At 45.2% G+C, this 142,782-nt stretch overlaps 1 protein-coding gene across 1 annotated transcript; it reads left to right on the plus strand.

Annotated features, from left to right (window-relative positions):
• The first annotated feature begins 11,442 nt into the window (after positions 1 to 11,442).
• TET3 (tet methylcytosine dioxygenase 3) lies at positions 11,443 to 105,933 on the plus strand. The gene is made up of 10 exons (XM_075346128.1): positions 11,443 to 11,494; positions 41,387 to 43,835; positions 62,971 to 63,061; positions 63,614 to 63,707; positions 82,042 to 82,250; positions 85,262 to 85,412; positions 87,551 to 87,640; positions 90,006 to 90,143; positions 92,718 to 93,054; positions 103,231 to 105,933. Exons 2-10 carry the CDS (start codon positions 41,432 to 41,434, stop codon positions 104,898 to 104,900), a joined length of 5,184 nt encoding a protein of 1,727 aa, XP_075202243.1. The 5' UTR covers positions 11,443 to 11,494; positions 41,387 to 41,431; the 3' UTR covers positions 104,901 to 105,933.
• The last annotated feature ends 36,849 nt before the right edge of the window (positions 105,934 to 142,782 follow it).

Consider the following 142,782-nt stretch of genomic DNA (forward strand, 5'->3'; position numbering starts at 1 on the left):
GACCTGTGCAAAAATAAAAGTTTACATTAATCCAAGAATTCATCAGTGATCTTTGGCGCGGTCTATGAAAGCCCCGTTCCACAATTTTCTCTCTGTTATCGATTGGAAAAGCAAAGAAGACACGGAGATGATAAAAAAACAATCCACGTCTCATGTTCCTGTTCACTTGTTGAGGTAAACCGGTCAGGTCCCATATGCCTTCTAACCTAGCAGCAGGGACTTGTGTGGGCTAAAAATCCCTATATAACCATATCGTGTAAATAAAAGTATTAAAAAATAGTTTATAACTTACGTTTTCCCTATCTTAATAAGCACTGAGACTAGTCACAAGGGCATTGCTTCGCCCTGACTAGTCTGCTGTCTTTCTGTGATATCATGCCCCGGTTGTTGTGATACCATGATTTCCATGAGCCAACATCACTAGCTGCTCATAAAATCTTGCGCATGCGCACGTCTCATTCCCGCAGCATCGTTTGGACTCCTTAGTTGGGTGTACACTTGTCAGCTTCACATGCCCACTATGCATGATCCAAAGTCTCCTGCGCTTCCAACCATTTCTCATTGAAATCATGGTATCGCCCACAGGGGCATAATACCACGGAAAGAGGGCAGACTAGTCGGGGCGAAGCAACATCCTGCTTATTAGCATAGGGAAAAAGTAACTTGTAAACCCTTTTTTAACACTTTTTGCTATTGCACAGTATTATTAGGCTGGTTTCACACTACGTCTTTTTAACATCCGTTGAAAACGTTTTTTTAGCGGACAAGCGGATCCAGTGCAAATGCGTTTTCATTTCAATGCATTTGCAATGGACTCGCGTTAACATCCGTTCACCTGCGTTTGCCTGCGTTATAGTGAGGATCCAGTGACTTGCAGTTTTTTAACATGTTTCAAAAACGCTACTTGTAGCGTTTTTGAGCTCCGTCCAAATACTGCAAATTGCTGGATCCTGACTAAACAGCACGTGAACGCAGGTGAACGCTGGCGTGCTGATAGACAGGATCCTGCTTTTGTACTGAGCATGCCCAGAAAGTACTGAGCATGCCCAGAACCAGTCTCGCGTGATCTGTCTCTCTCCTCCTCCCTCCCTCACCCTCTCTCTCTCTATCTCTGTCTTTCCCCCTTCCTCTCCTGTCTCTCTCTCCCCTGCCTGAGAGCTGCGGACACTCGTAACCAAGGTAAATATCGAGTAACCACTTCTCTTAGTTACCCGATGTTTACGTTGGTTACGCGTGCAGGCAGCCCTGCTCCTAGCAGCTGCAGACACTCGTAACCAAGATAAATATCGGGTATCCAAGGCCGATGTTTACCTTGGTTACCAGCGTCTGCAGCTGTCAGAAGCCTCCTCCCAGTCTAGTTCCCCTCACTCCCGATCACATGACTCCAATGCCCGCCCCTAAACATCCAGTGCAGGATCCTGCAAAATAACATATGCGTTTGCATACGTTATTTGCTGTAAAAGCAGGATCCGTAGGATCCGTACTTCCGCTAAAAAAACGTTTTCAGCGGATGTTAAAAAGACGTAGTGTGAAACTAGCCTTAGACAGTTCTGGTTAGGCAGGGATTTTTAGCCCACACATGTCCCTGCTGCTAGGGTAGATGGCATATGGGACCTGACAGGTTCACTAATGGATGAATAGCATCCAAATCCAGGCTTACTATAAGACCTTGTGGTTACTTTGCCTATGTGTGTTTAAAACCACTTTTCCATTGAGCGTGTATTAAAAATAAATTAGGAACTGGTTAGGAATTTGGTTGAAACTCTAATTTTAGAAGGATCTGCTATCTACAACATCGTGTAGAATCTTTTTGGAAGTTATAATGGCTTTCTTCCCAATGTCTGCAGGCTCCATGAGTATTATCCTCACTACGTTGCTCACTGCTGGTGTCAGAGTAACATGGAACGGGAAGTGTTCCAGTAGAGGATGGCCGACAAAGATTTTGAGCGCATGGCTAATTAGCATAAAGAATAAAGCAGCCGCAGCTCCTGGTGGATTCCATGGGGAAAGTTTGTCCTCTGACACCAGCATAAATGGAGCACACAGCAGGCTTTTGGAAACATAGGCGTTAAAAAAACCACCCCAGTAGGCAGGGTGCATGGCTTGCCACATAGCTATCTCTGGTCTCAGCTTTATTGTAGAATAACTTGGACTCATATTCCATAGGTGACCAACACCAAATTCATGAGCATGAGGAACAATAAAACATAATATAGCTTTCACCTAGAGGTGCTCTTCTAGTTCCTGTCATCTCTAGAAAATATCCATGTACCATAACCTCAGATATTTAGCTTCATTGTATAATGTGAGCTTATACCCTTGAGGGTTTCTTACAATGGAACCATTCATCAATGTGTCGTTGTCTCGTGTTACTCGAATGGAATTACAAGTAAAATATGGAATGGAATTAATGAGTCTTAAGAAATGTTAACATTTGCAGCCAAGTTAAGCAGTGGAACCAATGGAAAACATCCTTACATGGCACCACTGTATGCTATTGGCAAATGTGTTTGCAAGAAGACTATAGGATATAGCTGATTATGGTCATGGTAGACGAATTGATCCCAAAACCTTTTGCCTAAAAGTGGTGTTTGCTTGAAAAAATACTGAATCTAAACATGGAATTTAAACCCTTGTATTAAGGTGCCATGATCATTAAATTTAAGGGCCCAACCCTAGTTTCAGCAACTCCACCACTCTTGATGGAGGAGAGGTGTCAGCCCATGATTACTATTGTGTGTGAAAGAACCTGCATAATCGGTATATTTCAATAACTAAGCATAGACTGAGAAGGGGGCTGGCTTTATCAACATGAGCGACTCAGTCGGCTCTTTACATGCACAGAACTGGTCATTTCTCCGCACAAGAAAGCCTCTCGTGCGTTGAGCTTAAGCCACTAAAACCAAGAACCGATGCTGGTAGCTAAAGATTGGGACAAGTGTGTAAAAATGTGTTTGAAGTTTTACCATATTTGCATTTGTTTCTTTTAATGGGGTTGTGCAGATCTATGCTTATGTTGCAAGAATGCGTGTAGAAGGCCAGGTATCCTAGAACCTTGGTCATAGTTTTTGCTTGGCAGCTTACGAACTCTAACCACTTGTCTTTACCATTTCCTCTTTATGGTTGTATTTAAGGGGAAAGCTTTTCGTCTTGCGGAGACTGACACACCAATCCGGCATGTCAGTAGTGAGTAGACTTACAGCTGCAGCGTTCCTTTGGGAAATATGCAAATTCTCTCTACAGAGAGGAAGTAGACAAACTCTGCTGCCACCTATTGGAAGTAGTAATCCTAAAAGTCAAAATTGACTCTTTAAGGATTAAAGCTTTCCCCTTAGACCCCATCTTAAGCTTCTCATAGAGCCAGATCAGATCTAATACTTTGCCCCCAGTCAGTACAATCTCCCCAAAACACTGTCTGCAAATTGAAGTTTGACAAGGCATAAAGTCAAATGACAAGGCTCGTTAAAGGGTCAATTTTGACTTTTAGGATTGCTACTTCCAATAGGTGGCGCTAGAGTTCGGCTATTTTCTTCCCAGAAGAGAGAATTTGGTTGAATTTAGAAATTGAGCTCAAGGAATAATCAGTGAGACTCTGCAGTCGCTAACAAGATGGTGAAAAACCATAAAACACACATGTAATTCGCACCTAAGGGTACTTTCACACTTGCGTTGTTTTCCTTCAGTTGCAATCCGCTGTTTTGGTTCCCATAGACTTGTATGGACGACGGATTGCGAGTGAAGTACCTGCGTTGCTTCCGCTGAGTGACGCTTCGTTGCTTCCGCCGGGCAGAACGAACGCAGCATGTAATGTTTTTTGAGCAGCGCAATCCGTAGGATTTCACTGCGCATGCTCTCTGGCTCCCTGCACACGTAACCAGGGTAAACATTGGGTTACTAAGCAATACGCTATTTACACTGGCTACGGGTGCAAGGAGCCAGCGCTAAGCGGTGTACGCTGGTAACCAAGGTAAATATCGGGTAACCAAGCAAAGTGCTTTGCTTAGTCACCCGATATTTACCCTGGCTACGTGTGCAGGGAGCCCGACACTTACCCACTCGGCTCCGCCCCCCTCCCGCAGTCCACATGTGTGTACACACACACACACACACACACACACACACACACACACACACACACACACACACACACACACCCTGTCCCCAGCCATGCAGTCCCCGTGGCACTGACGTCCTCAGCGCCATGGCCCCGCTCGGCTCCGCCCCTGCACACATTCTCGGCGGCGGAACAATCAGCTGATCACCCGGCGGCCGGCTGCTGTGAGCGATCAGCTGATCACCCAGCGACCAGAAAAAAAAAATTCCGTTGTTTTGTACGATCCGTTACATCCGTTGTGCCACTAAATGCAACACATCTGTTGCATCCGTCACACAACGCAATGCAACGGATGCCGTTCAACGCAAGTGTGAAACTAGCCTCAGTATAACACAGCTTTGTGAAAGCCAAATACCAGGTAGTATCAAAAACAAAGCAGCTTTATTTAAAACATGACATAACAATAAGACAATAACTGCAGCGATTAAAGCGCAAGTGACCTAATATACGAAATAGGTGCAGAAATTTTGCAACCACAATGGCTCATTATGGGAACATAGCCTGATTTATGTTTTAGCCTCAGGTTTGCAACCTAGCACCCAAGGAAGTATATGTTGGACTGGCCTGAAACTGCCACTGACAAAGCTAATCAGGGATAAAACTGTCTGAACCCATTATTTCAACAGCATTGGCAAATAATCTGATGTAAATCGGCATCTTTTGACCTTCCATCAACAGTAGATTATTAATTGGATGTTGGATTTTGGCATATCCAATCCTATTGTTTCTATAGGAGATGACATTCTTTTTCTTTGCCTCTATAAATAGGAGTTTGCCCATTTTTCAGACGCTGTTGAAGTATCGAGCCATTCAAGTTTGAAAAGTGTACTTGCTATGGAAAGTGCTCGGTATACAGGGGACCTGAGAAGAGGGGCTAATGTCTGTGCTCGCCCATGGGCACACCCTCAAAGCCAGGCCTAAACCAAGATGACATACGTTCGTGGTCAAGTTGGGAGAAAGGCCAGACTTCAAGCAAGCTAATCTGTACCCAGGTGCCTCTACATACGTGCACATTTTAGGTTTCTGCAATTTTCAATAAAGCCTCAACCTGGAGGGGCAAGTGTCAGCAAGTAGCACACGGGTCAGGAATTGCCCATCCCTAGACAAAGAAACTTTCTAAGAAATCCTAAATATCCACTGCCGAAGTTGCTTACTCTTCTAGTACTGCTTATGCAGCGCCACCTTCTGCTTTGTTTCAACTTAACCTCTAATCAGGTTTCCAATTATTAAAATGCTGCCAGTACATTTGGTGCATCTTAATTAGGATCCTAATGATCCATTCCATACATCCCGCCATACCTCTGAAAATGATCTTTACTCACTGCTCTCCTGCACGGTGCGTGGCACAGCATGATCCCATGGGCGGTACACACAAATCTCTGCGCCTGTAGTGAACTCGTTAGCTTTTCATGGGTCCGGGTTAGGGAAGTTAAACCAGGTGCCAAGATTGGTCCGTATACGCCCATCAGATCGCTTGGCGCCCAATACCATTCAACAGACAAGTAAATAAAGATACTTTTTAGGCCCCCTTCACACGTCCGTGAAAATACACGCAGGTGTGTTACGGGCCGTTTTTCTGGTCAGTGTCCCGTTTTTAAGGTCCGTGTGGCATCTGTGTGAACTGCGTATGCTAGCTGTGTGTGCGTGTGTAATGTGCGTGTGAAACTTAACTGACGTGTGTGTGTGTTGTCCGTGTGTGATGTAACATGTCGTTCATACATACCCGCTGACAGCAGAGTCGCGCGCTGAGAATGAACTCGGGTGAACTTCACCCGACTTCATTGTCATACCGCGGCTCTGTCTGTGTCGCGTACTGATTTAGCGGTCACCCGTGAAGGACTCACCGGTGACCGCTAATCCCCTGAGTGACTGTAGTGAGCAGCGCGATTAGTACTGCTGTCACTCAGGTTACCCGTGGCTACCTGGATCCTCCACTCGTGACCGCAACTCACCTGTGACTTCATCGCTGTCACTCGGGCGACTTGCTGTAACAGTTGGAGGATCCTACGGTGGCCGCGAGTAACCTCAGTGACAGCTCAGCTGATCGCGATACCTTAGTTGCTGTGTGGAGCTGACAGGAGCGGCGGTGTCTTCTGCAGCTCCTGTCACCTTGATGTAGCAGAGCTGGAAGCGACGAGAGACCTCCGTGGATTACGCTGGACCTGGAGGGGTTTTTGGGGCTTAATAAATTGGTGAACGCGGGTTTTTTGTAGTGTTTATTATTTCAAATAAAGATTTTTTCACTGTGTGTGTTTATTTAATGTAACTTACAGATTTATCATTGGGGGGGTCTCATAGACGCCTGCAATGATTAATCTAGGACTTATTGGCAGCTATGGGCTGCCAATAACTCCTTATTACCCCGATTGCCAACACACCAGGGCAAATCGGGAAGAGCCGGGTAGAGTCCCAGAACTCTCGCATCTAATGGATGCACCAATTCTGGGAGGCTGCTGGCTGATAATGTTAGGCTGAGGGGCTCCCCATAACGTGGGGCTCCCCATCCTGAGAATACCAGTCTTCAGCCGTGTGGCTTTACCCTGGCTGTTATCAAAATGGGGGGGGGGACCACACGTGTTTTTTTTTTTTTTTTTTTTTTTTTTTTTTTTATTTATTTTTTTTGTCTGCACAGTATAGACCCGCCCCCCGGCGGCTGTGATTGGTTGCAGTAAGACAGCTGTCACTCAGCATGGGGGCGTCTCACTGCAACCAATCATAGGTGTCGGTGGGCGGGGAAAGCAGGGAATACAAGATTGATTAATGAGCGGCAGGCTTTTTCAAAATAGTAAAAGCCGCCGGAGTTTATTTTTACAGCTGTGCAGCGCCGCTCCGATGATCGGTAAGTATGAGAGAGGGGGGGGGAGACTGACCGACAGACTGTGAGAGAGGGACAGACAAGACAGACAGACAGACAGAGAGAGACCGACCGACATACACAGAAATAGAAAGAATGACCGACATCGCTTGAAAAAAACACCAAACTGACACAGACCATAGGGAGATGCATACGTGTTTACTAACGTGTGCGCACATACCCATAGACTTTCATTGGGTACATGTGTGCATGCTCCTTGCAGAAAACGGACATGCTTCTGTTCAACACGGAAACACATACGGATCACGGACACGCACACACGGACATTATGAAATAACGCACGTGTGACCTGAAACATAGATTAACATTGGTGCATGTTTGTCCGTGTCTCCGGTATATACGGAAACGGAACAAACACGCACGTGTTTCACGGACGTGTGAAGGGGGCCTTAGAGATACGCAGGAGTGCATGGAACAGTTAGGAGAGATATAAGGCTATGTGTGCACGGGGCATTTTTTTGCATGTTTTTAGTCTTAAAACTGCATGACTTTACTTCAAAAGCAAAGTCTGCGTTTTCATTTTTGCTGTCCGTACAGTGCAGTTTTGTTTTAGGTGTGTTTTTGTGGTGACCACAAAGATGCAACATGTCAATTATTTCTGCGTTTTTGCCAGCGTTTTTCACCCATGCAATGCATTGAAAAAAAACGCAGCAACAAAAATGCGGTAAAACGCATGCGTTTTTTAATGCATTTTTTACCACAGGTGCGTTTTTGTGCATGTTTGTGCATTTTTGGCAGCTAAAAAAAAAAAAAAACACTGCATCTTTGTGGTCACAAAAAAAGGCAATGTGTGCACATAGCCAAATGTCTTACCGTAGTACCAATTTAGTAACTGGGACTGGATGACAAATTCCCATTTAAAACCATATACAATGATAGATATATCTGCATCTGGCGTTTTCTAAAGAAGTCCAGATATTTGGCCATGGTGGTGGATTCAGTGTAGCGGAGAACATCATGTGTCAAAGGTGTTGCACTTAGACAAGATTTCGCAATCTGTCAAAAAACTCCTCATTTGTTAAGTGTTGTGGAATATGTTGGCGCTATATAAAATTATTATTCAAGTTCATTTTGACCATTTGTAATATTTGGTTGAGGAGTCAGAATTCCCACCATGTTAAATGAGTAGGGGCTTCAAAGGATCTAGAACACCAACCCCAAGTATGTTCAAGGGGTTTTAAACAGTTTATAGAAAGGTTAGTTGTGAGGCACACAAGAACATAACATAAGTCAAGGGAATTGTTATCGGTGATTAACCCGCAAAGGTGCCCATGTATTTTCAGTAGCTTCTAGCAGAAAAGAAGACTGAGTCTTGAAATTTAGTGTGACTAATCCTTGTACCTGAATCCTGTTATGAGGCCCCTACAGACATGATAGTCAGCTGGTTCTGTCAAAATCATTGGGGTGAATGACTTTTAATAGTAGTTGGTGAGGCGGATGTAGAGTAATTGTGGACAAAGTTTGCAGAAAAATGATGATTAAGGGCACCTGGTCCATGGTGGAGGGTGGTTGGATCTGATGGTCTGGAAAGCGTACAGGGGCCTTTAAATTTTCTGAAATGTCAAGTTCATTACGCTTTTCATTGAACGTATGAGAATTCCAACATTCTCCTTAGTTTAGCAAGGCCAATGCTAGGTTGTTACCAGATGTGGACAAATATTTTCTTACACTTTAGAATGAAACTAAATTTATAAGAATGAGCTTTATCTCCACACCTTATGGGTAGAGATGAGCGAACCCAAGGTATGGTGTTTGTACCAAACAGACTTTTTACAAAAAAAGTTTGGGTGCTTTACATATGAACACCACTTGTGTGAGCGTCACTGTGCTTGGGTATGCTCGGTGGTCAGCCCAAAACAAGCCACTTGCAGTGTTTGAACGGTTCTCACTGGGGGTAATCATCGGATGTAGTCTGTACTCCAGAAAAAAAAAGGGGGGAAAAACCCCACCCCTGGAAGTGATCTGTTAAATAGCTGTTTGCATGTAGTCATACACCCGAACTGCCCAATTAGTGACTTCCATTGGGGTTCAGGTCAAGTCCAGGTCCAATCCAAACCAATCTTAATTTTAATGGCAAAGCAACACAAAATATCAGCTCACCCTTCCACTCTTGTAATGGGACTCCTTGTCCGCATGGAAAGGCCTGGGTCCGGGCCAAGTACATGCATGAAAAAAGCAAAGCAGTCCAGATACTATATATACTATATATATATTTTGTATTTTTGGTATGTCACTGTTTGTTTAAAAAAGTTATTTGGACACATTAAAGCTTTCAAATTTACATCTACGCTACTGTATTTCCTTTACCACTGGACTAATTTGCTTGTTTCATGTATGGTCTCAATTTAAAGTTCGGCTGAACCCAGCAAACCAAACTTCCACGGGTCCGCTCCTCGCTACTTATGGGCATTAGATTGAAGTCTGCCGATTTCCACTCGTGCCCTCCATAAAGAGCACATAAACACTTTTCTGCAATTTCATGTGTGTGAGAGTTGTGAAGATGGCTGTAGGCCAGAAGTGATCTCTCGTGATGGCTATAAGGTGCATGAACGTGTTTACTTTGGGTGACTCCCTGGTAGACTCTGATCCACAGTTGGCAGATGCTGGGCAGGCTTACCAGGTGTGGCACATGTTTCCCTATCGGAGCATCAGTTCACATGCTGTACATTTCACTTAATTGAAATCCACACTGATGCGTTCGGAGCAGTTTCTGCTACATGCTACCTATTCAGTGGCAGAGGTCATGCAAGGCAAATGCTTTCCAGGGCGAGCCCTTTTAATATGTTTTAGAAAAATGTTTCTTATCTCTCGTCCTTTTTTTCTCTTCTAGTTGGTGTTGTGCTTGAGAAATCCAACCCACTATTTCATAATGATCTCTTACTACCGAATAAATTCTTAAAGCTGTAGTACTCTTACGTATTTCAATACGAGCAAGAGTTGTTACCACGCTTCTGCAATGCTCCTTTTAAGATACTGGCGCACACAATTCAGATGTGTAAAACGTTACACGCCGTTTCCATTTTAGACTTTGGTTAATTTTAGGTCATCCCGACTTGCTTGTTCTCCTTCATCGTTGGAGAAGGCTGGAGAATATGTAGCCGATCCTTCTTGGGAATATTCATTTGTTACGCGGAAAGCTTGCCAGCGAACACATGGCCCCCAAAGTTTATATATTTTTGGCTTCCTGGCGAAGATGGTGCTTCTTGTCAAACACACCCAGAACATCCTTTTGTAGAGGGGTTTCCTGTTTTTTTTAATTTCTTTATTATATGGCTTAACACTGCGAACACCATGCTGTCAGAACTGGCAGTTCACAGGTTACATACTTCCGCAGTTTAAAGAGCTTGCTCTGGCTGAGAGTTTAAGGCTTGGTCGCGCCACCCACAAAAGTTAACTCTTTTAGCAGCGAATTGGCGTCGCTTGCTTCTAGAAGAAAGTTGTGGTCAGGATAGCTTGATTTCTACCGTCTAGACCGGTCTATTAACTTCTTCATACCGTAAGTCACATAAATTAAAAAAAATATTATTCATCTAGTGCTTTCGATGAATTCGGGGTATAAGTGTTGTAGAAAGAAATGCTGCATGAGTGGGATTTTAGTAAAATTGTTAGCATGCAGTAACCGATACAGATCAGCTAAAGCCCATATGGATATAGCGTGTGCCTTGTACAGACCTTACACAATGGCGTTACTGAATAAGACAAATGTAATCACTTGTAGTAAATGCGAAACCTGTGAGATGATGATAAAGGAAACCCTGGCACGACATATTCTGCACGTAGGCGCACACAAGTCCAAATGGTTGTCTATAGCTAAAACCCCCATTTGACAGCTCCGTCATTCATTCCTTTTAGTCCAGTCCGCAGATTACGACAGCCTTGAATTGCTGGGAGAGAAACCACATGGTCTGCTCTCCCTGTAAAGATCTGAAAAAAAAATTTTTCTGGCATTACAGCACCCAGCCCCCACCCCCTCCCCACCCTCTATGTGCCTTGGTCGCCCTACTACTGCAAGTGAGAAGGGAGGGAGCATGTCACATATCATGTGTTGGGGGTAGGAGAGGTACTAAGAACTCTGTCTTATGATAATGATCCCAGCGTCTGGCAGAAGAGAGGGAGGGAGTTCATAAAAAAGGCAATGCACCAGTGTCTTTATAGGAGCAGACCTAAAATGGCTGCTGGTAATCAACCGTGTTTTCAATTTTGATGCCAGATCCTTACAAACAAAAGGTTATTGTTTTGTCCGTTCTCGTTCAATTGCCAAGGATGCCTAGAGATCGTGGTTTGGGTTAGCCGGGTAAACATATCATTTAAATAACGTTGTAGCCGGCATCCGGCCAAGGATCCCATCTCCCAGACGCAGTGTTTGAGGTGTAGGACATCTCACCCGTGATACTACAGCATGCCTGGACCTTAATTTGTGTTTCTAATTATTATTTCTTTCCTTCCAGGTTGTAAATAAGGACATCTCCAAAATTCCACCGAATGGACAAGTGCCGACTTTGACCGTAAGTACAAATTAACCCCTTCCTCCATTTCAGAACATGTCTAACGACAAAATGATCCAAGAGGTTCTACCAAGCTGCTGTTAAGAATATATGATGAGTACAGATACTTAGCAGTAAAGGACTGGGGGGGGGGGGGGGGGGGGGAGTGTGCGCCATTCTTTGCTTTTAATGTGTAATTTTTCACTCCGGTGTGCGTTTTGGGGCTCATTTTGTATTTGTACGGGGGTTTTAAACCCGTTGCCGAAAAAGGGAATGTGTTGTGTTTGTGCCAAGTAGATTGGAATGTGTCCCTTTAACTGTGGCATGACGTTTAGTGTGTATCGTGAGCACGTGTTGTGAGCGTGGTTCATATCCGCTAATGCATAATTTTCGATAAAACGGTAAACCGGTGACTAGGGGGTTTCCCTGTTGAAAAAAAAATTGTCTTTTAGTATCATTATGGGTGGATTTCTATTCTCTCAATTATCACCTGTGCCGCCCAATAGAATATGTAATGTTGACTCAGTATTGTGCATGCTGTTGCTTATCATGCCTGCTCTACGGACTCCTTTACCGCGTTTTATAGAAATGGTAGGTTACCCTTCTATGTTTGCATTACACGTGGAGCTCCCATTAAAAACAGATCGGTAGACGTAGCGCCACATAGAAATCCATTCATCTCTATGATGTTACTCTGTTTGCTCACCGCTCCATACTTCATTACCTCGTAGCACCCCTGTACGGACAGTATGGGCTACAAACCAGTTGCGTTCCTGCAACATTTTGGTTTTCTGTCTCCCATGTAATTCTGGTATGTGATACTAGGCGCGGTAATGGCAGAAACCCAGACTATGACTATATGGCAAAGCCAAGACCGTGGTCTGGACTGTAAATCTATACGGGTTGCAACTGCATATGTCACATTGACACTGGGGAGTTTGTTTTCGATTACGGCCGGGAGTAATTGTGGTTAATGTGTAGTATAGATAGTACAGGAAGAGGAAAGAGTTGCATGCATGAATCGTACACCTCGGCAAACCTTCTATCGGTTCATAGCAAGACTTCAGGACTTTGTTCGCTCATAGCTTGCTTTGTGGCAGGTATAATCAAATCTTCACTTTTAGGGTTTGCACGTGAGACTAAATACCTTGCCTAGCTGTGTAAGGGGTTAATGTATTCAACAGGTCGCTCCAGAAACAGGCCAATGATTTAAAATTAGCTTTTGCGCATACCTGTTTGCTGGTTTTCCGTTCCGTACGGAAACCACGGGGCCTCATCTTCTTTCTAGGAAACTTCTCCTCACCGCCCCTCTCCTGGCAGGCAGATCTCGCTTTCCTCGTCTCTGGCGGAGTCACAGATCCCTAAGTCACGTGTCTCTTTAGTTTACAAACATTGCATCCCTCACACGTCACATCAGAGGAGAACACGCAGTTCCCGCTTGCACACATTTACTGGAGGAACAAAACGGCGACCGCCTGCAGAATGAGCTCCGGCGCTTACGAAAAGGGAATAATGAGAAAAAGTTCTGTGCATCATGGCGTGATGCAACGCAACAGTTTAATCTATGGTGCTCTCCAGAGGTGAAAGGGGATGTTTCGCCAACATTTAGGCTTCTATGTGGATGGAAATTATATTAATGTGATATATTTCATGTTTTGCTCTACTAAAACCTTGCCTTGGTTTCATTTATGTGCAAGCACTTGACTTTAACCGCTGAAGGTCAGAAATTGCACTGAAGGTTCAAGTAATTCAATTACCAAATCATATATGCATGGTTGTTTCAGTAACATATTGTGTAGTCTCTACCATATATGAAAATTGTAGAACAATAGTGCATTTCTTTCCCTTTATTACTTTACCCAACTTCATAAGTGGAATTATAGGAACCAGTGTTAAGTTGGATTCCTTGGGCCCACTTGCTGTCCATTCAGAACACCCCTGCTAAACTACCAATAAGGGCGAATCGGATATTTATGAATAGCCGAAAAAAGAGTTGACTCTAATAGCAACTGGTTCTAAGTTCTGCTACAAATGGTGCTGTCTTCTGATTTTGTTGGATGATCGTACTTTGTCTCAATGTGTTCCTCCCCACTCCCTCCCCTACTAAGCTGCAGAAGTTGTTGTGTCTCTAGGGCTGGGAAAACAGAGCAACTGTCTCGCTGCTGATGACTGTCTATAGCACAGGACGAGTCTGAGCAGCACCGAGGTGTCTACACCTTCGTGCAGGTGCCTAATGGCAAATAATGAGGCATTTGACCCCACCTCTGAGCTTCAGAAACACTCGAAGTCAGGTAATTATACCCCGTCTCCAGAATATCGATTTGTGGACAGTAATTCTATAGAATGGGTCATGCCATATTCATTTATTGTATTCTAGCTTTTTGGAATTTTTTTTTTTTTTTAAATACATAATCATAAGAGATTTATGGGGTTTTTCTTCCATTGGGTGGTAATATGTTCTTACATATTGAATGCAGTTATATGTGACCTCTTCCAAAAATGGAGCTCTAACATACTTATTCTTAATACACTCCTCAATATTGAAATTGCAGCACCAAGAAGGGAGGGTCGTGGAATTATGGAAATCACATGTTGCTTTCATTGAAGTGATCAGTGGATATCTGAGGAATGCCCTGAATGTACTTGGGCAAATCATCAAAATCCACTGGTGGAAACTCTCATTGCAACCAATGATGTCCCAATGGGTGACAAATCTAAAAACCCTGCAGCCATGGTAGAACGTTTTAGGCCATAAAGGCTGTTCACAGTAACATCAGCAACATGGCGCCTGGCGTTGTGTTGCAAAATGGCTCCTGGGACACTTTCACATTTCCCTATGAAGCGCTTTTTATGGTGTTGGCCACTTGGTCTGTAGACCAAACTCTATCATTATGGCAAAGACAAAAGAGGGACTTGTTGCTGAAGAGGATAGACCTCCATTCCAGCCTCCATTGCGGTGTTGCTCTGCACCATAAGTCATTGAGAGCAGCGGCTTGAGATGAATAGAACACCTGTAGCTGGACATTTGACTCAATGTCATGCAAATGCCTTCTAATGGTTTGTTTAGACATTGTTTGACACCTTTGAAATGGTAAGTGACATCTAATGCAGGATAGAATTGATCGCTAAGTGCCATTCTTTGAATCTGACGAAATAACTTGGGCAACGCCATGAAGAGGTTTTGATGAGGGAATGTCCTACTTCTTGGATTCTGTTGTGTGGTGGCATAATGTACTGTACCTGGATTCTTCTATTCTTCATTCCAGGTACACTAATGGCTCAGTGTTACTTAGATTTGCTTTTGGAACCAGTGGTATGGCCATTTCACCAACGTGTCCCAGAAGACCTTTTACAACATGACAACGCTAGGCTTCATGTTGCTTGTGCTATTGTAAGACGTTTTGTGGCCTATATGTGCTACCATGGCCTGCTACATCATTGGATTCCACTCCGAACACATATGAATTGTCATTAATTGACAATTACAAAGGAAGCTGCCAGCAGTGGATCTTTGCGCAAGTGAATTCAGCGTAGTTTAACATTCCTAAGACAACCATTGGTAGCAGAGCAGGGATTTCTGAACGTGATGATCATTTGTATAGCATTTACATGTCTATCCATCCTGCGATTTCCATAATGTCATGACTTTTTCTACCTGCGGTTGCAGTTTGTGTTGAATGTATATTGTAAAGGAGAAGCAGAGTGGGTTCTTCTCTAAGTTGTGAGCCTTTCTATCTTTCTAATGCCTGTCAAAATTACATAAGGTAGCCTATACCTTAGACCATTGTCAACGAAACGTTAGTTCAGTCAACAGTTGTTCCTCCCTAACACATACACGTGAGCATTCTTGCTTCCATAATAGTAAAATAACGGCATATTTAAACGAGCACTCGTTAGGACTTTCTTTGACCGATTGTCTTGTGTAAACAGACCAACAGTCATCTAACCTACTACAAAATGCTAGTTTGTTGGGCGATTGGATCATTTATTTTGGCATTAAAATAATAATTATTAGCAGCACATTGTTGTATGTAAACCTGGCATGTGCTGCCGATTAACTGATATTCTATGATCACAGAACAATAGTATAGCACATAGAATTCTAGTCAGTCTAAAACGAGGCAATTAAATGACCAATGATCGACTTGCATACAACCGATTGTTGGTAGTTTACCAGCTGAGGTTGACAGGTGTAAATACACCTAGACGTTTCCCATCTTCTCTTGATTGACCATGTTGAAATCCAACATGTCCAGTTCTTCTTCTTCTCCGACATCTGCTCTCAGGAGAAGTCAGAGTACCACAATGTGCATTAAATGGTTTGTTAGTTTTGTTGCCATAATCAGGTCTGGCTGATATTCATCTTAAGTCTATGGCCACGTTACACTCTCAAGGATTCACAAGATTCAATTCGGTGCAATCTTGAGACCGCAACTTCTGACTGGCCGGAAGTCAGACAATGCGTCACAAGCTCTCAATGCAAGTGTATGAGAGCACGAAAGAGGCTGTCATAGACTTGTATTGAGTTGTGACCTTCATCTTGCTCCATGAAACACTGGGTAGCAGCCAGTAGGTCACAAACTAGAGAAGACTGACTGGAGTGGAGCTGATAACCGATGAAGACGTTGGGACGATGAGTATAAGATTGGGGGCAGGCGACACAGATTTAAAACATCACTCCAGCGGTGAAAGAAAATAAAACTCTGGAGTGGTGCTTTAAGAGAAAGCTGGGAAGTATCATAGGGACAGCATTCTCCTCCTCTTTCCAATGCTATCCATCTGTAAGTTTTAAGAAGGATGTCCTTTAATGTCTTTCCAAAATTAGTAAGATGGAGCTCAAGTTGTCTGATCTATTCACTGTTATAGTGTGATGGTTTTCCTTTTGGCCAACATCGTACCTTAATACTGGAAATAACAAATCATTCTCTGGCTTCATGTATAACGTGATCATGGATGACTTTCTACTAGTGCCACATTGTAAAGTAGCTGCTCTATCCCAAGTCTCAGCTGATTTTGCTTATAGTCCCCTACCAGACATATAACACCATATTCTCTCAGCACATGACCCTAGCCAAGCCAGACCCCTTCTCTGTCTATTTTGGTCTTTGACTGACAAGGGGGCTGGCTTAGCTATTGAAACAAGCAGTCAGCCCCCCTTTCCTTTACACACTGCTCAGGAAATGCTGCCCTGTGTCAAGCACGGAATCGGAAGCGTGCGGCTAGGACTTGAGAGAGAACAGCCACCTTACTATTTAAAGCTTGTGTGTGTGTGTGTGTGTGTGTGTGTGTGTGTGTGTGTGTGGGGGGGGATTTCTTATTTAATTTTTTTTTTTTGCCTGCAAAACTATTAAAAATATCATACTAGATCAGCTGGCCTTTAAAGGGAAGACACAGCTGAAAGGGAACACGGATCATGCTTGCGCTTGTAGGTAGACCTGCCCAACCGGTCTATATGAACAGGTGTGGCTCCGGAGGAGGAGAGCAAATTCATTTAAAGAGACAAAGAATTTATAAGTGGTCACACCTTCAAGTTCAGTATTCTCTAAGGCAAAATAAAACATGGGCAAAGCTATGTTAAGGTAATCCCTCCCGGCCTGGGCTAGTAGAGCAGCCGGGTACAGAGTACTCTGTGCAGGTGAAGGCGTGTCTGCAGGGCAGGAGGCAAACACACGAGTCCGTCACATAGACATTAGCTGACTTGCCGTATCTCTAGAAGAGCAAAGGTTGCAGGCTTTGTTTTTGTGTCTTTCTTCCTTGTTGTAGACTGATGACTGTTGAGGTTTTATGGTCTTAGGTGGATTCATGGATTTTATTTTTTTTGTGTATCTTCATTATTTTTATGTTTTGTTAAATCTATCCATACACAATGACAATCTGTATTTCACGGGACTGTATTTATGGAGAGTGAAGCCTTAAAATCTTTGCTCTGCTATAAACCCTTTTTTGTTGTCCAGCCATAACATTAAAACCTAAAACACAGTATTGTGTAGGATCCCATCCCTGACACCAAGATGTTAGAGACAAATTAACACCTTGAACTGTCCGGTTCCTTTAGGCTACTTTCACACATCCATGTCAATTTTTACATTCTGGAAACAGACTATTTTTCCTACATGTCATCCATATTGCCTCTGATTTGCATCCGTCTTTCTCGGTAGACTGTCTGGACTTGTTTTTTTTTTTTGTTGTTGTTGGTCCACTGTCTCTTAAAAAAGGGATCAGTGAAAAACAGATGGAACACGTATAGATCGCTAAATCACAAAGTCTGTCTTCCGCTTGGCATCCAATTCAAATGGATCCCCTCACACTTTAAGGGCCGAGTCTGTTCTGCAACACAGATGAAGATTGAGACCGGCTTGGAGCCTCGGGGGACACAGATCTGTTTATAACACTGATGTGTGTATGAAGTAATGAAAGTCTATGGCTCTGTGTGCTGTCCAAGGGGGAAAATAAAAACCTGACAGAACAGACGTGTCACGTGGATGTGTGAATGTAAACTTAGGCTATGTGCGCACTAGAAAGTGCATTTTTCTTGAGAAAAAAACGGACCCCCTGAAAGAATCCCACACCCGCGGTAAAAACCGCTGTAAGGCTATGTGCCCACGGGCGCTCGTACCTGCGGATGTATCCGCAGGTACGAGCGCATGTTTCCCGCAGCTGCCCGCCGGCGTCCGCAGTTATTTTTAGCTGCGAGATTACAGTGGAATAGCTGCAGGAAACATGCGGACATTCATGCGGCTTACCTGCGGACGTCCCGGCCTCTATCTCCATAGCGGAGGGCCGGGACATCCGCAGGAAAATTCCGCATCAATAATTGACATGCAATTATACCTGTAGATGCGGACATCCGCAGCATGTTCGCCAGCCGCACTGTCCGCAGCGTGGACACAGCACTCCCCATGTCCCATAGGATAACATGGGGAGTGACTGTACATGCTAAAACCTGCGGCTTTATCTGGAAAATCCAGAAAAATCCGCATGTTTTCCGCGGCAAAATCCGCACAAATAATCTCCCGTGGGCACATAGCCCTAAACCGCACCCGCGGTTTTGCCGCGGATTTTCCGCAAGTTGGTCCCCGCGGTTTTTACCATTTATCTATGGCAAAAACCGCAGGTACCTTCGGAAAAGAAGTGACCTGCACATTTTCTCAAGAAATTCTGCAGAAAGAATGTTCATGAGAAAAAAAACGCAGTGTGCGCGCAGCTATTTTTTTTATTCCCATAGGTTTTGCTGGGAAATGTCTGCAGAAAGGTTACAAACATTTCTCAAGAAATTTCTGCAGCAAAATCACGGGTAAAAAACGCAGTGTGCGCACAAGGCCTTAAAGGGTTATTCCCCCTCTCAAAGATCATATCCAAATATGTAGTAGAAGTAGTAACAATTATATTAGCACATTCCTCCAATTAGAAATGTAGTATAGCTATTCTGATTAGCTATGTCGCTTACCTCATCCAGAGGACATTACAGCTTGGGTATCCATGGTTACAACGGCTCATATAGTGACAGTTGTTAGTGGTCGTAACCATGGATACCTAAGCTGCTGCAATGCCCTGCACATGAGGTTAGAGACATGACTATATCAGGAGAACCATACCACACATCTAATTGGAGGTATTTGATGATATTATTACACTTACTACATATTGGGATAGGACATTGCAGATTGGAATACCCAATTAACCTATTTATTTTGGGAGTATGGTTTCCATAAAGGGTTTTACTTGGTCTCTACAATGTTTAATAAATGGTTTACATCAAAGTAGCATCCACACAAATGCCAGTACCCAAGGCGACCCAGCAGAACATTGCCCAGAACTTCCGCCAGCTAGTCTTCTTCCTTTAGTGCAGGCTGGTCTTCCCCAGGTAACCGACGCACACTCATCCAGTTATCCACATGTTTGGGAAAAGAAACAACAAAATGATTCAACAGATAAGGCCACCATCTTCCATTGCTCCATGGTCCAGTTTTGGTGCTCACTTATGCATTGCAGTCACTTTGGCAGGGGGTCAGCATGGGCACAGGAACCAGTTTGTGCAAAAAACAGATCCTGACAACAAAGACACATTTTTGCTAGCAAGGTGCAAACAGGGCAATTGACCATGTGCCCTTGTCGTGGGAAGCTGAGGACCAACCTGTATGTATCATTGACCGCTTCAATGTTCTAGTCCACCTAAGAATTTAGATACTTCACTTCTCCACAATAATCCATTTTTTTTCATTGTCTGAGTTTTCTTACCTTTTTATGTTTTGTTTTCTTAAGTGTTTTATAAAGCTATATTTAATAAAATTGCTATTTTATCATGATGTACTGTATGACATACATTAATTTTTTTTTTTTTTTAAATGTTGCAAGGTCTAAAAATGGCAGGTCCCTACTTGCTTCTTGCCAGGGGTCTCATATTTTTAAAACTGTCCATCTGAGGGATTGGACTAGATGGGCTAATCCACTTCCTTGGATAGCTTTTGGTAGGTACTAACAATTTCATATTATTAGCAAACCTCAGCCTTATTGGAGATGCTTTGACCCACTTGTCTGGCTATTGCAATTTGGTCCCTGTCAAGCTTCGTTAGATCCTTACGGTTGGCCATTTTTTTTTCCAACACCTATCAGTGGCTAGAATGTATGACTGATCGGTGTATGTCTACATAAAGAAATTTCAACTCGCCGTGGTGTCAGAAGCTTTGCCTCAACATTTTAGCCTTTCTCAAGTACTGTCACTGTGCAACTAGTTTCTGCACCAGTGAGCCTGTCTTGACAACCATTATGTTCCAAATAATTGGGGTAACGGCTGCTAAGACAGCAGCTAATCTGATAGACATGTACTGTTCACAGGCTCATATGAACAATGATTTAACTTTTAGTCCTTCCCATTGTGAATGGTAGAAGAAATATTCATAAAAAAACAAAGCAGCTCCCAACCCCTAGTAACACACAAGGATAGGTGCCTGGAATGCAACGTACAGTCTACACAAAAAGTTGGCCATGAGATACAGTGGACAAGCGTATTATCTAATGCATTCCTAGCATCTGAGCTCCTACGAGTGGGTGGGACAGTTAGTATTCCTCTATAGTTTACTAATTAGTGCCTACAGACTGCAAATTGCAACAGCAAGATCTTCAGATGTTGCACCACTCAGGCATTGGTCAATATTTCAAGTCTTAAGCCAGAAGAACTGAATCGTAGCTTTGAACTTTGCAACACATTTCATAACTCTCTATTACAATGTATTTATAAACTTACTCAACCTCCTATGTAGTTTGTATATTATTTAAAGAGTCTGTTCCAAGTTTGGAAGTCATCCCCTATCCATTGGTAGGGAATAACTTGCCAATTGCTAGGGAGTCAGAAAGATGGGACACCCGTTAATACAAGAAATGGGGCTCTGTATAGCTTTAGTCTTTTAGGAGTAGAGATTCCATTAATTCTCGTAAAACTGCTGAAGATGGCGGATAGCTGCAATAGGGGATAACTTCCAGACTTGGCACAATGTGTAAAGATATGTTCAGTATCAGGCAAGCTTTGAAAGATTGAGATGCAGTTTACATTTCTTTAGCACTCATGATTAGAGATGAGCAAACTCGAGGTTTGGTGTGTGTACCAAGCGCAGACTTTATAATAGAAAAAAAAAGTTCCAGTTTGGGGTTTGAGTGCTTTATATCTGCAAACCTTTCATGAGAGCATTGTTGTGCTTAGGTATGCTCGGTGCTCAGCCCAGTGCGAGCAGCTTGCAGTGTTTGAATGGCTCGCACTGGGTGTAATGACCATTATTAGATGTAGGGTGCACCAAAAAAAAGAAAAATGGAAAAACCCTGCCCAGTCGCCCCCGGAAGTGATTGGTTTATGGCTGGCTGCATGTGGGCAGAGACCCGAACTGCCCAGTTAGTGACTTCCATTGGGGTTCACATCAAGTTCATGACCCAAACCCAATGCTTATCTAATATCCAGCTGAACACACTGAACTGAACTTCCACGGGTCCGCTCATCTCTACTCGTCTTGCTAAAGACAGAAATGAGACTGGACTCTCCAAAAGTCACCAGTTGCCTTAAGGCTGGGGTCACACTAACGTATAGCATCCGAGGCGAGAGAATCATATACTATCTGCTACATCGAGAGTGAGCCGAGTCATCTACTGTGATCCGATTCTCTCGCATGTGAGTAGAAGGGGAGATTAATTTCTCCATTTTCTCCATTGACTTTCTTTGTGTATATCGCGCTGCACTTGGATGTCATCAGTGCAGTCCAATGTTTCACACTCGCCCATAGACTGCATAGGTGCGTGTGATCCGAGACACGTTGCCAATCACTCCATTTTGTGATTTTGTTTTTCTTTTTTTTTTTTTCCTCTCCTCTTCAGTCCGATTTAGAGCTAAAGAAAAACTCACAGATCTACTCTGCCTCATTGACTAACATTGGTCAGAGTGCAATGCAAAATGTTCTCACATTGCACTAGTCCAATTTAAACTCTGTGAGTGAGCCATTATACTGAGCCCTCAGACCTCATGCACATGGTAAAGGGGTGTGTGTGTGTGTGTATGTATGTATGTATGTATGTATGTATGTATGTATACCTGTACATGAAGTTCTGTATTTTGAGCGAGCTGGGGCTCCCTGAGGAACCGTTTACCCAATTGCCTCCACCGTAAAGTAAACTCTGTGCGATGGTCTAGGTGTCTGGCAGTAGCTATTTATTACAGAAAAAGCTATGTTAGTCAAAATGTATACTTTTTTTTTTTCCCCCACTAACGTCACCAGATGTATCACACGGAGTCCATTCCACCAGTGAGACTCCAGCGAAGTCTACCAACTGGTGGGATCCGTATAACCCGGCTTTATTAGTTGACCTCATTGTTTCCATTCAGTGTATGTCACCTCTGAATTTGTGATCTACAATGTGATGTAATGGTTACCACACGTGACATCCTGCAAGAAAATTTAATTTCTAAGTTTCGAAGCAACTTTCTACTTTCAGTCTGACATACAGCAAGAGCACACTTTTATTTTAGGCTCTTGCCTATCTATACGCCAGTTATTTTTCAATCATCACTGTTTTTTGTTCGTGTTAAACTTGCCGATAATTAAAGGGTGCAAGTCCTAGAGAAGAAGGGTTAATCATTGATCAGGCTTGTATTACCCTTGAAAGGTTCCTGTAGGGAAGTTGCCACTAAATAAACTCTGGAAGTTACTCTTTTACTCTTGGAATGCTGAGGCTGTTAAAATGTAATCCATAAAATCAGAATCCAGGCTGTAAAGGATGATTGAAATTAGAACCAAAGTTTTCTCACAGTCTTGTTTTTTTGTGAGTCTGACTGAAGCTATTCCAAGAATGAGTGTCCGCCCATCCACTTTCTTGTGCCTAGTGGTATCGTAATTATGTGCTCGAGCTCCAGGACTACTTCTACAGCACCCCGCCATTTGTTTCTTTTCTTCCTCTATTTCCATTCTTCAATGTCTTTTAGCTGCTGTAGTTGAATCCGGTACTCGTCCTTTTTTTTTTTTTTCTGGGTTGATGAATTCTGGCCATGTGTGATGTAGGAGCACGTGCAGTTGTATGACAACACGTTAGTCCCCACCCTCATAGGAGCTTCTCGTGGATCCGAAGTGCGTAGGCTTAATAGTGCAACTGGCAGCGAATAGATCATTTCTAGCATGTGCGCTCGGAGTCCTCTGATCAAGGAGCAGAGCGAAATATACACCTAAAATCCTCTTCGACTGGTTCCTTTCCATAGTCACTTTCGACTTTGACCTTATTCCTTTGTTGCCCAGTGATGGGGGCAGTTCATGATTTCTGTTGAACAGAAATGAAAAAGATTGCGTTTTTATTGTTTGGAATAGGAAAGCATTTTACCCAATTTAATTGATTTCATGCTGGTGTCATCACTCAAGGGTTAGATTTTTCCAGTGAGACACAACAAATCCCCACTGACACCGTAGTGCAGGAGAAGGAACATTGTTTGTTTCATGAAATGTAAATTCTGGTCAAAATGTTAAAATCATAGATATGCACAGGTTACAGTGCAATGGGGGAGGACGCAAAGGCTAGGGAGTTTTTCTGTTTGATACTATGGAGAACTAGAATGTCACATTTCAAGAACATGTTGACATTATACGGGCCGTCCTGCTAAAAACAGGAAAGACTCGTCCAGTCAATCTTCCACTTAAAGGTACAGTGATATACGAGGATAAATTTGAATAGTGAAGTTGTAATTGTTTTTTTTTTTTTTTTTTCCCCCAATTGCTATTTTGTGAGCTTTTTGTATATCTCTTTACAAACAGATTTTGAAGTTCAGAGGTTAAAAACATTTATTTTTTTTATTTAAATCTGCTGGGTGGTTCCAGAGATATGGGCCTTTTTTATTTAGAGCAAATGTTTAGGGTCTTTACCGTACGTACATACGTACCGGTATGTCCTAAATACTGAAGGGGCTATCGCTGCCGGCTTCTGCGATGAGCCAGCAGCGATCCCTGCACATGTCGGCTGATTTGAACAGCAGACATGCGCCTAACAGACACAGGTGGATCCACGATCCACCCGTGTCTGTTAACCGCTTAGATCGTGCTGTCAAAATGTGACAGCGCAATTTGAATACACGGCGGTGAAATCTCCTTTCATCAGAGGCCCCGTAACGCAATCACAAGGAGCCGAGGGTTGCCATGGTAGCGAATGGTCATGTGATGACTCCTGTCGATATCATGATCTAGCTCTTGTTACAGCTGGCAGAGCAGCGGCTCTAAGAGGAACGCTGCATTTCTGCTGATCAGAGCTATGCAGCTCTGATCAACAGAAAAAATTAGTCGGCGATCAGACTGCTGATCCTTTATAGTCCCTAGTAAAATAAAAATAGTGACAAAGTTTTAATCTTTTTTTTTTTAAAAAAATCTCATCCCTCCTTCGCCCTATTGAAAATGAAATGGCTACAAAAAAATAAAACAAATATATATATATATATATATATATATATATATATATATAAATATTTTACACACACACATTTGGTCTTGTCACGTTTAGAAATGCCCTATCTATCAAAATATAAAATAAATTAATCTGATTGGTAAACTGCATAGTGTCCGTATAAATTCCAAACTCCAAAATTTGTGTGTTTTAGTAGTCGCAAAATGTTGTGCAAAATACAATAGGCGATCAAAACGTAGCACCTGTGCAAAAATGAGCCCCATACCCTGAAAAATGTCTTGCTACGGGTTGCGGAAAATGGTGCAAAAAGTGCGCCACTTATTTATTTTTTTTTTTTTTCTTTAGGGACAAACATCTGAATTATTTATTTTTTTTTAACCCCCTTAGATAAAAGTAAACTACCAGCATGAGGCATCACACTGACATCAGTTTTACCATATTACAGTGAATAAAATTCCCCAACACCAGTCGTACAATTGCACTTTTTTTTTTTTGCAATTTTTCTGCACTTGGAATTTTCTTTGCCATTTTTACAGTGCACTATATGGTAAAACTCATGGTTTCATTTAAAAGTACAACTTGTCCGGCACAAAAATAATCCCTCATATGGCAAGATTGACAGAAAAATAAGTTACGGCTCTCAGAAGAAGGGGAGCAAGAAACAAAAACGATAAATGGAAAATTGCCCAGGGGTAAAGGGGTTACTAAGTCCAGAGTCGCACTTGCGAGTGACTCACATGTAATACGCGCAAGTCACACAACGCATCGCCCAGCACGGCCTACTACTCTCGGGACAGGAGCGTCTCAGCTGCACAGAAATACATGAAGTTGATCCACTTCTGTCAGGAGAGCAGCAGGCCGTGTCGGATGATGTGATGCGAGACTCGCGCATATTACACGTGAGTCAGTCGCAAGTGTGACTCCGAACTAAGCAGGAGTTGCTCGCTGGATTCTCTGGGGGTGTATCGTTAGGCTCTATTACATGAACTATTGAGCTATGCTCCCCTTGATAAAAAATTAATACCAAATAAGACCCATATCTCTGATGCTGTATGGCACATTACAGAAAAAAACCACAAAACAATAGCCAGAGAAGCAGTGGACATAACATAAGAGCAAAAAATGGCTACTGATGACCAGCCTTCTTTAAAGGGAACCTGACACCAGATTTGGCTACTATAAGCTGCGGCCACTACAAGTGGGCTCTTATATACATCAATCCAACATGCTGTATGTAAGAGCCCTGGCTACTGTGTAGAACGTAAAAATCACTTTATAATACTCCCCAAATGGTCAGTGGGGTGCAGACCGGTCGGATTGGTGTCTTCGTTCTCCGGGCTCGGCACCTCCTCTTTCGTCCATCTTTGTCCTCCTTTTGAAGCCTGGGTGCATGACGCATCCTATGTCATGCACACAGGCCGGCATTACTGTTCTGCGCAAGTGCACTTTGATCATCCCACAGCAGGGAAGGTCAAAGTATTGTAGTGCGCCTGCGTGGAACCTCAATGCCAGATAGTGTGCATGACATAGAACGCGTCATGCACCCAGGCTTCAGAAGAAGGACAAAGATGGCCAAAAGAGGAAGCGCCGGACCCAGAGAACGGGGAGACCCTTTCGGTACACCGCAGACAGGAACGGGTAGTCGGGGACCAGGATTGACGGACGAATGAACAAGGAGAGTACAGGTCAGAACAAGGTAGCTGGGAAGCAGGATAGATCAGGTAACTCACCAGAACATAAACTATCACTGGCACTGCATTGGAGGTGCAGCACCAGGATATAATGTCCCGGAAACCGGAGTGAGGCAGGGAAGAGTTAACCTCTGACATAACCAGGCCGGAGCTGGGTGAAATAATCAAACCACAGCGGCCAATACAGACTTGGATCACGAAAGGCCATTCATGTAATGTATGGATTAGCTAAGTCTACCAGAGTGGGAGCGGGGTTCACGCTGATAAGTGAGATAGCAAATTTGGGACACAGCATTTGAAATCCATATGCCTTAATCCCAGTCCACAGGCTTCATTATCTACATTATTTCTTTTACTTGGTCTCTACAATTTTTCTAAGGTGGTGTTCCCCCAACCCCAGTCCTTGAGCCACCACAGTGTATTTTTTTTGTATTCCTCTTAGCATTTAAGTTTCATCGTATTGAAGGTAGACTCAAGTTCCATTGAGTTCAACCCAAAACCTAACATGTTGATCCAGAGGAAGGCAAAAAAAAACATGTGACACAGTATGCGCCACATTAGGGGAAAAAAAATCCTTCCCGACTCCACATACGGCATTGCACAAGTGAAAATTTCATAACGTGCAATATAAGGGGAATCCTGAAAACGCGCTCTGTTGGTGACTCTTGAGGACTGGAGTTGGGGGGGACTCTGCTGTAATGAGTGCCTCCTCTGTATGGTCTTTGTAATTGGGTCTTCAGCAAAAAATCATGGACGTGCCAAGTAAAACTCTGGTTAGGTACTACTCTCCTCCTACAGTCATCTTAGAGCATCATCATCTTATCCAGTCATCATCACTGTGGTCTTTTGTCATTTGCGTAGAGGACAATTTGTGTGGAGTTTGTGGGATTTTTTTTTTTCTTTACACCAGTTATTTAAGTCTTCACCAACATCAATGTCTTTGTGTAGCTGCGTAACAGAATAGATCACAATTTTATGGTTGACTCTCCTAAAAACAAGGAGGTTTTGTCCCTGGATATTGCATATTATACAAAAATGTTTTGTTTAGCCCTTTCCTATAAATTCGTTGCATATGCTGGATAGGGCATATATTACCCTCTGTGCACGCAAACCATTTCTGCACCATGCACTGAACTTCATGAGGCTTGGATAAGATTTCATTGGTTCGTAACCACTGCCAACAATAATTGGTTCCATATTTTGATTTAGGGTTGTGTTTCATTATGTGGATAAAGAATTCTCACTTGAAGAGAATTTATGTTGAAAATGCTATCTGATCTACAGGCAGAATGGTATAGGAGCTGATTTGATTAGTATTCGTTGTTTTATTCATCACAATCCTTTGTGTTTTGTGCTTGTATGCTTAGGAGTCCAGTGGGTGGCACTATTCAGTTATTGACAGTCTTCCTTGTACGACTGAGCATGCAGAGATAGCGCTCAGTCACTGCTATCACCACCTACTGGACTTGTGTATACAAACACAAGGGATTGCGATGAATAAAATACAAATTATACTAAATCTTGTTCAACAAATCCATATATCATTCTGCTCAGCTTCTCCTTGGAAAAACCTCACCCTTCCTCCACTGTAAGTAATCTCCTTACGGCTGCCGGTATGTGGGCGGAGACTCAAACTGCTCAAACAGTGACTTCCATTGGGGTTCAGGTCAAGACCAGGTACAAAACTGAACTTTAGATAAAGTCCGGCTGAACCCACCGAACTGAACTTCATCAGGTCTGCTCATCTCTAACCATGTTATCTACATGTTCAACGTGGCAAGTTCCTTTTAAGAATACCAAAAAAGGGCTGGCACACCTTTTTAAGTATTAAATGAATATGAAGGTGCGGCCAATATATGGACGTATACGAGGAAATTAAGTAGTTAATAAACTGCCGATTTTTGCAAGTTTTCCCACCTACAAAGAATGGAGAGGTCTGTAATTTTTATCGTAGGTACACTTCAACTGTGACAGAATAAAAAAAAATCCAGAAAATCACATTGTCTGATTTTTAAATAATTAATTTGCATTTTATGGCATGAAATAAGTATTTGATACAAGAGAAAAACAAAACTTAATATTTGGTACAGAAATCTTTGTTTGCAATTTAGAGGTGAGATGTTTCCTGTAGTTCTTGAACAAGTTTGCACACACTGCAGCAGGGATTTTGGCCCTCTCCTCCATACAGATCATCTCCAGGTATTCCAGCCAGGTCTCTAGGATGTCACAGGGTAACATTGAGTTTCAGCTCCCTCCAAAGATTTTCTAATGGATTCAGGCTAGCCCATTCCAGGATCTTGAAATGCTTCTTATGAAGCCATCCTTAGTTGCCTGGGCTCTGTGTTTTGAGTCATTATCATGCTGGAAGACCCAGCCACGATCCTTCTTTGATGCTCTTACTGAGAGGAGGAGGAGGTTGTTGGCCAAAATTTTGCGATACGTGACCCAATCAGTCTTCTCTTCAATACGATGCAGTTGTCCTGTCCTCTTTGCAGAAAAGCACTCTTAAAGTATGTTGTTTCCACCCCCATGCTTCACGGTGTTCTTGAGGTTCTACTCATCCTTCTTCCTCCAAACATGGCGAGTGGAGATGACACCAAATAAGTAGGGATGATCTCTCTCTCACTCTCTCTAGAGTAACACCACAACAAAAATGGCTGCAGCGTAACTGTGAGAGCAAGCATCATCAAATGTGTTCATTGGCTTGAAAACAGGTGCCAGGAAGTCAGAATTGAAAATGAAAGTATCGGAGCGGATGTTGTTTTATTCGTCAGATACCTAATGGTGCGAATAGCTTGTTATCTGTCGGATACCGAATAGTGGCGAATACATTCACTCATCCCTACAAAAAAGTCTATTTTGATCTCCTCTGACCACATGCCTCCTCTGGATCATCCAAATGGTCACAAACTTCAAACAGGCCTGGACATGTCCTGACGTGAGCAGGGGGACCTTGTGTGCCCTGCAGGATTTCAATCCATGACGACTTTGAGTGTTATACAAACTATAATATTTGAGACTGTGGTCCTAGCTCTAGTCAGGTAATTGACCAGGTCCTCCCTTGTAGTTCTAGGCTGATTCCTGACCTTTCTCAGAATCGTCCTTACCCCACGAGGCGAGTTCCATGGAACCAGAGACAGAGTAAGATTGCCAGTCATCTTGTGTTTCCTCCATTTTCTGATAATTGTGCCAACAATTGCTGCCTTCTCACCAAGCTGCTTGCATATTGTCCTGTAGCTCTTCCCAGCTTGTGCAGGTCTACAATTTTTTTATTTTTTTTTCCTTGGTTCCCAAGCTCTTTGGTATTGGCCATGGGGGAGAGGTTGAAGTGTGATCGAACCTGTTGCCTGTATAAAAGACACCTGTCCACACATAATCCAACAAGTGCAATTAATACAGGTAAAGAGTACAGAGTAGGAGGGCTTCTTTAAGAAAAAATAACAAGTCTGTGAAAGCCAGAATTCTTGCTGCTTGGTAGGTGATCAAATACTTATTTCATGCAATAAAATGCAAATTATTTAAAAATCATACAATGTGATTTTTGTTTTGGATTCTGTCTCTTACAGTTGAAGAGTACCTACGATAAAAATCAGACCTCTCCATTCTTTGTAGATGGGAAAACTTTCAAAATCGGCAGTGTATCAAATACTTATTTTCCTCGCTGAATATACACTGTGCATAGACGCAATGCAATTAATGCTACTATGAACTATTGCTATATACTTGATTTACGGTTTTGGTCAAAAAGGTGCACCACGCATTCTCCTAGAAAATGTGTTATCAATTGGTTAGAGATGTCTCTACAAGGTTGATCGATGGCTGAAGAATTGTGTGTACTTGGTATGCCGCGAATTTAACACATTGGTGGTGTCCTTCTAAACTTAGCTCCGTGGATAGACTGTTTAATTGGTCATGTCCTCATAAAAAATTCTTTAATTTTTTTTTTTCTACGTCTACTAGAGCGTTGAACTCTCCATTCTATCGGCTTGGTGTACTTACCTCTTAGTATTTAGTATTTTAAATAAGCTGCCCTTTGAAAAGAGCCTGGCATAAGAATCCGCAGTTCCACCACTGTGCAGACGCCCTCTCATTGTGGCAGTATCCTAGTGGAAAGTACGGCTCTTTGCGCTACGTAAGCGATGCCCAGCCTCTGATTGGCAGACCGTCTTACGCAGCCGTGGAAGGGTGGACTCCGCTTTATCTGTCAGTGCTCTCCAGATTACATCATACGGGGAGATTGGGACTAAGAACAAGAAAAGAATGGGAGCGCTCACTGCCTTTCCGCTTGCTTTATGCCAGGGAGAAGTGAAACTAAATACTATAAGCCAACAGTTTTCGAAGATCGGAGAAAAACTGCTTTTCTTTTCCCGTTAGAAAGCGTACTCTTAGAACGAAAAAAAGAGCTAGAGAGATGTAGTAATATCGGCCTTACTCTTTCGATAAATGAGCATAGTCAAGCGACAAGGCCACCGGGGCGACACAGAATGCGGCATTTGATTCTGTTGCCATATAGCTGTTGTCCATGGAGAGAAGAAGCGCCCGTCTGTTTTTTAGCGACCATTCTCTCCGTAGTTTGCAGCAGAGTGAGTCTCTGTGCTGTATGCAGAATGTACGTGTGCTGTTTGACAGGGCTAATGGCCCCTACAGCTGTTAGGAGGGGGGAGGGTGAGGTGTGTGTAGGCTGAAGCTCTAAGCCGCTTCCTGCTCACCACTTCTACTCTCACGTCCTTTAAAGCCCCAGGACTTCTCTTCCTTCTTGTGCTTCCTCATTTTTTTTACGGTTGCAGGTTTTTTTTTGTTTTTTTTGTCCTACCGGATCCTTCCAATGTAAGTGTCTACTGCTCTTTCTCTTGTATTTACTTGATTTCTAGGAACTGGACCTGGTCGATCTGGTTAGATTTTTCTCTTATCAGTTTAGCAAATTCCTGATATTCTGTGAAAGGGTTAACGTAAAGGTTTGATGACTCCAATGATCATGTGCCTGGAATATATGATATTGATACGTTTTAATTGCAAATGGATCCTTAGGGTTTCACTGACTCTTTGTTCATTAAGGTTTTAATTGGCATCCGCTTCTGTTATAGATATTGTATTGTAAACTGAGTCTACAAATCTCAAATGTGACGGAAAATGTCATCTGCATGTTCCCAGGGGTTCCAGCTCTGTGCTCATGGCGGTACAATGAGATTGCATTTGATTTTCTCTATTGCCCCCCTTCTTTTTTTCCCCTCTTTGCATCGGAGGGTTTTAGCAATTCTGTATTTTTATTATCTAGAATTTTTTTTCTGCATGAATTTGATGTTGAGTATTCGAATGCAATGTTCAATAGTAGAGTACATTGAAGTATAAAAATGAATTGTTTGCAAATCCCTTTATGATGAGAAGCAATTTATATGGTGAATGTTCTCTTTCCAGGAGACTTAATTCCTGGGACACAATGCAACACTGTTTTTTTGTGTGTGTGTGCTGCCACAGGAGAAGGTTGCTTGGAGGAGGCTTGAGGAGATTCGCAACGTTAGTACAAGCCTGGATTTCATTGTGTTCCTCTGCAGCAGACAAAGAGGCAGCAAATGATGGAGTGTGATGGCTGGTGTGGGATTTTATTGGCTCACAAAGCCTGGCTGTGTAGCGGAAAAAAAAAAAAGACGTCCTACTTAACCCTGTGCAGTTTCAGAAATGGACAGCCCATGGTTTCTGCAGCCATATTTAATAAAACCCCATTAATCTTTGTTTTTAACCTTTCATTATTTTTTCATAAGGAAGGTTACGTAGGATGGTCTTAATATGATGAATGTTATATCAAAATGGATTTTTCAAAAATTACTCTCCCTAATCTTAATTTTTGCTGTTAGCTCAGTTTCACTGATCCTTTCCATAATTGTCTAATGAATAATTTGTTGTATACTGTCAATAGGATGGGAATGATTCGGGTGACCATCTACAAGGTTACATCTGTTTGTCATCCTATACTCATGTTACGTACTTGGCCTTGATATTGATCCAACCAATAACTCATATGTTGTGTCCGCCATGTGGACAAGCCGTTACCACCTCGGTTTTAGTGAACCATGCATGTAGGCCTGTACTACAATTTTTGTATTGTAAAAGGTCGTGTATAATATATAAATGAGAGAAAATGTTTTCTTGGTGTGAACCTAAAGTTATCTCTATGTTCAAGCTTTTCATTCGTGTATTTTCTACAGATGTATATACCGGGGCCTACATGGAAATCGTGAGACCCCATAGCAGACGTTTCTAATTGGGCCTTCAGAAAAAAGAATAATTTTTGGCTGGGTCACAGAAGAGCTAATCTCAAAACTTTACAGCCTTTACAAAGTAATTTTCCTAGAAGCCTCTAGAATCCCCTTTCATTGCACCCATAAAGTGTGATGCCAACAAAAGGGCCTCACAAACACTGCTCACTACCCCCACAGTGAACTCCTCCACGTACCCTCCACACGCACAGTATGATGGCCCTACTGTACCCCCCTCACCTGATCCGGCAAAGTATGGTGACCCCCCCCCCCCCCCCAACAGAATATGATCCCTGAACTGTGACCCCCCCCCCCCCCCCCCCACACACACACACACACACACACACACACACACACACACACAGCTCTCCTTGCAGTATAAATGTACTACACACAGTATAATGGCCCCCACACTCTTCACACTGTATAATGGCCACTACACAAACCTTCACACTGTATAATTTCTTACATACAGTATAATAATCCTCCAGAATATAAAGGCTCCCTTATAGCTCTCCATAATATATAAAGGCTCCTTTTATAGCCCTCTAAATAGTATGTCCTCCACCTGCCTTCCATGTAATATAATGGGCCTTCCATAGTCCTCCAAATAAAATGCACACCCCATAGTCCTCCACATAGTATAATGCACAAAAGTCAATAGGTGGCGCCAGAGTTTCTCCTTCGTCCCTGAAGAGACATTTTGAACATCCATAGTTATCCATTTAGAAGAATCTACCACCAAAGTCTTCTATATAAAATAATACACACCCCATAGTCTGCCATATAGTGTAATGCACCTCCATAGTCCTCCATATAGTATAATGCATATCCCATAATCCTCCATATAGAATGCTTACCCCATAGTCTTCCATATAGAATAATCCACCCTATAGTCCTCCATATAGAATAATGCACAACCCATAGTGCTCAATATATAATGGGTAGCTCGGTGGCTCAGTGGTTAGCACTGCAATCTTGCAGCGCTGGGGTCCTGGGTTCAAATCCCACCATGGACACTATCTGCAAAGGGTTTGTATGTTCTCCTCGTGTTTGCATGGGTTTCCTCCGGGTACTCTGGTTTCCTCCCGCACTACAAAGACATACAGGTAGGCACTCTACATTATGAGCCCCAATGGGGACAGTGTTGCCAATGTATGTAAAGCGCTGTGGAATTAATAGCGCTATATAAATGAATAAAATTATTAAAATTAATGCACACCCAATGCTACATGCCTCCATGAAGTATAATGCACATCCATAGTTTGCCATATAGAATAATGCATCCCCCAAGGTCTTCTATATAAAATAATGTACACCCAATAGTACTTCATATAGCATAATGCACACCCCACAGTCCTCCATAATATTATTATAGTGCCATTTAGTCCATGGTGCTTTACAAGTGAAAAGGGTTATACATAATGTACATCCCATAGTCCTCCATATTGTATAATGCAACCACCATAGTCCTCCATATAATATAACGAACACCCCATAGTCTTCTTCTTAGAGAATAATGCACACACACAAATTCTCCATATAGTATAATGCACCCCATTGTCTTCCATATAGCATGCCCCCCCATAGTCCTCCATATAGAATAATGCCCACCCCATAGTCTTCCATATAGTATAATGCATACCCCATAGTCTTCCATATAGCATAATGCACCCCCATAATCCTCCATATAAAATAATGCACCCCCATATTCATCCATATAAAATAATGTACACCCCATAGTCCTCTACATAGTATAATGCACACCCCATAGTCCTTCATATAAAATAATGCACAGACCATAATCATCTGTATAGTTTTATAGCCACAAGTGTACTCCATTGATTAAAAAAAAAAAACCCCTCCCATCGTTCCCCTACTGCTCCGGTCTCTGTGGCGAGAGGTCTGCAGCTCCGCTCATCTCTGCACAGTGGGCGTACTATAGTGACGACATTGTGCTTACTGCACTGAGACATTGGACACTGAGGGAAAATGGAGGGAATGGGGTGCTCCCTCTTTTCTCATTGTCCTCAACTGTATCAGCATCCAGGATGCTGATACGGGGGAACAGACGCTGACACTGGGCCCCGTAGCAGCAACGTGGTCTGCTGACCACCAGTGTGTCCACCTCTGCCCCAACTGTAGTAATCTCGCAACTATATAAAACAATAAAGAAGTGTACTATACAAAAGTAAAGGCTTTGTTTAGCTATATTATAAGTTGTTATAATGTCTTAAAAGTGAAAATCAACAAAATTATGTAATACACTTTGCAGATATCTCTGAACCCTTCTCCAGGAGGATCCACTTCTGGCATTGTTTCGATACAGGAAAGTGTTATAACCCACTCCATGTGTCGGTAATATGATTGGAGACTGGCTAACTTGTGCATTTCAAATGCTAAACCTGCACCTTTTTTGGCTCTGAATCAGCCAGGAAAGAATGAAGCTGGTTTAGCTATTGAAATGAACCAATCAGCCAGCCCCTTACTGACTCAGGGAGGGAAGGATGGTGACCCCTGTATCAAAATAAAGCTGAAGCAGAATTGCTGCATAAATGGTTATGGAAATTGATTCTTCAAAGAGAACTCTAGCGCCTCCTATTGCAAGTAGCAATCCTAAAAGTCAATGTGGACCCTTTAATCAGCCTTAACACATGACTGGAGAAAAAGCCAAGCCAGAATCTGTTTACAGACTGTTTCGGAGTGATGCTCCTCATCAGCGCAAAGACTAAGATCTGATTTGGCTGTATGAGAGGTGTCTCACTGGGATCTAAGGAGTAATGTTTCTCCTTGCGGAGAGTGATGTTCCTAGCATGCCTGTGTGAGGAGGCTTATGAGCCATACCATGCTCCTCTGGGTGTAAAGCCTGCTTTACATGTTACGACTCTGCATACGATATCGTATGCGATCGTAACCGCCCCCATCGTATGTGCGGCACGTTCAATTTTGTTGAATGTGCCCCACAAACTATTAACCCCCGTCACACGTACTTACCCGTCCATACGACCTCAATGTGGGCGGCGACCGTCCACTTCCTGGAGTGGGAGGGACGTTCGGCGTCACATCCAAGTCACGTGGCAGCCAGCCAATAGAAGCGGAGGGGCGGAGATGAGCGGGACATAAACATCCCGCCCACCTCCTTCCGCATTGCTGGTCGGGAGCCACAGGACGCTGGTAAGATCTGTTCATCGTTCCCGTGGTGTCACACACTGCGATGTGCGCTGCCCCGGGTACGATGAACAATCTGACGTTCAATCCATGAGGAATGAACGACATGCGTGCGATGAATGTTTTACCGTTCATTCGCAATCGCATGCAGCTGTTACACACTACAATGTACCTTACGATGTCGGATGTGCGTCACTTACGACGTGACCCCGCCGACACATCGTAAGATATATTGTAGTGTGTAAAGCGGGCTTTAATGGCTGAAATTGAAAACAACTTTGCAATTTAATTATTAAAAATCTGTGTTCATCTCAAGATTGGAGGGATTTTTTTTTACTTTTATTGTTTACTGCTTAGTGCCTTGGGTAATGGTCACATCTGCAGTATATCAACGGTGGCTGGTCTTCATAGGAAAGAATCACAGCCCTTGCAAGCTCTTTGCTAACAAGTACTAGTCTGAAGTTCACTGGGTCCAGTGATTCTGACAACTTTAGAGTCCAGAGGCAAAACTGCCTATTCTTGCGGCACTCGCTGGGCAACTGCTCAACCATTCCAAAAAGATTAGAACATCTCTTTAATTGTGGAATGTTAGTGTACCGCCCCATGCTCGGCGGCCGAGCCTCTCTGATTCGGACCTTCAGTGGGTGGCTCGAGGGTCTCCGGACCCGGGGGGGTCTCGCGGTCACTTCAACTAAAAAGGGGGGTTGTGGTTTGGGGACGTAGATGTACAGCCTGAGCCGTTTTAAGTTCGTGACACCACCGCTGCAGTTACGGGGCACCCAGGGGAGATGTTACGCAGCAAGTTGTTAACCCCTCCATGGGCAGGGATGGTGGCCCCGGGACCCGTTGGGGGGGGGGGGGGGGATGGTTGGCGGTGCAGGGAGATGGACGACCGGAGGGTGCTGTTGAACTCACTATTAATAAACACATGAGTGTCTGGTAAACCAAGGTGATGGTGGTCGGTGCCCGCAGCCGGCTGCAGTCTGGTCCCCCACCCGGCTGGTGGTCTCTGACTTTCTCTCGCACCTGTGTTGGATGGTGGACTGCCTGTGCTTGCAACTTCAGGAGTCTGATCCCGGCTTGTGGTCACCTAAGGAGCCCTTTACCTGCAGACGCTAGCCCGTGGGATCTCTGAGCCGTGGTGGTAGCCGTTTATCCCCCTCGTTGGGCTGTTGCCTTCAGTTGGGACTTTGGGTGGGAAAGGACCACCAGTCCTGGCCGCAATCAGTTAATTAGCTAGCCCCCAGTAGCTTCTGAACCTAGCTTCAGGGTCTGAGTACCCTCCTTTGTGCTCCGGTTTCTGAGTCGGTTCCCCGGGTCGGTACCGGCGGGCTACAACCCTGTCCCGGTCCACCTCGGTTCCACCGAGCAGTCTTCCCGGCTCCTGCAGGCGGAGACCGCCATCTGCCTCCTAGCCAAAGATACCAGGGCTCCTACCACGGCACCTGCTCAAATTGGGTTCTCTCTACTGCTGGAGCTGCACGTAGCTCCAGCCCACACACCTCTCCAACTTGAACTCTTAAACTGTACTCTTTACTTTCCCGCCCCAGGCTGTCTGAACTCCTTGGTGGGCATCTTCCAACCGCCTAGTTCCTACCCCTGGTGTGTCCATCAGGGGGGGGGTGACTAGGGTTTAAATGTTTGGCTGTATGTTACCTATGGGGGACAGGTGTAATGCGGGGCCCTATTTGTGACTACCTGGCCGGGCCAGGGCGTCACATTAGTAAGTTTCAGTACTTTAGTGTTAATACCTAAAACATCTGTTTTATAAAGATGGACATGGGAGAGGCAATAGTGTATAAGTGTACAGTTGAATGTATTTGGGTCAGACATTTGTTTGCGGAGTTGCAGTTAAAAAAGCCAACACAATTCTGGGATGTATAAAGACAAGCATTGAATCGAGATCAAAACAGGTAATTATTCCCCTATACTCTGCCCTGGTCAGACCACACCTGGAAGACTCTGTACAGTTCTGGGTGCCCCAATTCAAGAAAGACATCGACATATTGGAAAAAGTCCAGAGAAGAGCAACGAAGATGGCAGAAGGTCTGCAAACCATGTCATGAAAAACTGCTAAAAGAACTAGGGATGTTTAGTTTGAAAAAGAGAACCCTGAGAAGAGACTTAATAGCGGTCTACAAATATCTGATTGGTAGTCAGTGCCAAGGGAACCACATTATTCTCATTAGCACAAGGAAGTATAAGAAGCAATGGGATGAAACTTAAAGGAAGACATTCAGGTTAGACATTAGCAAAAACTTTCTGACAGTAAGGGCAGTCAGAGAGTGCAACAGTATACCACGGGAGGTGTGCGCTCTCCATCAATGGAAATCTTCAAGCGGAAACTGTATATGTAATGGTTCTGCCGAACGTAATGCCTGATCACTGTGCAATGAAGAATCAAAAATGATGTTGGTCTGCACCAGCAGTTTGAGGTTTTTAATGAGCTCTCCCAACAAGTAAGCTTTCAGCTGTCCTTTTTAGACAATCCTTTGCTCATCACGATGACAATGGATTCATACAGATATCTTATATCCATAGGGGCAGCTGTCTGTATACTTGAAATCCCACAGAGATTTGACCATAAATTGAGATTAGGAAAAATAACTCTACATCTAGTGTAATTCACTTTACATCTCTAAAGGCTGACATAGTAAATTGTAGTTCGTCTGATCTATCTTGTGCTTTAAGGGGGTATGTTGTATTGAACAGAAATTTTGAACTTGCCCAGTACCACATTTTAGTGAATCTTTATTGGCCATAGTTGAATGAATCCATAAGAGGAAAGTGTATCTTCATTTCTAACCAGTGCACCATGTCTGTACTTATGAGTGTGAGCCTTTACCCATCCATAGCAGTGCACTCCGGCCAGTTTGGAGCTCTTCAGCCTCAGTATGCTGAAACTATGCATTCAGGGATATGGTCACCTAAAAGCAATGGGAGGCAAAGATGAAATGGTGACCCCCAGCGCGACGCCCTGGACTAGTCAGGTCATCACAGCGTTCTGCACAATCTTTCTCTCCCTGTGCAGGGCTCAACCCCCCCCCCCCCCCCCCCCCATGGTTCTGGGTCCCCACCTTGTGGTACTGCCTCCACCAGCATCAACAATTCCTAGTTATACCTCGCACCACACCTGTTAGGCACACCAGTAGGCTGATAAGCTGCAATAAGGCCGCCCACCTAGGGGTCAGGCAGAGTCGTGGGAGGTGACAAGTTCAGTTCAGTGCTAGCCCTCGAGATGTGAGGAGCTTGGAGGAAGCTGGGAGTTGGAGCTCCCAGGGGAGAAGCAGACTAGGTCACAGACGGTGGTCTGGACCAGGAGGAGTCTGAGACCCGGTTGCGGGAGATTGGGACTGGGTGCTTGGCTAGTCTTGGAGGATAGCCAGCAGCCACAGTTTAATAGCCGGGCTGGGACCAAAGGCATGTCGGGGTACATGGACCCTAAGTCGGGGAGAAGCTTCAAGCAACCCGGCAATTAACCTGCGGAGGACAGGGCCTATATGGACTGTTCCCACGAAGCTCAGAGATCGGGGGCACTAGCACAACGAGGGGGATAGGGCTTTCCAAGCAAAGCAGTCCACTGAAATCCCAAGCGTGAGCTCCTGAGAGCAAGCTCCTCTGCTACTCTTAGCAGGGAGCGGGACCCGGAAAGCTCCAAGCTGACGGGCCAACTGAACACTCTAAAATACGGTGCCAGGAGGCAAGCCACAGATCACCAGGCAGTACTGCAGGGGACGGGACCCGGACGAGCTCCCCAAGAGGGCAGTGGCACCCAGAGACTTGGTTTACTACGTTGTCAGTGTCTGCTTTCTTGCTGAGTGAGTACCTGATTAACCCCTGCAACCAGCGAGCCTGCGCTCCCCCTGCACCCCATACCACCATCCAGGGTCCCGGGGCCTTTCCCTACCCGTGGAGGTGAACGTCATCTAGCTGCCCCACTCAATCACCCTGGATACTCCCAACGGCAGCGGCGGTACTCCCTATTACCGCACACTACGGGTGGCATCATGAACTGTATACATCTCCCCTGTAAATACCCCCTTTTTTTTTTTATTCGGGTGTGACCCTTAGACCCTCGAGCCACGGTCAGTGTCGTCCGGATCAGAGTGGTTCGACCGCTGCTGGGGCGGTACACAAGCACTATACAGGGGTCTTTTTACGGCTCTGGATTTAGCTGAGCAACAATACAGCGGAGTTGTGGAACCTCAAATATACAAGTATAATTTGTCTGAAAAGCATTGCAATCATTAAAGGAAATGTCAGTAGCATAAACCTTTTAAGCAGTCTATTTTGGAATACAGTTCATAGAAAGTTGATTAAAATAATCATTAACAGTGTGAGACATAAAATGACCGACAATCTGCTCTCCTGAAGCTCTGGAGGCAGATTTTCAAGAAGATCTATGTCTGACTCCTAGATCTTAACAGCTCACATATTAAGAAAAACATGAATTCAATAAAATAAGACATTTGATCACAGAATAAATATCAAGGTGTCCTTTTATTAAACTATACAGACTGCTTAATAGGGTTGATCCTACTGACAGATTCCCTTCCCTAAACTGAAGCCAATGTCTTCATACATCCTTAGACTTATACAGCATGGGTATAACTAATGATGCTTTAATATGAGAACAACTTCATGAATATTATAGTTCTATAATATATATAGAAATATAGTTCTACCTCTGTACAAGTCACTAGTGCGACCACACTTAGAATACTGTGTACAATTCTGGTCACCGATATATAAGAAGGACATAGCTGAACTGGAGAGGGTGCAGAGAAGAGCCACCAAGATTATTAGAGGAATGGGTGGGCTGCAATACCAAGACAGGTTATTAAACTTGGGGTTATTTAGTTTGGAAAAACGAAGGCTTAGGGGGGATCTAATCACAATGTATAAATATATGAGGGGACAGTACAGAGACCTTTCCAAAGATCTTTTTACACCAAGGCCTGCGACTGGAACACGGGGGCATCCACTACGTCTTGAGGAAAGAAGGTTTAATCATAATCACAGACGAGGATTCTTTACTGTGCGAGCAGTGAGACTATGGAACTCTCTGCCACATGATGTTGTAATGAGTGATTCACTACTAACATTTAAGCAGAGCCTGGACGCCTTTCTTGAAAAATGTAATATTACCAGTTATGTATATTAGATTTTATGACAGGGTATTGATCCAGGGAACTAGTCTGATTGCCGGATGTAGAGTCAGGAAGGAAATTTTTTCCCCATTGGAACTTGTTTGCCACATTGGGGGTTTTTTTGCCTTCCTCTGGATCAACATGTTAGGCTACAGGTTGAACTAGATGGACTTAGAGTCTCCCTTCAACCTTAAAAACTATGATACTATGAAACTATGATACTATGATTAGTCACAGGCAACTTGTAAATTACATCTTGGAATAACCCACGAAATGTAAGCCTCTGTTGTGTGTAGGTGACAGACTCTCTAATTAGTAATCACGGGCGGACTTCACTATCGTGAATATCGGTTGTTGCCCCCCCCTCCCTCCTTGGAGCTCTCCTTGACTATTGATTCTGTTTAATAACCTAGCCGTAATACGTGTAGATTTTGTGTCTGTGTGTAGGGGTTTGACTGTGGGAACACGAGAACTGAATGAATGGTAGCAGTAGTGGGAGGTCCACAAAATTAATAAGTGAAATGGTTTTTACAAATACATTTTCCTTTTTAAGATCATGAAATGTATGACTGAGCAACTTCAGTCTTGTGACTAATAACCAAACTGATTATTTGCATTATCCAACTGTAACATATGAGCCTCTCTGCTACTAAGGAAACTTTGCTTGTGTAGCTTTCATGGGCACATGAAAAATTATATTAATTTATTTTTTCATTTTTTGTCTTTCTCTAGAACTGTTCAGAAAGTATTTTAGTTGATGGACCCAAAACAGACCAAATGGAAACGGGGTCAATCAATCCTGTTGAAGAAGGAAGGGTGACACAAGCATGTGAACAAGTCCTACTGAATAAGGGATGTGAAGATTTGAGAAACAGGCTATTAATGGAAGCAAACCCATGGTTAGGCAATACTCCCAATCTCCAAGATTCTGGTGAAAAGATTAATTGGGAAAATACTCACATCCGCAATCACTCTGCTGCTAACAGTTCCCATTTAGAAGATGCCAAAAACCTAGTAGCGTTCTCTGCTGTGGCCGAGGCAATGTCCTATGGGTTACCAGCTTCAGGAAATCAATCTATGGTTTCAAGGCAGCTATATGAAAAGTTCAATTATGAAACGAATAGAGAAAGCTCTAGCGTTCCACATAATAAACCTCCACCTTGTCCAGAAGATATAAATACCCTAAAAACCGCTCTGGAACTTGCAAAACATGGCATGAAACCCCCTAACTGTAACTGTGATGGACCTGAATGCCCAGATTACTTGGAATGGCTTGAGAACAAAATTAAATCTGCTGTTAAGGACCATCAGGATGGCTCGCATAATCCTATGGGTCAGGTCAGCAGGGAGTTGGTAGAAAAGAACTACTCTAAAGAAAAGGTGCTTGCACTAGAAAATAAGATTACAAAATGCCCTTCTGGGTCCCTTCCCTTTTCTCAGAATGCATGGAGCATTGCAAAAGAGAAAAATATCAGTTTGCAAACTGCAATAGCCATTGAAGCGCTTACACAATTATCTTCTGCACTTCCACAAACAAACCAGGATTGCTCTAACGGCCCTTCACAAACACCTTTACCTTCCCATGATCGCCTAACCCATTTTCCACCTTCAAAGAGCGACCAGGGGCAGTTATTACCCATGTCCTGTAATGAGTTTTTCCAGAATCAGCAATCCCAAATGTACACTGGTAATAATGCACTTCCTATATCTCAACCCTCCAGACAAACTACTTGGGATCAAAACAAAACGCCTAGTTATCAAGAAGGACAATACATTCCAGAAAAACTGTCTCATGGCACTCCTATGCTGCAAAACGAGGCCTCAACGCCAAGCAAATCAGAATTTATGCAGCAATGGGTTCAAGGTCCAGAGCAACGGAAAACCCCTTCAGATCCCATGAGTGGGTTGAAGCAGTTGCTTGGAAATGCAGATGATTATATCAAGTCTGTTTTTAAGGGACCAGAGTCCATAACCCCCAAAGTAAAAAAATCTAAACAACGCTCTGTGAAGAAAGAAATACCAACCTCTACTCCTTACAAAATGTCGCCAGATCATCAGCAGTTATCTCAGCTGTTGCAAGATTCGGATTTCCATAGGAGTGCACAGGCTGCATTACAGCAACATCTTCACCATAAACGCAACCTCTTCATAGACTCGCACCCTACACAGGAAAGTTCACAAGACCAACAAAACTGGTGGGTGCCAAATGCACAAAAGGTCCCAAAGACCACAGAGAAGCCGGTAAAAGAGAGGAAAAAGCGAGGGCAATCGCCATCACAAAAACAAGCTGAGCCGAAAATAAAAGCCCCTCGTAAACAAATCCAGATTAAAAAGCCTAGACAGAAAGAGGGCCAGGCTGTCTTCTTACCAGTGAGCCAAATTAAAATAGAAGAATTTCAGCAATTTTTGCGTGAAGAGAGCCAATCGTACGAGAAGGTTGACCAAGCTCTTCCCAATGGCAAACCAATGGTGCGTACATCACAGCCTGGGTTACAGGTTACTCTTGACAACAGATTTACATTAAACACTCAGGAAATGTGCACTGTAAATCAGTCTAATGATAGACAGGGCAATGGCTTACCACTTGGTGCTCCTCAAGATAACCGTTTTGGTACAAAAACTATGAATACCACATCTGTTGACGACACCAGCTCTAGCTCTGGCCAGAGTGACTCTCAGCAGGCCAACGCAGGTAACTCTTCTGTTCAAAATCTAATTGATGATAAATTTGAAGACCTGATTAGGCAGTTTGAAGCAGAGTTTGGTGATGATTTCCCACTCCCGGGTACTGAGGTGTCTTCTCAAAATGGTGCAAAACCAGCAATGTCTTCAGAACCACATTCAAGACTCTCCTTCCCTCCTCAATCCCTGTCAGCTCAAAACTCTACAATGCCCTTAGGACAGGAAACATCTCAGAATTTTGAAAGTATGTTCTCATCCAAATCTCCAAAACAGGTCAAGATTGAGTCTTCTGGTGCTATTACAGTGGTATCTGCAACATGCTTCTACTCAGAGGAAAATCAACCTGATGGAACTCCTACAAAAAGTGAACTGCCTTTTAATCCTTCTCTCGGTGGGTTTATGGAATCTCCACTAAGTTACTTAACTTCACCAACCAAGAGTTTATTGGACACTCCAGCTAAAAAAGCTCAGTCTGAATTCCCAATATGCAACTGTGTGGGTAAGTGCAAAATTTTCTTCATATGCAAAGTTACAAATGGTCTACTGTGTAAGATGAATACTCAACATAATCACTGCTTTCTTTTGTTGTCCCACAATATAAACAAATGTGACATTAAAGGATGGGACCTTTTGAAAAGTGGATATTCGCACAAATGGGCATTACTTATATTTAAGAAATCTATGTAATGTCAGATATTGAAAAGTAAATCATGAGGTGACTTCAGCTTGGACTTCTTGATACGGATGACGTATGTGAGCTCATTCCTTGCCAAAACTGTTGCTTAGACAGCAGTACCACATGCAAAGCTGCAATATTTTCCATCAATTGCATCACCTTGTTATCCTTATGTGTTGCTGGCTGAAAGTCTGTATAAAGCAGCTTCTTGTAGTTTTGTGTTTTTGTAGATCAGTTACTATTACAGGTTTGGAGGATTGTCTTATATGTATAGGGTGTCCCCAATTACCCCCAAAGGCAATTGTAGAGGGGAATGCAGGATTGGGAATGATGGATTTCAACATTGGGACTAGTAGCAGCGTACAGCTGGCTATACACATTGGCTGAAAATGGGGCACAAAGTTATGCACAGTGGGCCCATACAGACTACAGATGACATGGGCAATAGCATTGTTCTATTCCTGTACATGCTGAAAGTCGTTAAGAACTACTGGCTGGTGGGAGATAATTACAAGTGCGGTGGGAGATAATTACAAGTGCATCTCAACAAATTAGAATATCATCAAAAAATTTAATTTTATTTCAGTAATTAAATATAAAAAGGAAACACATATATTATATAGTCATTACACATACAGTCCCTGACAAAAGGTCTGTCGCTTATCCATGTTAGGCCTAAGCCACACGGCGAGAAAATCGGTGCGAGTGGAGTGCGATAAAACATCGCATTCCCCTCGGACCAATTCTAGCCTGTGTGTCAGCACACATGAGCGATTATTTTCTCAGCCCTAATCGGACCGAGAAAACAATCGCAGCATGCTGCGATTGTAATCCGAGACTCTTTCTCTCGCACCCATTCAAGTGTCTATAGCCGGCTACACAGGCGAGAGGGAGAGAAATCCCTCCCTCCCCTCCTGAGTGCCGGCCCGCCCCCCGCAGCTGAGGTCTGCTCGCACGAACGGACCTCAGTTGCAAGGACACACGCATGACACTCGGCTCTGCTGTACTGCCAGCACGAGCCGAGTCTCATGCAAGGGGATCGCAGTAGTCCCCGTGTGGCCCCAGCCTTATGTAAATAAAAGCTTATAACCTGACTTTAAATTCATCAATTGGTTTCGTAAATTACTCTTGAAAGCTGAAACCCTCCCAGATTTGGTTTAGGTGATGAAAATAAAGTTGCTGCAAAGCTGTAATATTGATCATTTAATGAACACAAAGGTCAGATTTTGGCAAGAAAGACTCGTTTCGGCTAAACCTTTCTCATTGCCATGATGTCATGGCAATGATAAAGGTTTAGCCGAAACGCATCTTGCCGTGCATTTCTACAGCAGTATTTTCCATCTCTGCCTGAAATGATTGTAACTTGCTGCTATTTGGATATTTGGAAATTTTAATCAACTTGAAATAAAGAAAATAATTTTTTCATCATATGTCTGGGCTCGCTGGATTTATCCTTCTTTTGTAAAAGATTCTCTGAGGTTTAGGTCAGGCGAGTTTGCTGGCCAATCAAGCACAGTGATACTGTGGTTATTAAACCAGGTATTGGTACTTTTGGCAGTGTAGACAGGTGCCAAGTCCTGCTGGAAAATTAAATTTCCATCTCCAAGCAGCTTGCCGGCAGAGGGCAAGACTGACTGACTTTGGTCTTGATAAAACACAGTGGACCTACACCAGCAGATGACATAGCTCCCCAAACCATCACTGATTGTGGAAACATCACACTAGACCTCAAGCAGCTTGGATTGTGGCCTCTCCACTCTTCCTCCAGTCTCTGGGATTTTGATTTCCAAATGAAATGCAAAATTTACCTTAATCTGAAAGCAACACCTTGGACCACTGAGCAACAGTCCAGTTGTTTTTCTCCTTGGCCCAGGTAATACTCTTCTGGCATTGTCTATTGGTCTTGAGTGGCTGGACACAAGGAATGTGACAGTTGTAGCCCATGTCCTGGATACGTCTGTGTGGGGTGGCTCTTGAAGCACTGACAGCAGCAGTCCACTCCTTGTGAATCTCCCCCAAATTTTTGAATGGACTTTTCCTAACAATCCTATCAAGGCTGCGGTTATCCCGGTTGCTTGTGCATCGTTTTCTACCACACTTTTTCCTTCCACTCGACTTTTCATTCATATGCTTGGATACAGGACTCTGAACAGACAGCTTCTTTAGAAATGACCTTTTGTGGCTTACCCTCCTTGTGGAGTGTGTCAATGACTGCCTTCTGGACATCTGTCAAGTCACCAGTCTTCCCCATGATTTTGTAGCCTACAGAACCAAACTAAGGGACCATTTTAAACACTTAGGAAGCCTTTACAGGTATTTTGTGGTAATTCTAATTTTCTGAGATAGTGACTTTAGGGTTTTCATTGGCTGTAAGCCATAATCCTCAACATTAACAGAAATAAATACTTGAAATAGATCACGCTGTAATGACTCTATATAATATGGGTTTCCCTTTTTATATTGAATTACTGAAATTAACGTTTTGATATTCTAATTTATTGAGATGTACTTGAGTAAACTTACATCATTTTTCCCCCATACTAGTTCTGCTATCAGAACAATCAGTTATTGGTCACTCGAGTGACACATTCTACCTGCCCAGATCATTTGCAAAAAAAAAAAAATTTAATATACGCAATGGACTTTGAACGACTAACATTTATTGTTCAAAACGAACAATCGTTATTTAATCAGTCCAGCTGATGATCCTTTGTTACGGTCATTTTATATAAAGAGCTTGAATGGGCAGAACAAATTGAGTAGCTATTTAATGGATAATTCATGAGTATCTGATCATGGTGGTCTCTGGGACCTCATTAGATAAGCTGTAATTTGATTCCGCAACTGCCGAATGTAAACCCTTTGTACATGGCAGTAGGTCACAGCTTCATTCAATGTGGTGCTGTCACTGCCGGGTACTGCGGAGCTACTCCTATTAAGAGTAGGAGCTGTAGGGCAGTAGCCACTACACATTGATTAAATCTGCAATTTACTGTCCCATCAGAAGTGTTTTATATCTGGTAGCCACCAGAGCTGATCGGAGGAGGTGTCGCGTGTTGGGTCTCCACTTATATTGATTACTTGGCTAGTCTCATCTCCGGCTATGATACCTATCCAGATCTTCTAATTCTGTTCTCCCTGAAACAGCAGAGTGCTTCAGAAAAAAATATAGTTGGCTACATGGGCGTACCCAGGGTCAAAACTAGGGGGGGGGGGGCAAGCCATGGTCGGTCAAGTACACATTACTGGAGGACACTGAGGGAGGCCATACACATTATTGGGAGACGCTGGGGGACTGTGGGATATTAAAATAACTGGAGGACCTTGAGGGAGGCCATATACATTATTGGGAGACGCTGGGGGCCTGTGGGATATAAACATTACTGAGGGACAATGAGGGGCATACACATTACTGGGAAATGTTGGGAGGCATGTACATTACTGGGGGCAGGGGGGCATACACATTACTGAGGAATGCTGGGAGGCATGCACATTATCTACTGTACCCTCACCCATCCCCCTCACCCCACTATACCAGTGCATGACCAGCTCTGCCCTCATCTACTGTACCCTGCCTCACCCATCCCCCTCACCCCACTATACTGCTGCACAGCCCATCAGTCTCACTTCACTATACATATAGAATTATATACAGAAATTTTTCAAGGAAAAAAAAAAAAGGGGCAGGAGGCCCACAGCAGAGGGGCAGGAGACCACGGACCGGAGGTTTCCCACCCCTGATCTAGCTGAAGCAAGGCAGGGGTCAGCAGGCCTGCAGTCGGGTGGCCTGCGGTCGGCGGGGCCTGTGGTCGGCAGGTCTGCGATCCAGCAGTCGGCGGGTCTGCGGGCGGCCCCAGGCAGAGCTTAGCGGGCCCCCCTCGGGCTGGGATCAGCACCTCACCACCCCGACGATCGTCTTCAGCTTACAGCGCTTACCTGTTCCCGCTGGATGCCAGGTCCTCTCCACCTCCACGTTGTACGCAGCACTGTGATGAGGCGCAGAGTGATGACCTCATCACAGTTCTGTGTGATGACGCGCCACCTCCCTGCGCTACTCTCTTCCGGCCACATGGCTAATTTGCATGCGATGTCCTAGAAGGGCTTTGCCTGCAATTTAGCCATGTGTACAGTGGAAGAAACGACATGGCCGGGCCCCTCTGCTGCGCCTGTGACTGGGGCCCGGTGAAGAGAAGGGGCCCATCCTGCCTGGGGCTTAACAAACCCAAGTAATTACCCTGGGCGTGACCGGGCCCCCTCTCTTTACCGGGCCGGTACACCAGGCACAGTAGTAATGCCCTGATGGCGGCCCTGCCCTGCTTCTAGGGGGGGGGGCAGCTGCCCCCCTCCTGCCCCAGCGTGGGTACGCCCATGGTTGGCTACGATCATACATCATGTTTTGAGGTGGCCATGTACATCAGAACAGTTAATTGGAGCAGACTATTTTACTTGGATTAAGCTGATGAATTAGCACTGAGACACCAGTGTCACACAGACAGATGTCAAAGGAAGGATCATTAATGTTAGAATTGAATATTTAGGATCCTTTGTTACTTTAGGAGATGAGCATTACTGGAGGAAGTGGCAATACTTGTCATTTTGTGTTTAATCACCTACATCTTAGACTGTTGTGAAATCTTCCCCAAAAAGCTCTCCTTTTATCTAGACCAGATTTCCTGTGAAAGGTCTTCAATTCCAATACTAAGCATAGTAGCCCTTTTTAAGTTGAGACGGCCACTGCTCTTGACCAATGTTCCTTATCTTCAGTCCTCGTGGCCCACCAACAAATTGTGTTTTCAGTGTTTCCTTAGTATTGCACAAGTGATGAAGTTATCACCTGTCACCTATGTAATGCTATGGTAATCCTGAAAACCTGATCTATTGGTGGGCTATGACGAATGGATGTGTGATGAACGTTTCTCTAGAAGACTTTGTAAATGCAAGATGTGGTTGCTGTAAAGAGTGTCCACTGCATTTGTATATTTGACTGAAGGAATTTGGCGATCTGGCCATTACAGCAATTTATAAAACATTAGGCCATCACCTGCATTAGTTTTTACTTCTCATAGAGATCGTGATGACAGGTTATTCTATTGTGTCCAGGCAATGGCCTGTGTTCTTCCAGACTCATGGAGGCATTTACTCTGGCTGAAAATTGGGCACAGGAGTTTATAGGAACGCTTGTTTCCCCATAATCTGCCTGTCTAAACGTGCAAACATCACCTGAAAAACAAACAAAGCATGCTTGTTTGTAGGATTAAATTTGTTAACCTTGCCTATAAAATAATTGTTTTTGGCAGAAAACAGGACGTGAGCTGCAGAGAACGATGATATTCAGTGTGCACAGAATGATCATGTTAAATTTTGTGCAGTGTACATTGAAGTGCTGTCTGCCTGTCAAATGACTGTCTTACAGTAGTCATTAATAACCATGGATGGCCACTGTAAAAGCAGTTATAACGGATGTCTTCTAATTACTGCCCCAATCTATTTGCTCTTTTGGGGCATTAGGATCTTCTAGATCAGTGTTTCTCAACTCCAGTCCTCAAGGTCCACCAACAGATCATGTTTTCAGGTTTTCTACAGTACTGCATAGGGGATGGGTATTCAGGATTTCCTCAATATTATGGAAATCCTGAAAACCTGATCTGTTGGTGGGCCTTGAGGACTGGAGTTGAAGAACACTGACCTAGATGTTTGTGTCCCTCAAAGAACCAGAATGCAGAGCTGCTTTCCTGGGCCAGGCCCATTCATGTATTGCATGGATGGCCTTTTATATGTAGCAGGTGGTGCAGTAATGTATGTCTTTGGCTAGCCTGGTGATCATGACTGATCTCTTGGGGTTAGAGAGGCTAGGCTTTATCTTATTTATAAAAGGGGCTTTTCTTGAACATTAGTGGACGTCATTGGACACACAAAATTCGATAATCCCCAGTCATTTATTTACTTTTAGCAGAATTCCTGGTTTTCTAAGCAAGAGTAGCTTGATAAAATAACATCTGAATATGAATACAATAGGCAAATCTACAAAATAAATAACCTTGCTCCAGAATCCATACACAAAGGACAAGTACTTGCACCATTCTCCTCTATTTAAGGAACTCTTGGGATTCGGCAGCTCCTGATGTTATCGCTCTTCTTAAAATGTCCTAAAGCAGAGGAAATCCCTACCCAGATTTTCTACATGATATTAAACAGTACAGCATTATACGGATAGTCTGGAATGTCAGTTATGGTCCGACGTGTGGGAGGGAGAAAGCCTCTAGCCTTAAAGTCATATTATAATGTCTTTAAAGTTGATACTTACCGATTGCCTGCCTATCCCCTCTTGATGCATCGGGAATAGCCTTTCTGTCCTATATGTCGAAAGGGACCAGAGATCAGCAGGGGTCTGGGAAGAGTCAGAACAGGAGTGATTTCGGTTAGGTATCGCTTTTTATTTTTAACTGAATATGTTGAATGAATAGACTGGTAGAGCGAGAATTGATGTAAAAAATATTGGATTCAAATATACATTTTACAAATGTTAAATTCCAAGTTTTTGAATGGCAAGATAAACAATTTGTACTGTCCCGGGGTATAACCGTAGGTGGGAAGCTATCCAAGGGGTTAACATTGCGCACCAGCTACTCTTACGTATTGGCACGGGCGTCCTGGTTGCTTAGTTACGTCCGCCGCCTCTTTACCACATGTACTTGTCAACCAACGACCGGGCAGAAACTCCACTCCACAAGCAGTGTGTGATACTCCGGATATTTTCAGTGCTTATTTTACCATTTCAGATTAGTGATATTTTCAAGATCAACCACGTTCTGTCACTTCTAATCAACAATTGCTGCTCATGAGATTACTTTAGACTGTTGTTTGTCTTGAGATTTTTTTTTTTCTGATTCGACCATTTTTTCCAATTAGCAGACATATTAACTTACTTGTATCGCAAATATATATATTTTTTTATGTGGTTAGTTGTGTGTAGGTATTACGGTAATATGTAGTTTAAATTTATTTTTTAAATATTTTTTCCCCACTCCCTTTTTTTTTTTCTTAATTTTGGATTTTAAAATTTTGGCCAAGAGCAGAGAATGCTATAAGCCTAAGAAATTTCCATTACTCACTAGTTCAAATCCCTGAGGCAAAGTGCTGGAAATAAAAGAACCAAAAAGTCCCTTCCTGGTCAATGTAAAACCAGTAAGAACGAGAGGTTACTATTTTGGAAGAATATAGAGGTGACAACCATTATATTGTTTTGAAGGTTATAGGTTTCATTTTAGGATGTCTCTTTACTGAATTTTGCTTCCCATTTCCATTATTCTGCAAAAAGACCCAGTTAGTGTAAGCAATAAAAAGTTAGTGTGTGCTGTGTGCAGTGCTATGTCTAATATATTTTAACATATCGGCCAATTATGTTATGAAACTTGGGATATATACAGAACCCCATGCAGTCAAGGAGAAAGCAGAATGAAAGAATATGAGGTTACATATGTAGGATGATGCTTGTAGTATGACTTAGTATGATGATCCAGTTATGGCACTTGTATAAAATGGCGCAAACTGATGTTCGCAGTGTGCAGCTACATGCACGTCCACCTAAAGAGCTGAGAACTGGTGGTAACATGTGCTCAGCCAGTCTCCCCATAGCCTCTTCCTTGTATGCTTACTCCACAATAGACCTAGCTGTGTGCCTGCTTGTCAGGGAAGGAGCAGATCCGCTCTAGTAGTATAGATAAGATGTCTGCTATAAGGCAGGTAGGAGGAGAATATATATCCGAAACTTTCCTCCAGGAGCTTTGGGACCTGGAGAGGTACCTGGAACAAAACAAACACACAAAAAGGGTATATTTTGTACTAAAACACTGAAAATAACTTTAAAATGGCTATGAAAGCCAACCTGCCATGCAAAACTGCAGGTAGCATGTATAAGTGCATGGTTCAGCCAGGTATGTTCCTCTGTAAAACAAACCAGCATTTCAGAGAAAACACGGTTTAAAGATCTGGCTGGGAACTGTAGGAAAAGAGTACAGTAGTCTAGGCCAATGGTGGCCTCCGGCCGGCTTCTTCCCGCACTCTTGTAGTTGATAGACATATCTCAACCATTTGTTGATCTTTTAAAGGGGTTGGCAACTGCTTTTTTTCATTCATGGTCTATCCTTAGAATAAGCCATCAGTATCTGATCGGTAAAGGTGAGACATCCGCGCAATCCTCCTGATAAGCTGGAAGTTTTTGGATGTGACCATGAACACAGCAACTCAATAATTTCTGTAGGTGCCTCAGTTGGGAACTGCAGATTCACCTACTAATCAAAAGATTAGGGGTGATCTGTAGTATTCAGCCAGGGCAACTGTAGTTTTGATGGAGCTGCTTTGTTCTGGCAAAATCTGAGAACTCCCTCCTAGTGCCAGTAATAACTGATTGGCAGGGGTGCCCACCACCACCAATCATAGATTGATTGCCTATCCATTGGAAAAATTTTAGTGACCAACCCCTTTTTACCTTCTGTTCTTGGAAACGCACTTCAGTGAATAATATACCTGGTTGCAGTCAAACAGGCGCAGATTCATTCTGCTTGTGGTTTGGGCAGCATGAATCCTCTGACAGGTTCTCTTTAATAGCTTTTCGGGGGTGATCGTGTGCACTGATATGAAAACAAAGGTATTGTAACATTTCTTATCCAAATACAGGAACACTAAGAGGCTACTGTGTGATGCCCCTATAGTAGCCAAATGTCAGGATACAAATCGGATTTATGCTACCCATTTTTCCTAAGTCATATGAAGAGGCTCTTTAAAGGGTCACTTGTGACTTTTAGGATTGCTACTTCCATTTACCAGAGAAGCATTGCAGCTATAAGACGCCTCACTGGCAGCCAGATTGGTTTGTCAGTCTCCGCAAGAAGAAAAGATTTCCCCTTAGATCCCACTATAGTATCTCATACAGCCAGATCAGATCTCATACTTTGCCCCTCGTCAGTGCAATCACCCTGAAACAGTGTCTGCAAATTGAGGTTCTGATCTGGCATAAATCCTAAAGGCCCCGTCACACACAACGAGATCGCTAACGAGTTTATTGCTACGTCACCGTTTTTGTGACGTAGCAGCGATCTCGTTATGCATGACACCTACCAGCGATCAGGCCCCTGCTGTGAGATCGCTAGTCGTTGTTGAATGGTTCGGACCATTTTCTTCAAAGGCGATGTCCTGCTGGGCACGACGCATCGCTGTGTTTGACGCCTACCAACGACGACCTAACACAGTCCCAACGCCCGCCGAGATGGTTATACAGGTCCCTGATCGTTACTGCGTCGTTGGTAAGATCTGACTGTGTGACATCTCACCAGCAACCTTCCAGCGACTTACCAGCGATCCTTATCAGGTCACATCGTTTTCGGGATCGCTGGTAAGTCGTTAAATGTGACGGGGGCATAAGTCATATGAAAAGGCTCGTTCAAGGGTCACTATTGACTTTTAGGATTGCTACTTCCAATAGGTGGCACTAGAGTTTGTCTCCTTCCTCCCTGAACAATTAGGATACAAATAATGAGCAATACGGAAGTTGGCCCTCCTGGAGGCTTAGTTTTATTACCAGACAAGGGCCACGGCTATCAGTCATGGACTGATAACGGATTGTGGATTTACCGCAAATTTTACCGTGGATTTGCGGCAGAAAATGTGTTCAACATTTCTGCAGTCATTCCCCAGCAAAACCTATGGGTATAAAAAAAATCCTGTGCGCACACACTGCGTGTTTTTATACCTGCGGGTTTACCCGCAGAATTTCCGCTGTGGAATTAATGTGCATGTCGCTTTTTTTCTGTAGGTACCTGCGGTTTTTGCCATAGATAATGGTAAAAAACCGCAGGGAAAAAACGCGGGTGCAGTTTTACCGCGGTATTCTGCCAGAGGGTGCGGATTTTTCTAAAGAAAAGTCCATTTTCTAGTGCGCACATAGCCTTAAACTGGTGTGAAGGCACCAACATACTATGAGTGGGGGCAAGCCAAGGTCCAGTGGTTCAGGGAGGAGCCGTACGTTCCAGCACTAAATCTCACAAACTTGCCTTACATTCTAGTAGTAAATTGTGAGGTCATGTCGGTTCAAAGCGATCACCACATATCATTGTCACAACTAATATAGTGTTAGTAAAGCAATAAGCAGCAGAACATTATTATGCCATTTTATTCCACGGCACTTTACAAGTGATAAGGGGTACACATAATAAAATACAATAATCATGAACAATACAAAGCACAGACTGATACAGGAGGGGTGAGGCTCCTGTCCGTGAGGGCTGACAGTCAATAAGTGATAGGTGAGAGCATACAGTAGGTGAGGGTAGAACTGGTCGTGTCGTGGTATAGTGGACTGAGGTTTATTGCAGGTTGTAGTCTTGTCAGAAGAGGTAGGTTTTCAGGTTCCTTTTGAAGGTTTCCACAGTAGGTGAGAGTCTGATATGTTGTCGTACAGAGTTCAAGAGTATGGGGGAGGCACGGGGGGGGGGATCTTTTATGTCATTGTGGGAAGAGGAGATAAGAGGGGAGTAGAGGAGATCTTGTGAGGATCGGAGGCTGCGTGGAGGTTGGTACCGGGAAACTAGGACAGAGATGTATGGAGGAGACTGGTTGTGGATGGCTTTCTATGACATGGTTAAGGTTTTGAACTGTAGTCTTTGGGCAATGGGAAGCCAGTGAAGGGATTGGCAGAGTGGGGACCTGGGGAATAACGAGGAGAGAGGTGGATAAATTGGGCGGCAGAGTTTAGGATAGAACGGAAGGGTGCAAGAGTGTTAGAAGAAGGAAGGCCATAGCGCAGGAGGTTGTAGTAGTTGAGGCGGTTGATATGGAGGGCATGCACTAGTGTTTTTGCAGAATCTTGGCTAAGGAATGTACAGATCCGGAAAATCTTTTTGAGAGTCGGTGGGAGGTAGAAAGGGCTTGGATATGTGGCTTGAAAAAGTGAGTAGTGTCAAGGGTTACCCCATGCAGCGAGTTTGCGGGACTGGTGAGAGTGACCAGCCATTAACTCTGATGGGATTGGTCTGTTGGGGGGGGGGGGGGGGGTTTGAGTGAGGTTAGGGAAAGATGATGAATTCTGTTTTGCCCATGTTATATTTTAGAAATTGAGCAGCTAAAAAGGATGAAATAGACACATTGTGGGATTATATACCTGTACATTGCAAAGCTGAAGCATTGTAGCACAGCTATGTAGAAATATACTGGGTTTTAAATCGATTTGACTGTGTCACCCACTAGTCAGTTTAGATAGTGAGCAGATAGCTCCCCCTAGTGGTGGCAGTAATCACCTGGATTTCTACCAGCATCAGAAAACTAAAGGTGCAGCCACTATAATGATCTATTAAAAAGTCAGATATATTATAACTTCAGGGTTAGACATTTTGCTTCTAAGATAACTATTTCAATTCCTTATACAACAATGCAAGAAAGGTCAGGGAAAAATCCAGGGTTAGAAGATTATTCTCCAATCTCCCCCCATATACTGTAACCTTGAACTTGAGCCTATGTTGCTATAAATGTCTGCATGAAGGGTGTGACTGTGTGTAAAACCATCCGTGACCAGATTTCTTCCCAGGAATGCTGCAGTGAAGACATCTGCTCTATGTAAGACATTCTTCCAACAGCCGAGGGGGGCCAGCACGTAATCTATCTGCATTGCTGCTTTCTGCTACAGTACCATTTATCACTGTTATTAGCCTTGTCAGGGGAAAACAGAAAATACCTTCTAGCCTCTGTGATGTATTGAATGGTAGGTAGCAGAGCTTTATTTATCTTTTTCGCTTCATGTCACATGGGTATATTTTTTTTTTTTTTTTTAATACAACTGGTTAGTACTTCCGATAGTGTTAGCACAATTATAAATATCACTCATGGGGTGATCATCCACAGGAAAAAAAAAAGGTCTATGCCAAAATGAAGCTTGGAATGAATATGCAATGTTGTAGAAAAATATGGCGCTTCTGGATATTGGCGCTTGAGTAGGATCCTATACGGTAATTCAAGAGAATGAGACTAAGCGCTCCAATAGGTGAAGTGAGGATATTTTTTATTAGGTGATCTAACAGCAATCCAGGATGTGAAAACGTTTTGGGCCAAGTGCTAGACCTTCATCAGTTCACAGGAATCTGATTGCTCTAGACAAGCTGCAAGGAAGAACAGCGCTAATGTAAAACTGCAGTGTCCACCGCAGTGGTGAGTGGAGAATGCACCTTTTCACTCATTGCGGTGGACATTGCAGTTTTACACTTGCGTTATTCTTCCTTCTGTACATTAGTGCTATTCTTCCTTGAAGCCTGTCCAGAGCAATCTGATTCCAGTAAACCGATGAAGGTCTAGCACTTGGTCCAAAACGTTTTCACATCCTGGATTGCTGTTGAATAACCTAATAAAAAATAATTAGTTCACCTTTTGGAGTGCTTAGCCCATGTCTCTTGAATTATGGAGTGAATAAAGCAGACTGTCCTGGCAAAAATTAAAGGGATTGTCCGGTCAGTATATATTTATGACTAGTGAGAAGCGAGCAATACCATGTTCGGTACTCGTTAGGAGCAGATGGATGCTCGGATGGGCACGACTCAAGCACCCAAGTATAATGGAAGGCAATGGGGGACACAAGCATTTTTCTGGGAAATCTTCCATAAAAATGATCATCCCCCATTGCCTTCCATTATACTAGGGTGCGCGAGTCGTGCCCATCCGAGCATCCAACTGCTCCTAACAAGTACTGAGCACCTGAGCATTGTAGTGCTCATTCATCACTATTGATGAACTATCCTTAGGAATAGGGGTACATAGAAATGTTGGGGCATCATAGCAGAAATCCTAATTGGGTGCCACTCCATGAAGGGCAGATCTTCCAATTTTTACAGACTTGTAGACGGGCCTGTACTGTAGCAGGAAAATTGTATTTGTAACCCTACTGAAGCCCCTTAGTGTTCTTGCCAACTAGGATATCACTTTCATGGCTATATAGAGTATGATTCCCCTCTAACATGCCTCTCATGCAGTGTGACACCCCCACAGTCTGATACCCCCTCAGTGAATTCAACCAAATAATTTGAGGATGCTCAACAGGGTTTAGGTTGAGAAACATACTTGGCCTGTCCAGCACCTTTCCTCTAAATTTTTTTTTTTTTTTTTTTTTTTTTTTTAGGAAGGCAGTGGTCAGCTTTGAGGTGTGTTTGGGATTATATTGGAATACTGCCCTCTAGCCCAGTTTCCAAAGGGAAGGGATCATGCTCTGCTTCAGTATGTCACAGTACATTTATATGTGATAAAAACGCACCTCGCAGTCCCATTGTGATGTCTCTAATGCGTCGGAACCACGCGATGCGTTCTTGTCACTTCCGCAAACACGTGACGTTCCGCACCCCCAGGGGTACGTAAGGTCAGGTGGGTGCAGTTTTATGCTGGCATCCCCTGTTTGCACGTGCACAGGGTGGCACAGGAAGGGAGAATGAGGGTGAGCTACGCAGCCTCCGGTGTGGCACCACACTATCTCACAACTCTGATAGGCTGACAGACCCTTTTCACTAGCCTCAGTGAAATGGAGCCCTGCCAGCCCGGTAGCACTGCCAGCAGTTCCTAGTTAAGATATAAATTTGGTACGTTAGCAGGATTATATCGGACCAGAAACCAGCCCAGGTAGCATGTAACTTTAACCCCAGAGTTCATGTTTGCGTTCATGGTTCCCTCATTGAACTGTAGTTGCCCCAGAGCTGGAAGTACTCCGGCAGCCCCAAACTATGATACTCCCACCACCATGCTTGACTGTAACCAAGAAACACTTGTCTTTGTGCTCCTCACCTGGTTGCTGCGACAGTCGCTTGACATCATCTGAACCAAATAAGTTTATCTTTGTTTCTTCAGATCACAGTAACTCATGTCCTTAGTCTGTTTTATCTCCAGCAAACTGTATGTGGCCATTTTTGTACATCGTTAGAAGAGGCTTCCTTCTAGGATGACAGCCAGGCAAACAAATTTGATGTGTGATGCCCTGGCAAAACCAGGTAGTCACAGTTAGGCCCCGCATTACACCGTTCCCTCACTAGGAAACATACAGCCAACCAGAAAACCTAGTCACCCCCCCTTAGGGAAAGATACACACCAGTGGGCGTGACCAGGCGGTTGGGACACGCCCACTCAGGGGTCCAGACAGCCCGGGGCGGGAAAACAGCAGATCAGTTTAATTAAGCTTGGTAGTTAAGTTTGGAGAGGATTGTGGGCTGGGACTAAGTGTAGCTCCAGCAGTGAAGTTCAAGTTGAATAGTACCAAGGTAGAAGCCCTGGTGCCTTTGGCTAGGAGGCAGACGGTGGCCTCCGTCAGCAGAAGACTGGAAGACTGCTCGGCAGAACCGAGGTGGACCGGGACAGGGTTGTAGCCCGCCGGTACCGACACGGGGAACCGACCCGGAAACCAGAGCACAAAGGGGGGTACTCGGACCCTGAAGCCAGGACCGGAACCAAGTGGAACTGGTTAATTAACCGATTGAGGCCAGGACTAGAGGTCCTGTCCCACCCAAAGTCCCTCATAGAAGACAACAGCCCACCGATTAGGGATAAGAATTCACCGCCAAGGCCCATAGATCCCACGGGCCAGTATCTGTGGGCACGGCTCCTTAGGCCACATCCAGCCGGGAGCGGACTCCTGAGTTTCACACTAGGAAAGTCCACCTTACACACAGCAGTGCAGCAAAAGAACAGAGACCACCAGCCGGGTGGGGGACCCGAACGCAACTAGCCGTGACACCGGCCACCATCACCTTGGTTTACCAGAGACTTGTGTGGTTTATTAATCGTGAGTACACCAACACTCCCTGTGGTCGCTATCCTCTGAACTGAGCCACCGGGTCACGGGGCCACCATCCCTACCCACGGAGGGGTTAACAACTTGCTGCACAAAATCTCCCCCGGGTGCCCCATAACCGCAGCGGTGGTGTCCCACCTCACCACACACCGTGGGTGGCGTCACGAACTTACTACGGCCTAGCCCGTACATCTACTTCTCCCCCATTTTATTTGGCGTGTCCGCGAGACCCCCGGGTCTGGAGACCCTCGAGCCACCACCCCCTGAAGGCCCGGAACCGAGCAGCCCCAGCTGCTGGCACGGGGGCGGCACAGATGCAGTGTGCGCAGTATAGTCTGAGCTCTGGCAGGCTGAATATACTTTTGAGAATCTAGCCAAGGACCATAGTGGGAGGGTCTATTTCCAGCACCACTGAAGATGATTGACAGGTCTCTTCCTATGTACATGCAAGTGAGAGACCTGTCAATCACATGCAACAGCCCTGGAAAGAGCAGGCCGCAGGTGGACACTGACTGGTCCGGAGATTCAGAGACCACAGCCAGAGACCAACTGCTATGGTGGTTTAGAGGGTAGCATACTTGTTTCCAATTAAGCAGCCAGGCTAGGAGTGTGTTGCTGGCGCTAGTGAAAGGCTGTGGCCAAGTGACTGCAGGACCACTGTGGGGCTCTGAAAGGTAAGTTTTTGTTATTTAAGTTCATTGTTTCATAGTGGCCAACTTTCATAAACTGTAAAAATTTCTTTACCAGGGCAGAGGATATTGCCTGTATATGCAGGATGGGGACTATAGTTTTCTTGTAGCGAAAAAAAAAAACCTGGCAAAATGGATAGTCTGTGTTCTGTCAGAGGGTATGGTGCAGATCACAGGGATTCAAAAACTCCAGAGAGAGGTCATGTGCCCCAATGCCATGCACTAAGAAGCACACCGTGTATAATTTCTTTAGCGGACTGTCTGACAAGATTGTTGCAGATGTATTAGTACATTGTAAAGGATTAAAGCAAATCGTACTCCAAAGTAGGCAGACTGTAAGTTTGTGTAAGCAATCCCAGTCCTTTCCGAAAAATATCTTAGCAATGCATCCGCTGTGTCTTCAAAGTGTGTAGTAATATGATCTATGATTTCCACCTGACTACCCAAGGAGATCCAATGCCTGCTGTGTACGTTTATAGGTTTATTACAAGGACCGCATGCTCAGTAAACTCCTGATCAATAACTCATTAAGAAAGTTCAGCAGATTCCACAAAGTAATCAATTCTGCATGTGATCAGTCATGGCCTTCTGTACAACGAACATACTAAGGACGGCAGCTGTATGTGTACAGCTGAGGCGTTATGTAATGCATATTGTAGAGGAAAGAGCAGATTGTAAAGGGAAAATCTAAAATGGTGCATAGTCTAAAGTGTGTGTGTGTGTGTGTGTGTGTGTGTGTGTGTGTGTGTGTGTGTGTGCGCGCACGTTGCCGATGAGTTGGGGTTTTCTTTGGGGGGGTTTCTCTGTATCTTTTTTTTTTTTTTTTTTTTTCCAGCCTAATGGTCTGCTTTTCTTTCGTTGAGAGATCCGTTGACTCCATTTTGTGGGTTCCGATCTACAGCTTTCAAAAGCAAGTGCCACACCTGGAATCAGCTCCAGACCCTTTACCTGCTTAACTGAAGATGGATTAACCACTTAACGACCGTGGGCAGTAATATTACATCCCTATGGTCAAAGTGTTAATCCCCACCTGCTGCTTCGGGTTGCAGATGGGGATCTGCGCACATGTAAGCTGATTTGCACAGCTGACATGTGTGCCTCGCAGGTACGAGTGGAATAGCTATCCACCCATACCTGTTAACTCCTTATACAGTGCCATTTTAACGGCGATCGCGTTAGAAGTTTACTCACCGGAAGTCACGTGACTGGTCATGTGATTACTCTTGTAGCTCACATGACTAAGGTCCTGTAAGAAGCAGCCGAGTGCTGCAGCGTACAAGAGATGATCGTTTCTCCTGGTCTGAGCAGTGCTGCTCTGATCGGGAGAAATGAATAAGCGATCATACTGCTGATCCTTATAGTCCCCTAGGTGTACTAGTAAAATTAAAAAAAGTTTTAAAAAAAAAAAAGTTCTGAAAAATTAAAAAAAAACCTAAGTTCAAAACTCCCCCATTCGCCCCATTGAAAATTAAAGCGTTAAAAAAATAAAAAATCTACGCACATTTGGTATCGCCGGGTCAGAAATGCCCGATCTATCAAAATAATAAATCAATTAACCTGATTGGTAAACGGCATAGCGGCAAAAAAAATCCAAACGCCAAAATTAAGTTTTTTGGTCGCCGCAGATTTTGCGCAGAATGCAATAACAGGCGATCAAAATGTAGCATCTGTGCAAAAACTGTACCAAAATATCAACCTGAAACACAAAAAAAAAAGTAGTCACTGAGCCATAGATCCCAAAAAATGAGAACGCTACAAATCACGGAAAATGGCGCATAACATAGATAAAAGTAAACCTATACATGTTTGGTGTCTGTGAACTTGTACCGACCTGAGGCTTCACACTGACATCAGTTTTACCATATAGTGAACACAATGAATAAAATATCTCAAAAACAATAGTGCAATCGCACTTTTTCTGCATTTGGAATTTTTTGCCATTTTTCCAGTACACTATATGATAAGACTCATGGCTTCATTTAAAAGTTCAGCTCGTTCTGCAAAAAAACGAGCCCTCACATGACCAGATTGGCTGAAATATAAAAGTTACGGCTCTTGGAAGAAGGAAGGTGGAAAAAAAAACGGAAAGCGCAAAATCGGCCGGTCGTGAAGGGGTTAATGAGGGAATAGTCCATGCAGCCCATTAAAGAGCTTTTGAAATAATTGTTCTATTACTTTTGGTCCCCTGAAAGAGGAGCAGCTACTTATTCAAGAGCTGTAATTCCTAAACACTTATTCCAATTATGGTATGAATGCTTCAAATTTAAGCTGAGCGTTCCCACTTTAATCCCATATTAATTACATAATTATATTTTCAATATGTTTCAGCAAACCGCTAAAAATGCGAAAACTTGTCACTGTCAAAACATTTTTGGACCTATCTGTATGTGTGTGTATATGAGTCCTCATACTACAGTATAGTGTGTGTCCACCCATATCCTGTCCACCGCCATTAACTTGAGAACGACGGCAGCTATAGGTATAGAAGTGGTGTCTAGGTATAGTAAAGTATCCATGCGCTACGCAATGAAACCACCTATAGCGCCACCTGGTGGAAAACAGCGGAGTTAGCATTTTTATCTCGAAGACGGAACAAGATAGAGACAAAAAGTTAATTAAAAAGTTGTAGGGTATCATCAATTCAATACAAATCGACACACCTATTGGTTTTAATGGGTCTACTTGAGCACGTGTCTTTGGTACATTTGAAAAAGGACGACACACGTACTGGAGACACGGATGTGTGAAGGAGGCCATAGACACAGCACAGCTATGCTGGCAGGATACCACATTGGAGAGGGAGAGACTGCACTGTGCAGGATCGATGAGGTCCACTTGAACTATGGGGTAGTTTCAATAGCAACTGAAGAGTACATAAAGCTAGGAGAGGCATCCATAGGGGGTGATATGTGCAAAACGGGGAAGGTTTAAAAATGGGTTATATTGGCAGAAATGAATAAATATATGTGCACATTCTCATAAGACCACATTGTAATTTTTGTTTTTCAAATAAAAAAAGTAGAAAAACTGTAAGATAATTATCCACAAAAAAACCCTTTCTTTAGGCTAAGTGCCCACGTTGCGTTTTTATTTCATTTTCTTTTATGCATTTTTGAGTGCAGATTTGTCACAAATCCTGAAGGGTTTCCTGATGCCAGCAAAGTCCATGAAGTCTCGTGCACACGTTGAGTATTTTTTTTTTTACCCTGCAGATTTGGTGGAGAAATCTACAACATATCAATTTTCAGCTTTTTTGTTGCTGGAAAAATCTGCACCAAAAGCACATGTCAAAAACGCAGCAAAAAAAGGTGCATTTTTTTCCTCCTAAACATGCAGAAATGGTGCAGAAATTTCTGCACCAAATCCTAAACGTGTGCAGAGAGTCTATTTTTATTGCTGCTGTCTACCATTGCTGATGCTCTGAGGGCTTCATCATGATCAGTGTACTGTTTCTTTGCAGAGCAAATTAATGAGAAGGATGAAGGACCATATTACACTCACCTTGGATCTGGACCAACCGTAGCATCAATTAGAGAATTAATGGAGGAAAGGTAAGTAGGACGGGGCAAAGTTTTACTGAACATTAAGGCTATGTGCGCACGTTGCGTATACACATGCAGTTACGCTGCGCTTTGTAGCGCAGCGTAACTGCATGCGTCCTGCGTCCCCTGCACAGTCTATGGAGATTGTGCAGGGGCTAAGCGCACGTGGCGTTTTAGAGCGCAGCGCTTCGGCTACTGCCGAAGCGCTGCGTAAAAAGAAGTGACATGTCACTTCTTCCGTGCGCTTTGCCGGCAGCTCCAGCTCTGTCTATGGGAGGAGCTGCAGGCAGAGCGCATGGAATAGGCTTCACTACGGACATTTCTGCAGCGATTTAAAGCGCACATGTGCTCTTCAGATCGCTGCAGAAAGTTCTGCAGTGAACTGAACGCAACGTGCGCACATAGCCTAACCCTGCTTGGCTCATAGGTTATCACTATTTGCTCACGAGAGTTGCAAATATGTTCGATGTTTTCTTAATGTTTTTATGATTTTCCTCCCATACTGTTAATTGGCTCACGTATAACAATTTTGTTTATTTATGCAGTTATTATTATTTGCAGGTATGGAGAGAAAGGGAAAGCTATCCGGATTGAAAAAGTCATTTACACAGGAAAAGAAGGGAAGAGCTCCAGGGGTTGCCCCATTGCTAAATGGGTAGGTGATTGCAAAAATGGACCTTCATACTTGGCCAAAAGTTTTCTGTCGTGTGCATGTTGTTTGATCTCCTAGACTGACAGATATTAAGCATGTCACTGATCTATTTACACAGGAAAATGTGGGACATACTTCCCAGTCAAAGACTTCCCGGGGTTTTACCCCCCCCCCCCCCATCACCATACATTTATCACCTATTCTGTGGACAGGTGATAAATGTATTTAATTCGGAAACCCACTGAATAGCTATTGTCTAGTTAGTTGTTATGGCTGAGCATTTAGATTTCTATGTATGTTTTTATATATGATCAGTGGTTGGCAGACTCTGACTTTAAAAGTCCAGATCCACGAGGGTTCAAAAGTACCTGAGCACCAACCCCAGAGTTCTCAGGGAACTCCAGGTAACGATCTGGGTCTGGCAACTCTGGTAATTAAAAAAAAAAAAATAAAAAAAAATTAATAAATAAATTAAATTAAAAAAAAAAAAAAAGAAAAAAGGGTAAAGCAGTCACATCATACTTACACCGCTTCCGGACCGCTCATTAATCTTATATATATGCACTGCTATCCCCGCCGACTGGCAATCCCAGCGTCTCTCATTGGTTGTAGTTAGACGCGCCCCCACCCTGTTTGACAGCGTGTCTGCTCTCAATCAAAGGGGCTGTGTGTGTGTGTGTCTCTATTGGTGTAAAAATTAAATAAAAAAATTGACTTTGGATCCCCCCATATTATGATACCCAGCACATATAAAGCATACAGCTACAGGCTGCAGCCCCCAACCGTTGCTTATCTTGGCTGTGTATCAAAATAAGAGGAATCGCGTACGGGTAATGGGGTATTTTTTTTTTTTTTTTAAGTATTTAAATAAGTGTGTGTGTGTGTGTGTGTATAATATAATGTCTGTATGTATATATTTGTGTGTGTGTGTATATTTATATATATAATATATATCTAATAAATATATATAGTGTGTGTGTGTGTGTGTGTATATTATATATTTCTTTTTTTTTTTAACAGTGTGTAGTCCTATCCCCACAAAAACCCCACCCAATTTTGATACCCAGCCATGATAAAGCCGACAGCTGGGAGCTAATATTCTCAGGCTGGGAAGACCCATGCTTATTGGGCCCCCTGAGCCTAAAAATAGTAGGCTACAGCCGCCCAGGATTGTTGAAATAAATTAGATGCGACAATCCTGTAACTTTACTCGGCTCACCTCGATTGCCGTTGTGCAGTGGCAACCGGGGGGAATAAGAGGTTAAGGACAGCTCACAGCTGCCACTAAGCCCTAGATTAGTAATGGGAGACGTCTGAGACCCAATTACTAATCTGTAAGTGAAAAGAAATTAACACAAATATCAAAAAAATCCTTTATTTGAAATACAAAAACAGCCCTCTTTTACCCCTTTATTAACCCCCAAAACACCAAGGTCCAACATAATCCACGAGGTCTCATGACGATTCCAGCCCTGCTGTGTTACTGAAGGCACAGCGCATGGGCGTAGAACTGGACCACCGGCTGTGAGCTTCAGGCAGAGACTGAGCCACAGTGATGAGTGGTGACGTCACTCAGGTTATTTGTAGTCACAGCTGGAGTTTCCCAAGGACCTCCACCTGTGGCCACAGGTAACCTGACCTCAGGTAGCTTCATCATGAGGTCACTCAATTAAATGAAGTTATCAAAATTGGGAAGGACTGCACACGTTTGTTTTTTTTCATTATTTAAATAATTGGGGGGAAAAAAAGCCATATGTGGTCTCTTATTTTGATACACCGCCAAGATAAGCGCATGGCTGAGGGCTGCAGCCAGTAGCCGTGACTTTATCTATGCTGGGTATCATAATATGTGGGACCCTATGCCAATTTTTATTTATTTTTACCCCAATAGGGACACTCGCACACACAGAACCTTTGATTGGTTGCAGTCAGACGTGCCCCCACCCTGTGTGACAGCGTGGCTGACTGCAACCAGAGACATGGGGACAGCCAATGGGCGGGGAAGCAGTGAATACGAAGGAGGCTAATTAGCGGCCCCGAAAGTAGCGTTAGAGCCACACTGGAGTCTCTGTAAGGCCTGTTTCACACGTCATTGAAAAACAGACTTTTTCACTGACGTGTAAAAAACGCATATGTCCCTCCGTGTGCCGTGGGTTGTCAATGTGCAATCCGTGATATGTGCTCCGTTATCAGTGATTGCACATGTACTTATACTCACCTGTCCCTGCTTCTGCTGTCAGTGGTGCTGAACTCTCCGGCTCTGTTTCCGGCCGGCGCTGACCCCCGCTGCAGCTACTTCTGGGTCAGCTGTTCCTGCATACATGAATATGCATGCATTAATGAGTTGGCTCTGCAGCAGAGGTTGGAGACAAGCAGCGCTGGAGAAAGTGAGTTAAAAATATTTATTTTCCATGTCCGTGTTTTTCTGGTATGTGTTTCATGGACCACACCATAGTGTGGTCCATGGGACATCAGTGATGCCAGAAAAAAATGGACATGGCTCCGTGTGGCAAACACGGACACTCGTGTACGCCGCAAGGAGACACGATCAGTGAGAAATCACTGATGTGCGCGCAGACCCATTGATTACAATGGGTCTGCATATGTCTGTGATTCTGGTACATATAAAAACTAGCAAATACGTACCAGAATCACTGACGTGTGAAACAGGGCTAAGTATAACGCGCTTGCTCCAATCCTCCTAGCCCTTCTACTACCATTTTAAAGCGCTGGATTCTGGTCCCTTATAGACTTTATGGGGACTGGAGTCTTGCCAGATATCCGGGATCAATTCCAGGACACAACCGGATACTTTTTTTCATAAAACAAGATTAGACCCACTAATCCCAGATATCTGCAAGTCCACACAACACTATCTGTGATACCTTCTTCCATTTCTACTTGATGACATTGAGCGCCACCTTTCTCCTCTGTTGTTTCTTCCTTGAGCTTTCTGATAAAGGATGCTGTTCCTCAAAGGCAGGATGCAGACCTCGTATGTAGGATAGAGGTGAATCGAGGACAAGCCTGTTTCTAGCATTATTTATAGAACGGGGCTGTGAGCGGCCAGTGTCAACATGACTATGAATGATCTGAAACTTTTCTGAATGTCGCCAATAACCGCACTTTGTAAGAAGTTTACATTTTCGTGAAATATTGATGAATGAATAGTACTTTCAAATATTTCAAGGATCTTCTATGCCATGTAATAAAATGAATTCAAGATATTTGCAATCCTTTAAAAATTTCAAATGTCTAGAAAAAAAATGTAGAGAACTGTGGGATGAGCTCAAAATACCCCTTTTTATTAGGAAAGCCGCAGCTTTTTATCCGGAGTCCCCCAGCTGGGAAATTTGCAGTAAGCTGCTTATTTACACAGAAGTAGCCACTCCATTAAAAATGAGTACACAACCCTGTTTTCATAGCTTATAGATCCCTCTCAGTGACCTATTAAAACAGTTGACTAGTCATAAATTTTTTTTAAATGGGCTCAGAATGCTATCAAATAAACTGATCCATCACAGATCCTGTTCAAACCTTCCTGGTTTTTCTCATGACTTGCCGAAGTTGACATATGACCACTGCAGGCAGTGGTTGGCTGCAGTGGTGACATCACCAGTAGAAAGGACCTGTCGAAGGTCGGATTCGCTGGTTTCAGCAGGACCTTAGATAAAGTTAAGTTTGGGACCTGAATTTGACCTGACCCCATTGGAAGTCACTGATTGGGCAGATTGGATCTCTGCTCACATGCTGCCAGCCATAAGCAGAGAACCTCCAGGGGAAGGGGGGTGAGATTTTTTTTTGTGTGTGTATATATGTGTGTATATATATATATATATGTGTGTATATATATATATATATATATGTGTGTATATATATATATATATATATATATATATATATATATATATATATATATATATATATATATATATATATAATATGTATATGTGTGCATATGTATATGTATGTATATATATACACATATATATATATATAATATATGTATGTATATGTATATAATATACATATATATATATAATATACACACACACACATACACACACACATTATATATATATAGTTTTATATATATATAGATATATATATATATATAGATTATATATATATATAGATAGATAGAGATATATATATATATATATATTAGATAGATAGATAGATATATTATAGATAGATATATTATAGATAGATAGATATATTATAGATAGATATATTATAGATAGATAGATAGATAGATATAGATATATAATGTGTATTTTATTTATATTACAAGTATTCATGAATCCATAAATAGAATAGTCCAAGCGATTCAGAACAGACAGGACTACGCGTTTCAGCGGTTGTTTTATTTTTGTATATTCTGTTATTGGCATAATGTTCAATTTATGGTTATGTGTGTTATAATAAGGTTGGATTATCCCCAAATGTAATTTTTTTTTTTTTGTGTTGTGACGCCCTGGACTAGCCAGGTAGTCACAGACCCCCGCACAACAGCTGTCCTCCAAAAAGGTGTCATCAGCCAACCATTAAAACCTAGTCACCTCTCTCAGTGCTTGATGAACACACCAAGGGGCGGAGCCAGGCGGTTGGCCATGCCCACTGAGGAGTTCAGAGGGCCTGAGGCAGGAAACAATGAGATGAATTTGAGTTGTAGAGAGAGGAGTGAGGAGTGAAGGAGTCTGACAGGTGCCGGGGTTGGAGCCCGGGCACCTTTGGCTAGGAGGCAAACGGTGGCCTTAGCCTGCAGGAGCCAGGAAGATGGCTCGGTGGAACCGTGGTGGACTGGGTAGTGGCACACCGGTACCGAACCGGGGAACCGACTCGGAAACCGGAGCACACAGGGGGTACTCGGACCCTGAAACGAGGTCTAGAAACTACTGGACTGAGTTAATTAACTGATTGCGGTCTGGACTATAGGTCCTTTCGCACCCAAGTCCCGACTGAAGACAACAGCCCACCGAGGGGGATAGAAAGCCACTGCACAGGCAGAGAGATCCCACGGGCCAGCGTCTGCGGGCAAAAGGGCTCTCCCGACATACACAAAGCCGCTCCCGTCGCTGAAGCGCAGGCAGGCCAAATATATAACACTGTGCAGGAGAAAGGTCAAGACCACCGAACCAGGTGGGGGACCAGACGCAGCCGGCTGCGGGCACCGACCACCATCAACTTTGTTTACCAGAGACTTGTGTGTGTCAATAACAGTGAGTACAACAATGCCACCCGGCCGCGCACCGCCTAGCTACCCCCAACGGGTCCCGGGGCCACCATCCCTGCCCACGGAGGGGTTAACATCTTGCTGCACTACCATCTCCCCCGGGTGCCCTGTAACTGCAGCGGAGGTGTCTACTTTCACCACATCCCGTGGGTGGCGTCACGAACTCAAGCGCGGCTCCGGCCGTGCACCTATCTAACCCCCACCAAACGTGCCAGCATCCCTTTCAGAGCGAAGTGACCCCGAGTCCGGAGGCTTTCGAGCCACCCACCAACGAGTCCGGATCCGAGCGGCTCGGTACAGTGTCATACACAGTTCAATATGCAGAGAGTATATTTATCAGATCTGCTGACTTTCTTTGTTTTTAAGTCACTCACATCTGTGTATAATTTTAATGGAGGTGGTATATACAAGGCTCCATGGTCAGAGTAGATCAGGTTTTGGACCGTGAAGAAGGCGGAAACCACCGCTGAAACGCGTAGTCCTGTCTGCGTTAATTTTCTGCGTTAGTTTGCTGTTCCGAATCCCTTGGACCATTGTATTTTTATGGATTCGTGAATAAAGTGAAGGAATTTTTAACAGCACCCTTTGTCTTTGCTGTATACTACCTTGTCGTTGTTCACATTAACATGGACTCCCAATCCTGATCTGGGCACAACGGAGTTAACCAGGTCAGCTGAGGATCCAGGTGACTCACTCCAGAGAGCTGGTCTGCATTGGTTGTTGCACACGCACACGCACACACGCACACGCACTTTTTTATTTTTCTTGCCCATACTACATCCAATAATGCTGTTTTCACCACCAGTGCGAGACATTCAGAGACTGCAAGCGGTTCACACTTGGCGTACGAAAGCACAGCAATGCTCATCAAGTAGTCCGCATACATAAGGCACCCGCATTTCAAACTTGGACACTGATTGTTATTTATTTTTTCTTTGTCGCTCCATTGGGAGACCCAGACAATTGGGTGTATAGCTACTGCCTCCGGAGGCCACACAAAGTATTACACTTTAAAAAGTGTAACCCCTCCCCTCTGCCTATACACCCTCCCGTGCATCACGGGCCCATCAGTTTTTATGCTTTGTGTTGAAGGAGGCACACATGCACACAAGCTCCACATTTTAGTCAGCAGCAGCTGCTGATTATATCAGATGGAAGAAAAGAGGGCCCCCCACAGGGCCCCCGGCATGCTCCCTTCTCACCCCACTGAGTCGGCGGTGTTGTTAAGGTTGAGGTACCCATTGCGGGTACAGAGGCTGGAGCCCACATGCCGTTTTCCTTCCCCATCCCTTAGAGGCTCTGGGAGAAGTGGGATCCTAACCGGTCACCATTCACTGGGACCGAGCTCCATCCGCAGCCCCTGGGGGAATCTGACGGACAGGAGCCTGGATATCATCAGGGACAGGGCCCTGCATCCATAAGGTACTCTGTGTCCCCTTAGGGACGGTGCATGCAGCGCCTGTGTTACAGACGCCGCAGCGGCTCCTGTGTGGTTTGTGAGACCGGGACTACCGCGCCGACCGCGCCTGTTTGCCGGCCGCGTTTTTAACTTTAGTCCCCGGCTTTTGCGGCCTAGTACCATATACTCCCGCCCCCGGGCCTGCCAGTCAGGGGTAAGGGCGGGACGGCCGACTGGACGTCGGCAGTGAGGGCTGGAGCATACTTTGGTATCCTCCTCCCCCCTCACTGAGCACTGTGGGGCACCAGTTTCCCGCACTTTATTAGGCACGCCCACGGCTCCATCCTCCCCTCAGAACGCTGGCAGCAATTGTTATAATCACTTCTGCCGGTGGAGGATTTCAGAACGAGCTACGCAGTTCTGGGAGAAGTGGGTTCCTAACCGGTCGCCGTTCACTGGGACCGGGCTCTCTCCGCAGCCCCTGGGGGAATCTGACGGACAGGAGGCTGGATATCATCAGGGACAGGGCCCTGCATCCATGAGGTACTCTGTGTCCCCTTAGGGACAGTGCATGCAGCGCCTGTGTTACAGACGCCGCAGCGGCTGCTGTGTGGTTTGTGAGCCGGGACTACCGCGCCGACCGCGCCTGTTGGCCGGCCGCGCTTTTAACTTTAGTCCCCGGCTTTTGCGGCCTAGTACCATGTACTCCCGCCCCCGGGCCTGCCAGTCAGGGGTAAGAGCGGGACGGCCGACTGGACGTCGGCAGTGAGGGCTGGAGCATGCTTTGGTATCCTCCTCCCCCCTCACTGAGCACTGTGGGGCACCAGATGCCCGCACTTTATTAGGCACTTCCACGGCTCCCTCCTCCCCTCAGAACGCTGGCAGCAATTGTTATAATCACTTCTGCCGGTGGAGGATTTCAGAATGAGCTCTGCAGCTCTGGGAGTCCCAGGCAGGGAATCTGGTGGACACACCACCGCTTGGGGCGGTTGGTAAGCCACACCAGTTGTCAGGTGCTGGCCCCCCTTGGGTGCCGAAGTGTGTGTGTATATGTGTGTATGTGTGTATGTGTATATATATATATATATATATATATATATATATATATATATATATATATATATATATATATATATATATATATATATATATATATATATATATATATATATATATATATATATATATATATATATATATATATCTATATATATATATATATATATATATATGTATGTATGTATGTATGTATGTGTGTATGTGTGTATATATGTATATATATTGTATACATTTTCTCTATTCGGCAGCATTATTTGCTTTTGGCTATATCTCTAAGAGGAGACAACAGCATGTCGTCCGCAGAAAGCAAGGGGGCCAAGGCACAGGCTTATTTTGCAACCTGTACCTCTTGTGCGGCTATGTTACCTGCAGGTTCCACCTACCCTCATTGTGACAATGCTCGGCCCCTGTGGCACTCACTCAGCCGGAGCCTCCGGCACTGGTGGGACCCTCGGCTCAGGTGGTACCGCCGGTTTCCACTGCACAGATGGAGGGGACAGAGTTTACAATTTTGACTGAGAAACTCTCTGAGTCGCTTCACATTCCATGGCTCAGTCTATGGACAGATGGTCTGCTAAGATACTAGAAGCTTGGCAGTCCAGACCGGTAACACAGGGCCAGGGCACTGTGAGTTCATCGCCCCCAGGCCCCTCTCGGTCGGTACAGCAAAGGGCTCCTGGGGTGGCACCCAGATCCCACGGTGAGAACTCCGACACGGACCGCAGCCTCAGACAGGCTAAGCGGGCTTGCTGGGAACCTTCCCCGACTTCATCACGCGGTTTGGGGTCTCAGCATGAGGACTCTCCGGAGGATGAAGCGGAGGTCGCAGCTCAGGGGTCTGATCCTGACGTTGCTCTCAATCTGGATACACCTGAAGGGGACGCCATAGTAAATGACCTTATAACGTCCATCTACCAGGTGCTAGTCCTTCTCCCCCAACTCCACCTATAGAGGAGTCTGCTTCACAGTAGGAGAAACACCAGTTTAGGTTTCCCAAACGTACCCGGAGTGCGTTTTTCGATCACTCTAACTTCAGAGATGCTGTCCAGAAGCACAGAGCATTTCCGGACAAGCGCTTTACTAAGCGCCTTAATGACACACGTTACCCTTTCCCCCCTGACGTATTTAAGGGTTGGGCTCAGTGTCCCAAGGTGGATCCTCCAGTCTCCAGACTGGCGGCTAGATCCGTAGTATTAGTGGCAGATGGTTCATCGCTCAAGGATGCCACTGACAGGCAAATAGAGCTCATGATGAAATCCATCTATGAAGCCATAGGCGCGTCTTTTGCTCCGGCCTTCGCAGTCGTGTGGGCACTCCAAGCTATCTCAGCTTGTCTGTCTGAGACTAATGAGGTTGCACGTACCTCTGCCCCGCAGGTTGTGTCTTTGCCTTCTCAGGCGTCGGCTTTTTCGTCCTACGCCATGAACGCCGTCCTGGACTCTGCGAGCCGTACAGCGGTAGCATCCGCCAATTCGGTGGCAGTCCGCAGGACCATGTGGCTACGCGAATGGAAGGCAGACTCTGCTTCCAAGAAGTTCTTAACCGGTTTGCCATTTTCTGGCGACCGTCTGTTTGGCGAGCAATTGGATGAAAAACCGATGGGTGAGAGACATTCCGTCTCACGGTTACAGGATAGAGCTCAGCTCTCGTCCTCCGACTCGTTTCTGCAGATGGAGTTGTGATCCCCGTTCCGCTTCAAGAACGTGGTCGCGGTCTTTACTCCAACTTGTTCGGGGTACCAAAAAAGGACGGATCATTCCGGTCCGTTCCGGGCCTCATTCTGCTCAACAGACACGTGAGAACCAGACGGTCTCGGATGGAATCTCTCCGCTCAGTCATCGCTTCGATGTCCCAGGGAGTCTTCCTAGCATCAATCGACATCAGGGATGCTTATCTCCATGTGCCGATTACACCAGAGCATCAACGCTTCCGGTGTTTCACCTCCGGGTCGAACACTTTCAGCTCGTGACTCTGCCTTTCGGCCTGGCGACAGTCCCACGGGTCTTCACCAAGGTCATGGCATCAGTGGCGATGGGCCTACACTCTCAGGGACACTCGGTGATCCCTTACTTAGACGATCTCCTAAGTCAAGGCACCCTCCCGGGTGGCATGTCAACACAGCCTGAACATTGCCCTGGAGACTCTCCAGAGGTTCGGGTGGATCATCAATTTCCCAAAGTAAAAATTGACACCGACCCAATCACTGACTTACCTCGGGATGGAGTTTCATTCTCCCTCAGAGATAGTGAAGCTACCGCTGGACAAACAGCGTTCGCTGCAGACAGGGGTGCACTTTCTCCTTCGGGCCCAGTCTCACCCCTTGAGGCGCCTCACGCGCTTCCTAGGGAAGATGGTGGCAGCAATGGAGGCAGTTCCCTTTGCGCAGTTTCATCTGCGTCCACTCCAAAGGCACATTCTCCGCAAATGGGACAGGAGGTCGACGTCCCTAGACAGGAACGTCTCTCTTTCACTGGCAGACAAAGCCTCTCTTCAGGGGTGGCTTCTTCCCACTTCTTGGTCGAAAGAAAAATCCTTCCTGCTCCCATCCTGGGCTATGGTCACGACGGACGAGAGTCTGTCAGGGTGGACAGCGGTCTTCCTCCACCACAGGGCTCAGGGAACCTGGACTCTGACAGAGTCCTCCCTTCAGATCAATGTTCTGGAGATAAGGGCAGTGTAGCTAGCCCTAAAGTCGTTCCAGCGGTGGCTGGACGGCAGGCAGATCCGGATACAGTCGGACGACGCCACGGCGGTCGCGTACATCAACCACCAGCACAGAGCGCTGGCGGCGGACGCATCAGTTCAGGACTGGTCGCAATTTCGACTGCCTTATGTATTTCCTCCTCTGGCACTGCTGCCCAGAGTGTTACTCAAGATCGGGTCCGACTGCCGCCGCGCCATCCTCGTCGCTCCAGACTGGCCGAGGAGGTCGTGATACCTGGATCTGTGGCACCTCACGGTGGGTCGACCGTGGGCACTCCCGGACCGACCAGACTTGCTGTCCCAAGGGCCATTTTCCATCTGAATTCTGCGGTCTTCAACCTGACTGGGTGGCCATTGAGTCCTGGCTCTTAGCGTTCTCAGAGTTATCTCTATCACGCCTTTCGCAGAAGGTGGTCTTCCTAGTGGCAGGCACATCACTTCGGAGAGTGTCTGAGCTAGCAGCGCTGTCATGCAAAGCCCCCTTCCTGGTGTTTCGCCAGGATGAGGTGGTTCTGCGTCCGGTCCCGGAATGCCTACTTAAGGTGGTATCCCCCTTTTCTTCTCAATCAGGATATCTCCTTACCTTCTTTTGGCTCTCATCCAGTTCACAATTGTGAAAAGGATTGCACTTGTTAGATCTCGGGAGAGCACTCCGGCTCTTCTTTTCGCACACTGCGCCCCCGCGCCGTTCTGATGCGCTCTTTGTCCTGGTCACTGGCCAGCGTAAGGGGTCGCAGGCTTCCAAGTCAACCTTGGCTTGGTGGATCAAGGAACTGATCCTTGAAGCCTACCGTTCTTCTGGGCTTCCGATTCCTTTAGAGCTGAAAGCCCATTCTACCAGAGCCGCAGGGGCATCCTGGGCATTGCGTCACCAGGCTACGGCTCAGCAGGTGTGTCAGCACTACCTGGTCGAGTCTGCACACTTTCACGAAACACTATCAGGTTCATGCCTATGCTGTGGCAGATGCCAGCCTAGGTAGGCGAGTCCTTCAGGAGGCAGTTGCTCACCTGTATGAGAGGGCCGTTTTTTCGGCTCTTTTTATCGAGGTATTCTTTTACCCACCCAGGGACTGCTTTTGGACATCCCAATTGTCTGGGTCTCCCAATGGAGCGACAAAAAAGAAGGGAATTTTGTTTACTTACCGTAAATTCCTTTTCTTCTAGCTCCTATTGGGAGACCCAGCACCCGCCCCTGTTCCCTTCGGGCTGTTGTTCTTTTGTGCACACATGTTGTTCATGTTGAAGGGTTCTTTTGGTTCATGGTTTCAGTTCTCCGAACATCCTTCGGATTGAATTTACCTTAGACCAATTTATAAGTTCCTCCTTCCTGCTTTGGCACCAAAACTGATGGGCCCGTGATGCACGGGAGGGTGTATAGGCAGAGGGGAGGGGTTACCCTTTTTAAAGTGTAATACTTTGTGTGGTCTCCGGAGGCAGTAGCTATACACCCAATTGTCTGGGTCTCCCAATAGGAGCTAGAAGAAAAGGAATTTACGGTAAGTAAACAAAATTCTCTTCTTTTCTAACGTATGTTTGGTATGAACACTGAACATTACTGTTTGAGTCCGCTCATCTCTAATGACAAGACCTTGTTAAAACGGTCATTGGACCACAAAGAACTTGGACTAACTAGGGACCTGGAATGAGTTAGAATGGGATGGGAATCTTATCTGTAGTGAAAATATTTCTTTCTTCGGCGCTCCATTGGGAGACCCAGACGATTGGGTGTATAGCTACTGCCTCCGGAGGCCACACAAAGCATTACACTAAAAAGTGTAAGGCCCCTCCCCTTCTGGCTATACACCCCCCGTGGGATCACGGCTGCTCAGTTTTCAAGCTTTGTGCGAAGGAGGTCAGACATCCACGCATAGCTCCACTGTTTAGTCAGCAGTAGCTGCTGACTATATCGGATGGAAGAAAAGAGGGCCCATACTAAAGGGCCCCCAGCATGCTCCCTTCTCACCCCACTCTTGTTGGCGGTGTTTGTTAAGGTTGAGGTACCCATTGCGGGTACGGAGGCTGGAGCCCACATGCTGTTTTCCTTCTCCATCCCCCTGAGGGCTCTGGTGAAGTGGGATCTTACCGGCCTCCAGACTCTGAGGCCGGGCTCCATCCACAGACCCGGAGATCCTGCTGGATACGGAGCTGGGTACCGTCAGGGACAAGGCCCTGCAACATTCAGGTACTCTGTGTCCCCGTACAGACAGGCACAGACACACTCCAGCGTTGCTGGGTGTTCTAGTGCGCCGGGGACAGTAGCGCTGCGCGCCTGGGTTTTACTCACTGCAGCTTAGCTGAGTGAGTTTATGTGTGGGGAACTACCGCGCCGGCCGCCATGGAGACAGCGGCGCGGCTGAGACTTGTGGTGCGCCGGGGACTTCGCGCCGACCGTGCTTTTACGACGGCAGCGCTGATAAATCTAGTCCCCGGCTTCTGCGGCCTAGTTACGTTCGTTCCCGCCCCCAGCCCTGTCAGTCAGGGAAGGGGAGAGACGCTGTACAATAGTCAGCGCCGAGGGCTGGAGTCTTATTTACATACTCCAGCCCTCTCACTGGGCACAGTGGGACGCCAGTTTCCCGCTCTTTGTCTGCAGCACGCCCACGGCCCGCCCCTCTTCACAGGACGCCGGCAGCCATTCCTGCACGCAGTCTGAGCTGGAGAACGGACATAGCCCTGGGAGACCCAGACAGGGGATTCTGGCGACCACACACCCGCTATTAAGCGGGCGGTAAGCAGCACCTAAGTGCTGACCCCACTAGTGCCACAGTGTTGTTTTGTGTACTTTTGTTTGTACATATATATATTGCACTGTACGGTCGCTTCTTGGCTTATACCCCTATATTGCTCTGAGGAGACAACAGCATGTCATCCGCAAAAAGCAAGGGTGCCAAGGCACGGGCTTCATATGCTGCCTGTACCGCATGTGGGGCTGATCTACCGGCAGGTTCCACTGACCCCCATTGTGTGCAATGTTCGGTCCCTGTGCCACTTCGTCAGCCGGAGTCTATGCTAGTAGTGGCCCAGGCAGAGACGCCTGTGAACCCTGCCCCGGTGACGGGGACAGAGTTTGCAGTTTTTGCTGATAAGATGTCTGTGACTATGACAAAAATTCTAGAAACCTTGCAGTCCAGGCCGGTCACTCAGACCATGGGCACTGCTGATTCAATGTTCCCCGGTCCCCCTCAGTTGGAACTAATCCGTGCTCCAAGGGGGTCCCAGGCATCACGGGCTGAAGGCTCTGACTCGGACGACAGTCCCAGGCAGCCTAAGCGAGCTCGCTGGGAGAGACACTCGGCGTCATCACGCTGGTCAGGGTCTCAGCGAGAGGATTCTCTGTATGATGAGACAGAACTAGGTGATCAGGAGTCTAATCCTGAGACTGCTCTCAACCTGGATACCCCTGATGGTGACGCCATGGTGAATGATCTTATAGCGGCCATCAATAGACTGCTGGATATTTCTCCTCCAGCGGAGGAGGCAGCAGCACAGCAGGAGAAATTCCATTTTAGGTATCCCAAACGTAAATTGAGCTCTTTTCTGGACCACGCGGACTTCAGAGAAGCAGTCCAGAAACACCATGCTTCTCCAGATAAGCGTTTCTCCAAACGTCTTAAGGATACACGTTATCCCTTTCCCCCTGACGTGGTCAAACGCTGGACCCAGTGTCCAAAGGTGGACCCCCCAATCTCCAGGCTTGCGGCTAGATCCATAGTTGCAGTGGAAGATGGGGCTTCACTTAAAGATGCCAATGACAGACAGATGGACCTTTGGTTGAAATCTGTCTATGAAGCTATCGGTGCGTCGTTTGCTCCAGCATTCGCAGCCGTGTGGGCACTCCAAGCTATTTCAGCTGGTCTGGCGCAGGTGGACTCGATCATACGTCCATCAGTGCCGCAAGTGGCGTCCTTGACCTCGCAAATGTCTGCGTTTGCGACTTACGCTATCAATGCGGTCTTGGACTCTACCAGCCGTACGTCAATGGCGTCCGCCAACTCGGTGGTTTTACGCAGAGCCTTATGGTTAAAGGAATGGAAAGCAGATTCTGCTTCCAAAAAATGCTTAGCCAGTTTGCCATTATCTCAAGACAGGCTGTTTGGTGAGCAATTGGCGGAAATCATTAAACAGTCCAAGGGTAAGGACTCTTCCTTACCCCAGCCCAGATCACGCAAACCTCAGCAGTGGAAGGGACAGTCGAGGTTTCGGTCCTTTCGAGGTTCGGGCAGGACCCAATTCTCCTCGTCCAAAAGGACTCAGAAGGAGCAAAGGAGCTCAGATTCCTGGCGGACTCACTCACGTCCAAAGAAAGCAGCCGGAGGAACCGCTTCCAAGCCGGCTGCCTCATGACTTTCGGCCTCCTCTCTCCGCATCCTCGGTCGGTGGCAGGCTCTCCCGCTTTTGCGGCATTTGGCTGCCACAGGTCAAAGACCGGTGGGTAACAGACATTTTGTCTCACGGGTACCGGATAGAGTTCAGTTCTCGTCCTCCGCCTCGGTTCTTCAGAACTTCCCCACATCCCGACCGAGCCGATGCTCTTCTGCAAGCGGTGTGCTCTCTAAGGGCAGAGGGAGTGGTGATCCCTGTTCCTCTTCAGGAAAGAGGTCAGGGTTTTTACTCCAATCTATTTGTGGTGCCAAAAAAGGACGGCTCTTTCCGTCCTGTTCTGGACCTAAAACTGCTCAACAAGCACGTGAAAACCAGGCGGTTCCGGATGGAATCCCTCCGCTCCGTCATTGCCTCGATGTCTCAAGGAGATTTCCTAGCATCAATAGACATCAAAGATGCTTATCTCCACGTGCCGATTGCTCCAGAGCACCAGCGTTTTCTACGCTTCGTTATAGGAGACGAACACTTTCAGTTCGTAGCCCTGCCATTTGGTCTGGCGACAGCCCCACGGGTTTTCACCAAGGTCATGGCAGCAGTGGTAGCAGTCTTGCACTCTCAGGGACACTCGGTGATCCCTTACTTGGACGATCTACTTGTCAAGGCACCCTCTCAAGAGGCATGCCAACACAGCCTGAACGTTGCGCTGGAGACTCTCCAGACTTTCGGGTGGATCATCAACTTTTCAAAGTCAAATCTGTCACCGACCCAATCACTAACATATCTTGGCATGGAGTTTCATACTCTCTCAGCGACAGTGAAGCTTCCGATGGACAAGCAGCGTTCACTACAGACAGGGGTGCACTCTCTCCTTCAAGGCCAGTCGCACCCCTTAAGACGCCTCATGCACTTCCTGGGGAAGATGGTGGCAGCAATGGAGGCAGTCCCGTTTGCGCAGTTTCATCTGCGCCCACTTCAATGGGACATTCTCCGCCAATGGGACGGGAAGTCGACGTCCTTGGACAGGAAAGTCTCCCTTTCCCAGACGGCCAAGGACTCTCTTCAATGGTGGCTTCTTCCCACCTCATTATCACAAGGAAGGTCCTTCCTACCCCCATCCTGGGCGGTGGTCACGACAGACGCGAGTCTGTCAGGGTGGGGAGCAGTTTTTCTCCACCACAGGGCTCAGGGTACGTGGACTCAGCAGGAGTCCACCCTTCAGATCAATGTTCTGGAAATCAGGGCAGTGTATCTTGCACTACAAGCCTTTCAGCAGTGGCTGGAAGGAAAGCAGATCCGAATTCAGTCGGACAACTCCACAGCGGTGGCATACATCAACCACCAAGGCGGGACACGCAGTCGGCAAGCCTTCCAGGAAGTCCGGCGGATTCTGATGTGGGTGGAAGCCACGGCCTCCACCATATCCGCAGTTCACATCCCCGGCGTAGAAAACTGGGAAGCGGACTTCCTCAGTCGCCAGGGTATGGACGCAGGGGAATGGTCCCTTCACCCGGACGTGTTTCAGGAAATCTGTCGCCGCTGGGGAAGGCCGGACGTCGATCTAATGGCGTCCCGGCACAACAACAAGGTCCCAACTTTCATGGCACGGTCTCGCGATCACAGAGCTCTGGCGGCAGACGCCTTAGTGCAAGATTGGTCGCAGTTCCAACTGCCCTATGTGTTTCCCCCTCTGGCACTCTTGCCCAGAGTGCTACGCAAGATCAGGTCCGATTGCCGCCGCGCCCTGCTCGTCGCCCCAGACTGGCCGAGAAGGTCGTGGTTTCCGGATCTGTGGCATCTCACGGTCGGCCAACCGTGGGCGCTACCAGACCGGCCAGACTTACTGTCACAAGGGCCGTTTTTCCATCTGAATTCTGCGGCCCTGAACCTGACTGTGTGGCCATTGAGTCCTGGATACTAGCATCTTCAGGATTATCTCAAGGGGTTGTGGCCACCATGAGACAGGCTAGGAAGCCCACGTCTGCTAAGATCTACCACAGAACGTGGAAGATTTTCTTATCCTGGTGCTCGGCACAGGGAGTGTCCCCCTGGCCATTTGCATTGCCTACTTTTCTTTCCTTCCTGCAATCTGGTTTGGAAAAAGGCTTATCGCTCGGCTCCCTTAAAGGGCAAGTCTCAGCGCTATCGGTATTTTTTCAAAAGCGTCTAGCACGACTTCCTCAGGTACGCACGTTCCTGCAGGGGGTTTGTCACATCGTCCCTCCGTACAAACGGCCGTTAGATCCATGGGATCTGAACAGGGTACTAGTTACTCTCCAGAAGCCGCCCTTCGAGCCTCTGAAAGATGTTTCACTTTCTCGGCTCTCACAGAAAGTGGCCTTTCTGGTAGCGGTCACGTCTCTTCGGAGGGTATCCGAGCTGGCAGCGCTGTCATCCAAAGCTCCCTTCCTGGTTTTTCACCAGGACAAGGTAGTGCTGCGCCCGATTCAGGAGTTTCTCCCTAAGGGGGTATCCTCTTTTCATCTCAATCAGGATATCTCCTTACCTTCCTTTTGTCCTCATCCAGTTCATAGGTATGAAAAGGATTTGCATTTGTTGGATCTCGTGAGAGCACTCAGAATCTACATTTCCCGCACGGCGCCCCTGCGCCGCTCGGATGCACTCTTTGTCCTTGTCGCTGGTAAGCGCAAAGGATCGCAGGCTTCCAAATCCACCCTGGCTCGATGGATCAAGGAACCAATTCTTGAAGCCTACCGTTCTGCTGGGCTTCCGGTTCCATCAGGGCTGAAGGCCCATTCTATCAGAGCCGTGGGTGCGTCCTGGGCATTACGACACCAGGCTACGGCTCAACAGGTGTGCCAGGCAGCTACCTGGTCGAGTCTGCACACTTTCACCAAACATTATCAGGTGCATACCTACGCTTCGGCGGACGCCAGCCTAGGTAGAAGAGTCCTGCAGGCGGCGGTTGCCTCCTCGTAGGAGAGGGCTGTTTTGCAGCTCTAACTTGAGGTATTACTTTACCCACCCAGGGACTGCTTTTGGACGTCCCAATCGTCTGGGTCTCCCAATGGAGCGCCGAAGAAGAAGGGAATTTTGTTACTTACCGTAAATTCCTTTTCTTCTAGCTCCAATTGGGAGACCCAGCACCCGCCCTGTTTCCTTCGGGATTTTTGTTTTTTTCGGGTACACATGTTGTTCATGTTGAACGGTTTCAGTTCTCCGATGTTACTTCGGATTGAATTTGTTTAAACCAGTTATTGGCTTTCCTCCTTCTTGCTTTAGCACTAAAACTGAGCAGCCGTGATCCCACGGGGGGTGTATAGCCAGAAGGGGAGGGGCCTTACACTTTTTAGTGTAATGCTTTGTGTGGCCTCCGGAGGCAGTAGCTATACACCCAATCGTCTGGGTCTCCCAATTGGAGCTAGAAGAAAAGGAATTTACGGTAAGTAACAAAATTCCCTTCTTTTATAGCATAGTGAGAAATTTAAGGTAGCTGATTAATCGTTCATATAAAGGGTTGTCCAGTTTGAAAAACTCCTTAAGCTTAATATCCATGCATTGGTTATCCTTATTGTTAATTTGATTAACCATGCCTGAAAGTAAAGATGGCACTTATGAGCACCAAACCTAACTAGTGTAGAATTTTTCTGTCTTTTTAGGTTATCCGCCGGCAAAGTGAGGAAGAAAAGCTGCTGTGTTTGGTCCGACACCGAGCTGGCCACCATTGCGAGAATGCGGTCATTATCATATTAATCATGGCTTGGGAGGGAATCCCTCGTACCATGGGAGATAAATTATATGACGCAATCACCGAAACCATCACCAAATTTGGAAACCCAACCTCTAGAAGATGTGGCCTGAACAATGAGTGAGTTAAAAGAAAGACGTATCCGAAATGTTTGTGACATTGCCTACCAGCTTTGCACATCTAAAGGGCTGAAATTTTTGCCCATTCTTTTATGCAAAATAGCACTAGCTCAGGATGATTGGTAGGAGAGCAACTGTGAACAGCAATTTTTAAAGTTTTGCCACAGATTCTCAATGGGATTTAGGACTGGACTTTGACCTGGCCATATAAACACATTAGTATGCTTTGATGCCTTGTAGGTTTGGCAGTATGTTTAAGGTTCTTGTCCTGCTGGAAGGTGAAACTACTCCACAGTCTCAAGTCTTTTTGCAGCCCCTAACAGTTTTTCTTGCAGGATTTCCCCTGTATCTGGCTCCATCCTTCTTCCCATCAACTCTTACCAGCTTCACTGTCAATGCTGAAGAAAGGCATCCCCACAGCTTGATGCTGCCACCACCATCTTTGACTGTGGGGATGGTATTTTCAGGGTTTCGATCATTGTCAATTTTCCACCATCATAGTGGTTTGCATTTAGCCCAAAAAATCTACATGCTAGCTTTGTCCCCTATATGGCTTTTTGCAGACTGCAAACGGGACTTCTTATGGCTTACTTCAAAAATGGCATTCTTCTTGCTTTTCTTCCATAAAGGGCAGATTTGTGGAGTATATGACTAATAGCTGTCCTGTGGACATATTCTGCCACCTGCGCTGTGGATCTCTGCAGCTCCTCCAGACTGACCATGGGCCTTTTAGCTGCTTCTATGATTAGTGCTCTGCTTGCTTGAGATGTCAGTTTAGGCGGATTGCCATGTCTAGGTAGGTTTGCAGTTGTGCCATTCACTCTTCTTCACAACTTTATCCCTGACCTGTCTGCTGTGTTCCTTGGTTTTCATGATGCTGTTTGATCCCAAATGTTCTCAAACAAACCTCTGAGGCTTTTACAGAACAGCTGTAGTTATACTGGGGATAAATTACACACAGGTGAATTCAATTTATTAGGTGACTTCTCGAGGCAACTGGATTTTATTAAGGGCTTTAGAAGACTACAGGGGCCTGAAAACAAATATATGTCACAACTATCAGAATTATGGGTTTCAAATCTTAAGAAAACAATGAATCATTTCCTTTGACTTCACAAATGCTGCTTAAAGGGGTTATCCGGCTTCTTTGACTTTTTTTTTTATTTCCCTATTGGGCTACATTGGGGCAGGTAAGTAGATAGAGACCACTTACCTGCCCCGCTGTCAGCCCCCTCTCCCCCGGCTCAGAGCGGTCATGTGACCGCTCCTGCCGCGATTTTGCTGCTTCCGGTCTTTGCACGTCTACATGGGCAGGGCCATGTTGACATGCAAATGTGGAGCAGCATGTCACCTCCCTGCTGGGCGACTACAGTGCGAGGAGTCACCGCCCCCTTCCCTGCACCCTCCCACACATTCCCCTGCACCTCCAGTAACCTCCCCCTGCACTGCTGTGGGGTCCGTGATTTGGGGGCGGGGCCTGGCGGCAGCTGCCGTAGTGTCAGCTCCAGCACCGGGCCCCCTGCCCAGGATCGCACATTCAAATGTACCGGCATCACAGATCACCGATGCCGGTACATTTGAATGTGCTGATGAGAAGTCACTGTCCCTCCCGCTGTCTGTGCGCTCTGCAGCACAGCGGTGACGTCACTACTGTGCTGAAGAGAGCACAGACAGCGGACGAACGTGCAGGAGCGGCGGGGACCGAGGACGGGTGAGTATGTACTCCACATGTGTTCCCGATGGGGATGGGGGGGTTGCAGAGCCATGTGTGTGTGTGTGCAGAGCCATGTGTGTGCGTGTACAGTGCAGAGCCATGCGTGTGCAGAGCCATGTGTACGGTACAGAGCCATGTGTGTACGGTGCAGAGCCATGTGTACGGTGCAGAGCCATGCATGTGCAGAGCCATGTGTACGGTGCAGAGCCATGTGTGTACGGTGCAGAGCCATGTGTGTACGGTGCAGAGCCATGTGTGTACGGTGCAGAGCCATGTGTGTACGGTGCAGAGCCATGTGTGTACGGTGCAGAGCCATGTGTGTACGGTGCAGAGCCATGTGTACGGTGGAGAGCCATGCGTACGGTGCAGAGCCATGTGTACGGTGCAGAGCCATGTGTACGGTGCAGAGCCATGTGTACGGTGCAGAGCCATGTGTACGGTGCAGAGCCATGTGTACGGTGCAGAGCCATGCGTGTGCAGAGCCATGTGTACGGTGCAGAGCCATGTGTACGGTGCAGAGCCATGTGTACGGTGCAGAGCCATGCGTGTGCAGAGCCATGTGTACGGTGCAGAGCCATGCGTGTGCAGAGCCATGTGTACGGTGCAGAGCCATGTGTACGGTGCAGAGCCATGTGTACGGTGCAGAGCCATGCGTGTGCAGAGCCATGTGTACGGTGCAGAGCCATGTGTACGGTGCAGAGACATGTGTGCGGTGCAGACCCCGATGTGAGGCTGTTATTTGCAATGCTGTAGTGATACCAGGTCAGGTGCTGGGGAAGAATATACTGACAGGGACTGTGTGTGCAGGGGGCGGGCAGGGGGCGAGGCTGGACACTGGGGAGGGGCTGGACACTGAGGCTGGGCGGTGACAGCTCTGACTGAGGTTTTGCACAGGAAGTGGTCATGTTTGCTGGATCTGAATGTAAACAAGAAGCTGCAGAGAATAAAGGTATAATTCAAGAGGAACAAAAGTTAGAAAACAGAAAATAACAATGTAGGTGTGATTTATATGACAATACAGCACAGATAAACTCAAAAATTTTTGTTAAGCTAATGTCGGACAACTCCTTTAACTGTGGTATCACATAAAATTCCAATGAAATACATTTGTTTGTGGGTGTAATGTGCAAAAATGTGGAAAATCACAGGGTATGAATACTTTTTCAAGGCACTGTAACTGTAATAATGACATTCCCATACCATTATTTGAAAGACCTGGAATAGTAGGATCATGAAAAGTTAGTGGGAAACTGTAAAATATACAGGACTCTCATGTATATTATACTATGTCTTTTCAGCCGTACTTGTGCATGCCAAGGTAAGGATCCCAACACATGTGGAGCTTCTTTCTCCTTTGGTTGTTCGTGGAGCATGTATTTCAATGGTTGCAAGTATGCTCGAAGCCAAACTCCAAGGAAGTTTCGACTTGTGGGGGATCATCCTAAAGAGGTGGGTTTGTTTGGACACAATATACATATGACATGATAAAGGAGATTTTAGCTTTCAGCAGAATTGTGTAAGAATGAACTGTTTTACTTGGCACACGCAGCAACCATTATCTGTGTCATCACAACATGGACGATACAGGGAAGAACTGAAACAAACCGAAAAGGTTACATAGTACAATATGAGCAACATAACAGCGCAGCGCCATCTGCTGTCTCCTCAGTAAAGCTCCCACAGCTCTAAGGGAATCTGTTGTCAAAAAGAAAAAAACATAATGATAATGTAAATTGCAATTATTTTGTGTTGGGTTTTTTTGTAATTCTTTTTATTTTTTTAACTTGTCTAAAATATGAAAAAATTACATTTTCATATTTTTGGTTAAGCGCTAGAATAATCCAAAGAAAAGCATTGGTAATACTATGTAGCATTACAACAGCTGCAACCGTACACACTGGGGTGACATTTAATCCTTCCCTCCACTTTTGGATGTTGGAAAAAAAGAGGGGTTGAGGATAATGTTTTGAATCACAGGGCAGCGCCATTTGTTGGTGCGTGCACTGTCATTCAAGGATGTCTCTTCCGCTACTTCAAAAAGATCAGTGCTATGAAAAGTGTTATAGGGCTGGTTCAGTACACATAATCCGAGCATTAACTGACACCGGAGAGGAACGCATCCAGTGTGGTAATAGTACATCTAGGGGCATGAATCGATGAGCTTTGATGTGCTCCCCGCCGCTGCCCCTGGTTGCACTGATTATGTACTCCCACTGTAACACTTTTCACGGCACTGCTCTTTTTGGGTAGCGGAACAAGAGACTTCCTTGAATCACAGTGCAGTCACCAACAAATGGCGCTGGCCTGTAATTCAAGACCTTATCCTGAGCCCTTCTTTCTTTGGCAACACCCAAAGGGGGTGGTTATGATTAGCGTCACACCAGTGGGTGCAGTTGCAGCAGTCATAATGCTACACAGTATCTGAAAACGCTTACGGAGCGCTGGATGTGCTTTTCTTCTCCTTTTTATAAGTTCTAGGGGCCAGGAGCGTAATGAAGCTCAGCGCCCAGTTCCCTACCAAACTGTGGACTGTGCATGCTAAAGATCGTGTGCAATGCATACCGCATCTCATACACCCACAGCATTAGAGATGGGACGGAGACCAACCCTAGTTTCCCATGCTCATTGTATCTCGTAACAGGAAAAAAATAATAAAAAGAATCATTTTTTGTCCTTTTTATTAAAAGTAAATTAAATCAATAAAAGATTTTACTAATTAAAAAAATAGTTGCGACACAAAACCTTCAGGTTTTAGCTTTTTCCTACTCCCATCAGTTAAGGCTGCTTTCACACTACATTTTTTTAACATGCGTCATGAACGTTTTTTTAACGCAAAAACGGATCCAGTGCAAATGCGTTTTCATTTCAATGCATTTGCAATGGACTCGCGTCAACATGCGTTCACATGCGTTTGCGTGCGTTATAGTGAGGATCCAGCGACTTGCAGTTTTTTTAACTTTTTCAAAAACGCTACTTGTAGCATTTTTGAGCTGCGTCCAAATACTGTTTTTCACTGGATCCTGACTATACTGCGCGCAAACGCATGTGAACGCTGGCATGCTGATAGACAGGATCTTGCTTGCTCTACTGAGCATGCCCAGAAACCAGCCTGGCGTGATCAGTCTCTCTCTCCCCTGCCCTCGCTCCCCCGCCTGAGAGCGACGGACACTCGTAACCAAGATAAATATCGGGTAACCAAGCAAAGCGCTTCGCTTAGTTACCCGATGTTTACCTTGGTTACCAGCGTCTGCAGCTGTCAGATGCCGGCTCCCAGTCTATCACGTTCAGTTCCCCTCACTCCCGATCACATGACTTCAATGCCCGCCCATAAACTTCAAGTGGCAGGATCCTGCAAATTAACACATGCGTTTGCATGCGTTTTTCTTTGTAAAAACAGGATCCACTTTTACAGCAAAAAAACGTTCATGACGCATGTTACAAAAACGTAGTGTGAAAGCAGCCTAAGTCTACTGATCATTCCCTATCCACACTGCAGAAACATTGACGAATAGTTGCATATTATCAAGTATCATACTGATGGTTTTTACATTTTTTTTTTTTTTTTTTTTATTTTTATCTTTTTGTAGGAGGATGGTCTTAAAGAAAACTTTCAAGATCTGGCTACAAAGGTTGCTCCAGTTTACAAGAAGCTTGCTCCCCAGGCTTATCATAATCAGGTAAGTCCATTTGGCAGTCACTGATGAAGGCATAGTGCCTCATGACTGATCCAGAGGAGCGTTTCCAATAGAGAGGCATGGTACCCTCTAGATTGCTCTAGAAACGTTTCAGTAAGTCATTATTGCATCCGAGCTGCCTCTATTTTTTTAGGTCTTTATGCCACTGAAGCTGTAAGAGGCCATATTTTTAGTTGTTTTTTCATGTACAATATTGATAGAAATGTACATGGGTGTTTATTTTGTAGTACTTAATTTACAATACCTTACAAAACTTTAGGTTTGCCTTCATGCTAGGTACACTAACAAGCTCAGTGTTACTTTTATTTAAAAAAAAAAATGGCTCCAGAACAATGTCCCATGAGACATTTTTCAACAGGACAACACTAGGCCACATGTTGTTCGTGCTACTGAGCAGCCTGTGTGTCCTAAATGTGTTACTGTGATCTAGAGCATTTCTGGACTTGTCTCCCATCGAGCCCATCTGGGACATCTTTGCTCAGCAATTGCAAAAAGGACTGCCAACAGTTGATCTTGATGATTTGCTCAAGTGCATTCAGTGTAGCAGAACATCTGTCAGACAACGATTAATGACTTCATTGATTGCGTCCATGGTCTGTAAATACGAGTATTTCTGCACAAGGCGCTCATACTTGATACTAAATTTATAAAGATATTTTGAAAATTTTGTTTCCACTTTTTCATCATTTTCATATCATTAACATGTCTATTGGTTGTGTGATTTCTATAATTCTGTAGCTTTTCCTTCTTAGTGTAGCAAATTCAACAATGAAGAGTGTTTTTATTTTTTTAAGCAATTAACAAAATGCAAAGCGATTGGACAAAAAAGAAATCAAAATTTGGCGTGACCGCCTTTTGCCTTCAAAAAGCATCATTTCTTCTAGGTACACTTGCACAGTGTTTTTGTAGAATTATTGTCAGGCGTATGAGTAACCAGTTATACCAAACAGGTGATAATGTTCACCATTTTCATATATAGGTTGACGCACCATCAATAAGTGAAACAGAAACCGCTCTGTAGGAGATTTTAAAACTTTTGTGAGGAGCATTCAAACTCTGCCAGTGTGGTTGGCGAAGACCATTTTTTGTGAGAGGTGATACACGTAGCAAGACTGAGAACATCAACAAGGTTGTTCTACTGCATCAGCTAGATCTCTCCCAGGTACAGATTTCCCAGCAGACTATGGTTTCAAGATGTGCAGCTCTTGAAGATGCGAACCAATATTTAGGATCGTGGACATCTGGTCAGCTGAGAAAGCTTAGAGCAGCAGATGAAAGCCACATCATACTTCCTTTCTAAATCAAAAGATGTCCAGCAGTGCAATCAGCCCAGAAGCTGAAACAATCTGATGGACCCAGCTACACTCATCGACTGTTCAGGATTCTGGCTGGAAGTGGTCTTCATGGAAGAATTGCAAAGAAGTTATTCAACAAATGTAGGAACTGAGGTGCAGAAGAATGGCACTAGGTACTCTGGACTGATAAAGCCAAATAACTCACATTTTAGCTTAACAGATGACAATTTGCTAAAGGGACGGTGAGTGGTACAATAGTAAAAATGGTGTAAGCGCCTTGTGCGTTTAGGGCTACATTTCAGCACATGGGAGCTGTGGATTTGGTCAGGGATAAAACAGGCAGATACTTATTAATCATACAATACCATCAAGGAGGCGTCTGATTGTCTCCAAATTTATTCTGCATCAGGACAACGACCCCAAACTTACATCCAATGTCATTAAGTGGTATCTTCAGCATAAAGGAAAACCAGGAACCTGAAAGTGATGACCCGGACCCCACAGAGCTCTGATCTCAACCTCATGGCCTTCTCTCTGGGATTACATGAAGGATTTGCACAAGCCTCATATACAGAACATCTGTGGTTAGTTCTCCAAGATGTTTGGCACAATCTCTCAGCCGAGTGCCTTCAAAAACTGTGTGCAATTACCAAGAAGAAATAATGTTGTTTTGAAGGAGAAGGGCGCATTCACACTAAATATTGATATTATTCAGATTTTTTTGTTCACTTTGCATTTTGTTAAATGATTAAAAAAAATAAAAAAAAAATAACACTTCTATTTTTGAAAGTATTTTTATTTTGCTGCATTTTTTTTTCCCCACACCAGTCTTATTTACTTACAGTATTATAAACATTACGGTGAAAATGCAGAGAAAAGGAAATAATTCAGTAGATATGTGTATACACACAATGACAGATTATATATTATTATAGATGTGAAATATATTGAACAAATTGCTTACTTTCTGGGTTTACCAATTTTGCCTATATAATTATATTCGCGGTATATGTTTAATGGACTTTTTTACAGCTCATCATTATGTTTCTTAGGTTAACAATGAGGAAATAGCAATAGATTGCAGGCTTGGGTCGGAAGAGGGGCGTCCATTCTCCGGTGTTACAGCATGTATGGATTTTTGTGCCCATGCGCATAAAGACCAGCACAATCTCTACAATGGCTGCACTGTGGTAAGTTGATTATTTGCTGTTCACCAATGAATAATTTGTATTTTTATTTTATTATTCCAAAATTCTGTAATGATTAATTTCTGACATATAGTTATGAATCCTGACTGCCTGCTCTTTGTATATGCTATAAACACTGAGCTCTAATGTAAAACATTACATTAACTCCCCCTAGTGGTGACTGAATCCTCTTTTTGCCTTTGCAGGGGATTGAGAGCTCTGTCGTTAAATATAGGGCTTTAAAGGTTCGCTCTACTACATTTATATTGATTGACCTTGCTTAAAAGTAGTTCATTGATAATAAATCTGTGATGGCCGACAACCGCCACCATCACCGGTTAGCTGTTTTCAGTGCTGGAGGATAGTTAAAAGAAAAGTAATCTAACAACCCCTTGTAAGGGAAATTACAGTCGAGCAAAAAGATTTGCAGAACAATGGGCCACAGTGCTGCGAGCATTCCCCTAAGTGCAACTTCTCATTAGCTGGCTCCGGCAGCGTCAGTTCTTTGAAATAAGTCATGTTGTCAGTCGGGTATGCACACTTCTGCCCCCATTGTCTGTGGGACTGTCAGGTTAGCACGGCGTCTAGCTATTCCTATCTATTACAGCCAATTAGACTGGGGAACAAGTTCCCTTTTTTGGTGATCTGCCAACTTTAGTGTAGTAGGTAGACCTGTCCTGAGAATAAGTAATAATGTGAACCTGCTGTAATATCCCTTTACCAACTACAGATTGTGAAAAGTTGGATAGTCGCTTTGTAAGTATTTCCTCCACTATTTGACTTTTCATCTACAATTTGCTCGCAAACTCATTTAGTTCTCTACTAAAGCCTTTCATGGAATTATTTGGTGACTTCTCGGTTTGTGCTTTGTGTACCCAATATTTTAATCAATACTATCCATTGTTGGACTGGAATACTTTGAGACCACCAGCTGAGTTTATACTTGAGACCCACCACGCAGATATAAAACAATCCCACAAAGTATTGATAAAACGTGCTAACAATCGTTATTGTAAAGCATAACATTTTTTTAACCACTAATTACTTAATAATGACACGACATTAGATACATCATGTCTGATCCATGAGCAGCTGGTATCCGCTATGGGTTGTATGATTTCAGCCACATGGGTTTGACTCAGAAATGCTGCGTCATTTTAGGCAAAATCATACTGTAAAAGCTGCCGCAACTGAGACGTGCGGGAGACTAGCCAGGTCACTGGAGGCCGCTCTCCACCTACTCCCCTGGATTGACAGATCTTTCCCTATAAATGTAAATGGGGAGAGACCTCTCACTTCAGGAAAGTGGGCAGAGAGCAGCCGCTGGGGACCCGCCTGTTGATTAGTCTTCCTAGCGGCTTAGTTCGCAACAACTTTTAAAATATGATTTTGTCTAAAATGCAACAGCTCTTTAGGCTATGTGCCCACGGGACTCTGTATCTGCGGATTTTTCTGCATCAAAATCCGCAGCTTTCCCCCGGAATCCGCACCTTTTCATAGGTGCGGATTTGACGCGGATTTTGCGATTTTTATTTATTTATTTTTTTATTTAATTGAATAGGCAAAACCCGCACGAAAATCCGCAACAATAATTGACATGTTGCAGATTTTTCCGCACGAAAATCCGCACGATTTCCGCTGCGGAAAAATCCGCAGCCTGGGCACAGCATTTCCCAAATGCCATAGAAATGGCTGGGGAGTAGCTGTGCTGCAGATTTCTGGAAAATCCACGGCTTTTCCGCGAGAAATCCGCGGCAGAATCCGCGCATTTTCCGCAGCGTGGGCACATAGCCTAAGAGTCAAACATACCCGGCTGAGATCATACAGCCAGTGTTTGAATCATATTGCCAGTAGAGAGGGTAGCATGTATCTGCTGTCAGATTTCCTTTTATTCAGCAAGTGTAATTGCTTATTTAAAAGTAAGGCCAAAACCCAGAGAGGCCGTCAGCAGACACGCGTGTCAGTTTGGTCTGATTTGCAGACTAAGCTCAGGTTTTAACTATGGATACCTGATGTGACCAGACTGCATGCAGTTACCAGTCATGTAGCCACGTGCTGTCCGTTTATAACCACCACCTATGCTTACCTATGCTTGAGAGTTCAGCATAGTATCTATAAATAAGTGATACATCACTGGTATCAGGATCTCAGTCTCTACATTATACTGCTCTTAGATTAGGTGGCAAAAACCTAGCGACACATTTTCTTTTCTTAAATGCACGTCTATACCCTAAAGGTCCTGTCACACACAGAGCTAAATCTGCGGCAGATCTGTAGTTGCAGTGAAATTGTAGACAATCAGTGTCAGGTTTGTGACTGTGTACAAATGGAACAATATGTCCATGATTTCACTGCAACCACAGATCTGCCAAAAGTGTGTGTGTGTGTGTGTGTGTGTGTGTGTGTGTGTGTGTGTGTGTGTGTGTGTGTGTGTGTGTGTGTGTGACGGGGCCTTAAGACTATGGTTTGTAGGAAATTAATATAATGCTAAGCTAGAAATTGTGAGATGATGAGCACACTGTGCAGGCAGTTTGAGAGATGCATTGTCCACAACCCTGTCTTCTTTTGGAATTTTAGGTCTGCACCCTAACAAAGGAGGACAACAGGATGGTCGGCAAGATTGCGGAGGATGAACAACTCCATGTGCTACCACTTTACAAGGTCGACACCACAGATGAGTTTGGGAGTGAGGAGGGCCAACATGAAAAGATCAGAAAAGGGGGAATACAGGTGCTGACGTCTTTTCCCCGTGAAGTTCGCAAGCTTTCTGAACCTGCCAAATCCTGCAGACAAAGGCAGCTGGAGGCCAAAAAGGCTGCGGCTGAAAAGAAAAAGCTTCAGAAGGAGAAACTGACCACTCCGGATAAAAGCAAGCAGGAGCAAGTGGAGACTCCAACAAACCAGCAGAACCCAGGTGAAAGATGAGTCGGGGATAAGTGTTAACGTGAACATGGGGGTGTTTTCTTAGCAATTGTGCTTGTACATTGACTCCTTAATGACCTATGACTGGGGTTGGCGCTTATCAAATTGCAAAACAGAGTCAAGCTGCTAGGACTGTATTGTGTGACCACTGGAGCCCTGAGAGCTGCCTCCTACCACGCAATATCAAGGGCTTTTCTTCTGGTTAGAAGGCAATGATGTTGTGCCGTGGATGCCAGAAGGTAGGAGGTGGTCACAGATTACTGATGTGGCTGACTGACCAAGTCCTGCTACACAAACTGCCCATAACGAATATTTTCATCATAGTGTAATATGGCGTGGGGTGGTAGTCGTGGGCGAGGTAATCGTCTGCTGCACCCCAGCATGCTACATGAAGGTGGAGGTTCTGGCTGGGTGTATTGTGTTGCACTCTGGAGGCAATATGCCTTTGCAGGCCACATGTTGCCATTTGAGTTGGCCAGCCAGGACCAGATGGTATAGGGTTCATTAGGGAGACCACAAGTGCATAAAAAACGTAGTTTTGCTGAACATAAAGTTGACAAAAACAATGTATTTCAGATAGCGGACACAAATCTCCTTGCACGTTTCAGTGTCACAGAGGATCATTAAGCACACATTCTTCACTTCAGTTGTTCCAACCTCCATAAGTCCTTTTCTTCCCAACGCTACCCAGCCTAGTGGTATATCAGTCCTTGGAAGTCATTCTTCTCTTCAAACAGTTCTACGTCTTTTCCTTTTTAGAGGGATTTTGCCAATATTGCAGAACTGAGCTATAAGCTACTGAAGTCGCCTTGGGAACTCCCGCTCAAGACACTCTGTTCCTTGTCCTGCTCTGTCTTGCACCAGAACCAGTCTCTCTTGGTAACTCATTCCTTCGGTCAGTGCGCTGACCCTGCTCCACTAGATCACCCCTTGTCATGGTCACCTCCTTCTCTTTCTCAGTTATTCCCTCTTTTCCTCGGTAACACTATCCTATATAATGGTCTCCCTTTCTTCAGGACACCCATGTCTTGCGGCTCTGCTGCTACTCTGACCTGAGGTCTGTTTCTGTCCTAGCTAGGCCCCAACTGACGTTTCCACACAAACTGTTTCTCTCCCTCCGACACTTGGGGTACAGGATAATGACCCTGACACTCTGGGTATTGGGATAGTGACTGACACTTGGGTCTTTCCCTCAGCACTCAGGTTTCCCATGATTCTGAAATTTCTCTATCAGCACCCAACTTTCCTGTGTTCTGATATCCATCTTGTCCTAAGCTCCCAGCTTCCCCATGCTCTGCTATACATCTTTCCCTACGAACGCAGCTTTCCCATGCTCTGATATACATCATTCCCTCAGCCTACAAACCTTAATACTGCTTAATTGCTTACATAAAGTATAATGGCCCTCCACAAAGTATAAAGGCTCCCTCATAGCTCTACAAATACTATCATGCCCCCCACATAGCCTTCAATATAGTATCATGAGTCCCACATAACCCTTCATATATTAAAATGTACCCCCATAGTACTCCGTGTATTATAATGCACTTCCCATAGTCCTCCATGTATTATAATTCACCCCATAGTCCTCCATATATTATAATGCAGCCACCACAGTCCTGTTTGAGAAAGGTTCCTGGTGAACCGAAACGTCGCTGTCACACTAATGGGCCATTAAAGGACATCACCTTTGCAACAGAGTGCTACCTCCTATATTGTTTCATTGTACAGCAGTAGTGGAAAGGAACCTGGGAGGTTTGGCACTCAAAGCAACAACGTGGGAGGCAAAGCTATTAGAAAACCAACCCACAACTTATGTCCCTGCTCATTTTGAAATATTAAACCGGTTTTAAAACATATGAGACATTTTTAGAAAGCAAAAGGCAACTCAGTACAAATATGAAATTCCAGACACAGATATGAGTATAACTCTATACTCCCCCAGAACCGTTGGTGACACAGCCACACCCAGTATACTTAAGTGGGCTTTACACGCAACGACATCGCTAACGAGATGTCGTTGGGGGTCACTGAATTTGTGACGCACATCCGGCCTAGTTAGTGACGTCGTTGCGTGTGAAACGCATGAACGACCGTTAAACAATCAAAATTACTCACTTAATCGTTGACCAGTCGTTCTAATCCCGATTATCGTTGCTGTTGCAGGACGCAGGTTGTTCGTCGTTGCTGCGGCAGCACACATCGCTATATGTGACGCTACAAGGACCTTCATGCAGTCCTTCCCCTGCAAAGTCTGAGAAATCCAAAATACTATGCGCACGCTGCTTCTTTTTTTCCCTACACGTTTTGTTGCAGAATTTCTGTAGGAAAAAGAAGTAGCATGTCACTTCTTTTCTGCTGCTTCCTGCAGTTTTGCCATTGATAATAATTAAAAAACCGCAGGGAGACCACCGCGGTAAACCACATGCAAATTTTACGTGCGTTATTGGTGCGTTTTTTGCTGCAGGTGTGGAATTCTGCCAGAGGGTGCGTTTTGTGCTGAAAGGAACAAATCTACTCAGTGCACACAGGGCCGGAGTCCTTTTTCTCCCCAACGCTACCCAGCCTAGGGGTATATCAGTCCTTGGAAGTCACGCCTCCTTAAGCAGTTCTACGGCTTTTCCCTCTTAACCCCTTAACGACCCATGACGTACTGAATACGTCATGGATCGTGTGCCAGTAAGCCCCGCCCCCTGCCGCCGGTCGGCGGCGGCGAGACGCGCACATATCAGCTGTTATCAACAGCTGATATGTGTGCCTGCTAGCCGCGGGTGGAATCGCTTCCACCCGCGGCCATTAACCCCTTACATTTCGCTGCCAAAGTCTTGGCAGCGATATGTATATGGGCGCCGCCATGACAGTGACTTACCCCGCCCCCGCCGGAAGTCACGTGACATGATCACGTGACTTTCGGCGGTTGCCATGGTAGCACAGGGTCATGTGATGACGCCTGTGGCTAACATGAGTCACTTCCTCTCAATGCCGGAATACAGCCGGCATTGAAAGTGAAGCAGCAAATCTGCAGTTCTCAGCTCTGTAGCTGAGATCTGCAGATAGTGCAGAGCGATCGGATTGCTGATCGCAATAGCCCCCTAGGGGGACTAGTAAAATAAAAAAAAAAAAGTAAAAAAAAAAGTTTTAAAAAATTAAAAAAAATAAAAAAACCTAAAAGTTCAAATCACCCCCCTTTCACCCCATTGAAAATTAAAGGGTTAAAAAAATAAAAAATACACACATATTTGGTATCGCCACGTTCAGAAATGCCCGATCTATCAAAATATAAAATCAATGAATCTGATCAGTAAACGGCGTAGCGGCAAAAAAATTCCAAACGCCAAAATTACGTTTTTTGGTAGCCGCAAATTTTGCGCAAAATGCAATAACAGGCGATCAAAACGTAGCATCTGTGCAAAAATGGTACCGTTAAGAACGTCAGGTCGAGATGCAAAAAATAAGCCATCACTGAGCCTCAGATCCTGAAAAATGAGAACGCTACGGGTTTTGGAAAATGGCGCAAAACGTGCGCCACGTTTTTCGGACAAGCTTGTGAATTTTTTTTAACCCCTTAGATACAAGTAAACCTATACATGTTTGGTGTCTATAAACTCGCACCGACCTGAGGCATCATACCCACACATCAGCTTTACCATATAGTGAACACGGTGAATAAAATATCCCAAAAACTATTGTACAATCCCACTTTTTTTGCAATTTTTCCGCACTTGGAATTTTTTTGCTGTTTTCCAGTACACTATATGGTAAACCTTATGGTTTCATTTAAAAGTACAACTCGTCCCGCAAAAAACAAGCCCTCATATGGCAAGATTGATGGAAAAATAAAAAAGTTACGCCTCTCGGAAGAAGGGGAGCAAAAAACAAAAACGCAAAAACGGAAAGTGCCCGGGGGCTGAAGGGGTTAAGGCAATGTTCACACTGCATCTTTTCTTAACCACAAAGATACGGCGTTTTTGCCTCCAAAAAGCGTACCTGCGGCAAAAATGCATCAGTAAACCGCATGCGTTTTTGAGTCAAATTTATTGATTGGAAAGGTTCAAAAACGCTGGAAAAAGCAGAAAAAATTGACACGCTGAATCTTCAAAAACGCAGCCCAAGAGGCAGCCGAAAAAAGATGCACTGTGTGGACAGCAAAATAGAAATCTCATAGACTTTGCTGGGGGAAGGAGATGCATGTATTTAGGTGCATCTTTGTGACCTCAAAAATGCACCAAAGATGCAGTAAAAGATGCAGTGTGTGCACATAGCCTTAGAGGGATGTTGCCAATATGGCAGGATTGAGCTATAAACTACTAAAGACGCCTAAGGCTGCTTTCACACATCCGGTTTTTGCACTGCAGCTCAATCCAGCTCAAAAATGTATGCAACGGATGCGGCGAAAAAAACTGATCCGTTGCATAAGTTTTTCCATGCAGCCCGTCCGCTTTTTGATGGATGCGGCTTGATACTGAGCATGTGCAGTTAATAATAAAAAAAAAAACAACCCGCGGCCGGATGCGTTTTTTGCCGCAGGACGCCGCATCCATAGGCTTGCATTGTAAATCGCACCAGATCTGTTTTTTTCGCCGCACAAAAAAACATGCCAGGCAATGTTCCATCTGGCCGCCGCATGGGCTAAATATGCCGCATCCGGCAAAAATCGGACGCAAGGCCATGCGGCACAATACGGCGCTAATGCAAGTCTATGCGGAAAAACAGCAATCGGCGGCAAAAAAAGTTGCGTTTTTTCTGCAGAACGCCATATTCTGCCGCTCAGCAAAAAACGGATGTGTGAAAGCAGCCTAAGGCTCTGTTCTCACTAGAAAAAGGATTTTTCTCAAGAAACTTCGAGTCTGAAAGATTAGCGCACTTGCAATCAAAAAATGCACCAATAACGCATCGAAAACCACATGTGTTTTTACTGCGGTTTTGGTGCATTTTTTCCGCAGGTTGGTCCCTTGGTCCATTATCTATGTCAAAAAATGCAGGTACCTGCAGAAAAGTGACATGCACATTCTGCAGAATTTCTTGAGAAAAAAAACGCAGTGTGCGCACAGCTATTTTTTTTCCATAGGTTTTGCTGGGGAATGTCTGCAGAAAGGTTACAACCATTTTCTCAAGAAATTTCTGCCACAAAAAAAAAACTGGTAAAAACGCAGTGTGTGAACAAGGCCTAAGGGACACCCACATTGACACCCACATTGTTCCTTGTCCTGCTCGGTCTTGCACCAGGACCCGTTTCTCTCGGTAACTCATTCCTTCGGTCAGTGCGCTGACTCCTTGTCATGGTCGCCCCCTTCTTTCTCAGTTATTTCTTCTTTTCCTCAGTCACGCTATCCTATGTGACCGTCTCCCTCTCTTCATGCGGCTCTGCTGCTCCTCAGACCTGACGTCTGTTTCTGTCACAGGCTGGGCCCCAACTGACTTTTCCACACAAACTATTTCTCTCCCTCAGGACTAGCTCCTCTACTATTGGCTAATCCCAACTGTCTGTTGCCGGGCAGATTTAATCTTTCACCTGCACCTATAACACATATAATTCCTAAATTATATACTACATAACATTACACCTTATAGCAATACACCTACACCTCTACATAGTCACATTCTCAGCCCTGCTACATCTTATACATTACAATACCTTACACTATACATTCCTACATAACATCACATTATATCTTAGGCTGTTTTCACACTTGCGTTGTGAGGCATCCGTCACAGTTGTGTGACGCATGTGACGGATGCGTTGCAAATAGTGCGCTAATAAAGGCAACAGATTCCTGTGAAAGAACATTTTGCGTTGTTTTTTTGTTGTGTTTTTTTTTTTTTTTTTAATGTTTCGCCGGGAAAGGAGATTTGTGGTCTGGAGGAGAGGGGGAGAGAGAGAGAGAGAGAGAGAGACGTGACCGCAAATCCCCTGAGTGACCGCAGTGAGCCACGCGATCAGCATTGCCGTCACTCAGGTGACCCGGGTAACCGAGGGAATGAGGGTACAGCTGATCGCGCGGCTCACTTCAGTTGCTGCATGGAGCTGATAGAGAGCGGTCGTGTTCTACGGCTGCTCCTGTCAGCTTCATGTAGAAGAGCTGGGTGCGTTGTGGGATATCGTGTGGATTACGCCAGACCTGGAGGGGTATTTGGGGATTAATAAAGTGGTGAAAGAGGGTTTTTTTTTTTTTATCTTTTATTCCAAATAAAGGATTTTTTCGGGTGTTTGTGTTTATTTACTTTCACTTACAGGCTAATCGTGGGGGGTTGTCTCATAGACACCTGTCATGATCAACCTAGGACTTAGTGGCAGCTATGGGCTGCTGCTATTAACTCCTTATTACCCCGATGGCCACCGCACCAGGGCAATTCGGGATGAGCCGGGTAGAGTCCCGGGACTGTCACATCTAATGGATGCGGCAATTCCGGGTAGCTGCTGGCTGATATTTTCAGGCTGGGGGCTCCCCATCCTGAGAATACCTTCAGCCGTGTGGCTTTATCTTGGCTGGTATCAAAATTGGGAGGGACCGCACGCTGTTTTTTTTTTTTTTTTTAATTTATTTATTGTACTGCACTACATAGACCCGCCCACTGGCGGCTGTGATTGGTTGCCGTGAGAGAGCTGTCACTCAGCGTGGGGGCGGGTCTGACTGCAACCAATCATAGGCACCGGTGGGCGGGGAAAGCAGGGAATACAAGATGGAATAATGAGCCGTCAGTATTTTCAAAAGCAGGAGAAGCCGCCAGAGCAGTGTGACAGCTGTGCAACACCGCGCCTGTGATCAGTGAGTATGAGAGAGGGGGAGAGGGAGAGACCGACCGACAGAGAGAGAGACCAGGAGTGATTTAAAACTATTTAGATCGTTCTGCTGGACATGCTGAGCATTCTCAGTAGAACGTGACGGAATCAGTCAGCGGATTCCGCAGCTTAGCGCATTGCGGCGGAATCCGCCACCATAGACAATCATTAGACACCTTGGCGGATTGTAGCAGAATCCGTCAAGGTGTGTTATTTCAACGACCCAAAACCCGCTAAATGTAGCGTTCCCTCCGCCCGACGCGGTGTCAAAATAACGACTCTGCGGCGTCCAGCGAATGCAACGCAGACACTTGCATTACAGTGCGTCGTCAAGACAAGTCTATGGAGAATAGCGCAGTGCGGTAACGGACTGCACTATTCTCCATAGCGGCTGATTGCGCTGAACGCAAGTGTGAAAGCAGCCTTATATTTATATATCTATTTAACCCCTTCACGACCTTGGACCCTGTGGCAAAAACCGCATTAAAAAAAAATGCTTTATGCATTTTTTGACTGTTTATGCGGGTTTTTTTTTTTTTTGTTTGTTTTTTTACCACCAATGGGTGAAAAATGCAGGGAAAAAAGCAAAAAGAATTGACATGCTGCATTTTTGTGGTCACCAAAAAAAATGTAGCACACAGTAAAAAAAAAAAGCAACGTGCACACAGCAAATCTGAAATCTCAGACTTTGCTCGAGAAGGAAAAGCATGCAGTTTGTGGTGATCAAAAGGTCACCACAACCTGCACCAAAAAGTATAAAAAAAAAACTGCAGCATGCACACGGGGCCTTAGGGTATGTGCGCACCTAACCATTTTTTGTGGCATCAAAACGTTGAATTTCTGGCCTCTAAAAACACACAAACGCATACGCGAAAAAAACGCATAAAAAGAGCATGCGTTTTTACCATGTTTTGGTGTATTTTTGGCTACGTTTTTGCTGCGTTTTTTTTTTATCAGTGAACAATGCCATTAAAGATTGAAGAAAAAAAAAATCTGATGTAATTTCCTTCTTCAATTTGTTCTCCTTCACTCTCCACTAGTGTATGCAGGAGAGCAGACAGCTGCAGAACTACAAGGCTCAGCATGCTCCATCCAGTACTGTGTGCTGGGGGAGAGGCAGGGGAAGCAGAACTATAAGGCTCAGCATACTCCATCCATAAGTGTATGCAGGAGAGCAGACAGCAGCTGCAGAACTACAAGGCTCAGCATCCTTTATCCATGACTGTATGCAGGAGTTTTTTTGCCCAAAAACGTAAAAAAGAAAAAGACGTGGGCTTCGCCATATTTTTGTATGCTAGCCAGGTACAGCAGGCAGGTACGGCTGCCCCCAACCCCCAGCTGGCTATTTGTACCCGGCTGGGAACTAAAAATATAGGGAAGCCCTTTTTTAAAAAATTTTTTAATGAATTTCATGAAATAATTAAAAAAATAAAAACCGACATGGGCTTTGCCCAATTTTTGTGTCCAGCCAGGTACTAGGCAGCTGGGGATTGGGATCTGCAGCGCACGGTGCCCAAGCTTTCTGGGCACCCCCGTCGCGAATTGCAGTCCGCAGCCACCCCAGAAAATGGCGCTTTCATAGAAGAGCCATCTTCTGGCGCTGTATCCAACTCTCACAGCGGCCCTGGTGCCGGGTGGCTCGCTGGGTAATAATGGGGTTAGGGCTAGCTGTGTAGTATCATCTGGCCCTAAGCCCGAAATTCATAGTGTCACCGCATCAGCTGATCACCGGCAGGTCCTGGAGCAATCTGACATGTCCCGGGAGTCTGCAGACAGCTGGAGCAGAGGTGGCGGTACTGGGAGAGGAGCTGGGAGCGGACATGGTGCAGGACGGCAGATGGAAGCAGGGGTGGCAGTACCGGGAGAGGAGCTTGGAGCGGACATGGCGCCGGAGCAGGGGTGGCGGTACTGGGAGAAGAGCTAGGAGCAGACATGGTGCAGGACGGGAGGTGGAACCAGGGGTGGCGGTACTGGGAGGATTCAGTCTTCTGTGTTTACCAACACAAGGAATGCTGGGCGAGTACATCCTCTTCCTGTACACGTGACTGTACTACCCACCCCTTGCGTTTATAGCTGCGTTTTTAGTCATAGAAACGCAGCTATATCTGCAATTTGCATTTTTCATTGCGTTTTTGAACATCTCATTGAACTCAATGGGTGAAAAACGCAGGAATAATTGACATGCTGCGTTTTTGTGGGCACCACAAAAACGCAGCTAAAAAAAAACGCTGTGTGCAGACAGCAAAAAATGAAAACTCATAGACTTTGCTGGTGAAGCAAAGTCATGCAGTTTTCTGAACAAAAACGCACCCCAAAAACGCGGTAAACACCTAGTGCGCACATAGCCTTAGGGGACTTGAACGCTTAACTATTTGAAGGCTTATGCTATATACTGTAATGCGATTAGTGCGATTCAGTATACAGTAAAATTGTGGTTCTCCTATAGTGTTTACCTTGTGGAACACCAAGATGGCAGAAATAAGGGCCTTCAGCAGCCCCCCACTGCCTTGGTAACCAATCTGTTCCCTACAGTTGCCCTTCATCATGTATGTGGTGAAACCACAAGTTCCAGTCACTGTAGTTAAAGGTATATACCGTATGTAACACAGCCAGCAGCTGCTTGGTATGGTGCATCTGAGCCTACTTTATACACAGTGACTTGACATAAACTATGTTTAGGGGTCGAGAAGGGGTTAAAGGGATTTTCTACCACTTTCATATTGATGATTTATACATAAGATAGGTCATCATTGTCAGTCAGTAGGGTTCTGATACATTACATCTTCACCAATCAGCTGTTTATTTTAGCTACGGCACAGACCGGATATAAACTGTATATGGAGCAGAACAGCAAGGCTCTGTAGATTTAGCGGCCACTACCGGGCATTGTAGGCCAGCTTTTATTCAACAGATGATTCGTAATATCAACAGCTGCCATTAAATGGAGCGTTGGTGTTCTTAAAGAGAGGTCATCCATATCAAATTGGTGAAAAACCCCTTGACCCATATGGTTTCATGGGTCAAATTGATGTTATTTGACTCCTCTCAGTCTTCACCTGGTTCAGCCAAGGGGCTTTTCCTGCTGGTAATAGTAATAAAGTGGGCCAATATTTTCAGGTTGATCGAAATACATATTTTTTGTTTTTCCTGTTGGATTTCATATAAATTCAACCCAAAAAGTTATGGTTTAGATGTTATATGGAGGCATACAGAGTAACTGTATGGCCATAAAGACTCCATAGGTGCTAAGTTACCACTCCATATATTTTGTACATTTTATGGACCTGTAATACTGCTGTGTGCATGATTATTATATTATAGTGATTGATGAGCAGTACTTGGTTCTATGTAGCAAATACTAACTCCTGCTTTCTTCTTAATCCACAGGTACACCACAACCACAGGTAAAGCCTTGTATAAAAGTGGAGCCGACAAATCACTACAATACCTACAAGTATAATGCGAATGGAGTTGTGGAGAGTTACTCAGTGCTCGGCAGCTGCAGACCCTCAGATCCCTACAGCATGAATAGTGTTTACTCTTACCATTCTTTCTATGCACAAGCACCTAACTTGCCTTCCATAAATGGCTATCACTCAAATTTTGCTCTTCCTCCCTTTGGATACTACGGCTTACCCACTAATCCTGTGGTCTCGTCTCAGTTTATGAATTATGGTTCCAATGACACAAGGACTGCTGGGTGGCTGAACAACATGTTTGAGAAAAAATCTGAAATGCAACCAGCAACAGAAAGTAATACACATGCTTATGGCAACGAGTCATCGGAGCAGAATTATGGGCGGTCTGGAGACCTGGCACAGCAGTACAACCTACTTAATGCAAATAGTCAAAAATCAGCAAATGCCCCCCACCGGACTACACCTGCTCCAATGGATAACACTCCTTATTCTTCTTGTTTTAACAAAGTAATTAAGAAGGAACCCATGAATGACTATCTGCACGATGCATTCCAGAGATCCCCTAGTGTCCATTCTCTTTCTCAAAGTCCTGCTTTGAATCTTACATTACCGAAAAATGATCAGGCCATTCCATATAAAGCAAATGGGGCATTGCCACCTTCTGATAGAACAAATTCAGAAGGTCTTCAAAATTTGTATATGAACAGTGAGAAAAGCAGCTTAACAAATGGTCTAGATAAGCGAGATTATTACGGTGTCCAAACAAGCAGCCTGGGTTTGAAGAATCTTCATGGACCAAATAAGCAATGGGGTATATATGGGATTGATACTCAGACTGGTCAGCGCGATTCTGACACTCCGGGAAAAGTCTGGAGCTCATGTAAGCTCAGTGAAGGTTCAGCAAACACTCAGGAGAAGAACTGGAGTGGTGGGCGTGCTATGAAGGAGACTCAGATGTTCCAAGAAAAGCTCTGGAATTCAGTAGCTGGTAGTGATCGATGCAGCGTGACACCTAGTGCTAGTATGCAGAGAAAGCCATGGAGTATGTTTGCTTCTCCAGCCACTCCATCAACACCATTAAAAAGCGATACCTGGGATCCATTTAGTCTAGATGATAACATAGATGATACCCCAGTAAAGAAAGAGGAGGATGAAGAAGAAGTCTGGTCTGACAGTGAGCATAATTTCCTTGATGAAAATATTGGAGGAGTTGCTGTAGCACCGGCCCATGGCTCTGTCCTTATAGAGTGTGCACGGAGAGAGCTTCATGCCACTACACCTCTGAAGAAGCCCAATCGCTGTCATCCAACCCGCATTTCCTTGGTGTTTTACCAACATAAGAACTTAAATCAGCCTAACCACGGCCTGGCACTTTGGGAAGCCAAAATGAAGCAATTGGCAGAAAGAGCACGAATAAGGCAGGAGGAAGCTGCTAGATTGGGGATTAAACAGGAAGTCAAAGGCTTTGGTAAGAAGAGAAAGTGGGGTGGTGCTGCTGCTACTACAGAGACCCCACCTGTCGAAAGCAAGGACATTATTCCAACACGACAAGCAGCTCCTATCCTGACAAACTCTTTTACCACTTCATCTTCCTATGCCTATACCAAGGTTACGGGACCATACAGTCGCTGGATATGAGATTAAAACCGCTGCCATGGTGGCCATTGTACCTCAGCTATTTGACAGCACTGTAATAAATGGTGCTATTTTGGTGCTTATATTTCCCCTGTGTTCCACAGGGGGAATCCTGTATCTATACACATCTCCCAGGAACTGATCCGCAAGAGAACTATTACTGTATATTTTATTTTATTTTTTTTTTCTCAATTAATCTGAAAGATTTATATCTGCATTTTTTTTTTAACCTACAATTGTACAAATGACAGGAATCTATTGGCATCCTTTTAAGACACGTACACAAAAAGAGAAAAATTTTTTAATTGCATTCATACATCTATTTATTGGATTTTATAGAACAATAATGGTGCAAAATTTCTAGCTGAATCACATCTGCAAAGGTTTTCTAAGCAACTAAAAATCATAGATGACTTACCACCAAAAAGTATGCTCGCTAGTCATTTGTCTAGCGCTCTCATAGACGATAATCATGATGCATTTATGGCAGCGGGCTATACCACAGATACAGTAACCCTTTTGGTATAAAATATTGGAGATTATTGGATCTCTGAAGATTATCTAGACCTAACTTTTGCTCTGCCTAGCAGAAGTTATCTATTTGACCCCTTATGGCTCTGTTCACACTGTGGATGGTGGGCCCCATCTGACGAGCTTTCTGGTGTTTTTATAAATCTGAGAATGGCTCTGATGTAGCTGATTTGGCTTTGTTGACCAGAAAGCGTGACGTAAGTGTGAACAGAGCCTAATACAGATGTGTTTGAGAACATGACTGCTTAATACTTAATTTATGAAGTCAATATTTTATTTAAAGCAGCATTTTTTTTGTAGCATATTTACTGTATAGGAAAAAAAAATGTAGTAAGTTTAAACTTCAGCCCCCACCCTTGTGATGTATATGAAACAATATTTAATGAAATGCTAAAAATTTAATATAGTTTTTTTACCATACGGGGGAAGTAGCCTGTTTTTACAAAATATCTTTTTATGATTTTTAACAATCTTTGTGTTGCTACTTTTTGCTACTTTTTTGATAAATGACTAATACTCCAATCATTATTTTCTCTTATGGTGCACATAAGAGAAAATAATGATTGGAGTATTAGTCATTTATCAATGCACATCTGTTTTATTGTTTTTATTAGACTAAAAAATCCTAAAATTTTAAATTGTAGACAAAAGGGCTACTGTATCTCGCGTCCAATGAAAACTGTGAATATTCTACCATTCTTGTCTGTATTTTATAGCATACATGGTGCTGGTAGGCTCTGGGGCATTCTGTTTCTTTTTTTTTTTTTTTGTCATTCTAACACTGCCATGCAGACAACAAAATCCTGGAATTATTTTTATTTTTGAAAAATTTTCTTCCAAATTTTTTTTTTTTTTTTATTGTAAACGTCTTGAATCAGGTTTTGTAATTTAATTTTTTTTAATGTGTTTTAGTATATATATATTTTTGGGGGGAGGCGGGGAGGAAGGTGAGGGTGAGAAGTTTGGTGCTTTATCTCCTTACGAACCAGACAATGATTGCAACATAGAATATCTATGACGGCGTCACCTATTTTTTTGCTGCCTGAAGAAAGCAGGTGCTACGAAGATTAAATAAAAAAAAGTATTTTTATGGAAGTAGTGGAATTAAGACTATTTAGATTTTTAGGGGGTAAATGTATTAGTCTCTAGGTTGAATGAACGTTGCAAAGTCATGTCAGAGAGAATAAAAAAATTAAAAATAATAAAAATAAAAAAAGATTCTTAAAAAAAAAAATAAAAAATTGCACCTATTTTATTGGCTGCTCCAAATACCGGGCAGTTAATTCCATGCCGAATGTAAATCCAGTTCGAACTCATCTTTGAATATTATATATTTTTATTTTTTTCTTCACTTGTGTTACATTAGGTTTATAACGCATGGGAGATTATACTCCATGTAGTAACATTTTTGAAAACCATCAGTCTGTAAATAGCTTTCTTTTATTTGATTTTTTTTTTTTTTGCCTGTTTTTATAATTTTTGATTTTAAAGCACTTTTTATCCTGCTGCAAATACGTAAAATTATGGGAGAATTGTATATAGAGGTAAAATATTTAATGCAAAGTGGCCGTCCTACCAATTACTATATCTGCTTTTATATATATATATATATATATATATATATATATATATATATATATATATATATATATATATATATATATATATATATATATATATATAATTTTTAGTTGTAATTTGTGAGCTACAGAATTGTTGCTATTGTACAGTCTAGAGCAGCCATTAGAAAAAACAAAAAAACGATCATGCCACATAGTTCCCGAGCAGCTCCAAATGTTGTTGAATAATTGTACATTTCTCACAGGTCGGGGGACATACCGTAAGTCAAGTCTATCGACACGATCTGAAATCACAAGACCTATCGTGACCTATTTGTTGAGGAAGACCAAAAGGCAAACTGTTCCTTGAAATTTGCGTTGCATTTTTATCGTGCATAAATTTACCTTTTGACAGCTGCAGTATAAAATAAACTCTTCACTATTCTTCTCGGGTAGAAAATTCATTTATTCATGTTTTTATAGGGGGAAAAAATGCTAAGCTTCTTAGAATATCCACTCTTTGATTTAATAAGTAAGGAAAAATTATAGCCAGGAATTGCGAGGACAAGAAATTGATTAAAAAAAAATTACCTAATGAATTTGTTTTTATTTTATTTTTCATCATTTGATATTGGAAAGTACAGTCCAGAGATGTTAAGTAAAACATTTTACTACAACTTATTGGGTTTGTCCAGGTTTTAGAAACAGGAGTATGTGGTTTTCCCAGCAATAGTGCCACGTTCTGATGATGGTCTGTGTCTGGTATTGCAGCTCAGACCTATTCATATGTCATATGAATAGAGATTATCTACTTTATTAGTAAACACAACCTATTCATAAGGGTTTAAGTCTATTTTTAAATTCAAGACAGTCCTTTTAAAATACTCTGTGCCAAAAAGTGTTAATTACTATGAGACTATCGCTTTTTGGAAGGGGTCGCTGATACGAAATGAGGCTCTCTGTAGAGATAGAGGTAATCCTGAAATGAAAGAATCCAGGCCTACAGCCACAGTGTAGAGAGAGAGAGAAACTTCAATCTCGGGCTTTGATATTTATTTTTACAACCGTAGCCGCATCAAATGCGGCCCTAGACTTGTATCTCTGCACTAGTTTTATCAAAAGTCTTGAAATAGGTATTCTTCATTGAATTCCTGTTCTTCGTAAGATATTTCTTAAAGCGGATTTGCCAGGTCAAATACCTGAAGGAGGGATAACTGGGGGCACTGAGCCTAGATTATTATGATTTTCTAATACTTGATTCTGTATTTTCAGGTAAAAAGCTATTAAAGGGGTACATTTATGGCCTATCCTCGGAATATGAAATAAATGAATACTAGATGTAGGTCTCGCCAACGGAGCATGTATCTGTCTCGAACCAGACGCCTTGACATATGATGCCATCCGGAGAAGTGGTCAAAATTGGCATTCAATTGTATGGGATCTCGGACCACCTGTCCATTGACGGCAGAGAGTGGCAAGGTCCCGTTTGGGGAATTGGTGGCTATGTAATATATGTACTGGATGGTAATAACACTTTAACTGCTGCCAGTTTTATCAACCCAGTGATTGACAGCTTTTCCAGTGTGAGTTTATATATGAGTCGAGGAATGAATCACTGGGTCTGGGTGAGGAAAGCAGGACTCAGTAGGCTTTCTCTCAGTTGGCAGAGCAGGACTTGGAGACTTTGACCTAAGACACACGGCGAGAAAAACGGTGAGAGTGGAGTGCAATAAAACATCACATTCCACTCTGACCAATATTAGCCGATGTGTCAGCGCACATGAGCGATTATTTTCTCAGCCCTAATCGAACTGAGAAAACAATCGCAGCATGCTGCAACTGTAATGCGAGACACTTTCTCTCACACGCATTCAAGTCTATGGGGAGAGAGAAAAATCGCACTGCACTTGCGGTACACCAGTGTACCGCGAGTGCAGTGCGAGAATGGCAATAGCCGGCTACGGAGGAGAGAGGGAGAGAAATCCCTCCCTCCCCTCCTCAGTGCGTGCCCGCCCCCCGCAGCTGAGATCTGCTCGCACAGTTGGACCTCAGTCGCAGGGACAGTAGCATGACACTCTGCTCTGCTGTACTGCTAGAGTGAGCCGAGTGTCATGCGAGGGGATCGCAGTAATCCTCGTGTGGCCCCAGCCTTTCTTACAGTCGGTGGAGACAGCAGGGCTCATAGGATTTTTCTGAGTTGGCAGATAGAACAGGACTCCGAGGCTTTCTCCAAGTTAGCGGAGAAAGCAGGACTCAAAGGCTTTCTCAGAGTTGGAGGAGAGAGTAGGATTTTCAACCTTTTCCCTACTTGGTGTTAAGAGCAGGATTCTGAGGCTTTCTCCGAGTTGGTAGACAGAGTAGATCTCGGAGGCTTTCTCCGAGCTGGCAGAGAAAGCAGGACTTGGGGTCTTTCTCCGAGTTGGTGTAGAGAGCAGGATTCTGAAGCTTTTGCCGAGTTGGTGGAAAGAGCAGAATTTACAAGCTTTCTCCGAGTTATGCTAGTTTCACACTTACGTTATGTGGCATCCGTCGCATTGCGTTGTGTGACTGATGTAACGGATGTGTTGCATATAGTGGCACAACTAATGCGACTGGTCCTGCAAAACAACAGAATCCGTTGATTTTTTGTTTTTTCAGCAATTTACTCAACTGAGCATGCGCAGTTGTGTAAAGACGGATCCGTCACAGGAATCCGTCAAATGACGGATTCCACCACCATAGGCTTCCATTATAAAAATGACGTTCGCCGACGGAATCCAGCACATTGCGGGTTTTTTTGTTTTGTTTTTTTGACGCTCTGGGAAGCGCAGAAAAACGCTGCATTCTTTTTTCTGTTTTCCAAAATGGCGGATTGCGACTGAAGGAAAAAAAACGCAAGTCTGAAACTAGCCTTTTTCTATAATTGGGTGAGGGAAAACTGGGACTCCTGAGCTTTCACTGTAAGTCCCGCCAGCATTTTTAAAGCTTTTAATTTTAAAATACGAACTGAAATAATCATAAACTAATCACAGTGACCACTTTTCTTGTATGAGTTTGGTTAGCTGTTGTCCTCATATACAATGTGTGTGGGTGGGGAAAGTCGTACTCATTGGATTAGTCTTTCAGTATGTGAGGGAAGCAGATCACAGGCTTTCTCTATTAGCAGACGCTGCAATCAGGACTTGCAGGCCTGGCAGCATTTAAACAGCTATATACCCGAAAATACCAAATCAAACAACAGAAAAATCTATATTTCTGAGCTCAGCATCCCTCCTCCCTACATCCTATTTCAGGCCTCAGAAAGGAGACCTAACAAATCTGCTCGAAATATTTTAGGTGCTATTTTAACTACTGGGCTATTCATCTGAAATGTAAACATGCTTGTCCATAAAATGGACTGATGTAAAAATTAAATTATGTATTTTATAACACACAGAATTCTTATTCGGTATGGCTGTGCAATAACCCATGTGTTTTTGAATGCAGTCTATCTTAGAGACAATAAACTGTATATAGGTTAATTGTAAATTAAATTTATAATGGCAGAACATTAGACCAAAGCTTTTTTTCTTTTTTCAAGCCTATATATTTTCTCTGATGAAATTCATAAAACAGAATAAATGTACTTTTCCTACACCGATATCCCTATATAGTTTTAGGACTTAAAAACAATCTGTGGCCAGGTTTTTTATTACTTAGAGCAGCATAATGTAGAGACATAGACCCTGATTCCGGTGATTTGTCACTTACTGCGCTGCTTGTGGAAGTTTTGATAATCTATTGCTGATGAGGACTAGTAAACCTACTGCCATGTAGTCCCACTATATAAATGAGCTCTGTATAACCATGCCCCCAGCACTGATTGTCAGCTTTCTGCTTATGCACAGCAAGCTGCCAATCAGTTGTGCGGGCAAGGTTATACAGGGCTCACCTTCCTTGTGGATCTATAATGCATAAAACAATGATTTTGATCAGCATTGTAGGACCCAGCCCAGTAAATGACACATTGATGGAATCTGGGTTTATGCTCCTAAATCACGCAAATCTCAGATGGGGTAGCAAAAAGCTGTGACTAATTCCCTCTACAAATTCTTTTTATCCTAGAAAAGTGTTAAAGACTGGTAAATTAATGCACATGCCCTGTACTACTGTACACCACCTCGTCTGTGAAAAGCCTTAATTACAGCTATATGACTTGATATATAACTGGTCGATGAAGTTGTTGGCTAGGGTCTTGACAGATGTAGACTTCTAATGTACGGAAGAATTGTCTCTTTCTGTGGTGGAAGATGTTTTAGTGCTATAATGCACTTGTATATGTCTATGATGTATTATTGCCCTATTTTACTAAATATAGCTCTGTATTTTTTTTTTCCCCATTTTCCAGTGGTGCTGAAGTCAATCGATTACCTGATTTTAAAAAATATATATATATATGTATATTATAGGACTTTAAACTCGTAATTTTTCTTACTAGCAAACATTAAAGATTTTAATGCATAGTGATGAGACTTGAACAAAACTGAGATTTGTGCGTATTTTTGGATCAGAAAAAAAAATTATTGTGGCTGTGTATTACACTACATCTGTCCTACCTCAGACTTGCTTTGACCCTTTCCTGCCAGAGAAGGACCATAATTCTGGATGTGGTTGGGGTTAATTTTGCCTACATCATACTCTGTGCTATGCATAACTTGGCAGCTCAACCTTCTTTTTTTTTTTTTTTTTTTTTTTTTTTTTTTTATATCCTTATCGGCATTTTCCCAATTCTCTCAAACTTTTGCTGGACCTCTATAGTATTATCACTTCTAAGTATAATGTATGTGCCCCCCCACTCCCCGCGCACACACACTTATCGTTACCCTAATTCAAAGCACTGGCAAACTGTTGTTTGCATGCAATGATGTATATGATATATACATGAATACACCCATATTGTGTCGACTATAGATATCAATTTTGTATAAGTGTAATGACTTAAGGTTGGACTCTGTAACTGTAATATGTCTGGAGAGAAACTGCTGGAAGTTTTGCTTTCACTGGTGTCTTTGGTATTAAATCTATCCTATTTAGACATGTTTCTGTCTGTGTTTTGTTGGTGGTGGTTGCAATAATTTGGTTAATATGATTTATTGGTCAGGCCTCTCGTAATGTGATTGATAACCTCGTATTCCTTTAATTGCAATTTTATATATCGTCAAAATGTAAATTATATGTTAAATTCGAGCATCGTATGGACCATGTAGGTCAATAGACTAAAAAATTAAAAATCAAGTGACCATAACAAATTTAGATTATAATTGTATGTCACGGGAATATTTTTTTTTTTTTAATTATCACTTGGCTAATTAATGGTATCAATTAGTGCTCATCTTTTTTTAGATTTCAAGGTTGCATTCTCTACAAGCTTATATTTTTGTTTATGGGAACAGACAAGGTGGAAGGGAAATTTCATATTTTGATAAAACTACATTCAAACTAGCAGAAAATTAGATAACATAAAATATATAGGCATAACAAGATAACTAAGGGCTCATGCGCACGTAACTGCTGAATATTCTGCAGCGATTTGACAGCACATGTGCGCTTCAAATCGCTGCAGAAACACTGCATAATGAATGCAGTATTTTTGTTAAAAAAAAAAGCCGATTTCATGCACTATGGCTGCTGCCCCCAACATAGACAGAATGGGAGCTGCATCCAGAAATAATTGACATGCTGCTTTTAGGAACGCACAGATTTGGGTCAAAATTTTAGCATCTAAATCGCTGCGTTCATAAAAGCAACGTGCGCACGGATCATGCACAATCTACATAAACTGTGCAGGGGATGCAGGACGCATGAATCTACGCTGCAGTGCTATACGCAGCATAAATGCATGCTATTACGCAACGTGCGCATGAGCCCTAAAGGGTGAGGGGTATAGATGTAGCATTTGCCCTTGGTCCTTGCAGCCTAAGGGAGCCCTAAAAGGTTCCTCCAACCGGGTCTATAAGGCATTCACAGTGTGGGGCCCAATAAGAGACTTGTGTACAAAGGTTACTCTTCTTAACCGCATCCAAAAAGGCCACGTTAATGTTTTAAGATTAGGTCACACTTTATATCCCAATTTTTTTCAGCATAAAAGCAGACCATTGTCAGTTAATGATATGTAGTCTCATCTAATGTAACCACTGGGGAAATCTTGTCAGATTCCATACATGAGAGCAGTCATCTGCAGCTCTATCCTTCAATTACTCCAAAAATAGTCAACAATATTGTAGGGATTATATTAATTACATAGTAATAGACCATTCTTAAAAGATTTGTGTCAAATTTGCAACATGCCACCTAATCCAAAGGATAGGGGATAACTTCCCAATTTCTGTAGACTCCTCACCGATTTGAGAACAGATATGTGAGAATGTGAGAGCTCCATCTGTAAATAGAAGAGGCCGAGCATCGGATTACCATAGGGAATAAATTGAGTTGAGGTGCACATGCCCAACTTCTGCTTCATTCAGAAGAGCCCATTCTCGAGATCAGTGAGGGTTTCAATTATTCAAATTTGGCACAAACCCTTTTAAGCCAAAAATACTGACCGCATTATGCCTAATTCTAACGGTGCAGTTTCTTTTTTTTGTTTTAAGCCAAAATTGAGTGGGATCTAGTTTATATTTTTGTTTCAGAACTTTAATCTATGTAGAATCTTTCCCAAGTTTTAGCACAATATGAATAAAGCCTGAATGAATGGGCCTTCTATCAAATTTCATTGGGGCTCCAGGTTTAGGCTGGATTCAAGCATCTGTGTCACGGTTGATTCACCGATAGGCCACAGGTCTCTCTGAGGCTGCTGAGTTAAGTTCAGGAGACCCGTGGTCGGTCTGTTACCATGGACTGCGACTCGTGGATGTGTGAATACAGCCTACTTCACATTCCTTTAGAACTACTTGTTCTTCACTCAAGTCAGTAGTCACATCAGATGGTTTTGCTGGTATCTGAAGATGCTAATTAAGCTATGATGGCAGTTGTTGTACAAAGTATCTTTTTAACACAAATTCTCAGATTGTGGAGAAAAGTTTAAGGAGTCTTTTCAGTTGTAAAAGATTTAATGTATAATTTAAGAAATTTAAAGTGCAACTTTCAACATTTCAGAAGTTGTAGTCAATGGGAAGACGGGCGCTGGGACTCGCACTGATTATTAAAAATGGAGGGGCAGAAAAGCTCAGCTCAGTCGTGCTCTCCTAAAAGACTAAAGACAAACTCAATAAAAAGTATACAAGCCTGGCTTTAGTCTCTGTGGAGAACAGCACTCCCTTCAGCACCTCTACCTCTCCATTTTAGTCCCCCCGAACCCCTCCCAACCTAATAATCTTTATAACATGTTAGACGTTTTCTCAGTACACATACACTTCAGATATTTACATATTTTATCCCCAGAGTTCAGCAATAAGTTATCTAATTTCAGGACTAACTTGACAGTTTTGTTGCAGTACATATAAGATTACTGGCTTGGTGATCAGTTTGGTTTCTTGCATGTTTATTTTAATGGAATAAGCGCACTAAGCTGATGTGAGACTCCTCCGGTTGCGGCTCATCGTTCACTGAAACAGGACATGCCCAATCCTTTTTTTTTTTTTTTTTTTACCCCAATGTCTGCCATCTCCATCAATATTAGTTTCAGATGGCTTTTATCTCCGTGTTCGCCCAGCTTTAGTGGCAGCCAACAGACTTGCAGTACTGTGAATAAGCTAAATTGGCAATTTCAGCTACAGTACATTAAGGCCATGTGCGCACTAGAAACAGACTTTTTCTTAAGGAAAAACCCGACCCTCTGAAAGAATCCCGCACCTGTGGTAAAAAAAAATGCAATGAAATCCGCATGTGGTTTTGCCGCGGTTTTTCCGCAGGTTGGTCCCTGTGGGTTTTTACCATTCTCTATTGCAAAAACCGCAAGTACCTGCAAAAATTTGACATTCACATTAATTCCGCAGCGGAAATTCCACGGGTAAATACACAGGTATAAAAAAAAAAACCGCAGTGTACGCACAGCATTTTTTTATACCCATAGGTTTTTGCTGGGGAATGACTGTAGAAATGTTAGAAACATTTTCTGCGGTAAATCAGCAGCCTGCGCACATAGCCTAACAGTGACGAGGTTTCTGTTTCCTTTTTGTTTGTTTTTTTTATAATGTTGTGAGAAGTATCACATTTTATATCATTTTTTTTTCTATACTAGAGTATCATTGGCGTCATCTTTCTTCATTTGGTTATGCTAAAGTAATGTGTAAGCTTTGTACGTTTGGTGTTTTTAACTTTTTATTTTTATGTATATATACATATGGTGCTATTTTTTCTTTTTTTTTTATTTTTGGGAAGAAAAATGGTGCACATAATTTATTTGTAATGACCATTTTCTTTTTCACAGAAATTACAATTTTTTTTTTTTCTTCTGAAATATACCTCACTGCAGTTTATTCCTAAAAGCTATAAGTAATCCAATGATGAGAGCATGTAACCTTGTGGTAAGAAAATGTCGTCAGTTCCCAGGGTCGCCTACAATACAGCTAAAAAATTTTTTTGTTTATGCCAATAACTGAGATTTTACAGTTTTGATCTTCTGAGTCGCTCTTATTTTATTGGCCTACAAAATTTTCTTTTTAATAATCCAAATCGCATAAAATAAGATGTAAAGTTGTTGATTAAATTATAGCACTTTCAAGCCTATTCTCAAAACCAGGTAGGGATATTTTAAATTATTGCTACTATTTTCAGTGATGGTCACAAGGAATTTAAAGGGGATATCCAGATTTAAATAAAATAAAAAGTAAAATAAAAAAATAAAAATCTCCTTTTTGTTCCCAGAAACAGCGCCACTCTCATGAATGGACTGTCTGGTATTTCTGTTCATCCCCATTCAGGAAAATAGGACTGAGCTGCTAAACAAGTCTTATCCCATTGCCTTAAGTGGCACGGTTTCTGGGTGAAAATTATCAGATCTCTTCATTGTAATTCAAGAAAAATTTGTCACTATGACAGAAGTTGCCAATTTTTGCTCTTCTTTTGTTCCTGCTTCTCCTGTTGTGTTTTTTTTTTTTTAATCCGCCATATGGTTCTAGAGATCTAAGAGTTTTTGCTTTTTATTTAATTTTATATATTTTAAGGGGGAGTGGCTTACAGGGTAATGTAGAGCAGCCTAAAGACACGCCCCCAGAAATCCTGTGAGCAATGCCCTTTAGGTAAGGATGGTAAAAAATTAAAAGTCCCAGATCTCTGGAACTATATGGCAGATTAATAAAAAACAACAACTGATTACTCAGGGGAACATCAGAAATTAAATAAGAAGAATATTTGGCCACTTTTGACCCGGTGAAATGTCCCCTTTAAATATCTTTTTAGCATGTTTATGGTGCTTAGAAAATTTTTGTAAAGTCTATAATTACCAGTTGATGTATATGTCTTCGTTGGAGGGATGAAAAATCGTAAATGTGGGTATTACTTGGTAGCGTGCAAAATGCATTTTGGGAGTAATGTTCTTTTTCAGTGACCTTATCAGGGATACTATGAACAGAGATTTTGCCACCATTACAGTCTTAAGAGTTCAGGGATTCATCTCCAGACACCATACTACAGATACAGGCATTCAGCTTTTAATAACCTTTTATCCTTTTTATTATGCATAATGTCAAATGGGAAAACTTGTACATTTTAGCTATGACTTTGTCAGCTTTTTTTTTTTATCTTTTATGTGTTTGCATTCATTCTTTCCAGTGTTGAATTGGTTCGGCAGGAAAGGGTTAAACAGAATACAGAAAAAACAAAAACCCATGGTTTTGTGGCATAAATGAATGCAGTATAGTTAGCTAGAAATAGATGGTAATGTATTTTGATTTCATGTCTTTAAATTCACTGGCTACAACATTCTCCAATGGAGCTAGGCTTGTGGGCCACACTTGAATATATCTCAACTTGTGACTGTGGTTACTTGAAAATTCAGCTTATTTTGGGGTTGATCTGATGAATGGTAGACTTTACGATATCTGAAGGCTCTAGGATTAATGTGTATTAAACTGCAGATATGACTAGTACAGTAAATTGCTGATAATTTTGTTCTGTATCATTTTTCCATTGTTTTTGTAATTTTTTTTTCTTGACTTTTGCTCCCATTATTGTGTTCTGTAATTTTTTTTTATTTTAGGATGCCTAAAAAAATTCCAAGTATGAATCATTTTTTTTTTATTTTATTATAATTTTCACAAACAATCTGTTTGTGAAATGTATTATTCCTGATAACTAAAATATTGTGGGTGTTTCAATAAATTTTATATTTATTTTTTGCACTCAAACTCTGCGTTTTCATTTAACAAAAGAAATATGACAATCTTGTAGCTTTTGGTGTATTCCTCTGTAATGTCTACACTTCCGGCCATAGAGACTGGTCATACCACATCCATGGGACCCAGAGGGTGCATGGTCCTGACACTGAACCCAAAGTCCACATTCACACACTGCCAAAATTTGAACTTGGGGAGATTATCCGATACGGGAGTAAGCAGAGCTGGACTAAAGGTCCAGTCACACTAAGCAACTTACCAGCGATCCCAACAACGATAGGGATCGCTGGTAAGTTGCTAGGAGGTTGCTGGTGAGCTGTCACACTGCGACGCTCCAGCGATCCCACCAGCAACCTGACCTGGCAGGGATCGCTGGAGCGTGGCTACACGAGTTGCTGGTGAGCTCACCAGCAACCAGTGACCAGCCCCCAGTCTCCTAGTTACAGCACACATCAGGTTAATTAACCCGATGTGTGCTGCAGCTAAATGTGCACAGAGCAGGGAGCAGCGCACACTGCTTAGTGCTGGCTCCTTGCTCTCCTAGTTACAGCACACATCGGGTTAATTACCTGATGTGTGCTGCAGCTACATGTGCACAGAGCAGGAGCCGGCAGCACAGGCAGTGAGAGCGGAGGAGGCTGGTATCAAAGGTAAATATCGGGTAACCAAGGACAGGGCTTCTTGGTTACCCGATGTTTACATTAGTTACCAGCCTCAGCAGAAGCTGGCTCCCTGCTCACTGCACATTAGTTGTTGCTGTCTCGCTGTCACACACAGCGATCTGTGCTTCACAGCAGGACAGCAACAACTAAAAAATGGCCCAGGACATTCAGCAACAACCAACGACCTCACAGCAGGGGCCAGGTTGTTGCTGGATGTCACACACAGCAACATCGCTAGCAACGTCACAAAAGTTGTTCGTTACCAGCGATGTTGCTAGCGATGTTGCTTAGTGTGACGGGGCCTTAACCCTTCAGAGGGAATTGGTTTGAACAGTTAGCCTTTACTTTATCAGCACAGAATTTCTGTGCACCTTGGCATGACCCAACATTTAGGTGCACCTTCCCACCTACTTGTTTTCCCTCTATCTCTGTCCTTCGGCTCACTGCACACTTGGCATGAACCAACCTTTTAAGTACACCTTCCCACCTACTTGTTTAACCTCTACTTCTGCCCTTCTCTGGCTGTATAACACCGGACCTATCAATCAAAATAGAGGAGGGGCAAACATAGAGGGAAAACCATTAGTGGGAAGGTGCACTTAAATGTTTGACGATGCCAAGGACGCACCAAGGGTCTGTACTTGGTTTCAACAGTCATTCTCTGCTGACTGTCCCTTTTTATTGAGAGAAATCTAAAGCCCCTAATACACTGTAGATAACTGCCAGCTGAACATTTTGTCCGATAGTGATCTTACCTAGCTCTCCCAAAAACCAGATGGCACACACTGCCGAGCGCGCCACTGTTCTCTGAGACAGCCACTTCCAGACATCTCTTAACAGGCCGACGAACCTGCTATACACACAACGATTACTAATATGACCATTGTGTAAAAAAGAAAAAACTAGAGTTGAGCGAGTACCTAACTATTCGTACTCACTATACTCAAAACGAGTACTGTCTAATACTTGTGTATTCATTCCGAATAGTGTGTGCACTTCAAGTCAATGGGGAAAAACTTGCAAAGTAATGAGTAACCCGAATGCTGTACTATTCGTGCGAGTAGCGGCATTCGGCATGCGGGATGAATACGCGAGTATTAGACAGTACTCGTTATGAGTATAGCGAGTACGAATAGTTAGGCACTCGCTGAACTCTAGAAAAAAAACAAAGCCGCAGCTGATAATAAAGGGGTACAATAGAGTAACCAAAGAAGTAAAAATAAAAAAACAAAAATCCTGTTTAAATAATGTAACCTTTAAAGATTTATTTAAAAGGTCAAGAGACATTTTGAGGAACTTGACTGCTGGACTACCTGAATAGTAGCTATTTCTTATATAGCATTTTGTTGCCTAGCTATAGTCATCTGTTGGTATTATTTTGATATATTTTGTGCTGGGCACCTGTAAGGGGGTGTAAGGCTCAGCCACCCCACAGCTCCAATCTACTCCGTATGAAATGTAGTGTTTAACCCCTTCAGCCCCGGGGCACCTTCCATTTTTGTTTTTTGCTCCCCTTCTTCCGAGAGCCGTAACTTTTTTTATTTTTCCGTCAATCTTGCCATATGAGGGCTTGTTTTTTGCGGGACAAGTTGTACTTTTAAATGAAACCATACGTTTTACCATATGGTGTACTGGAAAACAGCAAAAAAAATTCCAAGTGTGGAAAAACTGCAAAAAAAGTGTGATGGCACAATAGTTTTTGGGATGTTTTATTCACGGTGTTCACTGTATGGTAAAACTGATGTGTGGGTATGATGCCTGAGGTCGGTGCGAGTTTGTAGACACCAAAGATGTATAGGTTTACTTGTATCTAAGGAGTTAAAAATAATTCACAAGCTTGTCCCATAAAAGTGGCGTACGTTTTCCGTCATTTTCCGAAACACGTAGCGTTCTCATTTTTTGGGATCTATGTCTCAGTGATGGCTTATTTTTTGCGTCTCGAGCTGTCGTTTCTAATGGTACCATTTTTGCGCAGATGCTACGTTTTGATCGCCTGTTATTGCATTTTGCGTAAAACTTGCGGCGACCAAAAAACGTAATTTTGGCGTTTGAAATTTTTTTGCCACTACGCCATTTACCAATCAGATTAATTGATTTTATATTTTGATCGGGCATTTCTGAACGTGGTGATACCAAATATGTGTATATTTATTTATTTTTTAACCCTTTAATTTTCAATGGGGGGGCGAAAGGGGGGTGATTTGAACTTTTAGGTTTGTTTTTTTTTTATTTTACTAGTCCCCTTAGGGGGCTATAGCGATCAGTAATCCGATCGCTCTTATCTATCTGCTAATCACAGCTATACAGCTGTAAACAGCAGATTCAGTCACTTTTTGTTTCTCTCTGCTCGCGGCCGAGGGAAAACGAAAGTGAAACTTCATAGATGCAGGCGTCATCACATGACCCTGTGCTACGATGGCAACCACCGAAAGTCACGTGATCACGCACGTGACTTCCGGTGGGGGCGGCGATAAGTAAAAAACATGGCGGCGCGCATATAAATCTTGCTGCTAGACTTTGGCAGCGAGATTTAAGGGGTTAAATGTTGCGAGTGGAAGCGATTCCACTCGCAACATGCAGGCACACATGTCAGCTGTTGAAAACAGCTGATGTGTGGCGACCGCCGCCGCCTGCCCACGGCATTGGGCGGGGCTTAACGGGACGCGCTCCATGACTGATATATCCGTCCATGGTCGTGAAGGGGTTAAAGTTATGGTGTAATGTGTTTAAACGGCCACTAGGTGGCCACAATGTGTAAGCTGCTTCCCTCGTTCTCCCGAGATGGATGGAGTTAGTGAAGGGGAGAGGCTTAGTTTGAAAAAGAGCGGTTAAGAAGTCAATTGGTGTGAGGAGAGTCCCTGAGGGAGAAGAGCGGACTGCGTCTGTGAGAGGTGTGATGGAGGAAAACCCCAATAACTTTAATTCGATGTGACCTTCTGGGTCGAATCCGGGTCCCAGACACGCAGTGTGATCTGGATGGTGGCCTTTCCCTGGCGAATACTTAACGAATACCCTCGATCAGTGGAAGGTCAGTGGGCCCCTGAGAGAAAAGTAGGTCCTGACCGACCAAAAATACTGTTGTTTCTGCCGTAAATAATGAAGATGGATGAGAGGGGCTTGGAGGCCCGAGTACCAGGGAAGTGGCTGGCCGACAAATTAATAGTGGCTCTGGTCGCTGATTGCAATGACCATAGAGGAAAACCAGAGCGTATGTCTGAAGGATGGTATTTATGAAGGATGATGTCCCCTGTAACTAAAAAGCGATGTGCCCTCCGCTGGTGAGATGTTACATTGAAACAGATGTTTTTGTTCAGAAAAGACAGTGTGTGGTGTTTGAGGACACTGCAATGGCAGCTGGGAAGTGGTCCTAAAGATAGAACAATCCCTGGCCTGCAAGTAAGTGTCTCGCACCACAAGTCCCAGCAACCCTTCCCCTGCACTAGAGGGGCAGATGCAGTGCAGAGAACTGTTTTAGGGCAGCGCTGCAGCAACCCGACAGTATCTGTCACGACTACCACAGCACCCCGCCGCCCATCTAACACACCCATCTTCTTTATGAGGGACTACCTACAGGCCCGTACTCCTCCTACAGTCAGGGCTGTATTTTGCCTTCGTGCTGCCCTAGGCACTTTAAGTGGTCGCGCCCCTTAGTGACAACGTAAAACTGAGTTTTCGCACACGACATCTGTTTAAGGCAGATCTACTCTGTAAAACACTTGAAAAAGTATCAATGAAAAATGAAGGGCACTACCACCCCCCCCCCCCCAATGGGGATCACCACAGGCACATCAAAACATAGCATGAGTATAAAATATTCCCACCACACCGTCCCCACTTATATACTGTGACTGTCACACTGCCCCTAATAAACTACACACTACCCTCCCTTATAAATTATACCCACCACACCTTCCTCAATTATGAAATATGATCTGCACATTGTCCTCACATCATGCTGCCCCCTCCTCACAGTGTCCCATGCGTGCTGCCCCCTCCTCACAGTGTCCTCACATCATGCTGCCCCCTCCTCACAGTGTCCCATGCATGCTGCCCCCTCCTCACAGTGTCCCATGCATGCTGCCCCCTCCTCACAGTGTCCCATGCATGCTGCCCCCTCCTCACAGTGTCCCATGCATGCTGCCCCCTCCTCTAAGTGTCCCATGCATGCTGCCCCCTCCTCACAGTGTCCCATGCATGCTGCCCCCTCCTCATAGTGTCCCATGCATGCTGCCCCCTCCTCACAGTGTCCCATGCATGCTGCCCCCTCCTCACAGTGTCCCATGCATGCTGCCCCCTCCTGACAGTGTCACATGCATGCTGCCCCCTCCTGACAGTGTCCCATGCATGCTGTCCCCTCCTCACAGTGTCCCATGCATGCTGCCCCCTCCTCATAGTGTCCCATGCATGCTGCCCCCTCCTCACAGTGTCCCATGCATGCTGCCCCCTCCTCACAGTGTCCCATGCATGCTGCCCCCTCCTGACAGTGTCACATGCATGCTGCCCCCTCCTGACAGTGTCCCATGCATGCTGTCCCCTCCTCACAATGTCCCATGCATGCTGCCCCCTCCTCAGTGTCCCGTGCATGCTGCCCCTCTCCATGAGCTCCTAATGCTGCCTTCCTCTTTTCCATAATGTCACCTCCATGCTGCCCCATTCATCCTAAGACCACCACACTAACGCTTATGCTGAGACCCCCCCCACACACACTACCCCACTCTTGATATTGACTCCCCTACATTGTTCCACTCCATACTGAGCCCAGACATGCTGCCCCTTCTCCATAATGAGCTCCCAATGCTGGCCCCCTCTTATTCTGAGCCCTTACACTCCCCCCCATCGATATTGTCATTGCTCTATCCCTCAACCCTTGTCCTCTGTCTCTAGCGTTGGCCCCTCTCTCCCATTCCCCCAGCAGCAGCCGCTCTCTCCCGCCTTCACCAGCAGCCTCTCCCCCAGCATCAGCCTCTCTCTCCCCAGCCTCCCCCAGCATCAGCCTCTCTCCCCCCAGCCTCCCCCAGCTTCAGCCTCTCTCCCCCAGCTTCCCCCAGCATCAGCCTCTCTCCTCCCAGCCTCCCCCAGCATCAGCCTCTCTCCTCCCAGTCTCCCCCAGCATGAGCCTCCTCCAGCATCAGCCTCTCTCCTCCCAGTCTCCCCCAGCATGAGCCTCCTCCAGCATCAGCCTCTCTCCTCCCAGCCTCCCCCAGCATCAGCCTCCTCCAGCATCAGCCTCTCTCCTCCCAGCCTCCCCCAGCATCAGCCTCCTCCAGCATCAGCCTCTCTCCTCCCAGCCTCCCCCAGCATCAGCCTCCTCCAGCATCAGCCTCTCTCCTCCCAGCCTCCCCCAGCATCAGCCTCCTCCAGCATCAGCCTCTCTCCTCCCAGCCTCCCCCAGCATCAGCCTCCTCCAGCATCAGCCTCTCTCCTCCCAGCCTCCCCAGCATCAGCCTCCTCCAGCATCAGCCTCTCTCCTCCCAGCCTCCCCCAGCATCAGCCTCCCTGCTCCCAGCATCAGCCTCCCTCCTCCCAGCCTCCCCCAGCATCAGCCTCCCTCCTCCCAGCCTCACCTTCCCCCTCCCAGCCTCAGCCTCCCTCCTCCCAGCCTCAGCCTCCCTCCTCCCAGCCTCCCCCAGCCTCAGCCTCCCTCCTCCCAGCCTCCCCCAGCCTCAGCCTCCCCCAGCCTCAGCCTCCCTCCTCCCAGCCTTCCCCAGCTTCAGCCTCCCTCTTCCCAGCCTCCCCTAGCCTCAGCCTCCCTCCTCCCAACCTCCGCAAGCATCAGCCTCCCTCCTCCCAGCCTCCCCCAGCATCAGCCTCCCTCCTCCCAGCCTCCCCCAGCATCAGCCTTCCTCCTCCCAGCCTCCCCCAGCATCAGCCTTCCTCCTCCCAGCCTCCCCCAGCATCAGCCTTCCTCCTCCCAGCCTCCCCCAGCATCAGCCTTCCTCCTCCCAGCCTCCCCCAGCATCAGCCTTCCTCCTCCCAGCCTCCCCCAGCATCAGCCTTCCTCCTCCCAGCCTCTCCCAGCATCAGCCTTCCTCCTCCCAGCCTCCCCCAGCATCAGCCTCCCTCCTCCAAGCCTCACCTTCCCCCTCCCAGCATCAGCCTCTCTCCTCCCAGCCTCCCTCCTCCCAGCCTCCCCCAGCCTCAGCCTCCCTCCTCCCAGCCTCCCCCAGCATCAGCCTCCCTCCTCCCAGCCTCCCCCAGCATCAGCCTCCCTCCTCCCAGCCTCCCCCAACATCAGCCTCCCTCCTCCCAGCCTCCCCCAGCATCAGCCTTCCTCCTTCCAGCCTCCCTCCTCCAAGCCTCACCTTCCCCCTCCCAGCCTCCCCCAGCATCAGCCTCTCTCCTCCCAGCCTCCCCCAGCATCAGCCTCCCCCAGCCTCAGCCTCCCTCCTCCCAGCCTCCCCCAGCCTCAGCCTCCCTCCTCCCTCCCTCCTCCAAGTCTCCCTCAGCATCAGCTTCCCTCCTCCAAGCCTCACCCTCCCCCTCCCAGCCTCCCTCAGCATCAGCCTCCCTCAGCATCAGCCTACCTCAGCATCAGCCTCCCCCTCCCAGACTCCCCCAGAATCAGCCTCTCTCCTCCCAGCCTCCCACAGCATCAGCCTCCCTCCTCCCAGCATCAGCCTCACTCCTCCAAGCCTCACCTTCCCCCTCCCAGCCTCCCTCCTCCTAGCCTCCCTCCTCCCAACCTCCCCCAGCATCAGCTTCCCTCCTCCCAGCCTCCCCCAGCATCAGCCTCCCTCCTCCCAGCCTCCCCCAGCATCAGCCTCCCTCCTCCCTCCCTCCTCCAAGTCTCCCTCAGCATCAGCTTCCCTCCTCCAAGCCTCCCCCTCCCAGCCTCCCTCAGCATCAGCCTCCCTCAGCATCAGCCTCCCCCTCCCAGACTCCCCCAGAATCAGCCTCTCTCCTCCCAGCCTCCCCCAGCATCAGCCTCCCTGCTCCCAGCATCAGCCTCCCTCCTCCCAGCATCAGCCTCCCTACTCCCAGCATCAGCCTCCCTCCTCCCAGCATCAGCCTCCCTCCTCCCAGCCTCCCCCAGCATCAGCCTCCCTCCTCCAAGCCTCACCTTCCCCCTCCCAGCCTCCCTCCTCCCAGCCTCAGCCTCGCAGCCTCCCCCAGCCTCAGCCTCCCTCCTCCCAGCCTTCCCCAGCTTCAGCCTCCCTCCTCCCAGCCTCCCCTAGCCTCAGCCTCCCTCCTCCCAACCTCCCCCAGCATCAGCCTCCCTCCTCCCAGCCTCCCCTAGCCTCAGCCTCCCTCCTCCCAACCTCCCCCAGCATCAGCCTCCCTCCTCCCAGCCTCCCCCAGCATCAGCCTCCCTCCTCCCAGCCTCCCCCAGCATCAGCCTCCCTCCTCCCAGCCTCCCCCAGCATCAGCCTCCCTCCTCCCTCCCTCCTCCAAGTCTCCCTCAGCATCAGCTTCCCTCCTCCAAGCCTCACCCTCCCCCTCCCAGCCTCCCTCAGCATCAGCCTCCCTCAGCATCAGCCTCCCCCTCCCAGACTCCCCCAGAATCAGCCTCTCTCCTCCCAGCCTCCCCCAGCATCAGCCTCCCTCCTCCAAGCCTCACCTTCCCCCTCCCAGCCTCCCTCCTCCTAGCCTCCCTCCTCCCAGCCTCCCCCAGCCTCAGCCTCCCCCAGCCTCAGCCTCCCTCCTCCCAGCCTTCCCCAGCTTCAGCCTCCCTCCTCCCAGCCTCCCCTAGCCTCAGCCTCCCTCCTCCCAACCTCCCCCAGCATCAGCCTCCCTCCTCCCAGCCTCCCCTAGCCTCAGCCTCCCTCCTCCCAACCTCCCCCAGCATCAGCCTCCCTCCTCCAAGCCTCACCTTCCCCCTCCCAGCCTCCCTCCTCCCAGCCTCCCTCCTCCCAGCCTCAGCCTCGCAGCCTCCCCCAGCCTCAGCCTCCCTCCTCCCAGCCTTCCCCAGCTTCAGCCTCCCTCCTCCCAGCCTCCCCTAGCCTCAGCCTCCCTCCTCCCAACCTCCCCCAGCATCAGCCTCCCTCCTCCCAGCCTCCCCTAGCCTCAGCCTCCCTCCTCCCAACCTCCCCCAGCATCAGCTTCCCTCCTCCCAGCCTCCCCCAGCATCAGCCTCCCTCCTCCCAGCCTCCCCCAGCATCAGCCTCCCTCCTCCCTCCCTCCTCCAAGTCTCCCTCAGCATCAGCTTCCCTCCTCCAAGCCTCCCCCTCCCCCTCCCAGCCTCCCTCAGCATCAGCCTCCCTCAGCATCAGCCTCCCCCTCCCAGACTCCCCCAGAATCAGCCTCTCTTCTCCCAGCCTCCCCCCCAGCCTTAGCCTCTCTCTCCCCTCAGCCTCTCTCTCCCCCCAGCCTCTCTCCCCCCAGCCTTAGCCTCTCTCTCCCCCCAGCCTCCCCCCCAGCCTCAGCCTCTCTCCCCCCAGCCTCAGCCTCTCTTCCCAGCCTCCCCCCAGCCTAAGCCTCTCTGTCTTCCCAGCCTCAGCCTCTCTCTCTCTTCCCAGACTCCCCCCAGCCTCAGCCTCTTTCTCTTCCCAGCCTCTCTCTCTTCCCAGCCTCCCCCAGCCTCAGCCTCTCTCTCTTCCCAGCCTCCCCCCAGTCTCAGTCTCTCTCTTCCCAGCCTCAGCCTCTCTCTCTCTTCCCAGCCTCCCCTCAGCCTCTCTCTTCCCAGCCTCTCTCTCTTCCCAGCCTCAGCCTCTCTCTCTCTCTTCCCAGCCTCAGCCTCTCTCTCTCTCTTCCCAGCCTCCCCCCAGCCTCTCTCTCTTCCCAGCCTCACCCCAGCCTCTCTCTCTTCCCAGCCTCCCTCTCTTCCCAGCCTCCCCCAGCCTCAGCCTCTCTCCCCCCAGCCTCCCCTTGCATGATTACAGTGGACAAAAAGAGGCATCGCAATTTGCAACGATCATCAACTAACCTGTAAGGAGCCCATACATTCTAGGCTCTGCCTCTGCCTTACCTGCTCCGGTGCCCGCCGCCCTGCTCTGGCTGGCTCCAGCTTCAGACGCGTCCTCCTCCACGGCGTGTGTCATCTGCAGCATTGGACGCTGCAGCACGGGGCAGTCAGCTGAATGTCGCGCCCGCGCGCCTCTGACCCCGGAAGTGCAGGCCATGGAACTTCCGGGGTTAGTCAGCTCACTATGCCTGGCGCCCGCAATGTATTTTTTTTTTTTTTTTTTTTGCTGCCAGAAAGTGCCGCCCCCCGCAACGTGCCGCCCTAGGCACGGGACCACGGGTGCCTAGTGGCAAATACGGCCCTGCCTACAGTCACAGTTTTGAGTTTCGAGTAGACTGAGGCGCTGTGCAGACTAGGAAATTCCATCTGCCTAAAGAGGTTCAAGTCCTGAAAGGTCCTACCTGTGGTTTCAGGTCAGTCTGTTCCCATACACCTTGCTGGAGCGGGAGTTAGTGTCTTCCCCCCACGTTTCTGGCATGTGCACTCGCTGAGCTCCAACTGTACTCTGACTAAAACCTGAGGTAACGGCAGTTAGTGCAGTAAGACTCCGCCCACCAGGCTATTCTGCCCAGCAACAAAGCCTGTGGGAACTCCTGAGGTAAGTGTGTGCCGCATACCTCATGTAAACTACTGTAAATTACTATTAATCACTTTGATAGTGCCCAACTCTGGGTACTGGGGTTGGACTGGGGTGTCTGGGGCCCACAGGGGGAATTGACTCTGAGGGCCCACCCAATAACTATATGCAAATACCTCTTAGCCATTATAGTGGAGTAAAACACAGGCGGCTCCTGCACATCTACTGTGCACCATAACTGATGTGCAATTACAGTAGTTTGCATTAAAGGGGTTCTTTTGGTGACAACAAGTTATCACCGTTCCACAGGTTAGGCAGGTGCTAACTTTTATCACCATTGTAAAATGCAGCTCCATTCCTCCTCTTTGGGGCGGTCAGATAAAAACAAGTGCAGCCCTCACAGTCACTGAGGGAATGAATGGATCAGGGGTTGAGTTGGACATCAGCTCCAGTGTAATGGGGATAAAAGTTTCACATTTTGCTGATCGGTGCAGGTCCCAGCAATCACACCCCACTGATGAATAAGATATCACTTCTCCTTAGGCTACATTCACACGTTCAGTATTTGGTGTGTATGTTACCTCAGTATTTGTAAGGCTATGTCCGCACGTTGCGTCGGAGTACCTGCAGTTTATTCTGCACGTTTTATTTCCCTTGGTTTTTGACCAAATGGCTTTTGACCATTTTTTATCGCTAAAAATGCATGCGTTTTTACCGCGTTTTTAGTGCGTTTTACCTGCATTTTCACCTGCGTTTCTGCAGATGCGTTTTGTAGATCAAGACACTGAGAAATAAAGTTGAAATAGTCAAAAAGAATGAAAGAAGAGAACAAAAGTATAAAATTAACTTTTAATAAAAATATATGGGAAATTATCAATTTTAATGAAAAAATAGTGTTTATGAACATTTTATCAGAAAAATAGGTGAAGTTTATAATTTTTTAACATTTAAATTTTCGGTTATTGTGTGTGTGTAAAGGAACATTAGAACCCATTAATTTTTGTCCAGAAAAGCATGCGTTTTTGGAGCCAAAAACGCAGTGGAAAAGCAGGTAAAAAGCATGAAAAACGCAGGAATTGTGCTTTTGGTTGCGTTTTGCCATTTCTCATTGACTCCAATGTTAAGGAAACGCTGCAGAAATGGCAAAAACAACTGACATGCTTTTTTTTTCAGCATGGTTTTTGACCACAAATATGCAAATTAAACGCTGCAGAAAAAAAAGCAAAGTGCAGACAGGATTTCTGCTTTTCCCATAGACTTTGCTGGCAATCAAAAACGCATGCGTTTTAGCGCAAAAACGCTGCTGCTAAAAACACTGCAGAAACGCGGAAAAAAACGCAACGTGCGAACATAGCCTAAGCCAAAATTAGGAGTGGGTGAAAAATGTGAAAGTGTTTCTATTATACTTTTCCTCTGACTTTACCACTCCTGGTTTTGGTTTACTAATACTGAGGTAAAATCTTTACCAAATACTCAACATGGGCATATGGCCTTAGAATAGGCAAGCACTGTACTTGTTTTCATTGGAGAATCTCTGCAAGTGTACATTTGCTACAGTGTAATAGTCACTGGACAGGGAGGGGTTAAACGTTCAAGTATTCAATATCCACTGAAAATAAACTTACACTTATTGAGAGAGAGAAAAAGTGACCTCCATACATAACCCACTATACTAAGACTAGACTAGATAACATAGTACCACCACCTAGTGATAAAATACAACCACATACAACAGAGAAATACCACCACTCCATGACCAGACCACATAGTGACCGAATAATACCACATACAAGAGAGAAATACCACCACACTGTGACTAGACCACATATAGTATTACTACCGCATAGTGACCGAATAATGCTACAATAATAATCATTAATAAAAAGCACAATACTAATTTTACCATCTGTCGCGGGCGGAGGAGGGGACGCTGCGCTCTCCCACTGCTCGGGTCCGGCCGCTGCTGCGGCTGCTGCTCGGTGGTGGCTCGAGCGGTGGGCCGGATCCCAGGGACTCGAGCGGCGCTCCTCGCCCGTGAGTGAAAAGGGGATTTTGATTGGGGGGGGTTTTGATTATTGTCCGTGACGCCACCCACGGTTGTGGTGATATTGGTGACACCACTGCTGCTCTAGACGGGGATCCCGGGAGTGGTGACAGGGAGCAGCTTTGTTGTTAGTTCTCCCCTCCGTGGGTAGGGGGTTGGTTGCCCCGGGGCCCGGTGATGGGGTAGGGATGGATTGCAGGTGGGCTACGGGGCCTGGTGAGGTGCAGGGTCGCGGGGGCAGCGCTGTGCCGCACGGCACGGTGGTACTCACTCAGCCAATGATGAGGACACAGTTCTCGGTAAAACAAACGGCTGGATGGACGGGTCCCACAGGCGGCTGCGGTGTTGTTTCTCCCGGCAGGTTGGTGGTGACTGCCTTTCCCTGCACCTATGTACGGTAGATGGTTCCAATGGGTTCCCACCGGTAATCTCTCCCCAGCTTGGATATGGGCTGGAGGAGCCCCTTTTGCCCGCAGGCTCTGGCCCTGGGAAACGGTTGCCGTGGCGGTGTCTCCCTCTCTTGGTTGGAAAGTTGCCTTCTGTCGGGACTTGGCTGTTGGGAAACCCAGGAGGTTCCCTTCACTAACTAATTCGCCAAATTTCACGGCGACTCCTAGCCTTGCCGGGGTCCGTTAGCCCCTGCCAGATGGTGCTGGCTTCTCTTTGCGTACCGGTCCGGTACCGCCGGGCCACCGCCAGTCCACGGTCCTTACGGTAGACTCAGATAGGCCACTCCAGCAGACGGTCACCACCGTCTGCCAACCTTGCTGTACCGCCCGGGCCACACACCCGGACGCTGTCAGTTAGTTGCTCCACTACCACTTTCCTTCCTCTCACTTTCACCTCCAAAACTAATCTGCCTGGTTTTCCCGCCTCCAGGACTGTGAACTCCTTGGTGGGCGGGACCAACCACCTGGCCCACCCCCTGGTGTGAACATCAGCCCCTGGAGGAAGGCAACAAGGGTTTTGTGTCTGACCTCAGTGTGTTGATGTTGTGCTCTGTGGCCCCTGGTTTGGCCAGGGCGCCATACATCAGTGCCATTATACGCAACAGATCTGTATATAGTGTCAGTGTACAGGTAATAGTGATCACCGGTGACGTTATAGACAAATCTGTATATAGTGTTCAGGTAATACAGTGTGATCACCAGTGCCATCATACATAGGAGCGCTGTATATCGTACACTGCTTAAAAAAATTAAAGGGAACACATTTACCAACCGAATATAACTCTAAGGTAATCAAACTTCTGTGAAATCAAACTGTCCACTTAGGAAGCAACACTGATTAACAATCAATGTCACATGCTGTTGTGTAAATGGAATAGACATCAGATGGAAATTATTGGCAATTATCAAGACACACTCAATAAGAGTGTTTCTGCAGGTGGGGACCACATCTCAGTACCAACGGTTTTTTGGCTGATGTTTTGGTTACTTTTGAATGTTGGTTGTGCTCTCTCACACTTGTGGTAGCATGAGACGAACTCTACAGCCCACACAAGTGGCACAGGTAGTGCAGGTCATCCAGGATGGCACATCAATGCGAGCTGTGGCAAGAAGGTTTGCGGTGTCTGTCAGCGTCGTGTCCAGAGGATGGAGGTGCTGCCAGGAGACAGGAAGGGGGCCATAGGAGGGCAACAACCCAGCAGCAGGACCGCTACCTCCGCCTTTGTGTAAGGAGGAACAGGAGGAGCACTGGCAGAGCCCTGCAAAATGACCTCCAGCAGGCCACAAATGTGCATGTGTGACGCCCTGGGCAAGCCAGGGGTCACAGTAATGACACCACCACACCCTACACCCCGGATAGGTACACCAAAGCTACACCAGAAATCCTTGTTGCCTTCCTCCAGGGGCTGATGTCCACACCAGGGGGTGGGCCAGGCGGTTGGCTCCGCCCACCGAGGGGTTCACAGCCCTGGAGGCGGGAAAACCAGGCAGATTAGAGTTTGAGTTGAAGAGTGAAGTGGTAGAGGAGCAAGAGAGAGGAGTTGAAGTGAAGGAGAAAGTGACAGTTTGGAAAGCCTGAAGTTGGTGTGTGCCCCGGACTGAGACAGCAAGGTTAGCAGACGGTGGTGACCGTCTGCAGGAGAGGCTGATGGAGGTTGCCGAAAGGACCGTGGACGGGTGGTGGCCCGGCGGTACCGGACCAGTATACAAGGAGAAGCAAGCACCATTGGCAGGGGCCTTTCGGATCCCGGCAAGGCTAGGAGTCGCCATGAATTTGCCAAATCCGTCAGTGAAGGGGACCTCCAGGTCTCCCAACAACTAAGTCCCGATTGAAGGCAACAGTCCAACCGTAGGAGAGAGACAGCGCCACCGCCAAGGCACCAGTTTCTCAGGGCCAGCGCCTGCGGGCAAAGAGGGGCTCCTCCGGCCCATATGCAAGTCGGAGAGTGGGTTACCGGTGGGAATCCATCGCTACCAACATTACACTAGGTGCAGGGACAGAGACCGTCACCGCCAACTACCGGGGAAAAGCAACAGCAGCCGTCCGTGGGAACCGTCTTTCCAGCCGTGTGTTTTACCGAGAACTGTGTCAACGTCTCAGGCTGAGTGAGTACCACTGTGCCGTGCGGCACAGCGTTGCCCCCGCGACCCTGCACCTCACCAGGCCCCGCACCCGGCCTACCATCCATCCCTACCCCTCACCGGGCCCCGGGACAACCAACCCCCTACCCACGGAGGGGAGAAATAACAACAAAGCTGCTCCCTGTCACCGCTCCCGGGATCCCCATACAGAGCAGCGGTGGTGTCCACACAATCATCACAACCGTGGGTGGCGTCACGGACAACAATAAATCCCCAAAACCAATCCCCTTTTCACTCACGGGCGAGGAGCGCCGCTCGAGTCCCCGGGATCCGGCCCATCGCTCGAGCCACTGAGCAGCAGAGGCCGCAGCAGCAGCGGCAGCCGGACCCGAGCAGAGGGAGAGCGCAGCGTCCCCTCCTCCGCCCGCGACACGTGTCTGCACAAACAGAAAGCGATTCCATAAGGATGGCATGAGGGCCTGACGTCCACAGATGGGGGTTGTGCTTTTTGCTCAACACCGTGCAGACGCTTGGCATCTGCCACAGAACACCAGGATTAGCAAATTCGCCATTTGCGCCCTGTGCTTTTCACAGATGAAAGCAAGTTCACACTGAGCACATGTGACAGGCGTGGCAGAGTCTGGAGACGATGTGGAGAGTGATCTGCTGCCTGTAACATCCTTCAGCATGACCGGTTTGGCAGTGGGTCAGTAATGGTGTGGGGTGACACTTCTTTGCAGGGCTGCACAGCCCTCCATGTGCTCGCCAGAGGTAGCCTGACTGCCATTAGGTACCGAGATTATATCCTCAGACCCCTTGTGAGACCATATGCTAGTGCAGTTGGCCCTGGGTTCCTCCTACTAATGCAGGACAATGCCAGACCTCATGTGGCTGTAGTGTGTCAGCAGTTACTGCAAGATGAAGGCATTGAAGCGATGGACTGGCTCGCTCGTTCCCCAGACCTGAATCCGATTGAGCACATCTGGTACATCATGTCTCGCTCCATCCACCAACGTCACATTGCACCACAGACTGTCCAGGAGTTGGCGGATGCTTTAGCCCAGGTCTGGGAGGAGATCCCTCAGGAGACCATCTGCAACCTCATCAGGAGCATGCTTCGGCGTTGTAGAGAGGTCATACAGGCACGTGGAGGCCACAAACAATACTGAGCCTCATTTTGACTTGTTTCCACTTTCATTTTGTGTGTGTCTTCAAATCCAGGCCTCCATTGGTTAAAACATTTGATTTCCATTTATGATTTTTGTGTGATTTTATCAGCACATTCAACTTTGTACAGAACAAAGTATTCAATGAGAATATTTAATTCATTCAGATCTACCATGTGTTATTTGAGTGTTCCCTTTAATTTTTTGAGCAGTGTATATAGTGTGTGTGGACATGTAATACAATGACTTACCAGTGATGTCTCTACCTGAAGTTATTCATCTTTTCCTCTTTATCTGGTGCTGACCGCTATCTCTTCTTCCTGCCATGACTGGAATCTGCAGAAAATAAAGCTGGGTTCACACTAAACGACAGCGACAACGACGTCGCTGTTACGTCACCATTTTCGGTGACGTAACAGCGACCTTGTAAGTAGCTGTTATGATCGCTGCTTAGCTGTCAAACACAGCAGAAGCAGCGATCATAACGTCGCTACATGTGCAGAGAGCAGGGAGCCGCGCTTAGCCCTGGCTCCTTGCTCTCCTAGGTACAGTACACATCGGGTTAATTAACCCGATGTGTGCTGCAGCTACATGTCACAGTGCAGAGAGCAGGGAGCCGCGCACACTGCTTAGTGCTGGCTCCTTGCTCTCCTTGCTACAGTACACATCGGGTTAATTACCCGATGCGTACTGCAGCCACATGTCACAGTGCAGGAGCCGGCACTGGCAGCAAGAGCGGAGGCTGGTAACCAGCGTAAACATCGGGTAACTAGGGAAAGGTCTTCCCTTGGTTACCCGATGTTTACGCTGGTTACAGCTTACCGCAGCTGCCAGTGCCGGCTCCTGCTCGCTTCATTTCGTCGCTCTCTCGCTGTCACACACAGCGATGTGTGTGTCACAGCGGGAGAGTGACGACCCAAAAATGAAGCTGGACATTCAGCAACGACCGGCGACCTCACAGCAGGGGCCAGGTCGTTGCTGGATGTCACACACAGCGACAGCGACGGGACGTCGCTGCAACGTCACAGAAAATGGTGACGTAGCAGCGACGTCGTTGTCGCTGTGTGTGACACCAGCTTAAGTCACCTGTGGCTAATCACTTCTGGAGCACATTACCCACTGTTTCCTATATTTCTATACTACGTCAAACTTTTGTTCCCGATTGAATACCGTATCTTCAAAATTTAAATTCTATTCCATCAGTAATAATGTCCAACTCTGCTGATTACTATAACTAGAATATCATGTTATTGGCAGCTCATGTTTTATTTACACAGGGCTGACAATGATCATTTTTAGGTTGGCAAAGAAATCATTGCACCCAACAAACGAGAGCATTGCGCCTTCTTCAGGTGGTACGATTTCATTCACGTAGTCGGGAATGAGCGCTTCTAAGAACGCTCTGCCCAATTATTGGCCCTTCTAGATGCACTATAAGGAGATGCTGATGTTAGGCTTGTTAGATCTTTCATGGCTAATGTAACAATGTAAGGCTAAGTTCACATGCCCTGTAGTCATCTGTTAGAACAGATTTGTTGTGAAACTGATTTCTGATCCATTTTTTTAACATGGGAGGTAATGGACAACGGATCCGTTAGTGGATTGTTATTTAGCCATCTGTTGTACTTCCATTTGTAATGGATCCGTTGTTTTCTTAACGGATCTGTTACATATCGGCGATAAATAGCAATCCGTTAATGGATCCATTGTCCATAGGCTCCACATGTTAAAAACGGATCCGACTGATGTCTGTTATTTAACAATGGACAAAAAAAAATTGTGTTTGCACAACTTTTTTGCAAACTGATCTCTAATGGATCTGTGATAATGGATGATTACAGTACATGTGAACCCATCCTAAGCCATCATGGACATAAACATTGTTTGCCTTGTATTACTCTTTTGTTTTCTTGATTCAAGTTCTTCAAAATGGTGCATGCAGTTCATATGTACCGTAGTTTTCGGATTATAAGACGCACTTTTCCTTCCAAAAATTTAGGAGGCAAATGAGGGGTGTGTCTTAAAATCCGAATATAGCTTACTGGGAGGTGGAGAATTTTGCGGGCCGCTGTCTGGGCGGCGGCTGTCTGTGCGGGCAGGCGGCTGGCTGCCTCTGTGTGCAGGCAGGCGGCCTCTGTGTGCAGGCAGGCATCCTCTCTGTGCAGGCAGGCGGCTGGCTGCAGTGGCTGTATGGAGCAGGCCAGTACGGCAGTGTCCCAGATGCTCTGGGTTGAAATGATGGCGCCCGGAGTCAGGGCATGTGCAGATGGAGCTCTCGGCCGAGAGCTCAATCTGCGCATGGACCACTTCGGGTGCCATTTCTTTGAAGCCAAGACTGCCGACAGAGCATCTGGGACACCTGCCACACAGGCCTGCTCCATACAGTCAACGCAGCTTCCGCTGCCAGGACAGACCCTGCCAGCACCGCCCCTGCCTCCTGTGACTCCACTCCACCCCCGCTGCCGACCCCCTCCGGTAAGACAACACCAGAGTATAAGACGGACCCCATTTTTTTTCTTTACCTCCAAATTTGGGGTGCTTCTTATAATCTGGTGTGGTTTAAAAAGCAAAAAATACGGTATATTTCACAAAGTAAAAACATATATATGGTCTTGTCAACAATATACATCTTGTGACTATTTAGCACAAGAAGTTGCATTTCTCACACTATGGTGCAAAAATTGCATCAAAATATCTGGCGTACGTACTTGAGGGGTTGGACTGGAGTAAATTGTGACAAATGTAACAACTTTTTGAAAAGTGGTAAATGAATCAGGCAAAAACCTTTTGTAAATTCTTAACTTCACTCCCATTAGTGAACATTAAAAAAACAAAACAAAACACACAGCATAAAATAGATTTCAATAAAAGCGCAAATGGAAAAATGAATAGAGCGCAAAACACTAAAAACTCCACAATAAAACCAGGGACCGATGTAATACTGAATTGGGGCCAAAGAGTTGTGTGTGTGAAATGCATATGGAAGAATCTCATCTACTTCCAATGGGTTTAGTGTTCAGCAGATAGATGGGAAATAGAAAGGTGCAGCAGCTATAATTGATATGGAATAGGGAGATGGATAGATATAAAATATACACAGTTTTCTTTAGATATACAGCTTAGATTACACTCAGGTACTTACCTCCGTTAGTGAACAGGAGACCTGGACAAATAGGAGTTTCCTTGTATGCAGCAGTAGAGAAGTGGTCCTAACAAGAGAGAAGGGAAGGAAGGGAGTCTATGTAGACCGTGCTGGAAAGGGAAGAAGCTTCTGGGACGGTGCAGGTAAGGGAGAGAATCTATGTATTGTACTGAAAAGGGAAGGGAACAGAGCCTCTGCAGACAGTGCTGGTAAGGAAGAGAATCTGTGTATTGTACTGAAAAGGGAAGGGAACAGAGCCTCTGCAGACAATGCTGGTAAGGGAGAGAATCTATGTACTGTACTGAAAAAGGAAGGGAACAGAGCCTCTGCAGACAATGCTGGTAAGGGAGAGAATCTATGTACTGTACTGAAAAAGGAAGGGAACAGAGCCTCTGCAGACAATGCTGGTAAGGGAGAAAATCTATGTACTGTGCTGAAAAGGGAAGGGAACAGAGCCTCTGCAGACAATGCTGGTAAGGGAGAAAATCTATGTACTGTGCTGAAAAGGGAAGGGAACAGAGCCTCTGCAGACAATGCTGGTAAGGGAGAAAATCTATGTACTGTGCTGACAAGGGAAGGGAACAGAGCCTCTGCAGACAATGCTGGTAAGGGAGAAAATCTATGTACTGTGCGGAAAAGGGAAGGGAACAGAGCCTCTGCAGACAATGCTGGTAAGATAGAAAATCTATGTATTGTACTAAAAAGGGAAGGGAACAGAACCTCTGCAGACAGTGCTGGTAAGGAAGATAATCTATGTACTGTGCTGAAAAGGGAAGGGAACAGAGCCTCTGCAGACAGTGCTGGTAAGGGAGAGAATCTATGTACTGTGCGAAAAAGGGAAGGGAACAGAGCCTCTACAGACAGTGCTGGTAAGGGAGAGAATCTATGTACTGTGCTGAAAAGGGAAGGGAACAGAGCCTCTGCAGACAGTGCTGGTAAGGAAGAGAATCTATGTACTGTGCTGAAAAGGGAAGGGAACAGAGCCTCTGCAGACAGTGCTGGTAAGGAAGAGAATCTATGTACTGTGCTGAAAAGGGAAGGGAACAAAGCCTCTGCAGACAATGCTGGTAAGGAAAAGAATCTATGTACTGTGCTGCAAAAAGGGAAGGGAACAGAGCCTCTGCAGACAATGCTGGTAAGGGAGAGAATCTATGTATTGTACTGAAAAGGGAAGGGAACAGAGCCTCTGCAGACAGTGCTTGTAAGGAAGAGAATCTGTGTATTGTACTGAAAAGGGAAGGGAACAGAGCCTCTGCAGACAATGCTGGTAAGGAAGAGAATCTATGTACTGTGCTGAAAAGGGAAGGGAACAGAGCCTCTACAGACAATGCTGGTAAGGAAGAGAATCTGTGTATTGTACTGAAAAGGGAAGGGAACAGAACCTCTGCAGACAGTGCTGGTAAGGAAGATAATCTATGTACTGTGCTGAAAAGGGAAGGGAACAGAGCCTCTGCAGACAGTGCTGGTAAGGGAGAGAATCTATGTACTGTGCGAAAAAGGGAAGGGAACAGAGCCTCTACAGACAGTGCTGGTAAGGAAGAGAATCTATGTACTGTGCTGCAAAAAGGGAAGGGAACAGAGTCTCTGCAGACAGGGCTGGTAAGGGAGAGAATCTATGTACTGTGCTGCAAAAAGGGAAGGGAACAGAGTCTCTGCAGACAGGGCTGGTAAGGGAGAGAATCTATGTACTGTGCTGCAAAAAGGGAAGGGAACAGAGTCTCTGCAGACAGGGCTGGTAAGGGAGAGAATCTGTGTATTGTACTGAAAAGGGAAGGGAACAGAGTCTCTGCAGACAGTGCTGGTAAGGGAGAGAATCTGTGTATTGTACTGAAAAGGGAAGGGAACAGAGTCTCTGCAGACAATGCTGGTAAGGAAGAGAATCTGTGTATTGTACTGAAAAGGGAAGGGACCAGAGCCTCTGTAGACAATGCTGGTAAGGGAGAGAATCTATGTACTGTGCTGAAAACGACAGAAGACGTGTTCACTCCATGCTGCTGCTGAAGACTTTTCAAAGGAAGACCCAGGACATATCAGTGTAGATAAATGTTTTTTATTCTATGCATTTCAGCCATTAAAATCAGCTTCTTCAGGCAAGGAGCCACAGAACTGTCATAGCCACATACAGCCAGCTTAGGCTACTTTCACACTTACGTTGAACGGCATCCGTAGCATTGCGTTGTGTGACGCATGTAACAGATGCGTTGCATATCGTGGCACAACGGATGCTGCGGATCGTACAAAATAACGCAATCCGTTATAGGTTTTTTTTCCTTGACTTTACACATCTGGGCATGCGCAGTTGTGTGTAAAGACGGATGCGTTACCGGAATCCATCCAATGATGGATTCTAACGGATTCCGCCACCATAGGCGTCCATTATAAAAACAATGGACACCAACGGATTCCAGCAGGTTGCGTTTTTTTGACACTCCGCAAAGCGCAGAAAAACGCTACATGCAGTGTTCCATCCGCCTGACGGTCAGCGACAAAACAACTGATGCGCCGCGGGGCGGATCCAACGCAAGACCATCCGTAGCTAATAGAAGTCTATGAGGAATAAAACGGTTTCCTGCAACGGTTACCGTAATTCCTCAAGGCTGCGGATAGCAACAGAAGCCGTCCAACGCAAGTATGAAAGCAGCATAATATAGGGGTTTGGCAGTTGGGGGGAAAAAAAGGAGCCTAAAAAGCACATGACGTCAAAGTTTAACATTGTTAAATTGTTAAATATATATATGTATTTCTAAATAAATCTTAAGAAATATGTGTGTCTTGTGGCGTTTTACAATGACCATTGTAAGGAGAAGGGATACCGACGGAGAAAAGAGAGTTTCTGCTGCACCCGTAGTGGGAGTCTTATAGGGGGGAGAATACCCTAGTGAGGTAGAGAGGATGCCGAATGCCATGAAACTGTTGACTACAAGTAAAGAGCATTTGGTTAAGAAAATCCTGGTGATGGGTGATTCCTGCACAGTATCTGCTGCAGACAAGGACAGGAAGATGGACACTGACTTTAGAGAAGCAAGTGAGTGCCACGCACCCCACACAGGTTCACAGGGATCCCTTCGCGAAGAAGCGTGTACAGGAGAAGTCATCATTAACTCCATTCGTCAGCGTCTATGTCCCTTTTTTTTTCTTTATACATACTTTGTGTGTGTGTGTGTGTATATATATATATACAATATATAGCGCTAACCTATTCCACAGCGCTTTACATACATCAGGAACATTGTCGCTATTGGGGCTCACAATCTAGATTCCCTATCCGTATGTCTTTGGAGTGTGGGAGGAAACCCATGCACACACGGGGAGAACATACAAACTCCTTGCAGATATTGTCCTTGGGGGGATTGAACCCAGGACCCCAGCGCTGCAAGACTGCAGTGCTAACTACTGAGCCACCGTGCCGCCCTTCCCTAGAAGCATAGCCGCTGACACATCCCAATTATCTTACTAGTATACTTCCACTCAGCGAAAACTCACATGGACGCAAAAAGAATAGAATGGACCAAACCCGGGGTAGAGCTTATATATGTGGTGTGATTAATGGTTACCCAGGATCATTTGTATCCACAAATCCTGCCATTAACCATTCACAGTAATTTACAGAGTTCTTCAAATAAAAAAATATGACTTTCTACATTATTTGCTTTCCTCCATCACGCTTGGCGCTGCTGCTAATCTGTGTGGCTATGTGTCAGTTCTGGTCAGAATTGGTCTCCTCCCCCCTCTGGCAGCTGATAATTTGGTCTTGTTCTTACTTCTGCAGATAGGAAGGATAGGATGCAGGGTAGAGAAGATATACACTGCATAACTGACATGTACAGCATGCACTACTTTACCAATAAAAACATAATGAAATATATGAGTACACAGTGCTGTGTGCATGAATTTTCAGCGTGGTAGAAAAATAGGCTGTGACAGATACATCTGGCAGTAGATTAGGCAAGAAAGGAACCAGCAGGATGACCTCCATGTCCAATCATTCTTTCTTATACATCTGACTTTAGGAGAGAGGAGCCTGCTGGGTGGATTTAGCATCAGGGTCCACGAGCTTCAGGTTATGAGGGTGACGGTATAGAATCAGGGTGAGTGTATATAATGAGGGTGACGGTATAGAATCAGGGTGAGTGTATATAGTGAGGGTGATAGTATAGAATCAGGTTATCACCCTCACGATATACACTCACCCTGATTCTATACAGTCACCCTCACGATATACACTCACCCTGATTCTATACCGTCACCCTCATTATATACACTCACCCTGATTCTATACCGTCACCCTCATTATATACACTCACCCTGATTCTATACCGTCACCCTCATTCTATACACTCACACTGATTCTATACTATCACCCTCACTATATACACTCACCCTGATTCTATACAGTCACTCTCATTATATACACTTAGTATATAATCAGGTTAAGTGTATATAATGAGGGTGACGGTATAGAATCAGGGTGAGTGTATATAGTCAGGGTGATAGTATAGAATCAGGTTATCACCCTCACTATTTACACTCACCCTGATTCTATACCGTCACCCTCACTATATACACTCACCCTGATTCTATACCGTCACCCTCACTATATACACTCACCCTGATTCTATACCGTCACCCTCACTATATACACTCACCCTGATTCTATACCGTCACCCTCACTATATACACTCACCCTGATTCTATACCGTCACCCTCACTATATACACTCACCCTGATACTATACCGTCACCCTCACTATATACCCTCACCCTGATTCTATACAGTCACCACCACTATATACACTCACCCTGATTCTATACCGTCACCCTCACTATATACACTCACCCTGATTCTATACCGTCACCCTCACTATATACACTCACCCTGATTCTATATCGTCACCCTCATTATATACACTCACCCTGATTCTATACCGTCACCCTCACTATATACACTCACCCTGATACTATACCGTCACCCTCACTATATACACTCACCCTGATACTATACCGTCACCCTCACTATATACACTCACCCTGATTCTATACTTTCACCCTCACTATATACACTCACCCTGATTCTATATTGTCACCCTCATTATATACACTCACCCTGATTCTATATTGTCACCCTCATTCTATACACTCACACTGATTCTATACTATCACCCTCACTATATACTGTGACCCATTCTATACTATCACCCTCACTATATACACTCACCCTGATTCTATACAGTCACTCTCATTATATACACTTAGTATAGAATCAGGTTAAGTGTATATAATGAGGGTGACGTTATAGAATCAGGGTGAGTGTATATAGTCAGGGTGATAGTATAGAATCAGGTTATCACCCTCACTATTTACACTCACCCTGATTCTATACCGTCACCCTCACTATATACACTCACCCTGATTCTATACCGTCACCCTCACTATATACACTCACCCTGATTCTATACCGTCACCCTCATTATATACACTCACCCTGATTCTATACCGTCACCCTCACTATATACACTCACCCTGATTCTATACCGTCACCCTCACTATATACACTCACCCTGATTCTATACCGTCACCCTCATTATATACACTCACCCTGATTCTATACCGTCACCCTCACTATATACACTCACCCTGATTCTATACCGTCACCCTCACTATATACACTCACCCTGATTCTATACCGTCACCCTCATTATATACACTCACCCTGATTCTATACCGTCACCCTCACTATATACACTCACCCTGATACTATACCGTCACCCTCACTATATACACTCACCCTGATACTATACCGTCACCCTCACTATATACACTCACCCTGATTCTATACTTTCACCCTCACTATATACACTCACCCTGATTCTATACCGTCACTATATACCCTCACCCTGATTCTATACCGTCACTATATACCCTCACCCTGATTCTATACCGTCACTATATACACTCACCCTGATTCTATACTTTCACCCTCACTATATACACTCACTCTGATTCTATACCGTCACCCTCACTATATACCATCACCCTGATACTATACCGTCACCCTCACTATATACCCTCACCCTGATTCTATACCGTCACTATATACACTCACCCTGATTCTATACTTTCACCCTCACTATATACACTCACCCTGATTCTAAACAGTCACCACCACTATATACACTCACCCTGATTCTATACAGTCACCCTCACTATACTCACCCTGATTCTATACCGTCACCCTCACTATACTCACCCTGATTCTATACCGTCACCTTTACTATATACACTCACCCTGATTCTATACCATCACCACCACTATATACACTCACCCTGATTCTATACCATCACCACCACTATATACACTCACCCTGATTCTATACCGTCACCCTCACTATATACACTCACCCTGATTCTATACCGTCACCCTCACTATATACACTCACCCTGATTCTATACCGTCACCCTCATTATATACACTCACCCTGA

This window comes from Anomaloglossus baeobatrachus, chromosome 4, assembly GCF_048569485.1.
Source record: "Anomaloglossus baeobatrachus isolate aAnoBae1 chromosome 4, aAnoBae1.hap1, whole genome shotgun sequence".
In the NCBI taxonomy this organism is placed as follows: domain Eukaryota; kingdom Metazoa; phylum Chordata; class Amphibia; order Anura; family Aromobatidae; genus Anomaloglossus; species Anomaloglossus baeobatrachus.

Excerpts from the sequence above, each read along its gene's own strand:
- TET3 (XM_075346128.1), top strand. The coding sequence starts at position 41,432 with ATGGAAACGGGGTCAATCAATCCTGTTGAAGAAGGAAGGGTGACACAA. Across the intron at positions 85,413-87,550 it reads TGGGGGATCATCCTAAAGAG|GAGGATGGTCTTAAAGAAAA; the intron begins GTGGGTTTGTTT and ends ATCTTTTTGTAG. Across the intron at positions 93,055-103,230 it reads AACAAACCAGCAGAACCCAG|GTACACCACAACCACAGGTA; the intron begins GTGAAAGATGAG and ends CTTAATCCACAG.